General features: G+C 42.3%; 3 protein-coding genes across 7 annotated transcripts; 2 read left to right on the top strand and 1 right to left on the bottom strand.

The window, feature by feature from the left end:
* The first annotated feature begins 1085 nt into the window (after positions 1 to 1085).
* Positions 1086 to 7316, top strand: mtg2.L (mitochondrial ribosome-associated GTPase 2 L homeolog). Of its 2 annotated transcripts, none has more exon segments than NM_001096813.1 (7): positions 1086 to 1107; positions 3374 to 3589; positions 4075 to 4222; positions 4390 to 4505; positions 4834 to 5052; positions 5186 to 5324; positions 5408 to 7316. In NM_001096813.1, coding segments are annotated over 6 exon segments (1221 nt in total). In that variant the 5' UTR covers positions 1086 to 1107; positions 3374 to 3376; the 3' UTR covers positions 5794 to 7316.
* A 4989-nt stretch (positions 7317 to 12305) lies between these two features.
* hrh3.L (histamine receptor H3 L homeolog) lies at positions 12306 to 26613 on the bottom strand. The gene is made up of 3 exons (XM_018234978.2): positions 25889 to 26613; positions 22937 to 23103; positions 12306 to 14034 (listed from the first exon to the last, which is right to left on the bottom strand). The coding sequence occupies exons 1-3, from the start codon at positions 26130 to 26132 to the stop codon at positions 13132 to 13134; spliced, it is 1314 nt and encodes a 437-aa protein (XP_018090467.1). The 5' UTR covers positions 26133 to 26613; the 3' UTR covers positions 12306 to 13131.
* A 34128-nt stretch (positions 26614 to 60741) lies between these two features.
* On the top strand, positions 60742 to 107997 carry osbpl2.L (oxysterol binding protein like 2 L homeolog). 4 transcript variants are annotated; one of them, XM_018234085.2, is made up of 15 exons: positions 60742 to 60852; positions 84602 to 84734; positions 85189 to 85272; positions 89491 to 89623; positions 91007 to 91082; positions 93671 to 93805; positions 97928 to 98025; positions 98107 to 98289; positions 98848 to 98955; positions 99340 to 99429; positions 102784 to 102904; positions 104886 to 105014; positions 105373 to 105496; positions 105630 to 105720; positions 107076 to 107997. In XM_018234085.2, the coding sequence occupies exons 2-15, from the start codon at positions 84698 to 84700 to the stop codon at positions 107176 to 107178; spliced, it is 1512 nt and encodes a 503-aa protein (XP_018089574.1). In that variant the 5' UTR covers positions 60742 to 60852; positions 84602 to 84697; the 3' UTR covers positions 107179 to 107997.
* The last annotated feature ends 2491 nt before the right edge of the window (positions 107998 to 110488 follow it).

Genomic DNA, 110488 nt, shown 5'->3' with positions numbered 1-110488 from the left:
AAACAAGATAAGTACCATGGATTCAACCCTTTAACAAAAAAACCCCACCCCACGTAGACCCCCCTCCCTCCAGCCTAACTTTCCCCCGGGGAAATGCCCCTAACTTTTTACTTACCCGTCGGCGCAGATTCCGGCATCGGACTTCACAGCTGCCATCTTCTGGGTCATTGTGTCTTCTTCCGGCGATTCGGCAATTTCCATCCATTCTGGTGCATGCACAGCTGTCACAAACCGGTAAATTGCTCCAACTGCACATGCGCCAATTCAGTAGGGTTGCCACCTGGCTGGTATTTTACTGGCCTGGCCGGTAAAAATGATGGTTGAGCCCAATGTTATTAATAGGGCAAAATTATAAATATATAGGAAGGCCGGTATTTTTTTCCTGACAACCCTACGCTTCAGCGGTCTCTGTCTATGCTTACCGAAGACCCAGGAGATGGCTGCAGATTATGCCTGAATCTGTGCCGACGGGTAAGTAAAAAGTTAGGGCTATTTCCCCGGGGGCAGTTAGGCTAGGGGGGAGGAGGGAGGGGGTCTACGTGGGGTTAGGGTTGCCACCTGGCCGGTATTTTACAGGCCTGGTTGATCCCAATGTTATTAATAGAGAAAAACGATAAATATATAGGAAGGCCAGTATTTTTCTCCAGAAAAGGTGGCAACCCTACATGGGGTGGGGGGGGTAGGTTTTTTTTTTTTTTTGCTAAAGGGCTGAATTCTCCTTTAAGCTTACAGGGTATTTCTATGTGTTCCTGCTGTCCTGCTAATAGGGCACACAGCTACCAGCCTAGCTGCCCATGTGTTTTGATCTGTGAGAGGAAGAGGCCCACTGGCCCAGAGAGCAGAAGCTTGTCACTTTAAGAAAACAACGTTTTATTAACATTCAGTATTATAAAGTGCCCAGAATGATGTATTATAATATATTACAGTGTGTTTATTAAACTGTGGACTCAGTCTCAGTCCACAAAGAATTATAGAAAAAGCAGCACAGAACTCTCTTGCCGACTTCCGCCACGTGAGTACCGGAAGTAGAGCGTTTAACCTCGGCCACCGAGCCGAAAGTAGCTAGATGTACCCGGAAGTAGCGTCACAGTCCGACATGGCTGAAAGGTGAGCAGCGTGTTATAGTGGGTAGCGGTGCATGTTGGGAATAAGTCATGCCATTGACACGGCTTCGTCTATATCAGGTGCCAACAGGGCACAGTTCTACCACTTACTCAGTGACGTGTTGGGAGATTTATTTTGTTTACCCAGCAGGTGGCGCGCAGTGAGTGATGTAACTACATGTACGAGTTGTATGAGAGAATGTGACATTATTGTGTATCCTGTTAATTATACAGGGTTGGGCTATAAATACAAATATACATAGGGGCCAATACAGTGGAGAGGGGTCCCCCCTTTACCTTCAAAGCCGGTCAGGGTGAGATATAGGGGTAACCGCTATGTCTATTGTTATGTAGTAATTACCCTGACTGCCTTTCAAGGGGAAGGGGGCAGGGATGCACCGAATCCACTATTTTGGATTCTGCCAATCCCCGGTGAAAGATTCGGCCGAATACGGAATCTTAAAGCAAATTAGGGATGGGAATGGGAAAACATGTTTTACTTCCATGTTTCATGACAAAAAGTCACAAGATCTCCCTCCCCATCCTAATTTGATTATGCAAATTCGGATTCTGTTCGACCGGGCAGAAGGATTCGGCCGAATCCTCCCGAAAAAGGCAGAATCCTGGATCCGGTGCATCCCTAAAAAGGGGACCCCTTTCCACTGTATTGGCCCCCTATGTTTATTTGTATTTATACCCCACCCCCTGTTAGGGATGCACTGAGTTCAAGATTTGGCCTTTTTCAACAGATTCGGCCGAATCCTTCTGTCCAGCTGAAACGAATCCTAATTTGCATACGCAATTTAGGGGCTAGGATGGAAATCCCATGAGTTTTTGTCACAAAACAACTAAAAAAATGTTTTCCTCTTTCCATCCCTAATTAGGATTTGGTTTGGTATTCGGCCGAATCTTTCCCGAAGCATTCAGGGGTTCGGCCGAATCCAAAATAGTGGATTCAGTGCATCCCTAGTAATTATCAGGGTTGATACTGGTGTTCTAAACTAAGAGGCCTTTACAAATTCTGACCCAAAAGTACAAAAGGTTTGAAAACTTCAGCTCAATGAAAATTGGAAATATTCCTGAAAATGCCAATTTCTTAATCATTTCCGTAGGCGCTAACTCCCCTCCTCCTATACCAGCAGCTGCTGCAAAGTCACAATACCCAAATACTGGCCAACTGGGGTTGTTCACGCTTAGGGTTGCCACCTTTGCTGATGGCTAAACCTGAACACAGGGGGCAGGCAAATAGTTTTGGGGGTGGGGCAGTGATGTAGGAACAGACATGATGACATCAGAGGTGGACACAATGATGTTGGTGGAATTCTGACACCGGAGCGAGGCTATTGCATCACTTAGATGAAACCGGCTGGATTCTATCCAGTTTTCGCAATTTTTTAATGTGTTGATGTCCAGCTCAAAACCCCACAGGTGGCAATCCTATCTCTAGCTATATTCTGCTTGATGAGTAAGTCCAGTTCTTTAATTACAGGTATGAGATCTAACATACAGATGTTATCCAGAAAGCTCTGAAATACAGCAATGCTAATTTAGAAAAAAAACATTCTTATTTTTGATTGATTTGCTTTTTTTTTTGTAATAATAAGAAATTAACTGCACTATTAGTTACTTAGCCATGTTAAGGTGAGTATCTTAGTATTTAAATGTTTTTCATGTATTGGGCAGATTATTGTTCGGGTTTCATAAGGCTGGAAAACAAACAGAAAGTTCAAACCCCAAAAGGTCTTACAAAAACCGAACTGTTCAGGGCGAAACCGAACAGATGTAACCCTATTCATGCTGGAGAAGAGGCACTTAACTGGGGCATATGATCACTATGTATAAATATATAAGGGAATTGTACAAAAACCTCTCTAAGGCTTAATTTACAGCTGACCAGATCGCACCCATTCCGATTAGAAGAATGGAGGTTCCATTTAAATATTTGGGTGGGTTTTTTTTTTACATTGAGAACTGTGAATATATGGAATTCTCTCCCTGAATCAGTGGTACAGGCTGATACATTAGATAGCTTTAAGAAGGGTTGGATGGTGTTTAGCAGGTGAGGGAATACAGGGTTATGGAAGATAGCTCATAGTACAAGTTGATCCAGGGACTAGTCTGATTGCCATCTTGGCTTCAGATGGCTTTTTTTTTTTTGCCTTCCTCTGGATCAACTAGTAGTTAGGCAAGTTAAACATAGACTTAAAAGGTTGAGCTTGATGGACATGTGTCTCTTTTTCAACCTAAATTACTATGTTACTGTCTGGCAGGGGATGATGCTGGCTGCACAGTTTCTGTCTCGCCTTCGGGTGCTGGCGGAGGAGCTGAGGAGGTGCCAGACTGCTTTGGGCCAGCACACGCTTCTTCTTAACTCTACACTGGGCCCTGCAGCAGAACCAAAACGCTTGCTCTCCACTGGCTGCCATCAAAGGGCAAAGCACCGTAGCGTTGCTGGAAAGAAGCCTGAATTGTCCGAGAAGAAGTTGGTGAGTGTGGGCTCATACGTTTATGAGGAAGGTGTAGCAGTTGGTGTGTTGTTGGCTACTGTGCTCTGCACCTCTGCCATGGGAGCTTTTATTAAGCTTATTGCATCAGGATGTAGCCACGCTCATAGGAGTCCTATTACCACTGGCACTTAATGTGGCTTGCTCTACCCTAGTGTCCTATTTAATACAGGGTAAGGTAATGTACCAACATGATTGCATTTAACTCTCACCTAGAATCCACAATTCTGTATTAGCTACACACACACACACACACACAGAGAGAGAGAGAACTTGAAAAAGAGACAGTACCTCACAATGTAAAACAAGTCACCTTATTTTCCAGAATCCTTTGCTGTACTAAAGATGGCTGTACTGACTCTTATTAAAGTGACTTTGACCCCAGGTGGAGACTTATTGTGTGAAAATGTTAATATTTAGTGTAACAGTTATGCTCCCATATTATAAACTTTTTTGATATCATACAGACAAGGTATTTTGTGGATCACCGCCGGGTCCGAGTGGTGGCAGGAGCTGGTGGGAATGGTGCCTGCTGCTTCCATAGCGAGCCCAGAAAGGAGTATGGGGGTCCAGATGGAGGAGATGGAGGAAATGGGGGGCACATCATACTGAAAGGTAAACTGATCATAGGCTTTGGTTGGTTCATGATACTCAGAGGTAACATCATACTAAACCTGTAGCATATGTAAATAGTGGAATAACCCTCATTGCTGTCAGTAAAACAGAGGAGCTGCCCTCCATAGAGAATAATAATAACTTGCATACTATCTTTGTTCCTACAGCTGATCCCAGGGTGAAGTCTCTTTCCACTGTCACACCTTTGTATAAAGGGAGTAACGGGGAACGTGGGCGCAGCGATAACTGCTTTGGAAGAAATGGGGACAGCATTTATATCAGGGTGAGTCGGGCCTCTGCATCTCTATTCCCATCTGATTCCTTGCATGAATTCCCTGTAGAATTGGGAAGGTATAGGCAGTGCAACACATACATTATGCACACCAAACTACAGCAAGGTGCACAGATTTAAACAAAACACATGGCTGGTAATTTCTTCTCCTGTTTATAAAAAGATGTGGGAGATCTCTATGATATATGATTTATTGTGGCGGAGCAAAGCTGTAAGCACTTCATTTCATTTAGAGATGGTAGTTCGGCATATTTTGCTGATTGGCTAGTACTCCTTAGCCCCCTCCCTGCAATCACTAACTATGCAACACACTTTCCAGGTTCCACTGGGCACACTGGTGAAAGAGGAAGGGAAGCTCCTTGCCGACCTCTCAAAGCCAGGGGATGAGTTTTTGGCAGCTCATGGGGGAGTTGGTGGAAAAGGAAATAGATTCTTCCTCAGCAATGAAAACCGTGCACCAATGATGGCTACACCAGGCGAGCCAGGAGAGGAGCGAATTCTGCACTTGGAGTTAAAGACGATGGCACATGCTGGCATGGTAAATGCTGACTGTCTGGGTGGGCTGGTGTTGGCAGACCCTTATGACTTTTCTAGTAACAATGATGAGTAATAATGATTGAGTAGTGCTCTCTATAGTGATCTATTTATTTGCATATTCATTCCCTTTGCAGGTGGGATTTCCCAATGCAGGAAAGTCGTCACTATTGCGCCTTTTATCAAATGCCCGTCCAGCTGTTGCAGCGTACCCTTTTACCACCCTAAATCCACACGTGGGGGTCATTAAATACCGGGATTATGTGCAAATAGCAGGTAAATTTTGGAGGGGAATTTGCATTGTTTTGCTGGCTTGGCTACAGATAATAACCATACCCACAATGTGCTTGCTCTGTCAGTGGCTGATATTCCAGGTATCATAGATGGTGCCCATCAGAACCGGGGACTGGGTTTCGCCTTCCTCCGACACATTGAACGTTGCCGCATTCTCCTCTTTGTACTGGACCTTTCCCATAAGGAGCCCTGGGCCCAGCTGGAGTCCCTGCGGTATGAACTGGAACAATACGACAAGGACTTGCTTGGGCGGCCTCAGGTTATTGTGGCAAACAAGCTCGACCTTCCAGTGGCACAAGAGACCCTTCAGCGTCTGCGACAGGAGACTGACAGCAAAGTGATTGGCGTTTCTGCACTTACTGGAGAGAATGCAGAAGAGCTTATACTGCACCTGCGAGAATTATATGATGGACACAGTCAGCACAGCAGTAACGCACTGGCAGCCTGGTGAACTATGGGAGAGAGATAGATATATATATATAAAGCTTAAAATGCAGGAACTTTATCAAAATAAATAAGGATAAATAAAACTTCTTATTTCTTTATCTATATCGTTGTGGTGTTAGCAACCATAGTACTTTTGCTGAGTTTCCAATAAGCTATATCTTCATTATGTACTAAGGCAGCTCCCTCCCATATTTTTAAATAATGGTATGCATTAAAATGTTGTCTGCAAGAACCTAAATGTTACAAGCTTTGCACCCAATCAGACATTTGGATTAGCCTAACAACATCCATAAGTGGAAGTAGTGTATATCTGAAGCAGCTTTTTGGGGGGTATAGGGCCCACCATAGTGCACATTAACTACACCAAATTATTTTCTCCACTGTATGTTGTGTGCTTGTTAGTGCACATTCTGGCATGTTCCACTAGATGGAGATGTTGTCTAAAAAATATTAGTAATATGGCCTTTATGGAAATATGCAACAATTTATGGTGAGTAGCAGTGCCAAATCAACCTTCTGTTTTTTTCCATTTTGCCATTAATTATGTTTCATTTTAAGGCATAGCATAACATTGCTGCTCTACAAACGAACTCCCTGATATAGAAGATGCTAACAAGCTACCTGTAGGTTGCAAAAAAAAAAAGCTTAGCAGTGCGTATCTTGACAGCGCTATATAAATAAATGATGATGATGATGATGAAGCTACCTTCTCTGTTATTTGTATTTAAACATGTGAGAGATAGGTGCCATATTGTTTCCCTTAGACAGTACAGTATGAGGGTATAGCTTATTGTGTGCCCAGAACATTCCTTCTCTGTATATTTGTATTTATACATATGGGAAGGAGGTGCCATATTGTTTCCCTTAGACAGTACAGTATGAGGGTATAGCTTATTGTGTGCCCAGAACATTCCTTCTCTGTATATTTGTATTTATACATACCGGAAGGAGGTGCCATATTGTTTCCCTTAGACAGTACAGTATGAGGGTATAGCTTATTGTGTGCCCAGAACATTCCTTCTCTGTATATTTGTATTTATACATATGGGAAGGAGGTGCCATATTGTTTCCCTTAGACCGTACAGTATGAGGGTATAGCTTATTTTGTGCTCAGAACATTCCTTCTCTATATTAATACGGGGAAGAGCTGCAATATTGACTGCACAATATAAGGGTATAGCCTTGTAAGTATTATCAATGGTTCCTCCAGACTTAGAGTTACTAATAATGCGGCTGCCAGTTGTTGTTGCCTTTTAAAGGAGACATTTTGTGTTAAAACAAAAAATCAGCAGCTAGGCTGACCTGATAGGGAACGGCAGCCTGTGTTTGCTTGTGTGACTGCAGAGCTTTGATTGGCTATCCCCTTCCTACTGTGCTTCCGGCAGGAATTGTTAGAACACGCCCACACCTCATTTGAAACATTGACAGGAACCAGAAAGGATCTATGGGGAGCTCCAAGAAAGGGGCAATTTTAAGTTTGATCATTATTTGTATTCATACATATAAATAATATATCTGTGAAACCAACACCTTATATTATGCATCATTGCCTACAAGATAAGGGGGCTTTTCACTTATGCTATATGTCTCCTTTAAGTATTTTAATCTTCAGATGAGTCCTTTGAATGTTCTAATTGGCTACAGTTTCACCTGTCTCAAATAGGAATATAAAAGCTTTGAGTCCCTACCCTCAACCAATTGCCTGGGGCTGACACTGTCTAAAATGTAGTCTGAAGGGCCCAGAGAGTTACCACTGCTGTACCAATAAACAGAAGTAATTAGCTTAGCAGGACAGCGTGAAATCGCAATGGACATTGATGGATTAATTGTGAGCCATCCCGTTGCCTCCTACGGCTTCTGTCCCAAACAGTAAAAGGGCATAAATTGTATTTGTCAGCAGTCGGCTTCAGCTCATTGCGAGAAACATTCATCATAATTAGTTACCAGAGACCCAATAAAGCTAAATGGAAGATTCTTGTGTAATCACATAGGGAATAGGGTATATGTAGCATGAAGACATGGTGGCCCTTACACACTGCTGTCATAGAGACATATTTATTTATTGAGTTGGGAGCTAAATTGTTGTTTCCCTTAGACAGTACATTATGAGGGTATAGCTTGGTGTGTGCCCAGAACATTCCTTCTCTGTATATTTGTATTTATACATATGGGAGGTATAGTTTCCCTTATAGACAGTACAGTATGGGGGTATAGCTTATTGTGTGCCCAGAACATTCCTTCTCTGTATATTTGTATTTATACATATGGGAAGGAGGTGTCATATTGTTTCCCTTAGACAGTACAGTATGAGGGTATAGCTTATTGTGTGCCCAGAACATTCCTTCTCTGTATATTTGTATTTATACATTTGGACGGGAGGTACCATATTGTTTCCCTTAGACAGTACAGTATTGGGGTATAGCTTATTGTGTGCCCAGAACATTCCCTTTTTGTATATTTGTATTTATACATATGGACGGGAGGTACCATATTGTTTCCCATAGACAGGACAGTATGAGGGTATAGCTTATTGTGTGCCCAGAACATTCCCTTTTTTTATATTTGTATTTATACATATGGATGGGAGGTGCCATATTGTTTCCCATAGACAGTACAGTATGAGGGTATAGCTTATTGTGTGCCCAGAACATTCCTTCTCTGTATATTTGTATTTATACATATGGGAAGGAGGTGCCATATTGTTTCCCTTAGACAGTACAGTATGAGGGTATAGCTTGTTGTGTGCCCAGAACATTCCTTCTCTGTATATTTGTATTTATACATATGGGAAGGAGGTGCCATATTGTTTCCCTTAGACAGTACAGTATGAGGGTATAGCTTATTGTGTGCCCAGAACATTCCTTCTCTGTATATTTGTATTTATACATATGGGAAGGAGGTGCCATATTGTTTCCCTTAGACAGTACAGTATGAGGGTATAGCTTATTGTGTGCCCAGAACATCCCTTCTCTGTATATTTGTATTTATACATATGGGAAGGAGGTGCCATATTGTTTCCCTTAGACAGTACAGTATGAGGGTATAGCTTATTGTGTGCCCAGAACATTCCTTCTCTGTATATTTGTATTTATACATATGGGAAGGAGGTGCCATATTGTTTCCCTTAGACAGTACAGTATGAGGGTATAGCTTATTGTGTGCCCAGAACATTCCTTCTCTATATATTTGTATTTATACATATGGGAAGGAGGTGCCATATTGTTTCCCTTAGACAGTACAGTATGAGGGTATAGCTTATTGTGTGCCCAGAACATTCTCTAAGAACATGTAGTTCTGGTGCCCTGAAAATCTCTGCTGAGCTGCTCTTACCTATGCTGGCATAGATTAATGGTATCTCTCTGTACAGTCGATAAGCAATCTTAGTAAGCTGCTACTTTTTAGTCTGAGCCTCTGTTTGTACCCCCACTGACTCGGGGTACTTTCTACTCCACCTATGGCAGAGCAAGGGATACCTGTGAAATGGAGGAAGATGGGGCTCTGTAATGATCAGCCTTTTTATTCAGCTGGAATCTCTCACTGGGAGCCCAAGTCCTTTCTGGCATATCGTGCCCACATGTACCTTGTAAATAAGTGGCATTACATTACAGTCGGAGCATCTGATACCCCCCTTGTTCCATACAGAGGTGACATTTACTGCTTGTTTCACCTTCTGAGAATTTCCGAGGGCATTGCTGAATCTCATTTTCATTCCTTTATCTCTATTGCAGGGTACAAATAACTGTATTCAGTGGATTGTGGCAATGCACCCTAAATAGCGAGGGGACCCGACCCACAGGTTAAGGAAACGTTATCTTTCTGTGTTGTGTTCCTATCCCCATATAATGCCTCCAGATTGGCCCCTTGCAGCATACTACCTACTTCCTTATGCATTTATACAGCACTTCTGTCTCATTTGCACTTAAAGGACTTTCACTTTTGTCTGTGAGATTTTTCCCAGAACAGTTATGTGAGATTGATCAGGAGTCGTGCCTTGCTTTCATCAGTCGCCTTTCATCTTTCCGTCTGCCCCGTCACCTGCTAAGGCACAAAGTAGCCTAATTAAATGACAAAAAGAACCGGGGGTTGGCACTTGGATTATTCGCCTGGCAAAGTATTTTACTGAATCTGTCCCCTGTCTAAAGTTATCTGTTAGGGATAACTGTTATTATGGAGTGTGTTTCTTCTTTGTGGACTTCAGTTCCTAGCAGCCATAGCTAGCAAGCATTTAGCAGGTAGGGTCCGTGATATATGAACTATTTCCAACACTTGACTTAGAGATTTTGAGTTTGTTGGCGAGGGATAGACACTCTGAAAAGTCATGTGGGAAAGAAGGACGGAGAAAGGTATACACATAGGTATACATATTAGGCAAAGGAGGAGGATATATTGGCACTGGGAAAATGAGGAGGATATATTGGCACTGAGAAAAGGAGGAGAATATATTGGTACTGAGAAAAGGAGGAGGGTATATTGGCACTGGGAAAAGGAGGAGAATATATTGGCACTGAGAAAAGGAGGAGAATATATTGGCACTGAGAAAAGGAGGAGGGTATATTGGCACTGGGAAAAGGAGGAGGATATATTGGCACTGGGAAAAGGAGGAGGATATATTGGCACTGGGAAAAGGAGGAGAATATATTGGCACTGAGAAAAGGAGGAGGGTATATTGGCACTGGGAAAAGGAGGAGAATATATTGGCACTGAGAAAAGGAGGAGAATATATTGGCACTGAGAAAAGGAGGAGGGTATATTGGCACTGGGAAAAGGAGGAGGATATATTGGCACTGGGAAAAGGAGGAGGAAGTTATGGTTTCTGGATAAAGCAGGAAGGTGGTATGGGCACTTGTGCAAGGTATGGGCACTGGGGAAAAAGAATGAGGGTTAGGAATATTTTAAATGAGAAGAATTACAAAGACAGGCGAAGGAAGGGGAAAGGCAAAAAAAATTGGTAAAGAGATGGGAGCTGAGGAAAAGATGACAAAGGTATGAGCACAGGGGAAATGTGTTGGAAATGATGGACACTAGGGAAAAGATGTGATTGATGCTATGGGCACTGGGAAAAAGAGGTTAAAGCAGGGATCCCCAACCTTTTGAACCCATGAGCAACATTCAGAAGTAAAAGGAGTTTGGGAGCAACACAAGCATGAAAAATGTTCTTGGGGTGCCATATAAGTGCTGTGATTGGCCATTTGGTAGCCCCTATGTGGATTGTCAACATACATTGAATCTCTGGCAGTACATCTGGTTTTATACAACCAAAACTTGCCTGAAGTTCAAAAATAAGTTCCCGCTTTGAGGCCACTGGGAGCAACAGCCAAGGAGTTGGAGAGCAACATGGTGCTCACGAGCTACTGGTTGGGGAACACTGGGTTAAAGGCATGGGAACAGGGGGAAAATAGGTGGAAGGTATGGGCACTGGGGAAAGGAGGTGGAAGGCATGGCCACAGGGAAAAGGTAGAAGGAATAGGCACAGGGGAAAAGAGGTGGAAGGAATGGGCACTGGGTAAAGGAGGTGGAATGAAATGTGAGCTGCAGAAAAGGACAAGTAGGTGGGTTCTGGAGCAAGAATATGCACGGGAATTATAGTGGGATGTGACCTATCAATCAAAATAGAATGGGGGCACAAGTTAATGAGTATCAGCTAGAGCATATAATGAATATTTGCACCATAGATATCAAGGTTATTTCCTTATGGAATAGACACATGGTAGTTCCTACTTACATCAAATAGAAGGATGAAATAGAATAAAGGCTTAGCAGAGAGTAAATTGGTAACATAAGAAAATATCCTTTATTGTTTGATATTTGCACAGGGATAGAGCACACAGAGAGGTCACAGCTGCTGAACCCAATGACATTTAAACTTGGACGGGGGCTTCTGACACATGCAGAGCTCACAATATGGCACCCAGTCGGTGGGGCCTTCACATGAACATTTGGCACTGCAACATAACATGGAACTGGTGGATTGGGTGCCAAGCCAGAGTGAAGGAGATTTGGCTGTGAGTTGTAATTCTGCAATACACAGAGAAGCCATTTATGGGGTACAGGAGGTAGATCTCTACTCTTGAGTAAGTCAAATATAGTCCTTTAGTTTCTACCTGTATGGGGCCCTCAAGAGCCAAGCATGTTGTAAAAGTGACCTTGGCAGCGCCTAGAGTATGCAATGTTTAATGTGTAGTCTGCTGTTGATTTACAGTCCTCGTCCCCTGCGACCAAACTGAGGTGACATAGGTGTAAGAGATTGCCAACTGTCCTTTTGTGCTGTTTTATCCCTTCCCAATAGTAAGGTACAAATATCACACCATGTAGTTCTGGTGCCCTGAAAATTGCTCTTATACCGGGAAATACCTATGCTGACATAGAATAATGGTATCTCTCTGTACAGTCGATAAGCAAACTTAGGGGGCTGTTCCTGCTGAATTGTGCTTAGTACAGGGAAATACCTATGCTGACATAGTTTTATTGTATCTCTCTGTACAGACTATGAGCAAACTTATGGGGCTGTTCCTGCTGAATTGTGCTTAGTACAGGGGAATACATATACTGGCATAGTTCTGTGGTATTTCTCTGTACAGGCTATGAGCAAACCTTGGAGGCTGTTCCTGATCAGTAATGCTAAGTGCTTCTATTGAATAGTGCTTAGTAACACAAAATAGCTATATGAAATTGACAAATGTGACTCCCCTGCTATACAAATACCTCTGCAATTCTCTATTCCAATGTTGGCAAGTTTCATCTGCCTTGGCCATGGTTTGATATAACTATTTGTTAGTATATTGAAGCCTGTTTTGTTTGATCATTTGACACAACTGAATGCATTTGCTGTTGGCTTGTCAGAGCAATACCCTCACTTGCCATCATGCACATTTAAACCCCTGCTCTGCAGTCAACAGGGGATTATCAGATGCCGGCTGATTAGAGCTTGTAAAGCTAATGTGCCTGGAATTTTCCATAGTTCTGAACAAACAGGGAGAATGTACCCAGAGAGGGGAATAAGTGGTGGTGGTAGTAGTGTTGGACCAGTCCAATCCTACATCCATGAGGTCACAGTAAGAAGTCGTAGTCATTTCTGTCATGAACTGTTGGCACAACAAATTCAAGAAACAATGGACCACCCTCCTTCTAGAAAGCACCATATCCTGTCTGGACCGTCCCAGCAGATGGAAGAAACATATTGGCCACAAACGATGCCGAGTATGAGAGCTTTTTGTTTGCAAGCAATGTGATGAAACCGACTGGAACCAGACTGTTTCCATTACTTTTCAGAAGAGTTTCCAAAAACCTATTCCTCTTGGACTCTCCATCTGTGTTTCTGAGATATTTATGTGCTCTCTGGTGATCACTTCCAGCAGTAATGGAACTTACCGTTGGCTTTGAGTTTCCGTTTTTGAGGGCAAAGGATCTTCCTAAATGCCCTTTTGAAGCTGTTATGGCACAAAGGGTAAAGGATTGGGTTGACGGCAGAATTGACCCACAGAAGCCAGAAGGAAGCTTCATACCAGTAATTTGGAACACAGTGTCCCCTACAAGCTGCCCTAATGATCATCAAAAGAGTGTATGGTGCCCAACACAGCCCAAATGCACACACTATAACTGCTAGTGACTTTGCAACTTTTTTGTCCCTTGATAGGCGGAACCGTTGAGCAATTCCTTGAGAAACCACTCTCATCTTTTTCTCGAGAGATGGGGTAGAGCTAGATTCATTAAAACTCCTCCTGGCAGACCTTGATTTACCCATGGCAGACCCTGTGCTCCCATTGAAAGAGTTTCTTTTAATTCCCCTCACCCTTTCAATCATCTCCGATTCTGTTAACTTAATGGTCTTCTGATGATCAGACCCACCAAATCTGGTCATCTTCTGATGCAGCTTCCAACATTTCAAGGAGCTGGACCTGGCTTTTTCAGGAGGCACCCTGATGTCATCAGTGGTCGTGTGACTTTGGACTTCCTGTAGAAGGTCCAGCCGTGCCATGGTTCGCTTTTGAATGTTCATATAGATGCTGACGTTGAAGTAGGTCACACTGATGAATGGCGTGAAGAACTCCAGCGTGGAAGCTGTCATGAGGAAGTACCAGTTGTAAAAGAATTCGGCAAAGCATTCCCCATCTGGAATAATGCTGCCACCTGCAATATATTCCCATGTGATAATGGCTGGTCCATACAGGAGAAAGGCCAAAATCCACACCATGGTCATTTTCAGGACTGCATGCCGACTGTTGCTCTGCTGAGCTCGGTAACTGACCTGGAAAAAAGAACAATGGATGCTCATCAGTGTGTTCATAGACAGAGAAGATAGGTCCCTATCTGATGGAGGTTGGACATCTCTTACATAGACATGGAAAATATCTAAAGATTGCTAAAAGATGTTCATCTGCTTGCTGGGGCACAGAGCAGATTCCCTTTCTGTCCAATTCTGGAACTCATGAGGTCTGTTATGAATACCTACTGTGTGTTACGATTGGTATCTTGAACCTAGAGCAAACCCCTAGGTTCCGGTTATGGCTCAGTCTTCTGCCTGTAGCAGCCTCCTTTGGCTTCGGAAGGAGCCTTCCACTACTCGGGTGCCGCCAGGTCTTAATATGAGAGGACCCAGGTAAGAGTTCTAGGCAAGCAAGGGATCCGCATGTTAAACTGACTGGGAGAACCAGGAACGTAGTCGGGGTCACAGGCTGGGTCAATACATCAGATGAACTGAGCAGAATAATAACAGTAGGCGGTAGTATAATCTGGGTCAAAAGCCAAGTCAGTTTACCAAACGGGCAGCACAGTCAGGACCGCCATCAGAAATCACTGGGCCCCATACGACAACATTTCCTGGGCTGCGCCCACCGCAAGCCCCACCTAAAGGTCCGCCCCCCGCCACACAGTAAAAAACAAAAAAAATATTGGTGGCTAGGGTTCCCACATGTTAATAAAAAATAAAAAGATATTGGTGGTCAGGGCCGCCCATAAAAAAAACATTTGTGGCCAGGGCCTCCCCATTAAAAAATATTGGTGGCTAGGACCCCACATGAGAAAAAAAAATTGGTGGCCAGCCCCCCCCCACATTATAAGAAAATTGGTGGCTAATCAAGTAAGTGTGGCGGGGCCGGGGCCCCCCTTACCCTCGGGGCCCCCTACAACTCTCCTCCCTGTCCCCCCCTGATGGCTGCCCTGAGCACAGTACAAAACAGGAGTCAGAAGTGTAATCAGGTCACAGGCTGGGTCAAAATACCAGAGGGTTACTGTATCAGGATCCAAGAGAATGGTCAGGATTCAGGCAGGGGTCAAAGGCAGACAGCAGACAGGACTTGGTCAAAACAGGCAGGGTCAAACACTAGTATACACACAGAGAATTGCACCCAGGAACTAATATATAGACCTTAACGTTGGGCAAAGAAAACTACACAGAAAGCCCTTTTAATATTTGAATTTCGCACCGAAGATACTAGCAATATCTTAGGCAGTCAAATTTGCTTCCTCTCCAAAATTTAACTGAAGTGGTCTTAAGGATGGTCACTCTATGGTAGACAGCCTCGTGACTTCAACATCTTGCCTTCTAAGTGCTGGAAATGGCACTGTACATTGATACCAATTAGCGGTAGCTGGTTGCTTTGAGATAGACATTTTCTCATTATTCCGACAGCCCCTGATCCATTGCCGAAGGAGGCATCTTGGCCACTTCTAATCCCCTCTACACCTGCTCCTAACTAGTTCTGTATTGTGGAGGCAGCACAGATGCTTCTACTTATGATATAGAAAAGTCCAGTAAAGTCAAAGTAATTATCAAGCTTATTACAAGGGATTGTAAGGATTCTGGGGCTTTGACAAGAAGAACTTGTTGCTTCGCTACATCAAAAGTGCATCTGTAGATTGGCGTTTCATCTGCAGCCACTCAAGCCCTAAGAGGCTTGTGCATATTGCAGAGAGCAAGATATGAAGCTCTCAGGGAAAAGAAAAGATCGTTGGGCAGTGAATGGAGACACGAACAAAGGAAAACATGAGGGGGGGGGGTTGGAGGGATATAAGATATTATGTTCTTATTGTGAATCGATAAAATAAGGTGCATTTCAAAAAAGAATGTGGGATTTTCTGCTCCAGCCATGGGATGTAATCAAGGAGCCTGAGGCATGATTATGAGCAACGGCTTCATGAGCTCCAACTCCCAGCATTCCTTGGTATCTGAAGGTTGTCCATCTGTCTTCTCATACAAGTAGAGTCTAGTCAGGGGTATAATACGATGCCTGTGGGGCCAGACATGCACATACCTAGCCTGCTCAGTAACTATGTTGTATATATACATATATATGTCATCTTGTGAATGTACCACAATGGCCACTGTTGGATGTTGGACTGGGGTACTTTAGGCCCACCAGGAAGTGTGACCTCAAGGACCCATCACTGCCACTGTCATGGCTGCAAACCCTCTGTTCCCACCAACAGCCACCAATAAACCTGCTCCCCCCATCCCACATATTCTTGTGATTGAACCGGACCAGTTCAATCCTAACAATGGCTGCCATCTGGTTATAGCATGGAGCAGCTTGATATAAGGTGCCCTGCCCAAAAAAGGGAATCCAAAGCCTTCCTCTGTATAGAAACATCACATGGCTTAGAAAGTACTTGCATTATAAAGATCATAGTCCATAGGTTTAAATCTTTGCAAGGTTCAGTAGTTTTGTTTGCGCTTCTAAGCTAAGCTTTCTAACTTCTCCCACTGATCTAGCTAGGTCAGTGTAGTTATTTGCCTTTCATATAAAGGGTAAATGGTCCTGCTGTGTTTAGCCTTGCGAACCAAGCCCACCTTGCCGCCTCTGTAGGCCATTATTATTTGAGGAAAAGATGTAACTACTTTGCCTTTAGCAGATCTGCCCCTGAGCAGCACAGGATGGGCTCTATGAATGGAAATACGTGGGAGAGTGAGATGCTTTATGTGAATGGCTTTATGTAAAACGGTCTGAGCTCTGAGAGAGGCTTATTTGTCCTGGTAACTAAGGGGTTAGTAACCGAATGACAGAACTGTGTGTGGTGATTGCCCGGCCTGTCTTATCCAATGAGGCTTCCCCACAGCAGCTACTTCCTAATCAGTCCTCTGCCACTGGGAACCTGTCCCCCCCTGTAGGGAATAATAACAAGCTCCAAGTTTATTTAACAACATTAATCCAACATCGACCAGCAACCTCCGGCCACCCATGATCCCACCATAATGAATCTTAATAGACTTCCAAGGGCCACTTGGCAGAGAGCTGTCAGCTACTGTGAGCCGTCGGCAGAACGTGCCAAGTCACTCTGCACAATTCATTTGTATCACCAGAGGTCCAAAACTTCCAGAGTACACCCAATATATGTACTGTATGTGCCACGACAGAAAAACATAGTGTGTCAGTAGGTACTATGTATGTGTGCCAGGGTAAAGAAAGATAGTGTGTATGTGTCAGAGTAGAGAATGATAGTTTGTGTGTGTGCAAAGCAAAAGGATAGTGCATGTGTGTGTGCCAGGTTAGAGAAGAATAGGGTGTGTGTGTGCAAAAGCAGAGAAGGATAGTGTGCGTGTGCCAAGGTAGAGAAGGATAGTGTGTGTGTGCCAGGGTAGAGGATAGTGTGTGTGTGCCAGGGTAGAGAAGGATAGTGTGCGTCTGCCAAGGTAGAGAAGGATAGTGTGTGTGTGCCAGGGTAGAGGATAGTATGTGTGTGCCAGGGTAGAGAAGGATAGTGTGCGTCTGCCAAGGTAGAGAAGGATAGTGTGTGTGTGCCAGGGTAGAGGATAGTGTGTGTGTGTGGGCCAGGTTAGAGAAAGATAGAGTGTGTGTGTGCAAGAGTAGAAAATGATAGTGTGCGTGTGCCAAGATAGAAAAGGATAGTGTGCATGTGCCAGGGTAGAGAATGATAGTGTGTGTGTGTGCCAGGGTAGAGAAGGACAGTGTGTGTGTATGTGCCACGGTTGAGAAGGATAGTGTGTGGAGAATGATAGTGTGCATGTGCCAAGGTAGAAAATGATAGTGTGTGTGCCAGGGTAGAGAATGATAGCGTGTGTATGTGTGCCAGTGTATAGAATGACAGTGTATGTGTCAGGGTAGAGAAGGATAGTGTGTGTATACAAGGGTAGAGGATAGTGTGTGTGTGTGTGTCGGGGTAGAGAAGGATAGTGAGTGTCAGTAGGTACTGTGTGTGTGTGTGTGTGTGTGGTACGGTGCCTTTGGGGTGCCTGTACCATTGGCAGACTCGGGGCTCTGATAATCTGGGCAAGGATTTGAATGCCAAAGTCAGTCTCAATCTACCAATCCATTCTCTGACATCCCCACTCCCACACACCCCCTTGGGTACCCTCTGTCATTATTAGTTCCTACTTTAATATTCCCTTTGATGCAGAGCCCCCTGTGAAAAGACATAGCACTTCCCAGCTGTTGGGTGCTATCTGTTCCTCCCCTGCCACCCTTTGTGTGCCAAGCTTTAGGGCTAGTGGGACACAGAAATAAGTCGGCAGGACCCTATCATAAATGTTTCATGTATCTGTGCATCACCAAGAGGCGCTTCTGAGTGGCACCTGCTGTCGCTCCCCGGGCCTGCCTTGGGCAATGTGTTTTACATGCTTATTCTCTTCCATTCCATTAGAGGGGAAGTGCAACTTTAAATTAACATTTAATAAGTTATACATGGCTCTTTATTTTACATTACTGGTGTTTTTGCCATTATTATTCTGCCTCTTTCCATCCTGCAACCATGGGCGTCCACAGTAAATTTTCCAGGGGGGGGGGCAAGGAAGAAAACATATTACACAAATGACTTGTACCCACATTTTGGTTTCCACACAAACCTAAGGGAGTGTGTGTGTATTTGTGTGTGAGAGAGATTGGAAATCCGGTGACACAGTCGGGTGGTTAGGGTGCCCGGCATAGGGGAATGTATAGGCCCTTGCTGGGTCTGCTGCACCCTACTAAAGCATATTTGTTGGCTGCAGCTCTAGTCTCAGTCTCTACAGACAAGTGGCAATAGGCTGTGGCAATAGACTGCAAGCTTCAAGGGATACTATGCCTTTCTATGTCTATTTAAGTCTCTGCCTGGTTGCTAGGGAGGTAGAACATTTGAAACAAGAAAACTATTCCAATTCAAACATAAAGCGCTGCAAAAGAGTAAAGTGAAAAAACATATTCCCAACAGAACACTACTGTCTGACTCAGTGATCCCATAACTGTATCTCTCTAGCCACTGCTAAACTACAATCCCCAGCATTCAAAGCCAGAACCAGTAGCAGAGTTGTAGCTGATGGGCTAAGAGAGGAGATCTCAGCAGGACCTTCATTCATTGGGCATGGGAGAGTCCAGCCAGGGACCAGTGAGTTCTGATGGCGGCCCTGGTTCTATGACTACTTATGTTTGATGTCTATTGACGGCTCAGGCACAAGTGGCAGGTATTTCATTTCTGGATTCAGAGGAAAGTGGAGCAGACTTTATGGGGGGGGCATAAAGTCAATGATACAAGGGGATCACAGCAGTTTATTTCCCAATAAATCTATCCAGAAGTGCCGTCTGCCTGTGGAGTTTTTGTGATACAAAGGGATAGTTTGGGCAGTGTGGCTTCCATGATTTATAGTAGTTTGGGGACTAGAGCCAGGCCCGGACTGGCAATCTGTGGGTTTTGGCAAATGCCAAAGGGGCTGCTGTAAGATGCCATAGCCAGTCACTATTTATTGGGCTGCTGGGGGGCTATGAGGGCCTCTGTGTAACTCAAATGCCAGGGCCGTTTTTAAATCCCAGTCCGGACTTTAGTCTAGAGCCAAAGCTCCCAAAATTGCCCCATCATTGCCTGCTATTGTAATTGTCTGGGAAGGTGCTTGACATGAAATGATCTATTGGAGATGTCAGTTTGTCTTTCCAGTTCCATCTTTTCCAATTTCATTGGAAAAGGGGGGGGCATTTTTGTTGATAAGCCATCAGGGGGTACAAAGGGGTACAACTACAAGGAAGGGGACAATCAATGATGGGGCCTTGAAATGGTTTCTGGTGGCAGCCCTGCCCCTTCCCAAACTACTAAAACTTGTGGGTGCCAAAGTACCCAAAATCTGCCTGTGTGCCATTGCTAAGGGGAGTGAGACAACATGAGAACTTGCTGTCCCACTGACTCTAAACCCGTGCTTATCTAGCTGTGCCTTAACTACAATTCCCAGCACCCCCTGTGGCTGACTTGTAGTTATAGAATATAGTGGAAGCCATGGAAATTGAATATTTATAGAGAAAACCAGTTACATACAGATCTGAAACCAAATTCTGTTTTAGAATCATCATCTCATGCTCTTTTACCTTAGTTGTCTAAAATTCCCTGGAATTAGGGAGGAATCTACTAATTTAGGCTCTTCAGTAGATGAAAACAAAGGCAAGTTATACTGGGTTGCAGCTGGATTAGGTGGGATATTTATATAGACTTGACACTGCCCAGCCTTTATAACACCCATTTATTAGTGTAAGAAGGTATCATCTATAGAGGTTTTATGAAACAGATGTTGAGAATCAGACTCCTGGAATGAACACAGGGTTGAACATAGCGAGCTGTACTGTATGGAGGAAGGTTATACAAGCTAAAAGTGTATTACACAATTCCCTGTGTAAAAAGCTGATAAAGCAACAGGGTAATACTGAGACTGTGGGTAATACTAGACATACAGTATGAATGAGGGTATTATAGATAAAGGGATAATGCAAGCAATTGGTTGGCGGAAGTGATGTCATGCGCACAGTGCAGGGGGCGTGTTTAGGTCAGGTGCCTAGGGTGGCATCAGACTTAAATACAGCCCTAGGAGAGAAACAAATTATCTGAAATTAAATGTTAGCACCTTAAAATATTCAATATCATGAAATCTTTACAAGTAGTAAGGGTAAGTTCACACGAGGAGATTTGGGGAGATTTTGTCGTCTGGCGACTAATCGCCTCTTCTTCTAGGCGACAGTCTCCCCGAACTGCCTCCTCGTGTCTTCCCATTGGCTATAATGAAAAGTCGCCTGCGCTAAAGCACACGCGGTGCTGCGTTTTCAGAAGTTGCTCGAAGTTGACTCAACACCATACCTTTTAAAAAAAAGAAAATATATAAATTTTTGAGATACTATCTAGGCGTTTTTTATCGTGCAGCATAGTGGGATGTCTAAGCAGTTACTGAATGAAGCAACATTGCAGTGAGTTGGGACAAAGTGTATCATTTACGTTATATAAATAGTTGTTGTGATATGGTGTCTGAGCAGCACATAACATTTTCACAGGCAACACAAAGACAAAGGAGGTATGATAATAAAAATGTTTTCAGCAGGTGTAATTACCTAGAGTCAGTGTCGACTGGCCCACCGGGATACCAGGAAAGTCCCGGTGGGCCCAGGTGTCAGTGGCCCCTCATGCTGCTAAACATTTGGCTTATTTCATGGTCATTCTTTATTTCTATGTGAACAAAAATACTAAATAGATGGAATAATAGATGATAGTATTATAATATGTAGGGATGCACCGAATCCAGGATTCGGTTCGGGATTTGCCCTTTTTCAGCAGGATTCGAATTCGGCCGAATCCTTCTGCCAAGCTGAACCGAATCCGAATCCTAATTTGCATATGAAAATTAGGGGCGGGGAGGGGAATCGCGTGACTTTTTGTCACAAAACAAGGAAGTAAAAAATGTTATCCCCTTCCCACCCCTAATTTGCATATGCAAATTAGGATTCAGATTCGGTTCAGTATCTGGCCAAATCTCTCGCGAAGGATTAGGGGGTTCGGCCGAATCAAAAATAGTGGATTTGGTGCATCCCTAATATTATGTAAAGAAAAGAGACTAGAAGAATAGTGGTTGAGCGAGGAGAGAAAGAATAATAGTACTGAGAGTAGGCCCCTGGTCTAAGGTTTTTGGGTGGACCCCTGGTGTCCAAGTCTGACACTGATGATTGTGTGGCGGGGTAAGTGCCTTCTCCCTCAGGGTCCCGGGCTGTGCCATTACAGATGCACATGGGCAAGATAGGAATGAAGTACAAGTCCAGGGGGGGTTCCCCCCCTCTTTCCCCTATATGTGGACGCCCATGCCTGCAACTTAAAATGATATGTGAGGGTCATTGACCCCCGCAGCCAAAAAACAGACACATGGTAAGGGTTCAGATTTAGTCTTATTTTTATTTACTTATATTTCTCACCTGCCCTTCTGACTTCTATGCTGCTGCCTCTTTGCTAAGGTAATTCAACATAAAGCTGCAAGGGGTGGGTTATTCAGTGTTACCCCCAGCTGGGGAAGAATAGATGCCCTGTTGCCCTAGAGGTTAAGCAATTCATTTTAATATCCTGTAAGTGCTGAGAATGCCCCCTGCTGCTGATTGCTAAGGAAATTTCCAAGAGCACTCCCACTACTATAATAGAGATGCCTTTATTAAGCATGACCATCAGGGTAGGGGGCAGCTTCTCGGGGGTATCTGAGGAACAGGTAAATGTCAGGTGGGTCATTGGGTGTAGAATTCTCCAGCCCTGATAATTGGAAAATGTTATATATCATTATGCTCCCGGCAGAGAAAGCGACTGTAAGGATGCTGAGCTAAACCCTGGCACTGAATGGGTTACTTCTTGGCACTTGATAGACAGACAGTGAGAGCCCATTGGCCGCATTGTTGTTCCTGTGCCAAGTAAATATCTCCATATTCCAGCTGGGCTCCTGTTCACCCATTACACAGAGATGCGGCAGGTTGTCTGGGACAATGAGGCATTGGATTTATTCCACTTCTGCTGAAATACCATGCATCACCAGGAGATGGTGTTATATCATTTGCTACACTCACTAGGCCGGTTCTGTGTGTGTGTGTTTGCCCAGCTGCTGATTATTTAGCAATCAGATTATGTGTATAAAACCAAGTGGCAGCCCAAATATGAATGAGTCAAACCTGTTACATGAAGAAATATATTTCTAATAACCACGGCTGTTGGATTGCAACTCCCTGCAGGCCTTATAGTTCAGCGGCATCTGTAGGGCCATGTGTTGGGGATGAATGCAATTAGAGACATCTGATGCAGAAGCCTGGGTTGATTTAGGAAGCTTGGGTTTTGGACCACCCTCTTGGCTCTGTGCTGCCCATTAAATACAAAATTCCATGCCATGGCACCTTCTATAGCTGCTCACAGTGCCCTTCCCCTGTATGGGAGATGGTGATACTCACAGCCCGGGTCACGGAGATGAACCTGTCGTAGCTGATGAGCACGATGTTGAACACAGACGAGGTGCAGAGCAGATAATCCAGAACCAGCCACAGTTTGCAAACGTTCCTGCCGAAGCTCCATCTGCCAGTCAATACGTATGGCACATACAGAGGGATGCACAGGGCTCCTGCCATAGGAAAATAATTACTGGGGATCTGTCACAATATCATAGGAAGGGAAGAACCAGGGTTTAATGAGATCTTAGCCTCTAACACACATGCATGGTATTTCAGCAGAGGTTCTGCAGCAGCTGCTAAAGGGCTGTAGCCAGGTTTATCCCATAACTAGGGTTGCCGTCTGGCCTGTAAAAATGATGGTTGATCCCAATGTTATTAATAGGAAAAAAGATAAATATACAGGAAGGCCGATATTTTTTCCCAGAAAGGGTGGCAACCCGACCCATAACCAAGTTTTATATATTTATTTGCACTAAGGGAGGCAATAAATATCCACAGGTAGCTGGAGATGTTGCTTTGCGATAATCTGACTAAATGTGTTTATCTGACCGTAATGACATTAATAAGGCAAATTACATTAAAGGCAACGATAGACTAGGTCAGGGCACACGCTCAGATTCGGGAGATAAGATTTTATAGTTTTATTGTTAGTGCTGTTTTTTATTACTTGTCTTATATTCAGGTCTCTCCTAATCATATTTCAGTCTCTTATTCAAATCAATGCATGGTTGCTAGGATAATTTGGACCATAGCAACCAGCAGCCTGGAGAGCAGTTGAATAAAAAGCTAAATAACTCAAACCCCACAAATAATAAAAAATTAAAACCAATTACAAATTGTCTCAGAATATCACTCTCTACAACATACTAAAAATTAAATCAAAGGCGAACAACCATTTAATGACCCCAGTGAATGCAGCTCAAATCTGGTATAGCTGCAGATATTGCTTTGGGATAACTCTGGCTAGAGATGTTTGTCTAACACTTCTTAGTTAATGGCTGCTTTCGGGTTGCCTGGATTTGTCTACACCAATGGCACTAGCAATAGAGCCCATCTGAGATTTTAGGACCCGCTGTGGACACAGCTGCTCTGGGAATTCCATAAAGTAATGAATTCCATAAAGTAATCCAGACCGGTGATTGGCAACTCCCAAGAGTTCCAAGACGCTCACAAACAGCCTTGTGTATGTTCATAACTATAGATAAGTGTCAATGACATGACATAGGGGGTATAGAAAGGGCATGTAAGGGGTAACAGTTTGGGGGAATACAGAACAGACTGATCCGTAAGTATTCTGTGTTCCATACAAAGTGATGATTTTGAAAAGGGATGTTATTTCTATAGCTTATATTAAGAAATGTAAACCTGCATCTTTTGCACTGCCTTGAATTTACCCCAACAATCTCACACTAAACTGAAGGCACCCCAAAAATCTTGCACATAGATGGCTGAGCCCCTGTTACCATGAACTGAGCCAAATGTTCTGCAGCAATCCTGCACTAAACTGAATATATGTTAGCTGGTTGAACCCCAAGAGTCTTGCACTAAGACAAATGTACTCCAGCAATCTTGCTCTGACTTCAAATTATTGTGCTAAGATGGCTGTACCTCACAAATCCTGCCATGAGCTTGATGTACCCCAAATTATTGTGCTAAGATGGCTGTACCTCACAAATACTGCCCTGAGCTCGATGTACCCCAAATTATTGTGCTAAGATGGCTGTACCTCACAAATACTGCCCTGAGCTCGATGTACCCCAAATTATTGTGCTAAGAGGGCCGTACCCTAAGACTCCTGCACTGAGCTGGGTGAATACTAAATGTACCTCAAAAAATTTGTACTGCAGCCCAGGAGTCTTGCACTAAATTGTATGGGCCACAAGAACAATTAACTGATATGGCTGTACCCCAAAAATCTATTATTATGCTGGCTGTGCCCCTGGATCCTTCTGAGCTGGCCCCTGGAGTACTTTTGTTTTCCAAAAATCTTGCACTGAACTAATTTCAACCCAGTAACTTTGTACTGAGCTGATTGTACCTCTAAAACCCTGTACTAAGCTAAATAAACACCAAGAATATAGTACAACAGATGAACCCCTGGAATGCTGCACAGAGCTGACTGTAACTGGGGAATCTTGCAATGAATTGGCTGTACCCTAAAGATCTTGTAATGAGCTGCCATTTAGTTGTCCCTTCTGGGCTGCACCCAAGTGTTTATTTGTCTGCTTGGGAATTAGACAGGGGTGCAGAATAAAATATTCTGGAGGTACATTCCTTCTAGGGAATCAAAGTTGGAGGGTTGCAGATATTGGGGATACAATTCTACTACGGAATCAGAGATTTAGATGTGCAGAATAGAATGTTGGGGATATATTTCTACTGGGGGATGAGAGATGTAAAGGTGCTAAATAGAATGTTGGGGATACATTCTGAATATTATTTCAGAGCTGTAGGGGTGCAGAACTGAATATTAGGCATGCCGAATGCCGATTCCTACTAAGGAACTAGAGATGTAGGGGTGCAGAATAGAATGTTGGGGATACATTCCTACTAAGGGAATCAGAGCTGTAGGGGTGAAAAATACAAGGTTGGTATACACATTCCTGCTAGTAAATGAGAGCTGTAGGGGTACAGAATAGAATTTTGGGTATACATTCCGACTAGGGAATCAGATCTGTAGGGGTGCAGAATAGAATTTTGGGGATATATACCTACTAGAGAATCAGATCTGTAGGGGTGCAGAATAGAATTTTGGGGAAATATACCTACTAGAGAATCAGATCTGTAGGGGTGCAGAATAGAATTTTAGGTATACATTCCTACTAGGGAATCAGAGCTGTAGGGGTGCAGAATGGAATTTTTGGGATACATTCCTACTAGGGAATCAGAGCTGTAGGGTGCAGAACACAAAGTGGAGATTTTTAATTGCAAAAATGAAAGTGGGAGATACTTTACCTACAAAGAAATCGGAGATAGCCAGGTTGAGAAGGAAGTAATTGTTCTGGGTTCGGAGGCTAGAGTCCACAACAAAAGCCAGCATGACCAGAGCATTCCCCAGCACGGTGGTAACTATCAGGACCCCCATCAGGACAGCCAGGAAGACGGTCCAGGAAAAGTCTGGCACCCCCAGAATGTTGTCTCCTCCGCTGAATCTCCAGGTGTCGTTGAGCTGCTGCCCATTCTGATGGGAGCTGTCCATTTCAGCACCACAGCTGCTGGCCAGAGCTCTAGGAGTGAATCATTTCAGCAGCAGCAGCTGGAGACTCTCTAGAAGCAAAACCATGAACATCTCCAATCTGCCTCCCAGCAGGGGCAATAGGATTGCAGGTTACAGGAGGGGCAGAATTCTGGGAGGCAGTCGGGAAGCGGTTAATTGTAGAGCCAAACTCCTCTGTCTTGTCATGATCTATTCAAGGCAAGTGTCCCATTTGGAAAAGACTTTCTATCCCTCCTTATTCTGCCGATGCCTGTCTGAGTGGCTCCTTATCCTCATCTGTCTGATTCTGCCCCATCTGAATGGTTTTCCTACTCGCAGCTCCAAACCTCCTCCCAGTGTGAAGCGCTCAACCTTCCCCTTCTACCTCTCCCCATTCATTACCCACCTCCAGCCAAAAGTGCTTCAGACACAAGAATGGAACAGCCTCCCCAGGAAACACAAATGCCCAATTAGAAACACCAGCTTGAACCCTATTGCCCCTGTACAGAGCAGCTTTGGAGCACAGATCTGCAGGGGAAGCCTATGGGCAATAGAATAGCCCAGGTCAGGGCACTTTGCTCTCTCTCTCCCTTTTCTCTATTCATATAAAATGCTGTGACTTCTGCTGTGTGTTGTGATGGGAGTGCATCGTCTCCGCTCTGTGTGATATCTTTAGAGGTGGGTGGACTGGGGAATAGATAACATTCTTCATTTTCTTTCCTGATCTGAGGTCGAACCAGTGACCCTTTTACATGGGGATCCTCCAAGGACCTCATTAAATGCTGCTTTGATTTGATTGTGTGGGAAATATTGTGTTTCTCCAAAAAGCCAAACTAACATTTCACAGTTCTGAATATGTCTTATATTAATATTAACTTCCTGTGCTCCTGAGCGCCTCATTGATTCAGAGCAGTTTCCTGGTTCTAAATATATTCAATTATTCAATTCAGTTATATTATACAATTATACATATATAATTATATGTTGTAAAACTGCCCTAGTGTGGTTTGTGTTGCATTAAACCTTCTTATCTCAATTACAATTATTCATGTGCATCAAGATAGCTAGGATCTGTGCCACTGTGACCAATGCTCTGTTATGTGTATAGTTAGCATCTTAGCCATAAAGCAAGGCATGACTGCTGCTTACACTGGGGATCAGATAGGATCTGTACAGCCACTGGGACAGAATGCTCTGTTATACAGATAGCTAGAATCTCAGCCATAAAGCAGGACAGGATTGTTGCTTACAATGGGGATCAGATAGGACCTGTGCAGCCACTGGGACAGAATGCTCTGTTATACAGATAGCTAGAATCTCAGCCATAAAGTAGGGCAGGACTGCTGCTTACACTGGGGATCAGATAGGATCTGTGCAACCACTGGGACAGAATGTTCTGTTATACAGATAGCTAGAATATCTGCCATAAAGCAGGGCAGGACTGCTGCTTACAATGGGGATCAGATAGGATCTGTGCAGCCACTGGGACAGAATGCTCGGTTATACAGATAGCTAGAATCTTCGCCATAAAGCAGGACAGGACTGGTGCTTACAATGGGGATCAGATAGAATATGTGTAGCCACTGGGACAGAATTCTCTGTTATACAGATAGCTAGAATCTCAGCCATAAAGCAGGGTCAAGGCTGCTATTTATATTAGACATGCAGGTTTATATATATATATATATATATATATATATATATATATATCTATATATCTATATCTATCTATCTATACAGTATCTATCTATCTATCTATCTATCTATATATATATATATACTGTATATATATATATATATATATATATATATATATATATATATATATATATATATATATATATATATATATATATATATATATATGTACTGTATATATTATTTATATCTGCCATTGCCTGCAAATAACTGGACTACAGAGTACAGCAAATAGTGTGGTGCCACAGATTAGGCAAACGTTCATGAACATGTGTAGCCAGTTGTCTGTGACACCCTGACGGCCAATCAATAAGAAGGTTTCCAACTAACAAACACCTGCCCTACACCAAACACTCTTTTGGTCATTTCCGGCTCATAGTTCATTGAACTGTTGCTCAGTTTTCGAATTGAAATTTGAAATCTACAAACAGCCATTAGCCACTGATATACCTCGTTCCTATGACTTTTATCTGCTGATAATCTATTTATACATTGACACGAAGCTCTGTGTGCCCAAGGCAACCCCAGTGCTTTTCTCTGAGATACACTTGCTGGACGCTTTGATCATGAGCCCCTGATAAGCTTCAGTATTTGTACTGGATATTGATTCATTTACATTTTATCACTCAAATTAGAAAAACCAAAGTGTTCCATATGGTTCCCTTTATCATATCCTATTAGCACTATGGGATATGTTGGTATCACTGCTGAACACCTTATCTACCAAGCTTGTCAGTTTGCATGTATCCACTCTGTAAGATTAGATGCTAGTATCCCATTCAATGAGCAAAGGAAATCTATTGGGCCAAGGTGGGTTATTTATATTAGATCACATTAATTCAGAGGAGTTAGAACATTCCAATAGCAGTTATAGGGGGTGAAAAGGGAATCTGTGACTCAAGCAGTGGGTGGGACTGGCGCACTCTGATGGAAACTTACGGGGCGAGAGGCCAGGAGTCTGTGACTCAATCAGTGGGTTGGACTAGAACACTCTGATGGAAACTTACGGGGCGAGAGGCCAGGAGTCTGTGACTCAATCAGTGGGTGGGTCTAGATCACTCTGATGGCAACTTACAACAGGAGAGGCTGAGAGTCTATGACTCAATCAGTGGGTGGGACTAGATCACTCTGATGGCAACTTACAACAGGAGAGGCCGAGAGTCTGTGACTCAATCAGTGGGTGGGACTAGATCACTCTTATGGCAACTTACAACAGGAGAGGCTGAGAGTCTGTGACTCAATGAGTGGGTGGTTGGGACTAGATCACTCTGATGGAAACTTACAACAGGAGAGGCCGAGAGTCTATGACTCAATCAGTAGGTGGGACCTGATCATTCTGATGGAAACTTACAACAGGAGAGGCCGAGAGTCTGTGACTCAATCAGTGGGTGGGACTAGATCACTCTTATGGCAACTTACAACAGGAGAGGCCAAGAGTCTGTGACTCAATCAGTGGGTGGGACTAGAGCACTCTAACAGAAAATTACCAAGACTCTGATGGAAGTTTACGGGGGGGGCATATATTTTAATGCACAAGCTCTTTGTAGATTTATCAGGAGCAGCACAGACAATTACAGTTGGGGACCTTACAAGTACTGCTAAACTACATCTCTCACCAGCCTTTTGCTCTCAGAGGGTATTGGGAGTTGAAGGTCAATAACATGTGAACAGTTGCATATTGTTCCTACCTAATACTCTAATTCTACCTTTCTATTCACTGCAGCGAATCTGTACACAACCTTAAGTCTTGGCATGACATGCAGCAAATTAGCATTTATTTCTTCCTAGAGTGACAATATATCCCTCTGCCTTCTCCAATCTATAAACAAGGTATTACTCAAATGGAATGTCAGCGAATGACAGTTGTTCTATAAGAAGAGAGGAAAGACACACTGACAGGAGGAGCAGGGGAAGACAAAGGCATGAGCTGTAATTATCTGCTTATTGTTGCAATGAACATCTACTTGTGTCTCCACTGAGACCCGCTGTACAGCTGGCATCAAACTGGGAGGGCCATTGATCGGTACTAATGAGTGGGTGCTGTTTGTGGGGGGAAAGTGTTGTTCCGACAGGGATAAAGGGGAGAGAAGTTTCTATGAATGTTCAGCCACTCTGGGAAATATTATTGATTCAGTGCTTGTGCTCTACAGTCAGTCTGAATAGAATCATGCAGCTCAGCAGGGGTAGTACGTCAGGGACGGAGAGGTGAGATGTAACATTAATAGGCAGTAAAGGAATGGGCAGCCCTGGTGGCTACTTTGCATTCCAATTCTTTACATCCCTTTTTTGTACCAAGCCACTTTAAGCGTCAGTGAAAGAAGCCATACTCTGCCATTTGATTGTTTCCGCCAGAAAAATATCACATCTGAAATACTGAGATAACGAATATTTTCCCAAAAGCCTAAAATACGTGCGGCGTCAGATCAGGTGTGACCCCACTGCGTCTCTGCGCTCTCTGCCTGACAGCCGGAGAACACTTACTTACTGAAATAACAGGAACAGCTGGGGAAAAGCATCAGCTTTAGATCAGAACCAGACTTCATTTGTTGTTTATCGGTCTGTGTAGAGATCCCCCGACTGCTCCAAACTGCCACTACCAACACTCACATAGGTGTATTAAAGGGGAATTCAACTACGAAAGCGAATGGGGAAGAGTAAAAAAAAAAAAAGCTTTAATAATGAATTAGGCTAAAAATGCTACTCTTTCTATTTTGAGCTTTTTTACCAACCCAAGGCCATCTCAGTCTTTTGGCAGTGCATGTAGGGTATTAGAAGAAAAGATCTGTAAAACCTGTAATATCCTGTATGTTCTGATTTTGTACACCAACAGCAGAATCTGGCTTAAAATGTTCACTTTTTTTTAAGAATGTTAGCCTTTTGGCAGTAAAGATCCCCAAACATTCCCCTAGTAGCTCTCCGTGTTCTGCTATCACTTACCTGAGTTTAGGGACTGACTAACAATATACATAGTCATGAATGCAGATTCACATAACATGGCGGCATATTGATGATTTCAGATGAACCCTAAGCTTAGCTTCTCACCTGCAGCCCAGAGCACACTGAGCATTTGTGGTGTCACTGACACACACAAAATATGCCCTGGCAAGACCCAAAATGGGGGAAACGTTGAAGGCCTGGATTATTATTACTGTTATAGGGCTGCTGAACCTCTGGGCTGGTACAGTATTTACAGCATATAGATTACAGCATTTCTAGCCATATACTTTTTAGGTTTAAAAGGGGCAGAACAGAGAGTGGTGGGGCCGAATATAAGGTAAAGGGGGTGAATGGATGATCAGAATGCAAAGAGGTGAGTAAAGTATGAAGGAACCAGCCTGTGTTAGGCTGGGAAACAAAGGGTGGAGGAGCGGCCCAGGCCATTGTCAAGCAGAAAATTGAGGAGGAGAAGGTAAAGGGCACAATGCTGATGCAGGCACATGTGTAGGGGGGGGGGGCGTATGGAAGATGAGGACAAGGGCCCCTGAATTCACCAGGAGAGAAAGGATGGAAGCATGGTTGGACTCGGCTGGTGGTATTCCAGGGAAAAACCCGGTGGGCCGCTGGCCCAGACCCGCTATTGGGACTGCCCCCTGACCTCCCTCTTGGCCTCCTGGAAAAAATGGTAAACACGGTGGGGCTAGAGGGGGGTTGCAACTGGGGTGGGGGGCCTGAGATGCCTAATGTGTCTTCACAGCTGGGGTGGGGGGCTTGAAGCAGCAGCCCCGGTGGTCCCCCCAGTCCAACCCTGGATGGATAAGCAAAAGGCAAAAGAGGAAAAGGGGAAAGCAAAAGAGAAAACTATAGAGAAAAGTGGGGAAGGAATGGGTGATCATATGCGTACAGCATAAAGAAAGTAGGGTCTGAGACAATACTAGGTCACAGCAAGAAAAGAAAGCAGGAGGAGCAGAAAGGAGGAAAGGAGGAACTCTGGAAGAATAAGGCAGAAAAGATAAAAGATGAAGATAAAGGGCAAGTCACTGAAACATGAGAAGAAAACCGCTGAAGAGAAGAAAAAGGGAGAAAGACAAATGACTGTTTCAAAATAAAAGAAACTCAACTGGACCAGTCAGTCCACATAATAGACCTCCCCTGTGCCTTTATTAATCTTAGCTGTACTTCTCTGAACCCTTGCAAGTATTAATAATGTTAACTACGTTTGCTCCAGTATAACGGTGCTCGGCACAAGGCCCCATACGGAGAGGTGTCACAGTGATTTATATAAGAGGCACATCTGGTTTATCAGTGATTTTATTTTATCTGCATCAAACCCAAGTAAAACCAAAACTTTCCTTTTAACAAGTCCTATTGCCTTATTGTACAGTACACTGGTCATGGTATTTCAGTCTGTGACATTCCTGCACAATTACAGTTTCCCGGTCTTTGCCTAATAGAGGATGCTGGGAATTGTAGTGTAACAATAGCTGGTCACAGGTTGATTCCCTGTAGTAAATAACCGCTGATGCAGAAGATGCTGATTGTATGGGATTATTGATGGAATGCTTGGATGCGTGGCAGCACAGTAAAGGGCCGGAGAGAAAATAAGCCAGCAGAGAACATATTTTCTTCTCTAATTATATTCTATTGAGTGGAAAGATTTGTATTCATTTCCAGGAATGTGCTGGCCAATGTGGAGGAACGGGGCCCTTGCAAGACGGATCTAATTGGGCGGCAAAACAAACTTCAGCAGGCGGATAATAAGAAACGATGAGATTTTTAGCCACTTGCAGGAGAATTTCAAGACATGATTTTTTTCCCCAAGAGACATATCCTTGGTGACACAGAGCTGCTCCCATGTTCCAGTCACATCTCTGTAGGGAAGGTGTTACTGCTATTTGGAGAGACACAGGCAGTTCCAGTGTCGGACTGGGCAACCAGGGGCCCACCCAAAAACCTTAGACCAGGGGCCCACTCTCAGTACTATTATTCTTCCTCTCCTCACTCAACCTCTATTCTCCTAGTCTCTTTTCTTTACATACTATAATCCATTATTCCATCTACTTGGCCTCTTTGTTCTCGGGAGTTTTCCTGGTATCCAGGTGGGTCAGTCCGACACTGGGCAGTTCCATCTGTATTTGCACCTACACTGTACAACTTGCACCTCCCCTGGAAATAATTGTGATTACCCTATAATATGTGCCCCGTGCCGTTCCATGATAGTGAGTTAAAGCCTCTACTACTCACTATGTAATTATTAAGCATACAAAGCCCTTAGCACTCTATTAATGATGGGGTTTAATATGTACAAAGCTTATTACACATTTTTCTTGTGTTCCACTTCCTGGGGATTATATAAATAGGGCCTCATTTATAAACAGTGGGCAAATTTGAACCGAGCACAGGAAAAACCGCATGTGTGTACGAGCCCTAAGTCTCTTGCAATTTTTCTATGTATAATGTATAATATTTAATACAATATACATTTCTTGTCTGTCTGAGGCTTCTATGAATGAAGGGTAATAATGCCCCTTTTAGCGTTATTGTAGTTCTGCCCATTGGCCATTGTGTTGCTGTTCTGTAAAGAGCAAAAACCATTAATAAACATAGGACCCCATACTAGACCCCAATTAGCAGGCTCTTCCACCACCATCCCCAGGCATAAGACCTTGTCAATACAAAGAATTGGTCACCAAGAAAAAATAAAGGACCTGTAGAAGCATGGCCTCACCCATTACAGGTATTGGATCTGTTATCTGGAAACCCATTATCCAGAAAGCTCCAAATTACGGCCATCTCCCATAATAAATATTTAAGTGTAAATATTTTACTCTTTTTCTCTGTATAGGTATGGGACCTGTTATCCAGAATGCTAGGACCCTGTGGGTTTCCGGATAACAGCTCCCATACCTGTAATATTAAAACAGTACCTTGACCTTGATCCCCCAACTAAGATATACTTAATCCTTATTGAAGGCAAAACAATCCTATTGGGTTTATTTAATGTTTATATTTTTTAGCAGACTTATGGTATGGATAGCCAAATTATGAAAAGGCCTCTTTATCCGAAAAATACTCCTGGTCGTGAGTATTCTGGATAACAGGTCCCATACCTGTTTATTACAACTTCTGGAGGATACCATGAGTAAAAGTTGCCATATTGTTTCCTTGAGCTTATGGTTGTAACTAGTGCCTGGTATTTGAAATCCAAAGGGTATGGTCCATCGGCAATCAGAAAGGCCGCTCACATACATTATACATACTCAGTAGCAAAGCTCAGCACTCGGCTAGTAAAATAGCTTTACATTAAATGGCTTATAAGAGATCTTCTATGCAAAGTGATCCCCAGAGCTCGGCATGGCAGCCTCCTCGCAGTGGAGAATTAGTTCTATAAAAGATATTAAAGCTTTGAGGCATAGACTGAATGCTTAGCCGTGCAGAGACCTGATGATATCTCCATATTCATATCAAACCCATTCTCTGCCGTTCTTGCCTGCTTAACCCTTTGGTCTGAATTCTTTGGGGTTTATTAATGGTGAAGGGCTGTATTGAGCCAGTAAGGAAGTTGTGCAAAAGCAGCTACAAGCAAACAACTCATCTTTCTACAAAGGGGCCCTGGAATTGGCAGGAGCATCAAATGGGGGGCTGATTAGTACAAATCAAAATGCCAGATTCTTTCATTGTACAGTAATTGTCTTTATTTCCAGTTGCAGGTCACTGCCAACTAAAACTGTTCAGGAGTCACGGTGAAGAAAATGCGATTCTTCCCTGGTACTTTAGTAAACAACCTTAGATCGATAGGTTAATAGGAATTTCTGTGCAAGGCGGGACAACCAGGTACTTGCTACTCACTATTGAGCTGAGCTATTTAACGCCAGTCCTCTCCATACAGGGGGCAGCACATCTCATTATTCCACTGGTCACTATTCTCATACAGGATTTATATATAATTTACTCTGTGCCCAGAACATTCCTTCTCTGTATATTTGTATTTATACATATGGGAAGGAGGTGCCATATTGTTTCCCTTAGACAGTACAGTATGAGGGTATAGCTTATTGTGTACCCAGAACATTCCTTCTCTATATATTTGTATTTATACATATGGGAAGGAGGTGCCATATTGTTTCCCTTAGACAGTACAGTATGCGGGTATAGCTTATTGTGTGTAGAGTTGCCAGTTGCCGGTAATTTGTAATACCCTTTAAAAAAAGCCCTTGGCCTGCCCCCAATTCGCGCAGAACTTACCTTTTCCAGCGCTGTGGACTTCGCTCCGCCCCTTTTGCGGCACACCACATGGCCCTGCCCCTTTTTACATCACGGACCGCCCCCCTTTTTGTGCCCTCCCCCCACTGGTCGTTAACCTTTTTCAGTAAAGGTTGCAACCCTAATTGTGTGCCAAGAACATTCCTTCTCTGTATATTTGTATTTATACATATAAAAAGGAGGTGCCCTATTGTTTCCGTTAGACAGTACAGTATGAGGGTATAGCTTATTGTGTGCCCAGAACATGCCTTCTCTGTATATTTGTATTTATACATATGGGAAGGAGGTGCCATATTGTTTCCCTTAGACAGTACAGGATGAGGGTATAGCTTATTGTGTGCCCAGAACATTTCTTCTCTGTATATTTGTATTTATACATATGGGAAGGAGGTGCCATATTGTTTTACATAGACAGTACAATATTATATCCCCACCACATATGCTTATGTAGATATTGTAGTTTACCCATTAATTCCCTGTTTCAGAGCCGGCACCTCGAGCAACTCCCTGCCCCTCACCCTTTCTGTGACTCCGCAGAACAGTCACTAAAAAGTAATTGTACAGGAGGAAACAGCATCTATTTTGCATTTTAATTGGATGTCGGCTCAGAGTGTTTTTTTCCTGGCCAAAACATGTTTGTTTAGAGGTCGGTTACGCAGGGAGAATGGCAGCAAGTCACCCTCTCATATTTTAATAGGGCGATCTGTCACCTTTTCATTTCTCCACGTCGCAATCCATTTCTGTCCCCCCCTTGGTGTCATGTGAAGTTAAACCAGCGACACCGCCACACACACATATATTTGTGCAAAGCCTTATGGGTACATGCTTATTCCTGACCATCTTGCCCCTCTTTAACCCGACATGGGTGTAATTAACAATCTGAATTGCTAATTAGAAGGGAACAAAGGGGCTACCAATAGATGGCTTGCTATGGGACGACTTTTAACTACAACAATTGCAAATGCTCTCTTTTTGGGCAGGTCAGTATATGTGTAACAATCAGTGCCTGAGTAGGATACTGGGATCATCACTGGGAAGATATATGGAAACAATAGTAGAGAGTGAAGTGAGCTTTCCCTCTTCAAATTAAATCAAACAGAGAAGCCTTGACTCTCATACTAACCATCATGTTGTATCATTTCTATCTCTTGCTTGTGGGCTGAGCTCTGCCCTCTTGTTAGTAGACTAAAGAGAGAGAGAGAGAGAGAGAGAGAGAGAGAGAGAGAGAGAGAGAGAGAGAGAGAGAGTTTAAAAGAACAAGTAACACAAAAACATAAAAAATATGAAATACATATTTATATATGAAATATTTACAATTTACTATTGTTTGCATTGAATGGGGAAGTCCTGATTTTTTGGGGATTTAAACATAGTTAAAAAAAGAAAGAAATAAACTCTCAATAATTCAGATTTTTTGAATGTTAATGGACAGACTCCTGCCTTGAAGGCATTTTCATTTGTCACCCTTTAACATTTAAAGGGATACTGACCTCACAATAGAAGATGCTCAGTTCTGCCCTGAAAGTGCATTGTGCAGAACGCCATGTTTTTTACCCACAATGCAGCATTCCACCCTACAATTTCCTCATTACTGGGGCCTAGCAGCTGCAATTACAGATAAACCCTTGTTTTCTGTTTATAAAAGGACTCAAAGCAAACCCCACACCAAGATGGCGCAAGGAGCTGGCATATGGAGGCGACAGTCCCATTGGGACCTACCAGCTGGCTGCCTTACTGCTGATCTCTGAACCAGCTCGTTTGCGCACGGGGCAGCTTCATAAAAAATGCAGGGATGTTCAGTCCCAATTAACAGAGACCTTGGCTGCTTTTTAATGCTGAAGATTGAGGGTGATCCTTATTCCCTTTCTGACGGCTGTGATGTTCCATGTCTTTGATGAACATTCTCTCCTTGGCATTAAAGATATCAAGGCATATATTATCCATTTCTCTTGGAACCAATGTCACATTGCAGGCAGAATCTAAGCAGCTGTCTACTTTCAATATCATCCTACATTGTTTGGGGGGCAGAGGAGGGTTTGAGTTGGGACGGGGTGCTGGTTAAGCTCTGCAACCTTGGGCAGCACTGACCTGAATCTACCTTGCAGACTAGCCCCTGGTCTAGAAGACCCATCATCTCTATAGTATGTGCCTCAGACAGCAAGAAGTTGCGGTTCTGCAGACAAAGCCACAGCATAAAGAAAACAAATTGAATCAATTCCGTGTGCAGCGACTCAATCGGCTGTACAGAAAATTGAATTATCCGCTGCCTTTGATAACACTTACCAGGCAACATTAAAAAAATGACAGGGAGAAGGTTGCTCTGCTCCAGCTTCTTCAGACACAAAGGGCGCTGGATCTAGTAAGGAATAAATGATTGTTTCAAGAGGCTGCATGTCCCGGCTGCTCCCTTCTGCAGAAAGTCAGAATTTATTGCCCATAAGCTTCACATTCACAAGCAATGTTTTCCTTAAGGATTTGGGAAAAATTGGAGACTTTTTGTGAAACGTTGTCAGTTTATTGACTATGATATTAACTGATGAGAAGATCTGGCTTGAGAAGAGGTAATGCTACCTAGAACGGGAGGAAGTGTTACCTAGTACCCTTAAGGAATAAAGTCAATAGGGAATCATAGTGCTGCCTGCACAGGCCACATTCCCCAAATGCACAGACTAGACTTCCAAGAACATACCTCATATGTGATTGCTGGAAGCAGAGTTGTGCAGTGGGGTTGGCATTGTCTCAAGCCATGACAATTATTATTACAACTGGAGCCAATCTGGCTTTCAATACACATGCTTCTGGTCTGGCCTGATCTGCACATGGCAGCTTCTAACCCTCTTCCACAGTAGGAGTTTGACATCTCGCAGAAGAAATCTCCAGTTTTACTTGGGAAGTCCATAACAAAGCTTTTTAAACATATTACTCACAAGGGGGGTCCTCTCATCGGGTAGTGGTAGAAAAGCATTTTACTGTAGAGTGACCTAGAACTCTTCCCAGCCAATTTCCTTATAAATAAGGTAGGAGCTTGGTCTTTTAGCAGAGTAATTCTCCAGTTTTATTTGGAAAGTTATTAAAGAGGTTATTTAAATACATTACTTTTAAGGGGTGTCCTTGACCTCTCATCCATTAGTGGTAAAAAAGTGTTGTTTGTAGAGTGACCTAGAACCCTTCCCAGGCGATTTCCCTCTAAATACATGGGTAGGAATTTCCTATCTGAGCAATGTATGTCTTCTAGTTTTATTCTCAAATCATTAAGGAGGCTTTTAATTTAAATAAATAACTCTCATAGGGCCTTGACATCTCACCAGTAAGTGCTAAAATGATAGTTTACTGAAGAGCTGTAGAGTGACCTAGAACCCTTACCAGGCAATTTCCCCAGAAGCGAAGAAGTTAACTTGGCTTTATTAATTTCCTCCGTCATTTCTTTTATTTTTTTCAAACCCTTGCTTAGATGTCAGATAATAGTCCCGAGGATCAGACTGTGCGGCTTCTGATGTGATTCAAGTGCTCAGCCTTGGTTGTTGTTAGAACAATCCAGCCTCCCATTACCCCTTGTGCGGAAGGAAGAAACAAAGCAATCACAATGAAACGTAATCTTCATGCATTGTCAAAAAAAAAATACCAAAGTAAACCTCCCCATCCTCTTCCCAATTCATAGCAGGGTTTTGATCCCCCGCTCCTCCTTTGATCTTAATGTATGTGTATTTGGTGCTTGTTGAACCCCAGTAATGACTGAACTCGTCGCTGGCCCTTAGCAATATTTATTCATAGTGAATACTGGGTATGTTTTTAAGATAAAGCAGTAAAAGAATGAGTATTGTGTTCCAGTCCCAACACTCAGACAAAGAACAGATTACGCAGTTTGAATAGAATAACACTTAATGGTCTGTTATAGAAAGGGAAGGGGGGGATCCTGATTATTCTAAAGCCGTTTTCACATCCAGGTGGTGGATTAGTTTAATTAACAGTTTGCTGGTGTTAATTCATATTTACTCTGCTTGCCAAAATTAATGTTTTATGGCACTGTTTTATTTCTCATTTGTACTGTGTATATGTACAAAGCATCTTTCTGAAGCAGCCAAGGTCCTGGGATTATTGCAGAGATTTTGCAATTAGGTATTCAGCCATTGTTTCCCTTAGACAGTACAGTATGAGGGTATAGCTTATTGTGTGCCCAGAAAATTCCTTCTCTGTATATTTGTATTTATACATATGGGAAAAGGGAGGTGTCATATTGATTCCCTTAGACAGTACAGTATGAGGGTATAGCTTATTGTGTGCCCAGAACATTCCTTCTCTGTATATTTGTATTTATACATATGGGAAGGAGGTGCCATATTATTTCCCTTAGACAGTACAGTATGAGGGTATAGCTTAATGTGTGCCCAGAACATTCCTTCTTTGTATATTTGTATTTATATATACAAGTGGAAGCTGCCATATTTCCCCCAGAGAGTATGACTGCCAGGGTGTGAGAAAATCTTACCCTGGTGGTCTAGTGGGGGGACGGCAGGGACGCCTGCCGCCCCCTCGGCGAGGACGCTTGCCGCACTGAGCCGGGTTCACTGTCTGTTAGGGCGCGCGCGCCTCTTCCTGGGTTTATGCACATGCACGCTGACGTGATGACGTCAGCGCGCAGTGGCGCGAAATTCAAATGCTATTTAAAGGTACAGTTTTACTTTATGCATTGCCCGTGATAGGATTTTGTTCCTGGTGCTTCTGAGCTTTGTGCTATATTCTGAACCTGTTTGATTCCTGTTTTTGACCCCTGCCTGGCTATTTGACTATTTTGACTTCTGGATTCTGACCCTTGCCTGATTACTGACTACCGCTTCTGATTAACCCTCTGATTGACTCCCCGGTTTGACCTTTGCCTGTCTGATAACGTTTACTCTCTGCCTGCCTCGACCCGGCCTGATCTGACTACTCCTTTGCCTAAACGCCTTGTACTGCGATCTTCTGTCCAAAGACTTTGCTTTACTGTCGTGCCCCTCTGCCTATCCAGAACCCTCATCTTGCACCTCTCGTTTAAGTCCAGGTGGCATTCAAGTAAGCCGAGGGCTCCTCCCGAGGCCCAAAGGTGGTCACACTACTGGTGAAGCACGAGCCGAGACCAGGGTGCCTGGTGTTTGTTCTGGTGTTGGGTGCCGACCGTGACACAGGGGTGCTGAAAGTTATAGTAGAAGTGCAGCTGGAGGGTTAGCTTCTGTATATTTTCTCAGGCTAGACATTTCTGCATAGGCCTAAGTGCTATGTATGATTACTGGCACGTTGCCCATGGTCTTTGGATTACTGCTGAAATTAAAACCACCTTTCCCACCATAAGGCACGGGCTTGCGTCCAAGCTGTCTGTTGATCATTTAATGCTCATTTAATTGGAAGGCAGAACCATTTGGTTGGTGGTAGAAAATATTCTCAGAGCACTGTTATCTCCTGAGAGCAAAAATAAAAAGATCTTTGTCCAACAAAGACAATAGCATTGCTTACACTGTACTAGAAGCCATTGGTTCTTCTGTAAACTGCCCAGCTATATTTCTACAAAATAATCAATTTGATTCTTACACAAGAATACATATTTTTGCCATTATTGTTACATATATTTAAAAATCAGCAGATATCCACAACATTTATATGGTCACATAACCTCTCAATGATGTCTTATATCCTTATAATTAGTAGGGAGTACATGATCCCTTATAATACACGAGTTCCCTGTATAACTCACCCTGCAGCCTTGTGCCTTTATATGGTCACAGAACCCCTCAGTGACTTCTAATATCCTTATCAATTTACAGTAGGGGGTACAATATCCCTTATAATACATGAGTAATACTCATAGTTCCCTATATAACTCAGCCTGCAGCCTTGTGCCTTTATATGGTCACAGAACCCCTCAGTGACTTCTAATATCCTTATCATTCACAGTAGGGGGTACATTATCCCTTATAATACATGAGTGATACTTAGAGTTCCCTGTATAACTCAGCCTGTAGCCTGGTGCCTTTATATGGTCACAGATACTTATATTTTACAGCAGGGGGTACATAATTTATCTCCCAGACAATCAATGACAAGAAAGCTAGACTCCTTTTTTAAGGGGATGAGTTGGAAGGTTAGGGGGCCAGTCTCTGGCAGGGACACTCTCACCTGCAGGTAATTAGGCCATTGAGGATAAACCTTGATAAATCGATGATCATCTCCATTAATCCTCTGGTCTTTATCCGGGAGTTGAAAGCTCTCCTAGTATTTATGTAAAACAGTAGCATTTTGCTGGAACAAAACACCAGGGATTGGAAGATTATTAACTCGGCAGTGACAGGCTCCTCGCTGACGTGAGATAATTTCAGATTAATGATGAATGCAATTAAAATCCACAGAAGTGTAGAAACGAGGGAACAAAAAATGGACAAAAGTGACTGAATAACTCTGTCTGTCTCGATGAAAGGGAACTGAATCCTAACGTATTTTTTTGTATTTGATGCAAAATGGTTTGTTTTGTTTACTATTTAAAATAAACCATTACTAATTATATGTATATTTAGCAGCAAATTGCTCTGACAGTCTTCTCTTGATATAAGATGCCAGCACACTCTTTTAGTCCAGCCCATTGATCAAGGGTAAAAATCTCTGTCCCTCGCCCTTTAATCTGCCATCAAATGTTTTTGCCCCACCTAATAATTGTGGTACAAACTCACTGCCCCACTCAGGGCCGGATTTATATAGCAGGTGCCCCTAGGCCCACTTTCGTTCATCGCCCAGTCCCCTCCCTTTTATTCAATCAAATTTTAATCATCAGGACCGGAGCAATGGGGATTGGCATACAAGATATTTTAAAAACTATCGTATCTCCTGCGCCTCCCCAGTGTTTCTGAACCAAATGTGGGTGTGATTGGGCAGCATGGCGCCCCCTAAAATTCTGCCACCCTAGACCTGGGTCTTGGTGGCCTCTCCACAAATCTGGGCCTGGCCCCACTCTATGTAAGCTTCCATCAGAGTGCTCTAGTCCTACCCACTGCTTGAGTCACAGACTTACAGCCTGTCCCCCTGTAACCTTCCATCAAGGGGGTATATTTATCAAAGAGTGAAGTTAATAGTGAAGTTCTGCCACTAGAGTGAAATTCCGCCACTCTCCATTCATTTCTATGGGATTTTTATAGGCGTATTTATCAAAGGGTGAACTTTCACTTCACCCATTGATAAATACGCCTTTCAAAATCCCATAGAAATAAATTGAGAGCTGCGGAATTCACTCTAGTGGCGGAACTTCCCTCTTTGATAAATTTACCCCATAGTGTTCTAACCCCACCCACTGCTTGAGTCACATGCATCCTGCTGGACTCCATGTAAGCTTCCGTCAGAGTGCTCTAGTCCCACCCACTGTTTGAGTCAAAGGCTTCTTGCCTGTCCCATGTAAGCTGCCATCAGAGTGTCCTAGTCCCACCCACTGCTTAAGTCATCAGAGGCTCATGCTGGTATCTCCTGGTGCCACTGTCAACCAGTATAACCCTATGCCTGCAGGGTGGGATTGGGCCGGCCCAGACCCACATCCTGCACGAAGCCTTTGCTTCTACTTCTGACCTCCCAACCTGGCCCCCGGTGCAGCCGCAAGACGAAAAAGGTATGGGGGGCAGAGGGAGGTTGTGGCAGGTGCCAGGGGGTGTGGAGGGCCCTGAGTATTCCTACGACACTGTATACCTATAACAAAACCTGCTATACATGATTTTATAACAATTCACAGAATAGCTGGAGACTATAAATGCCAGGGAACACACTGCCCATGTCCTGCTACGAATAATAACCACTATCATAATAAAGTGATTTGTGCCCATCACTGCCGAGATCCAGGAATATCCTGCTGAGAAACGTGGGTACTGCCCTTCATAAACAGAACCCATCCTTCTCTAACATAGAGCTGCGTGCCCCGTGTGCACCCATAACATATAACCATTCATTATTTCTAAGAGCCTCTCTGTACATTAACCTTTCCCCCCATGCAGAGATGGATGCAATCAGTACACTAACAATAATCACAGAGCAAACAGGAAAGATGCAAATTGCTGCTAATTCATAGAAACTTCCCCGCACTCGTCACCTGATCATTTATAAACAGAATCATAAAAGAGGAGGCTTTAAAGGCAAATTTACTCTATATGGATATTACCAACATCCTTGTTGTTAGGGATAGATCAGCCCAAATTACTGGCCTGACTCACAGGGATATCCCTGGTTTCCCTCATGGGGGGATAGTGGTCTGTATGTAGGGTAATTGGGGGTCAAAGTGACGGGGAAGTGGGGGAATCATGAAACTTTACCGGCATGTTGCCCCATAATCCAGGTTCTGCCCCCTCTGTATTCATTTCAATGCTGATTTACAATACCAAGCAGAAAGTAACCAAATTTCTGACTTCTGTCATTGCAGGGGGTCATGGCCTCGAAAATAGGGCAAAGGATGACATCCCAGGAAGGTAAGCTTGATTTTAAAATTGTGTCAGTATCTCTTTAAAAGAATGCGATGTCAGCAATAAAAGCTTAGGGGGTCCCAAACTGATATTGTCGAGGGCCACAATGTATAGGAATTATGCCACTGGGGCAGAATGCAAAAAAGGGCGCATGTGTTTTCATGTCATGCGTCATGACATCCAGCTGGAGGATTAACTTTTTGCACTCCCAAAATGGAGCTGCACCTTCCTCCCTGCATTGGTAGCCCCACATCCTTAAGCTGGCCATACATGAAGAGATCCGCTCGGCTGGCGACATTGCCAAATGAGCAGATCTTTCCCTGATATGCCCACCAACGTCAGGGCTATATCGGGGTAATCCAAACATTTGGCTCTAGGGCCGAACGATTGGATTACAACGAGGAGCAATGGGCTCTGACGGGTCGGTCGGCAGAAAATTGGCCAGATATCGCTCGGAAGGACCCGTAGGAAGCCACGGGCAGATTAATTGCCGAATTGGTCTAAAGGACCAATATTGGCAGCTTTATCTGCCCATGTATGGCCACCTTTAGCTGGCAGTTGGCACAAGGTTGTCCAGTTGGACAACCCCAAGCTTGTGCTTCATTCATGGAGTATCAGTGGGTGCAAGAAGCAGGAAAGCCTATGGCCCATGGATTCAGAATCAAGGTTCAAAGTGAAGCCTCCACTGAAATCTCATGTGTCCATTGCATCTTTAAATCCCCTTTTGTACATGATGCTACCATGCTGGTTTAAGATTGTGCTTTATGGCAGGGATTTTAGATACAGAGCAATAGTCTCCCATGACACCCTGAAGGATTAATAAATACCCTTTTTCTGAGGGTTAATATACAGCACTGCTGGCTGGAGAAGCCCCTGATTGGCTTAGTTAGGAGAATGGGAGAAAAGTAAAGAGGACAGAAGACAGTCGGAATCTCTGCCCTGTCTCAATTTACCCATCCACTTGAGGGTTAAGGCTGGATTGATTCTTCCCTCTTAATTAATAGCACAAAACAGGCTGCAGCAAATAAGAAATTCACGGCCCATCTCCCTAGATCATGGCGATTTTATCTTGTGCCGCTCGCTCCCTCCCTGCACTGATATCCTTCAATTCCTTTCTGTTAATTTATCACAAGCGTTAGCAAAAACATAGCCAAGGAGAGGGAATGGGTGCAATTGTGCCGGGGAGTTGCCTGCAGCTTCAGCTTTGTGGTTTTGGGCAACAATAACCTAGATATTGCAGTGCCCAAAAAAACAAAAAGGAGGTTATTTCTAATTTTAAAGGGGAAGTATGACTTATAATTACACACACATATACATTTGAGCTGTGTGCACATTACCCAGAAAGCAAAAACCCTTGTTATTAATGTATAGTGAATCCGTAACCGTTGGTGCTTGCTGGGAACCTGTAGAAATCTTTGCCCTTTTGCACAGATTAGTTATCAATGCTCCCAGCAGTTTATACAGAACAAGGCGGGGCCCGAGCACAAATAAATATACTGTATGTGAACTGTAAACCCCAACGCCTACCTTGCACACATACACACCCAGAGCAGAGCCTCAAAGTGCAACTGTGACATTACATTACCATTTACAGTTTATGTGCATAAAGGGGTGGTTCAACTGGAAGTTAACTTTTAGCATGTTATAGAACAGGGGTCCCCAACCTTTTTTACCTGTGAGCCACATTTAAATGTAAAAAGAGTTGGGGAGCAACACAAGCAATAAAAAGTCTATGAGGATGTCAAATAAGGGCTGTGATTGGCTGTTTGGTAGCTCCTAAATGGACTGCAAACCCATAGGAGGTTCTGTTTGGCAGTACACTTGTTTTCTATGCATCAAAACTTGCCTGGAAGCCTGGAATTCAAGAATAATCACCTGCTTTGAGGCCACTGGGAGCAACATCCAAGGGGTTGGGGAGCAACATGTTGCTCGCGAGCTACTGGTTGGGGATCACTGCTATAGAATGACCAATTCTAAGTTTTCAATTGGTCCTCATTATTTATTTTTGAAATTTTTTTTTGTAAGTATTTGCCGTCTTCTTCTGACTCTTTCCAGCATTCAAATGGGGGGTCACTGACCCCATCTAAAAGCAAATGTTCTGTAAGGCTACAAATTTATTGTGATTGATGCTTTTTGATTACTCATCTTTCTATTTAGGGCCTCTCTTATTCACATTGCAGTCTCCTAGTCAAACCAATGCATGGTTGTTCGGGTAATTTGGAACCTAGCAACCAGATTGTTGAAATTGCAAACTGGAGAGCTGCTGAATAAAAAGCTAAATAACTCAAAAACCACAAATAATAAAAAAAACAACTGCAAATTGTCTCAGAATATCACACTCATACGAAAAGTCAGCTTAAAGGTGAACAACCCCAGCACAACTAATAGCATTGAGCCCTGCAATAAAATCTGTTACAATCCGCCCTTGTGCCAAGAGCTATGCTTTCCTGCAAATACTGTATTCTTTTTGATGCACCTGGTTAATTATATAACAGTCACATGGAAAATGCTAAATAAAATAAGTATTAGACCTTTACTTCTCTGTATATTTGTATTTATACATATGGGAAGGAGGTGCCATATTGTTTCCCTTAGACAGTACAGTATGAGGGTATAGCTTATTGTGTGTCCAGAACATTCCTTCTCTGTATATTTGTATTTATACATATGGGAAGGAGGTGCCATATTATTTCCCTTAGACAGTACAGTATGAGGGTATAGCTTATTGTGTGCCCAGAACATTCCTTCTCTGTATATCTGTATTTATACATATGGGAAGGAGGTGCCATATTGTTTCCCTTTGACAGTACAGTATGAGGGTATAGCTTATTGTGTGCCCAGAACATTCCTTCTCTGTATATTTGTATTTATACATATGGGAAGGAGGTGCCATATTGTTTCCCGTAGACAGTACAGTATGAGGGTATAGCTTATTGTGTGCCCAGAACATTCCTTCTCTGTATATTTGTATTTATACAAATGGGAAGATGGTGCCATTAGGGTTGCCACCTTTTGCAACGGTGGAGACCGGGCAGGGGGCGGGGCTGTGACATCAGGGGCGGAGCTGTGATGTAGGTGGGGGTGTCCCTGACATCAGGGGGCGGGGCTATGATGAAAGGTTTGGCCCAGCGTCACTTGCAGCAGTTCATTTTTATGATCTGCTATCTCATTTATAACCGTCAAAAGATATCCAGCTCAGAGCCAGTTAGTTAGGCACCGATGGAGGAACCTGCACTGCTGCAATTACAAAATGGGAAATAAAGGCATAAGGGTTCCCTGTTGCTGTACTAGCTCCTCTGCATTTTCTGACAAGTGAAGTCACAATGGTGATGTTGCTTTGAGTTAATGAACTCCAAGCTAAACTATATAAAGATGTAAAACAGTTATAGGCATCCTACCGTCATTCAGCTGCTTCTGTGTAGCTTTTAAGATACTGACACTTGTAGGCACCATTGTGACATCACTTATATATTACAAGCAATCATGTTCCTCAAACTCAAATCATATAAATACAGTAAGTTCCTGAACTCTACAGAAATCTTTTTGTATCTTCTGATACGGCTGCAATTATAAGGGCCCAATACTACTACTTTGACTGGTTGTGCCCCAACATTACTGGCCACCCAAACTTTGGCACGGGGTTTGACTTGCCTACCAGTGTACTGTTTAGGCCCAGCTGCCCGGGCCTGCCCACTGAGGTTGGCCTGGGTGTTCAGTGGTGGTACATGTGGGTGCACCACCCAGATAGTGACCCTCTTTCTAAGATGATAGTTGTGACAAAGAGGGTCCAAGTACTCATCTGCAGGCCTGGACTGGCAGTTTGTAGATTATGGCAAATGCCAAAGGGGCTGCTGTATTTAGTTTTTCAACCATTAAGAAATATGTACTTCCCCTTTAAATAATATCTGGCACCTGCCTGATCCTTAAGACATTCCTTTAACAAGAAAAAGTTATTATCTGGGTGCGTCAGTGGAAGACAGATGAATTTCACACTTGCTGACAACGTGCGGAGACCTCAGAAATGAGATCAGAATATTGACAGTTCCATTTGCAGGGTTTAGATGCCCTTTAATTTTGCCAGACTCTAAGAGTTTAAACGAGAGGCTCCTTACGTCAGGGCTCATAGCATGCACAGATTTTTAGCTGATCTGGGAGAACTGCAGCCCCCCCCCCCCCCCGTTTAAGGATTCTGTCATTGATTTCCTGATTCGTCATAGAATTGGTGATCTCTGCCCAGAGTTGGAGCAGTCCTCTTGTCTCCCCGGGAGATAGAGACTGAAAGGGATGTGTTTATCTGAAATGTACAAAATGTTCATTTTAACAAAGGGGAACTATGCCAGGTCGGGGTAATTAGAAAGAGAGGAGACAGAAATGAATCAGCATATCCCTCGCTCCCCATCATGCACTCAGCTGATATATTGCAGTCTTACCATGGAATTAGAGACTTATTAGAGGGAAAAATGTTCTAAAATTACCTATTTAGTCTCCAGCTATTGGGGGGCAGTGCAGCTTTACAAACTCCAAACTTACATTTTTGTACCTTATACTGAGTCACTAGCCTTTGGCAATACCTCTACCCCCCTTTATCAGCTAAACCTGCATTATTGACACTGGATGAATTTTGGTGATTGTTCCTGAAAGGGAAGGAAAGGAAATTGTACATCCTTCTTTGCAAATGAAAGGGACCCGGATCAGTAGGGTTGCCACCTTTTCTGGAAAAAAATGCCGGCCTTCCTATATATTTATCTTTTTTCCCTATTAATAACATTGACATCAGCCATCATTTTTACTGGCCAGGCCGGTAAAATACCAACCAGGTGGCAACCCTATCAGCCGGGGGCCACACTCTCTCCTTATAGTGATGGATTTCTTTTAATAGAAATACATAATTAAATTTTTTTGTCCCCATAGCAAAACCCTCTAATCTCCCCCCCCCACACCATCACCACTAATCCAGGAACAAGTTTGTTGTGACTTTAACCCTGCTGCTGCCGCTATGGACAACAATGCAACATTGGAATATAATAAAAATATACAAAATTTGAACCTAGGCACATCGGTTTGTAGAAATGAGAGTAGAGCAGGCAGTAACCCTTTCTACACTTTGTCTCTGTTTTTAGAGTCATTTCTCCAATTTCTGTAGGGAAATTATATCAAAGCAGACAGTAACCCTTCCAACATTTCCCCCTTGTGTATGTATCTATATTAAATACCTATCTAGTGTTACCAATCCCTATTTCTGTAGGTAAATGAGAGCAGAGCAGGCAGTAACCCTTCCAACACTTTCCTCTTGTCTCTGTCCTTATATATTAGGTACCTATCTAGTGCTACCAATCCCTATTTCTGTAGGGAAATGAGAGCAGAGCAGACAGTAACCCTTCCAACACTTTCCTCTTGTCTCTATCCTTATATATTAGGTACCTATCTAGTGCTACCAATCCATATTTCTGTAGGGAAATGAGAGCAGAGCAGACAGTAACCCTTCCAACACTTTCCTCTTGTATCTGTCCTTATATATTAGGTACCTATCTAGTGCTACCAATCCCTATTTCTGTAGGGAAATGAGAACAGAGCAGACCCTTCCAACACTTTCCTCTTGTCTCTGTCCTTATATATTAGGCACCTATCTAGTGCTACCAATCCCTATTTCTGTAGGGGAAATGAAAGCAGATCCGGCAGTAACGATTCCAACATCTTCCCTTCCTGCCCATGATGATGATGTTATTGCATTCCTTATAACATTTAATATACACTTTGCCATTGCTGGGAATGCTGACTGGCACCAGGGCACCAATCAATTATTTAGAAGGTCTCCCGTTTGTGCTTAATATGATCTAATGAAGGTAGCAAAGCAAATGCTTCCTGTCCAGGCAGAATAAATATTAATAGGGTATGAGCATTATTAATAATTATGAACAGAAAGACGAGGGGCCACCTGAGCCATCAACTCGGCCAACAAAGAGAAGGTGAATGGCACAAAAGAGTGAACATTTACTTCTTAAATGCCAAGCAAGAAACTGACATTTATAATATGGGGGGGCTGATGGGAAATCTGGGGTTCTGTCATCAAACTTTTTATAGTGGGTCACTGCCTGAACCCACCTTTACAGTTTGGGATATACTGCATGCTAAAAGTCACAGCACCCTAATTTTCAGTGAGATAAATAAGACAGAATCCCTGCAGCTGATTGGGTGAAACAGTGAATGAAGGAATACGTATCACTCCATCATCGTCTGATTTTCTGAAGGCCTCTCATTAGCCGCAGAAGAAGAAGTGATCAGGGTGTATGGATTAATCGGGCACACAGACGCCGCACCACCGGCCTGAGCCCGGCATTCCCCAACATTAGTCAATTGGTGTAATTAGCAGAGAAGTCGGACGCACAGAGGCTGATTGATTTACCAGTGGGGACAGTCTTGCTTTTGGCACATCCCAGATTAATGTCGGCCTACCACTGAGATTTATTTTATCTCCCTTTATTAGTGTGAAGTTCCTAATCTCCATCTGTCTATGGCTCCCCACTTGCCGACTCTGTCCAATTCTCACTTTGGCCAAGTGTAAGAGACATTATTTACTATTCTCTGTGCCTGGGTTACTGGGAGCAGCGGCAGGAACAGAATTTGCAGTTTCACGTTCATCAACAGCTTAGGTAATATTTCTGACTCTTTTGTTGACTCTGGTACATGCAGTGCCCCAGATCTACCAACACACCCAGTCTGGACCTACTGCCATATAGCAAACATAAGATATCTATAATCTCAACCATAAAGCAAGGCTAGACTACTGCTCACAATGGGGATCAGATAGGATCTGTGCAGCCACTGGGACAGAATGCACTGTTATACAGATAGCTAGAATCTCAGCCATAAAGCAAGGCTGGACTGCTGCTCACAATGGGGATCAGATAGGATCTGTGCAGCCACTGGGACAGAATGCTCTGTTATACAGATAGCTAGAATCTCAGCCATAAAGCAGGGCCGGACTGCTGCTTCCAATGGGGATCAGATAGGATCTGTGCAGCCACTGGGACAGAATGCTCTGTTATACAGATAGCTAGAATCTCAGCCATAAAGCAGGGAAGGACTGCTGCTTATAATGCAGCCACGGGGACAGAATGCTCTGCTATACAGATAGCTAGAATCCCAGCCATAAAGCAGAGCAAGACTGCTGCTTACAGAGTAATTGGCTGAAACATGTGTAAGACAGAAGGCTGCATACAGGTACATGGCATGTTAGATATCCAAGAAACTGAAAATGAACACCATGTTTCCATAACAGACTGGTACTCCCCCCATCACTGAGCTTTTGTTACGTATAAATAGAATCTATTCTGTTGTGTGAATGGCAACTGTTATTCATCTTCTCAGAGGTCCCACTTTTATAAATGGGGTGCTTAGCAATTGGCTTCAAGGTGTTTCTGTTACACCCACGTTTCCTTTCTGGCAGAGGCGCAGTACAATGATACATGGCGGGGTATTGTATTGATTGCACAAAAAGGTTTATGGGAGAATCGCATTTAAATCCCCAACCTCTGTGTTACGTGGGGGACAAATAAACTGGGGGGGTAGGAGATTTGAATTTAAATGGATCACAATTCATTATTTAATTGTTTACCTTCTATCCAACAGCAATTAATAGGCACTACACTGTACTATAGAATATACTATTAAAGAGAAACCATTGGCATGAGAAAACATTCCAGTAGATTGTACTTTTATTATTGAGTGAGTACTTATTTACTCCTTGTGTACCCCTGGAACTATAGCAGGGTGATGGTTACCCCAATGTTTCTATATATCTGTAACCTTGTTATGAGCTAAGGGAGCCCAGTCTGAAGGCCAGTTAGGGGGAGATTTGGGGTGAGTGCTTATTTGTGCCCTGGGTACCCCTGGAACTATAGCAGGGTGACTGTTACCCCAATGTTCCTATATATCTGTACCTTGTTTTGAGCTAAGGGGGCCTAGCCTGAAGGCCAGTTAGGGGGAGATTTGAGGTGAGTGCTTATTTGTGCCCTGGGTACCCCTGGAACTATAGCAGGGTGACTGTTACCCCAATGTTTCTATATATCTGTAACATTGTTGTGACCCAAATGGCCCAGCCTGAGGGCCAGTTAGGGTGAGATTTGGGGTGAGTGCTTATTTGTGCCCTGGTTACCCCTGGAACTATAGCAGGGTGACTGTTACCACAATGTTTCTATATATCTGTTACCTTGTTATGAGCTAAGTGGGCCCAGCCTGAAGGCCAGTTAGGGTGAGATTTGGGGTGAGTGTTTATTTGTGCCCTGGGTACCCCTGGAACTATAGCAGGGTGACTGTTACCCCAATGTTTCTATATATCTGTAACCTGACAGCCTGAAAGGGGTGAGGACTTTCTTGCTGGTCTGGATACTCTGAAACACCTGTAGAGACTTGGCATTCAGGGAGGGAGGGTGTGGGTAGCATTTGGGCACCCCCTTGAAGTCTGCGCCAATTAATGCTCTTGCACTTGATTCTGGGGCAAGGATAGACTAAGCCTTATTTGTAAATGCATAAAGGAAATGTTATTTTACTCTCCTCCAGTAACAGAAGGGAAGGAGTAATCTCAGTACAAGATGTTATCTCTCTTTTCAATAAAACACTTGGTACATCTCCAAATTGAAGCTGGAAATTTATTGCAGAAAACGGCGGTTCTGCACATCCAAGTTCTACGCAGTTTTCTTCGCGTTGCGAGATTCAGCTTCTGTCACCACACGAGTATTCATTTTGCTCTGAGTTATTAATGTGCCTGACACTTGTGAGGAAAATAGCTTGTAAAAAAGAGAAATCCCATTTGCTGCTGTTTCATTTACTGCCACATTCTCTTTTGCTCTGAATTTCCTGCCTAATTCCAGGCGACAAACCAAGATCCCAGCAATAAGCACCAAGCTTGTTCTGCACATGGGAGAGCCAAGCAGATACTGTATTTAATGTATGTAGAACTGGGTAGATTTGGGGTTAAAGGGGAAACCAAGACTGCACTAACTATGCCAAACATACAGCTCCTTCTCTCATTTCTTTATTCTATAATTGGAACTAGTAGTCTGTGACACTCACATGCTCAGAGCAGCTAAGCTTAGGGGTCGTCACTAATTTTCAAGCAGAAAATGAGGTTTGTCTGTAATACAAGCTGCAGGGCTGATTATTAAATTCTGATGCTAATTGCACTGGTTTCTGTGCTAGAATATATGGCACCGCTCGCACACCCTGGCCTTCTTAGTGATGCACAGTGATGGAGGGATCGGCACCCTCCCAGACAGACAATCGGGGTACAACCCCGAAAACGTTGCACAGCTGCAAATAAAATATGCAAGGGCTTGTCCATGCTTGAACTAGCCTTGAGTGCCAGTGAATCCTTTGGAACTGGTTTCTGGGCTGCCATGTAGTAATTGTCTGTATTAATTACTAATCAGCCTTATATTGTGACATTTCTATTCTATGTGTACTGTATATTGTGAGTGGCTCCCTAAGCTCAGTAAGTGACAGCAGCACAGAGCATGTGCAGTGAATCAGCAGAAAAGAAGATGGGGAGCTACTGGGGCATCTTTGGAGACAAATATCTTTACTTCTAAAGGACTGTGGTTGCCTTGGGCTGGTACAGAAGCTCAAAACATAATGTACAACATTTCTAACTACTATTTTTAGTTAAGCTTTAGTTCTCCTTTAACCCCTGTGCCTGCCTTTAGGCCTTTATAGTATTACACCTATTCCCCTTCCTGATTTCACTTTTGGGTACAGGTCAGACACAATTGGGGTTAAGTTCTTTAAGGGCATTAACCATGAGCAACTTTCTGGCAGGATCCCCAGGGAAGCTCGTAGGCTGTGGGCCCTGCCAACAAGTAGAACTGGGCCCCAACGTAAAAAAGAATTCCCAATGCATGCATAGACATGCCCCTGATTTTCCCAGTCAGTGCCCCATTATGCATAAAACCCATGATCTTAACGCTGCCCAAAATCAGATATAAAGGCTCTTTCCAATAGCAATAACCATGCATTTTTAACTTATGCTGCAGAACATAATGATCTGGCATGAAAGAGCATTTCAATATATTCATTCATATATTCATTTTCATTTATTTTAATGTTTCAATGCCTTTGCTGAACTTATGGCAGCTCCCACCCATATGAATCACTGCAGAAATGCAGAGAATGAATAATCATACTGATGGAGGCATAATTGTGCTTTTCATAAAGTTTACTGTCCCTTTACACACCTGATGGACGTGCATGTGGAGCATCATGGGAAATCACACTTTCTCATTATGTGCATTTTGTGCAGATTGGGCTATTTCTAGTTCTACAGCGAATGCAAAGGATTTAGATTAATTAGCGACTGTGTTTACAGAAGTGCAGGTTGATATTCACCACATGGTCGCTGTCTCCTGTTGTCTTTTTAATTATTTTTCCATTAAGTATCATAATAGAAGATTGCTGCCCTAATTAGTTGTATATAGGTTGAATGGCTTATATCATCATTAATATCTGAGACTGGACTTTACATCTGGTTTATGTCTAAAATCATGAGATATACAAGGTATCAAGTGAGATTCCAGAGGGTTTTGGAAGGTTCCTAACTGAATGTCTCTTTCTCATGAATTCTCTCCGGAACGTCTGATTATTCAGTCATTAATATGCACCAACTAATCCTTACACTGACGTCTCCGGGGAGAATGATTTCTCCAACAAATTAGGCTCTTCAGGGTTATCTTAAATCCAGCAAACTGCATTACACAAGGTCACATGGCACTATCATCATGCCAAGGTTGACACAGAAACGATGTGCGATGTTTTTTAAAGTACATTCTTTCCCAGTGGCTGCACAGAACCTGATCTGATCCCCACTGTTAGTAGCAGTCCTGTCCTGCTTTATGGCTGAGATTCTACATATCTGTATAACAGTAGTGATGGGCGAATTTATTAGCCAGGTGCGAATTCGCTGTGAATTTCTGCGATTCACCGCCGACCAATAAATTTGCGAAACCGCTGCGAAAATTCGCAAAAACAGATGCCTGCGTCAAAAACGAGACGTCGGCACCATTACGCACATTTTTCGCGGTTTTGTGAATTTCGCAGGAAATTCGCTAATTTTTAGGTGAAGCGAAACGTCCCAAATTCGCCCATCACTATATAACAGAACATTCTGTCCCAGTGGCTGCACAGATCCTTTCTGATCCCCATTGTAAGCAGCAGTCCTGTCCTGCTTTATGGCTGAGATTCTAGCTATCTGTATAACAGAGCATTCTGTCCCAGTGGCTGCACAGATCCTATCTGATCCCCATTGTAAGAAGCAGTCCTGTCCTGCTTTACGGCTGAGATTCTAGCTATCTGTATAACAGAGCATTCTGTCCCAGTGGCCGCACAGATCCTATCTGATCCCCAGTAACAGAACTACGGCGAGTCAAGCTTGGGTGCAGACCGTATAGCCGGGCCCCCCCCACCCCCCTCCAGAAGGCATTTTTGTTAATTTGTTTGTTAGCACAAACTACTGTCGGCCCTGCAGTCGGTGTGGGCCCTGGTAAACTTGCACCTCCTGCTCCCCCAGTAGTTCCGCCACTGCTGATCCCGATTCTAAGCAGCAGTACTGTCCTGCTTTATGGCTGAGATTCTAGCTATCTGTATAACAGAGCATTCTGTCCCAGTGGCTGCACAGATCCTATCTGATCCCCATTGTAAGCAGCAGTCCTGTCCTGCTTTATGACTGAGATTCTAGCTATCTGTATAACAGAGCATTCTGTCCCAGTGACTGCACAGATCCTATCTGATCCCCAAGCAGCAGTCCTGTCCTGCTTTATGGCTGAGATTCTAGCTATCTGTATAACAGAGCATTCTGTCCCAGTGACACAGATCCTGTCTGATCACCATAAGCAACCAGCAATCCTGTTCTGCTTTAGAGATTCTAGCTATTTTTATAACAGAGCATTCTTTTATAGTGGCACTGATCCTACCTAATCCCCATTGTAAACAGCATCCCTGCACTGATTCATGAAATGGAAATATTTTTGTATTCCTTTAAGGTTACCCAGTAATTACATAGTGGCGTCGGAGGACCAGGTGGCCCATGCCAATAATAATTAGATAAAAAAAATTGAGTGACATGTCTCTCTGGGGCAAATAAGGGAGCTGATATGAATAGTTCTAAAGTGGGCCCCACGGTTGATTATTTGGTACACTGGAATGACTTTTCCAGCCTACTGATACTGCAACAAACCAATAAAAGGCACTTCCTTCATTGTTGCTCCTGACCCAGCTTTGCTTCCTGAGACTTGCATTAGATCCATATAATTTAAGGAACAGTTATGACAAACAGGTATTCTTGTTATGTGCAATAAGAACGACATTGCAGGGCCCAACCTGTCATCCGTTTGCTGTTTAACTATAACTATGAATGTACAGTCTGTGGCCCTTTAGTTGTTGTTAATTTACAACTATAAGTGTCGCCCAAATCATACCCAGTACAATCGCTCTGAAGGACCAGTAAACTGGAAAATAAAAGCAATTTCAATGTCACGGCTCTGCACTGAAAATAACAAATACCCTAGATGTTGATTCTAACAATAAGGAAAGGAATGTTTGGCACAAGTGTAAATCATTGAACTTATAGAAAGGTATACAGGTATGGGAACCAGAATGCTCGGGACCTAGGGTGTTCCAGATAAAGGATCTTTCCATAATTTTGAACTTCATACCTTGTCAACTTTTTTTGGTTTTGCTTCCACTAAGGATTAATTATATCTTAGTTTGGATCAAGTACAAGCAACTGTTTTATTATTACAGAGTAAAAGGAATTCCTTTTTAAAAATGTTGATTATTTGGATAAAATGGAGTCTATGGGAGACGGCCTTTCTGTAATTCTGAGCTTTTCTGGATAACTGATCCTATACATGTATTATCTCTTTTTATGCAAACAATCAGTTTAAGCTTTATGACACAAATACAGAGATACATGGCTGATAAAGCCTGTCCCCAAGCCTTTTTAGCTAAGGGGCAGTTATAAAATATACAAAAATAATCAATTGAGTTAAAAGCACAAAATGCTGGATGGATACAAATCGGAAGAGTTCTGACGCCAAATGAAAGGGAAATAAGATTACAGAGAATGCTGAGGCTGCTGCCAACACTGAATTGCTGACACAAGGACGGCATTAATGACTTTTGTATATTGAAAACTCAGGGCAAATATCATTTTTGGTGTAAGAGTCCCTACTGGCCTAATGAAATCAAACATTTAAAGGGCAAGTAAAGACAGAGATGTTCCCAGATAGCAGTGCAATGACCTGGTATGTACTGGTATGACTACCTGGGTCCCAAAAGGCTCCATATTATGATGCTGTTGGTAGATAGAGTAATTTGTCCACATTATTAGTTATCAAAGCAGTACTAACTATACAGGTACCAGTAATATTCTTAATAACTCCACTCACGTGTCCATGAATTCTTCTCCCAGCCTGACACTACTGATCATTTCCTCCTGCATGAGATCTGATTCGTTTCTGTCTGGGTGACAGCCGGTGATACTGTTCTGCTACATATATCATTCTCTCATATCTCTGCATATGTCTCCAATTAGGTTACTTCCACATTGCAGTATTCTAACTGCCGCCTGCTTCCCCTCCAATCATTTATTTAATGTCATGTCTATTTGTGTTATGCCACCAGGATCTGATGTGTCAGCCAGCACAGATGTAAAACCTCTTTCCAAGTGCAAAATGAGACAGGCAGTTTGCTCGTTTATGAGAAATATTAATCATAAAATTCACTTTAGTATTAGAAGTTTTAGCTCCACCATTTAAAGCATATCACTGATAGTCAAAGGCAAACTTATGGGGGACTGTTTCGGTTAAATTAGGTACAGAGGAATTCCTTTACAATGCTTGCACAGTGTTTTTTTGAAAGCAATGTGCAAATGTAGGGGCTGTCCCTGCTGAATCGTGCTTAGTATAGGGCAATATTTATACTGCCATAGTTTTATGGGATCTCTCTGTACAGACTATGAGAAAACTTAGGGGGCTGTTCCTGCTGAATTGTGCTTAGTACAGGGGAATACCTATGCTACCATAGTTTTATGGTATCTCTCTGTACAGGCTATGAGCAAACTTAGGGGTTGATCCTACTGAATTGTGTCTAGTAAAGAGGAATACCTATTGTACAGCACTGCATATAAATATAAAAAGAAAATATATAAAAATAAATAAATATATATATATATGTATATAAAAACGCTAGGTCGTTGCACACAGAACACAAAATGGATGCCTAGGTGCTGGGACATTTACATCAATAATAGCAAAGCAACAAACAGTATGCACGCATAGGTCTTAAATGAAAGAAAATAAGTGTAATTTATTCAACGTTTCGGCTAAGCTTTCTTTCATTTAACCTATGCGTGCGGACTGTTTGTTGCTTTGCTATATATATATATATATATATATATATATATATATATATATATATATATATATATATATATATATATATATATACACACACACACACGCCGGTAAACGCTCGCACTCTAATCCAGTCTTAGGTTTACTGTGGGTGCTGGGTCAAAAATTCAAGCATGTAGCAATTAGACAGGGACCCGCACTCCAATGTTTAGTGAAGAAAATTAAAGGCCCAGGCCGAAAGTTGGATGCACCATAAATATTAATTTTCTTCACTGAACATTGGAGTGCGGGTCCATGTCTAATTGCTATATATATATATATATATATATATATATATATATATATATATATATATATATATATATATATATATATATATATATAGCCATGTATATCCAGTAAATGATATTCTTATAAACGGTGCTCAGTGATGTCATCAGTTATAATCTGAGCTTTATAATTTCATTTCTGTCACATTTGACTATAAGAAATGAAGTACCTCCTGTTGAAAAATATGAGGATATTAGATGTAACCTTGGAGTTCAATGACCTGCATAAGAGCACAAGGCCGAATATGGTCACAGAACACCTTGGTGATTTCTAATATCCTACATATAATATTTATATAATAATATATATTTATATTATATATAGAGAGAGAGATTTGTTGCAAAGACCCGCACACCAATGTTATTTTCTTCAAAATAGTGATTTTATTTAGTACATTAATCTGACGTTTCGGCCCACATTTGGGCCTTTTTCAAGGATATATATATATATATATATATATATATATATAATAATCAAAGGATGGACCAGCACTCCAGTTCAAATAAATAATCGTGCCTTTATTTACATATAATACACAAAAGCCATGAATATCTTGTAAATTATATCCTTATAAACGGTGAGTAGTGATGTCATCAGTTATAAACGGTGAGTAGTGATGTAATTTCTGTCACATGACTCACTAAAATTTGTGTATTATAATTAATAAAGTACCCCCAGTTGTAAAATATGAGGATATTATAAGTTACCTCGGAGTTCCATGACCTGTATAAAAACACTCGGCCTTCGGCCTCGTGTTTTTATATGGTCATGAAACTCCTCGGTAACTTATAATATCCTTATATTTTACAAGAGAGGGGGTACTTTATTCACTATATCACGGTGCGTCAAACGTTTCGGCCCGCATTAGGACCTTTATCATCCTTGATAAAGGCCCCAATGCGGGCCGAAACGTTGGACGCACGGTGATATGTAAATAAAAGCACGATTATTTATTTGAACTGGAGTGCTGTTCCATCCTTTGATGATTATACAACATTATTTTGACCAAGCACCCGTGAAAGCATCATATATATATATATATATATATATATATATATATATATATAGTAATATATCTTCAGTATCCGCACTCTAATCAAGCAATCTCAGGGGTGCACGGCCAATTCTCAATCATATAATCAAAATTTTGAATAAAGCATTCCTGGGCCAGCACTTCCCTTAGTAAAACAAGTGTCTTTTTATTTCATTTTACACACAGCACAACAATAAAAGATTATGCTTTTTACACAGTGTCGGACTGGCCCGGCGGGACACCGGGAAAAAACCCGGTGGGCCCCGACCCTCGTGGGCCCCCGCCGGGCCAGACCCCCTCTACCAGTATAAAAATTTTGAAAAAAGTTTCCGGCGATGCGCATCGCAACGCCGTTTGCGCATGCGCACCGAGAAGCGCCGCACGCGCATGCGCATGGCGGCGTTCGAGCGGCGCATATGCACAGTTCGGCACGTCGCAGTAGGGGGCCGGGGGCCCTGGACCAGCAGTCCCGGTGGGCCCAGGGCCCCCCAGTCCGACCCTGTTTTTACATAAAAGGGAGTGCTGGTCTGGAAACTATTGGTGTATACACAATTTACCGGGCACCCCTCCTTCTATTAAGATTGACTTTGGAGTGCAGATACTCGTCTAAGGGCAAGGTCACCCTCGCTGTATCTCTTAGCATTTGGCACTTAGAGAGGTAGATCACCTTTCAGACATAAAACTATATGGAGCACCTGGAAACATCAAGGCACTGGCCAGCAATATTTTGATTTTTATTAGGCCCATGGGAAGGGGGCTGATCATTTTGTTGTACAGGGCCCTGTGATTTCTCATGTCAGCCCTGGCTACTTTAGTTGATACGTTTCCTATCTTCATCCCTATTGAGTTATAGGAAAGGCAGCTGCTATAAGTGGTGCAATGGTAGGGAACATGGCACAGCAGGAGCTGCCACAAGATGTACTGAATCATGTAGCCAATTCTAACAGGTCAGGGCCTGGGAGACTGAGCTGCCACACTGAAACACCAGCAACATTACAGTTCCAAGTTCAGTTTTAAATGGGCTAACTTTTACTATATCATAGAATTCTAAGCAACATTTCAATTGGACGTCATTATTATTTATTTATTTTTTTAGTTTTTGAATTATTTGACTTCTTTCTTTGAATCTTCCCAGATTTCAAATAAGGGTCGCCGACCCCCATCTAAAAAACCCAAACGATCTGTAAGGCTACAAATGTATTACTACTTATTATTTATATTCAGACCTTCTCTTATTCATGTTCCAGTCTGTTATTCAAATCAATTCTGCGCTATCAGGTGCCAGCGTTGTGTTCAGGGCTTACAAGGTGCCAGCGTTGCGCAGTTGGGCGCCTGCAGGTGAGTTACCCAATAAAGTGCCACAGCTGTGCCAGGTATTACCCAATGATATACAAGCGCTGTGCCCGGCCGTTCCCTACTGCCAGGGCGCTTACAGGCACCAGAATGGGACTACTCTTGACTAGTCCCTCCCTCGGCTTCTGAATGGTGGCCCGGTGAGTCCATAACTTTGAACTTGACGTTGATTGGCGGTCGCGTGTGGCAGGGTTTCACTCGTACTTCCGCCTGGGTGTCAGTGGGGAGCAGAAACGGGGAGGCAGCAGGTAAGTGTCAGGGCCTCCGGGTATTTATTAAATCAGTTTTTGTACCACTGTGTGGGTAATGGGGCTGCACTGCTTTCATTCTGGCCCCGTGTCTATTTGTATTATACTGTGTCTGTACATTGCATTATGGCCATATACTGTGCCTGTGTATTGCCCTGTGGCCATATACTGTGCCTGTACATTGCATTATGGCCATATACTGTGCCTGTACATTGCATTATGGCCATATACTTTGTCTGTGCATTGCCCTGTGGCCATATACTGTTCCTGTACATTGCATTATGGCCATATACTGTGCCTGTGTATTGCCCTGTGGCCATATACTGTGCCTGTGCATTGCATTATGGCCATATACTGTGCCTGTACATTGCATTATGGCCATATACTGTGCCTGTGTATTGCCCTGCGGCCATATACTGTGCCTGTGCATTTCATTATGGCCATTTACTGTGCCTATGTATTTTCCTATGGCCGTATACTGTGCCTGTTTATTGCTCTGTGGCCATATACTGTCCCTATATTCATATATATCCTGGTACTGTCTGCTTGTATCCTGGTGAGAGCTGGCCTTACAGTAATTGGTGCCCTGTCCTATTTGTTACAGCGGGTACCCCATGGCAATTAGAAAACCAGCAAACGATATTCATAAATTCTATGAATAATTAAATCCTGATATGGTTTCTAATTCTCACAGTCCAACTAAAGTCAATCACAGTTCATTTCTGATTGTCTGCTGTGTTTCTGAGCTGTTGTAGATTACTGCACTTATAGGGGCACATTTACTTAGCTCGAGTGAAGGAATAGAATAAAAAAAAACTTCGAATTTCAAAGTGTTTTTTTGGCTACTTCGACCTTCGACTACGACTTCAAATCCAACGATTCAAACTAAAAATCGTTCGACTATCCGACCATTCGATAGTGGAAGTACTGTCTCTTTAAAAAAAACCTCGACCCCCTACTTTGCCACCTAAAACCTACCGAACCTCAATGTTAGCCTATGGGGAAGGTCCCCATAGGCTTTCTAACAAATTTGTGATCGAAGGATTAAATCCTTAGAATCGTTCGATCGAACAATTAAATCCTTCGAATCGAACGATTCAAAGGATTTAATCCTTTGATCGAAAGAATATCGCTAAATCCTTCGACTTCCATATTCGAAGTCAAAGGATTTAACTTAGACAGTTGAATATTGAGGGTTAATTAACCCTCGATATGCGACCCTAAGTAAATGTGCCCCTTAGTATCCAAATCTCTGTAGGTTGCTTTATACTGAGAGTCCTTACACCCTGACCAAGGCTATGATACATCACAAGATACAATCATTTTCGCCCTCTCCTGTGCCAATATTGCTGCTATAGGTCATGTGTTCTATCCTCATAACTTTGCATACAAACAAAACTTGTTCTAGCGTGCATCTGTATTATTTACATCCTGTCCTAATTAACTGGTTTACATGCCACTATACTGTGCTGAGGGCAGATATACTATGTTTTTGCCTGATTTATAGAATTGTATGCTGATAACCAGTTTAATGGCCTATTTTAAAGAACTCTAGATAGATATACTGCTTTATATCATTGGACGGAATGCTGCTGACTCTTTCTGCAGATAGTGTTCTATTCCGAAATACGATTCTGTATTCTGATAATCTAATCTATATTCTTCTGTACAGATTTATAAATTAATATTTGGTGCTGCATATGTTACTTTAACCTGATTTATCGTCTGAATCCTCTAACGTCTATGATGACTCAAAAGGTTTGGGACATTCAGTGTAAATAACAGGGTGGATGGATTTACGTTATTTAAGTTTCTATTTATGTATATAATTAGTATTATATATATTATTACCGCAGTGTCATACTAAGGGTAACAGCATTTAAGTTTGTGGTGTCGGAGCACATTGGCTCATTATGAAACAGATTTATAATTACTTGTGCTAATAACCTGGACTTGTTATGAAAAGAATTATATAATGAATCCTTTTGAAGTTGCTCTGTTGGCAAAAGCACAGCCGCAGCCGCAAGACGGCACTTTTGTCAGCTTGATGGGATTACTTTTCTTGTGGATCCATTTTGGCTGCGTATGTGTGTGTGTTCTGCAAAGGGAGATAGTGGCAGACACATTCTGTTTCCTTCTGCTGATGCAACTATTTTATTTATTCTAACTTTCCCTTTATTTTCATTCCCATTGGCAGTTTGGGCTCTGCAACACAGCATTTTTATTTAATGCACTTTTATATTTTTTAACTTTAAAGCTCTTCATATATGTAATAAGACTCAAGGAAATAAAGTTATAGTATTTGAATAAAGTTAAAAAGCAGTACAGGTATAGGACCTGTTATCCAAAATGCTCAGGACCTGGGGTTTTCTGGATAACAGATTTTTCCATAATTTGGACCTTCGTGCCCTAAGTCTACTAGAAAATCATTGTAAACATTAAATAACCCTAATATGCTGGTTTTGCCTCCAATAAGGATTAATTATTTGTACATCTTTCAAAGGTCCATTGTTTGTGTTGTGTAAATATTTGTTTATATTGAATATATTGGTGTTCTGGCTACTGATTGGTTTATTGCTGTTACTGCTTCAGTGCTCTCACTGGCTGTGTGTTTGCCCTGTGAATGTTCTAATTCTCTGATTGGCTACCGGTCAATCAATTGCTGTTCATGCTTAGGGTAGGACTCCATGAGCGATTTTACCGCGATCCGACGCGCTGCGACTGTCGGATGCAGACGCTGCGCGCTGCGTCTGCATCCGACAGTCGGATTGCGTCAGATCAACGCTGCGACATCATGCGACAATTCTATTACTTACCTTATTTTTGTCGCATGCGTTTTGTCGCAGCGTGTCGGATCGCAGCAAAATCGCTCATGGAGTCCTACCCTATAGCTCTAGTCCAGTGTTTAGTACTATTATTTATTATACCCCCTTGTATTGGGCCCCACTGAAAAGTGAGATTACAATGGTAAATTGCTCTCTTTATGGATAAAGGTGGCCATAAAGTTAACTTTTTAAGTTAACTCTTGGGGGCAGATTTACAAAATTCGAGTGAAGAATTCGAATGTAAAAAACTTCGAATTTCGAAGTATTTTTTGGGTACTTCGACCATCGAATTGGTTAAATTCGTTCGAATTCGAACGATTCGAACGATTCGAAGTAAAAATCGTTCGACTATTCGACCATTCGATAATCGAAGTACTGTCTCTTTAAAAAATACTTCGACCACCTACTTCGGTAGATAAAACCTACCGAAGTCAATGTTAGCCTATGGGGAAGGTCCCCATAGGCTTGCCTGTGATTTTTTGTTCGAAGGATTTTCCTTCGATCGTTGGATTCAAATCCTTCGAATAGTTCGATTCGAAGGATTTAATCGTTCGATCGAACGAAAAATCCTTCGATCAGGATTTGCGCAAAATCGTTCGACTTCGATATTCGAAGTCGAACGATTTTAGTTCCCAGTCGAATATCGAGGGTTAATTAACCCTCGATATTCGACTATTGATGAATCGGCCCCTTGGTGTGATATTCTGAGACAATTTGCCATTGGTTTTAATTTTTTTTGTTATTTGTGGTTTTTGAATTACTTCGCTTTTTATTCAGCATCTCTCCAGTTTGCAGTTTCAGCAATCAGGTTACTAGGGTGCAAATTTACCTAGCAACCAGGCAATGATTTGAATAAGAGACTGGAATATGAATAGGAGAGGCCTGAATAGAAAGAAGAGTAAGAAAAAGTAGCAATAACAATACATTTATAGCCTTACAGGGCATTTGTTTTTAGATGGGGTCAGTGACCTTCATTTGAAAGCTGGAAAGTGTCCAAAGAAGAAGGCAAATAATTGAAACATTAAATAAGAAAAAGAAATAATGAAGACCAATTGAAAAGCTGCTTAGAACTGGTCATTCTAAAAGTTTTAAAGGTGAACCACCTCATTAAGATAAGCTCTTTCCCTGAAATTCCCACCTAAAGTGGATGATATTGGGCTGCTTTAATCCGATTGTTGGCCTTAAGGCCAAACGATTGAATTATGAACGGCGTGGCGTCGGCCTGTGTGCAGACATATGGAGCAGATATCGGGGAGAAAATGCATAGTTTTGTGTTTGTCTTGCTGGTTTTCACTGCAGGCTGGGAGAAGCCTAGGCACAATCTCATTTGACTTTAGCCAAAAAGGTTGGTCTACTCTAGATTTATGATGTGGCCATAAGAGGCTTAATGATGGGGAATGGCTTGGATTCTTCTTGTGGGTAGAGCTCTCCCATCTGATTACAATGAGAGATTCTGGGACTGTCTGGATTCCTGAAACTATCAGAAATGCATTTTATTTGCTTTCAGATACCAGCAATCTGATTTGCTCTTTTCCTGATAAGTGTATTTTCTGCTATAAAAGACTATACTTCACCAAGGTCTGTGGTCTCAGTGTGGATCTTACTATCACTTTGGGGCCTGTAGCAGTAACTTATCAACAACAGTGAACTAGAAAAAAGTCCAGCCCAGGGCAGATGAATGTCAAGAATTCTCGTTCAGCCTCTATATATAAGCTGCAAGGCTGTTGAACTAATATATTTATTTTAAGGCCTTTTCCCCCCACATAAATAATAACTGATTGCAGAGGGTTTAAGAATTCCTCAATCTGACCCTTATTATTCTGTCCTGAGTCTGCCCTGTGTTTCTGCTGAGATACCATACACACCTCACCGAGGAAGCCAAGACAAGGCAAGGATTGGGAAAGGGAGTTCCACTTAAATCCCTTGTTTGTTTGAGTTAGATCCTTGGATTCTGGCAGTTGAAGTGTTTGGTAATTAACCCTGAATGTAACTGACTTCTGAAGCAAGGAACATATGCCTACTCTGAGACAGCATAGGTATTCCCCTGTACTAAGCACAATTCAGCAGGAACAGTCCCCTAAGTTTGCTCATAGCCTGTATAAAGAGATACCAAAAAACTATGACAGCATAGGTATTCCCCTGTACTAAAAACAATTTAGCAAGAACAGCCCGTTAAGTTTAGTCATAGCCTGTACAGAGAGATCCCATAAAACTATGGCAGCATAGGTATTCCCCTGTAATAAGCACAATTCAGCAGGAACAGCCCCCTAAGTTTGCTCGTATTTAATTCTCCATTTACACTGACTGGTAAAATAGAACTCCATTCATCCTCCTAGGCAATGTTGTAGAGGGACATTTCCTAAAATTGTGTAACATTGTAGACAGCTGTTTCCTTCCTTGCAGCCACAAATCGCTTGTTTTGTGTAAATATGATAGTGGGTCTTGATACAGTAGTGGCTGTAAATACAAAGGGGAGGAGTGTAGCACTGACCTCCTGGCATCACCATGCTAGAGGGGGTTTTATTTCAGTGACAGCTCAAGGGCTGCAATTTGGAAATAGCAAAAGCCGGTGTTGAATAGCCCTGCCCCCCTGGCACATCATTTATCTGTTATCAGACTGGCATGTGTCAGTGTATTAGCATTGCCATTAGGTGTCAGTGTCTTTCTTCCTCTCTATGCTCTTTCTTAGAAACCATATTATTGCAGTTGATATGAGATATAGGCTTCCGGTTGATTGTGAGCTCTTTGGCCCAGGGCAGAGAAAGCAGACTTCAGCGCTGTAGAGATGGCTGTGTTGAGAACTATTGTCCTTTTGCCTGCCTTTAGTAAGCACACATTGCATAAGAATACATTAACAGTAACCTTCACCCCCTTAGGGGCCCGATTCTATTGCCTGATATTTATATACACAACGTTTATCAAGGCACGTGAATGAATCACAGCGTTAGGCTGCGACACCCTCTGCTTCCCTTATCCGTCTGGGAGAGGAATCCATAGTAGCTTTGCTATAATTAACCTGGCGTGTCATTGATTGTAAAACACACGTGCCATTGTGTCACTAACAGGCTGCCACACATTCTAGATGTCGCTCATTAGAGAGTACGAGGCACAGGCTTTTTCTGCTGCACAGACTTGTGCACTACTTCATCCCTTATAGGGATTCTGTCATGATTTTTATGATGTCGTTATTTCTAAATGACACTGTTTACACTGCAGATAATTCACTCAACCATATAAAATTTCATTCCTGAACCAGCAATTGTATTTTTTTTTGTTGTAATATTGGTGCATAGGTGCATCTCAGGTCATTTTGCCTGGTCATGTGCTTTCAGAAAGATCCAGCACTTTAGGATGGAACTGCTTTCTGGCAGTGGGCCTGGATTTTACCATTGAGTGCTGTTCTTAAGCTGGCCATAGATGTTGAGATTTTTAAAAGATCAGATCCTGATCATGAGACCACGATCTTCTCAGTACGATCGTACGAATTTACCATCAACTAAAAAGACCAATTTACCAGGAAAACAAAGGGGAGCTGCCTGCTTGGTCCTGCAAACATAGAGAGATTGCACTGGGACCGACAAAGATTTTTTGACCTGGCCGATCAATTTCCCGACAGATGTCGGCCGAAAAATCGTAAGATGTACGATCGTTCGAATACCACTAACCACACGATAATTGGTCGGGCTTCCCAAAAATCGGTCGTTCGGCAAGAAGAATCGTCGCGTCTATGGGGAGCTTAAGATCTACCAGGCAGCTGTTATCTTGTGTTAGGGAGCTGCTATCTGGTTACCTTCCCATTGTTCTGTTGTTAGACTGCTGGGAGGAAAGGTAGGGGCATGATATCACTCCAACTTGCAGTACAGCAGTAAAGAGTGACTGAAGTTTATCAGAGCACAAGTCACATGACTGGGGGCAGCTGGAAACTGACAATGAAGTGACTAACGCTGGAGGAAATGCGCCAGCATGACGTCATTTCGGGACTTCGCCATAAATTCCCTAGCAAAGGAGATAGACTGTAGAGCTACTTCGCACTCTAACGCCAGGCGAATTTTCACTCTGGTGAATGGACGTAACTACGCAAATTCACTAAGATGCGGATTTTAATGAACCGCTTGCGCCAGACTTGCCTTCGCCAACTCAGACCAAGCGAAGTGCAATAGAGTAGATAGGAGTTCCTCAAAAAAAAGTGAAAATTTTTCTAAGTCCCAAAAAATGCTGGCAACTTTTCAGTTTTTCAGAGAAAGGTTGCAAAAGATCGTAATTTGTTTTTTAGGGTACCTGGCTTCCCCCCCTACATTTCCTAACATATGGCACATAAACTATACACTGGGCTCATGTGTAGGGCAATATTACATGTACCAAAAATAGAAAGAGAAGGCGCACACCCTTTTAAATCGAATTACAGGGTGCTAATCCATAGGTGACTCCTCATAAGGGTCTCCATAATGATATATAACTACTGCACATAATGGATAGCACACCCGATTTGAAAAAGCCAAAATTTATTTATTACAAAAAAGAAAAAATATATAACAGAGAAAATACACAAAACATAAACAAAATCAAAATCATAATGAGCCCAACGCGTTTCGACCTTAAGGGTCTTCATCAGGGGCACAAAATAGCCTTTTTTATTTTTTTGTCTATTTTGTGCCCCTGATGAAGACCCTTAAGGTCGAAACGCGTTGGGCTCATTATGATTTTGATTTTGTTTATGTTTTGTGTATTTTCTCTGTTATATATTTTTTCTTTTTTGTAATAAATTAATTTTGGCTTTTTCAAATCAGGTGTGCTATCCATTATCTGCAGTAGGGCAATATTACAATTTTATTTTATTAAGGTTTCCCGGGCTTGTGTAGTGTAATTTATTTGCTGCAACATATACGTCCATTGAAATTTAACTTTCCACCGTATGCAAATTAACCGACGCTAGTGCAACTTCGCTTTGCTTGCCGCAGTAACGCTAGCGAAACTTCACCATTGTTTGGCACCCTGGACGCAACTTCTCATTTTAGTGAATTAGCGTTGTCCTGGCGAAGTGAAGTGTCACTGGCGAATTTACAGAAGTTAGTGAATTTGCCCCAATATGTCTAGCCCCGTGTCAGATTTAAAAATTAAATATAAAAATATCTGTTTGCTTTTTTGAGAAACGGATTTCGGTGCAGAATTCTTCTGGAGCAGTACTATTAACTGATGCGTTTTGAAATAAATGTTTTTCCCATGGCAGTATCCCTTTAAACACAGGCACATATTCAAATACATATGCTGATTGGCTAAGTGGGTGTTAAATTCATTTATATTTAGCCATGCAGGTTGGGTGTAGTATGTACCCATATTTAGGTAGACATACACCTGGGTGGAAGCTGCCAACTGCTGCCTCATACTGTGTTTTTTGGCAGAAAAATCTATTTCCAGGTGCCCCACTAGGGTGACATCACTGTTTTCCCTCCACTGGATTGGCTGTTGCAGCGTGCATTTATATCTGGCTTGCTGGATCACAGCTGCCAATGCAGATAAGGGTTTTAACATGTCGGTGTTTGTTAGGTTGCTTTGGGGAAATTATCTCCGGCCTCTCTAGTGAGTTCTCCTTTGGCCATTTTGCACTTTCCCAAGGCTTTCAGGATCCCTTCTCTTCTATCTGCCGATTTCCCTGTCTCTTTATGTGTGGACTGGCCAGGGTTAAATCTGTTGCCAGTGTAAATGCCACAGCACTTGGAAGTCACAGTGTGCCAACACTATAGAAATGTGTGTTTTTTTTAATCCCAATTGGCAAAACAGCTGCTCCTGGCATCCTGGTGAATGATCACTGAAACCTCAGCACAATATTATAATACTATGAATATAAATTAAAGGGGTTGTTCACCTTTGAGTTAACTTTAAATATGATGTAGGGAATGATATTCTGAGACAATTTGCAATTGGCTTTCATTTTTTATTATTTGTGTTTTTTGAATAATTTAGCTTCTTATTCAGCAGCTCTTTAGTTTGCAGTTTTAGCAAACTGGTTGCTAGGGTATCAATTACCCCAGCAACCATGCATTCATTTGTATAAGAGACTGGAATGTGAATGGGAGAGGCCTGAATAGAAAGATGAGTAACGAAAAGTAACAATAACATTAAGGGGCAGATTTATCAAAGGTCGAGGTGAATTTTCAAATTGAAAAAATTCAAATTTCAAGTTATTTTTGTGTATTTCGACTAGGGAATAGTCCAAATTTCATTTGAATTTTTAAATTTATCGTGTACTGTCCCTTTAAGAATTCGAATTCGACTATTCGCCATCTAAAACCTGCCGAATTGGTGTTTTTGCCTATGGGGGACCTCCTACAATCAATTTGGTTTTGAGTCATTTGGTGGTAATTTTTTGGGTTAAAAAGCCTTGAATCGAATTTGATTCAAATTTGCATCGCGATCCTGTTCACTCGTTTTTAAAAAAAAATCTATTTTTTTAAAATAAATTTCGATTGGTCATTTTTTTTTGAATTTCGAGTTGATGGGAGTTGATGAGAGTTTTTAGAAACTCCCATAAACTCGAAATTCAACCCTTGATAAATCTGCCCCTAAATGTGTAGCCTTACAGGGCATTTTTTTTAGATAGGGACAGTGGCCCCCTTTTGAAAACTGGAAAGAGTCAGAAGAAATAGACAAATTATTAAAAAACTATATAAAAAAAAAAGAAATAATGAAGACCAATTAAAAAGTTACTTACACATTCTATAACATACTAAAAGTTAACTTAAAGATGACCCACCCCTTCAACCAGGGTTGTGCAGACTTCTCCTGCTATGACTGAAAGTTTGTATTGAGTACATGTGGACATCCGGGGCCTGCTGTATAGTAAGGCAAGATGATATAATGTTAGGGGCTGTAATGGTGGGATAGTGTGTATAGTAAGGCAAGATGGTATAAAAGAAGGGTCTGTATTGGTGGAATAGTGTGTATAGTAAGGCAAGAGGATATAATATTAGGGGCTGTATTGGTGGGGATAGTGTGTATAGTAAGACAAGAGGATATAATGGAAGGGGCTATAATGGTGGGATATTGTATATAGTAAGGCAAGAGTATATAAGAAAAGGGACAGTATGGGAAGTGAGGGGCAGTATAGAAAATTAAAGTGCCAGCTCCAGGAAGAAGTAAAAAAGCAAAGCTCTGAATAAATGTAGTGAGATGAGGGTATAATTATGGCATTGCCAGCGTGTGTGTATATAGAAATATGCATAATACCTGTGGGGCAGGATTAAGCGAAGCTAATAAGCAGGAAAACACATCTGTAATACCCTGTAAAACACGTATAATTATTACATATAAAGCCTCTCAATGTTGGCTCAGTGAATCACTTGTTTTGAGGTCACATGTTGTCATGTCCCGTGTGACACCTCCAGTGATTGTGTCACTGTCTGCTGCTGACAAGTCAAACGAGTGTTTGTCCCATGGCCGGCATTCCCAAAGGATAACGAGGCATCGCCCGCTCTCATAACTGCTGCTTCTTAAAGGCTACACTTCAGCTCTGAATAGATGGAAAATCCACATCCTGTGTGACTAATTCTTTATTATTAGATTCATTGGGCATGATCTGCAAAGTAGCGATGCAGCAGCCATGCAGCGTGAGGGTTTTATGTGCCCAGTTCTGAGAGGGTGATATGGGAACTGTATGTTCTCCATCACTGTATGGCCATAGACGTAACAATTACGATCGTTTCAATACACACGTGTAGAGCTGATTCGTCAGATATACAGATAGAAACAATAGAATTCTACCTGTATCTGATGATTCAGCACTAACAATGGCCGATGTTCCGGTGCCTTCAAAGGTGCTCGATCAAAATTATCCGACAAGCCTGATCGACGAGCCGACTGATATCCAAGGCTTCTGCTGATATGGGTTGGCTTGTTTCCCACCATACACTCACTGAATATCTTACGAAAATGAGTTTTGTACAATATTATCGGTGCGGCTGTGGACAGAGTCAGAGGTAAGGCAGACACAGTGAGAAGTGTAGCGTGAAATGCTTTCCCCAGTCTGCAAGGCAGGGATTCTGTGGTGCTGCGCAGTAGAAAGTAGGCCTAAGTGAATATTTGTGGGAGTAAGTCAAAGGTGCAGTGACGGCACAAAGGTGCAGTGACGGCACAAAGGTGCAGTTCAGATGCCTGCCTTTCAGTCACATTTGCACCTGTATCCTAGTTAAAGGGCTGCCTATACCTAAAGGGAAAACACCATATATACAGGTTTGGGGTCTGTTATACAGAATGCTCGGGACCTGGGGCTTTCCAGATAACGGATCTTTCCGTAATTTGGATCTTCATACCTTAAGGGTAGGACTACACAGACGTTTTCGTCATGATCGGATGCGCTGCGACAAATCGCATGCAACAGAAATAAGGTAAGAGAGAAATGTCGGATGAAGTCGCATCGTTGATCCGACGCGACACGACGCAGCGTCTGCATCCAACAGTCATGTCATGTTGGATCAACGATGTGACTTGATCCGACATTCCTATCACTTACCTTATTTCCGCCGCATGTGATTTGTCGCCGGCTTTTTTGTCGCTCCGAAAACGTCCGTGTAGTCCTACCCTATGTCTACTAGAAAATAATGTAAATATTAAATAGACCCAATTGGCTGGTTCTGCTTCCAATAAGGATTAATAATATCTTAGTTGGGATCAAGTACAAGCTACTGTTTTATTATTGCAGAGATAAAGGAAATTTTAAAAAATTTGGATTATTTGGATAAAATGGAGTCTATGGGAGACGGCCATCTGTAATTATATATATATATATATATATATATATATATATATATATATATATATATATATATATATATATATATATATATATATATATATATATATATATAACAAGCAAGCTGGAGCACTCACTCGAAAACTGGGTCAACTGCCTGGGTGCTGGTTATATAATAATATAAATAACAAAAAGAACCGCACTCACAGGACTTGATTTGGTGCAAATAAAGTGGTTTTATTCCGACGTTTCGGCTCTGACACTCGAGCCTTCTTCAGGAAATGAACACAGTTGTATATATGGTTTGGTGCCCGTGTGGCCTACACTACGTTGGAAAAGCGTCTACGACTTATCGTGAACGAATGAATAATCACCGCAGCGCAATCAGAAGTGCTTTGGCTTCTGGAAAATCAGACCAACCTGTATCGAGACATTGGCTTAAATTGAAACATACTCTCCCACAATTTAGACACATGATAATTGATCATGTGCCAGCTCCCAAAAGAGGGGGGAATAGGGATCTTCTATTAATACAAAGGGAGAGCAGGTGGATCTTTACATTAGACACTTTGGCACCCAAAGGATTAAATGAGACTCTACCTATGTCTCCATTTTTCTGAAATTTTTCTGAAATTTGTCTGATATTTTTCTGAAATATTTGTTTTTCAACAAAAGTAGACTTTTTCCTTTGCAAGGTTTTCTTCAAGTTCTTTTAACTCGGGACTATTAAAACAGGGACCTTTTTTTACCTCTCTTACCAAATCATCACGGCAAGTGACGATTATTTAAGCCATATTAATCTAAGCACTTTTGTTATTTCTATCAACCAGTATCATTTTTTATAATCCCTTTTCCATATATATAGATTTATCCTACCTACTATTTGCAATACTATGTATCAATATAACACTGTTTATTTGCTGTTACAAATATTGCAATTAACACATGTAGTGGCAACAGTATCTATGTCTTCCCAATCTCTATTATGTTGCGATTTTCTCATGATAGGTGTTTCTAATTCTTAGTTTTTGTTCATTGAGACACACGATGCCCTGGGGTACTATGCCAGCAATGATTGAAGGCAGGCCCTGGACGGTAATACGAACCCACTTAGCTGAACATCCTAAGGACGATTTGACTATTGACTATATATATGGCTCAAGATCCCCATGTGTCAGGTTACTGTCAGTGCGATCAGTAGCTATGTATATCTCCCCTCCTAAACTTCCACTGCTATAAGCCTTTCCCATACCCAATACTAGGGTGACAATGATGAATAGCAAAGGGTGCGAGCAGGGTGAGTTTTATTACGACACCCTGGCTCTAGCACCTCAGCTAAAATGGGGGTTGACAGGCGCAGGACTAGCAGTTCGAACGGGAGTAAGGTGATGCTATATACTTGGGAGGATGAACTTACGCACACAGCATTACTGGCAGATGTTTCGCACTGACACAAGAGGCGGGGCTTACGATCCGGTAACCGACATGACACAGAATGGATACGAGCGGTTGGACGCTGAGCGTACATCACAGTCACGGATGCGATGGGAGTATAGGTTGCCGGCGTACTATGTGGGAACGTTACCGTCAAAAAGGGCGACATATTGGCGATCGCTAACTTTTGGCTGCAGATTAGTCCTCAGGGTAAGTGTCTCTCAACCCGCACTTGTCATTTTTTCACGTTACCAGCACCGATCGTCACACAACTGTGATTACACGCTTGCACTGTAGTAAGTCATATCTTTGCACTAAAACAGACATTGTAATACTATACAACACTTACTATGTAGGCGCTTTGGAAATATGGTATGTTTTAAATGATTTCACTTGCTCACGTATACAGTACACAATGACGTCACACGTTGTAGGTTTTGGCGCCAAAATAGGGTTTAAATGTTTGGATTGTATAATGCACTGTGTTCATTTCCTGAAGAAGGCTCGAGTGTCAGAGCCGAAACGTCGGAATAAAACCACTTTATTTGCACCAAATCAAGTCCTGTGAGTGCGGTTCTTTTTGTTATTTATATATATATATATATATATATATACATACATACATACATACATATATACATATATGTGTGTGTGTGTACAGCGCCTCTATGCACTGATCTCAGGTCATGTCCATATTGCCATTAAATAGAAACAAAGTCACTTATAAACTTTGACATTGGTTAGGTACAAGTATGGTATCGGTTCTCTGGAGATCCGTTATCCAGAAAGCCCCAAATTACAGAATGGCCATCTCCCATAGACTCCATTATAATAAAATAATTCAGATTTTTAAAAGTTATTTCCTTTTTCTCTGTAATAATAAAACAGTAGCTTGTACTTGATCCAAACTAAGATATAGTGAATCTTTATTGGAAGCGGAACCAGCCAAAAATCAGATTCACAATGTTTTTGGATTTTTCACCCGAAAACTTCTGGGTATTTCACGAAACCCAGCGCACATCAAAAAATCATTGGGACTTCTCCCATTGTTGTATGTAACCTTGACAGGTCTGAGATGCCGGATTTTCTAATTCGGACTTTTCCATCCTCGGGATTCTGAAAAATTTGTGTTTTTTTTAAAAGTCCGATTTTATTTTAAAAAAATCACAAATTTTTCGGGATTTATGCATTTGGAGTTTAGTAAATAACCCACTTATACTAATTAATATCACCGTGCTGTCCCAAAGCCTTATTACGCACAATTATGCACATTCTTCGTACAGGAGAAACACTTTGCCAATGTTTGCTCTATCCCCCCACAGTAACGTTAGTTACGAATGCCCCCCAGAGTTGTTTGTTTGCTCCGCTGCACTGGATCTCACCAGGTTTGTATTGATTCTATGTTGGCTAATAAATTCTGTGGTGTTATCGTGGCATCCTCCTCACCTTGTGCCAGAGGTTCCAGACGTTCTGAAATCATTGCTGGAGTTTATTCTCAGTCTGTTCCACATTCTCCCAAAGCAGCTCATTAAACAGTGTGTGGTCTTAGCAAAGTGTTCCTGGCTCTCCATCAATGGAACAGCAGGTAAAAACATAAAAAGGCCAGCTGTAAGAGAGAGAATACAAATGACTTAGTGCTGTTTTACTTGTTTAAGGCCCATGCCAAGTCTAACACCCCATTCTTCTCAGGGCAAAACATAGTGATGTGGCATAAGGGAGCAAGCAGCAGTCCTGCCCTGCTTTATGGCTGAGATTCTAGCTATCTGTATAACAGAGCATTCTGTCCCAGTGGCTGCACAGATCCTATCTTATCCCCATTGTACGCAGCAGTCCTGCCCTGCTTTATGGCTGAGATTCTAGCTATCTGTATAAAAGAACATTCTGTCCCAGTGGCTGCACAGATCCTATCAGATCCCCTTTGTAAGCAGCAATCCTGTCCTGTTTTATGGCTGAGATTCTAGCTATCTGTATAACCGAGCATTCTGTCCCAGTGGCTGCACAGATCCTATCTGATACCCATTGTAAGCAGCAGTCCTGCCCTGCTTTATGGCTGAGATTCTAGCTATCTGTATAACAGAGCATTCTGTCCCAGTGGCTGCACAGATCCTATCTGATCCCCATTGTAAGCAGCAGTCCTGCCCTGCTTTATGGCTGAGATTCTAGCTATCTGTATAACAGAGCATTCTGTCCCAGTGGCTGCACAGATCCTAACTGATCCCCATTGTAAGCAGCAGTCCTGCCCTGCTTTATTGCTGAGATTGTTAATATTCTTAAACACAACCTTATAAAATAATTATTTCCGTTGTTACCCATGGGTTTCCTGTTATGCTGTTTATGTTGCATGTTGTAAATATGTAACACTTAGGGATAGCCTTTATTCCGAAATTAAGCTTCCCATAATTAGACACAGGCCGAAACTAAGGGAAGGCATGCACCTGCTTTGTGCTGGGTTGCTAAGCTCCTTACAGCAGCCAAACAGCTCCATATTTGGCTTAACCTGTTCCACCTGTCCTACCAACGTCGCGCTCCACATTTTATTCAAATTAGCCAGGTTTAGTAGAACTGGCTTCCGCTTGTACAGCTCAGCATAGAGCGCAAGGGTCAGCTCTTGGAACCATCTCTCTCTCCTTCAGCCCCAGGGACCAGGTAAAAATCAAAATATTACACGCAAACACTTGCTCAGCTTTAATTTATTCTCCTTTCTCTCTCTCTCTCTCTCTCTCTCTCTCTCTCTCTCCATACAGCTTCACCTGTAGAAGTGTGTAGGCTGTGCATTATGTAGATAGCATCTAAAATGAGTTTTTTTACTTTGTGCCGGAAACCAGTGTATAATTTATGTGTCGCAAATGGATTATTTTGCAGGATGCATATAAATACGGTGTAGGCAGTCATTTCCAACTTCGTTTTGCTTCGTTTTTTCTGTTTGCTTAAATATTTCATTATCAACGCTTATTTCTTTTTGTAGGAACCTTAGGCAGAGAACACAATTTGCTTTTGAATAGGAAAGTTTATATTTTATACAGTTTTGGAGTTTGTGTGTTTTTATTGCTGAGCTGGGTAATCTTATTTGTGGTTATGTTTCTTTCCATTGGACCTTAGGGCAAAACAGACTTAACTGCGCCACATTGACACTTCTGTTGTTGCACTATAACGTGCTGTGTGTTCTGGGAGGTGCTGATATTCAGTGGTACTGTTTGACCTCCTCTCTTGAATTACTATCCCTGTCCCTACTGCTGATACCCTACTGTGTCATTATTGCCCTTCTTTCTCAATCTAGGGACATTGTCGCTCAAGTGCTCTAGTGTCTCCATCTCCTATCACTATGTTCCTCCTCTGTCCACTTCTTTCTCTACTGCAGGGGTCCCCAAACCTTTTTTACCCATAAGCCACATTCGAATGTAGAAATAAGTTGGTAAGCAACACAAATATGCAAAAAGCTCATGGGAATGCCAAATATGGGCTATGATTGGCTATTGTTAACCCCTATGAGGACTTGCAGCCTATAGGAGGTTCTGTTTGGCAGTACACTTGGTTTTTATGTAACCAAAACTTGCATTTAATCCAGGAATTCAAAAAAATAAGCCCCTGGTTTGAGACCACTGGGAGTAACATCCAACTGTCTCCATCTAGCTTCCCCATCACCCCCGTTGTCTGCCTTCTCCATCTTGCCCTGCCATCTCCATCTTGCTTTACCATAACCCTTGTTCTCTACTGTGTCTAACTTGGCCCGCTTTCTCCTCATTGCCTTTTAATATCCATCTTGTTATAAGTCCCCATTGTACTCTACAGTCACCATCTTGCCCGACTATACCCGCTGTTCTCCACTTTTCCTGCCTACATCTTTGCTAGGTCTCTGCGTAGAGCACAGTTTTATCTCCATATTCCCCAGCTGAGCTAAAAGCTTGTTAGCAGGTTATATAACTGTCCACACTGGCCCATAAATCCAGGCTTTTTGTTGGCCATGTGACTGTTACATGTGGGTCTCGTATATAAACGGAGGCAGTAAATGTTATTTCATAGGAAAGGTTTGGCTTTTCAGGGTATACAGAGAAGAATGTAATCCATATAGCTGGCCTGAAAGGGAAGGCTGGCTGGATACTTGAAGGAACTGATTGTTAGGTGAGTAGCAGGGGAAAAAGAGAGGAACAGGTATGTGACCTGTTATCCAGAATTCTTGGGATCTGGGGTTTCCCTGATAACAAATCTTTCCCTTCTGCATACCTTAAGTCTATTAGGCTGGTTTTGCTTCCAATAAGGTTTAATTATATCTTAGCTGGAATCAAGTACAAGCTACTGTTTTATTATTACAGAGAAAAAACATTGGATTATTTGAATAAAATGGAGCCTATGGGAGACTGGCTTTCCATAATTCTGAGCTCTCTGGATAATGGGTTTCCATATAACGGATCCCACATACCTTTACTGTAGCAGAGCCATATCTGGGCTGTGTGTATGGAGTTCTGATAAAATGCATATATGAATCATAAATAACCATATAGATGGATCAGCGACTGTGAGTGCAGAGTCCTATGAGTCCAGGTATAGCCTTATGTAAATTAGATGATCCCTTTGTGAGTCAGTGTTCTTACCGGTGCATCCGTGGTTTCTGAGCAACACGGCCAATATACATATCTATATATATCACACACTACACAATGTAAATGTATGTATCTATTGGGCTTGTTAGTAAACACGTTCCAGTGGGACTGACCCATCTCATGAGATGGTCGGTGGAGTTTCTTTTATTTAGAACACATAGGGGCAGATATTAGAATACAGACAGTCCCTTCTTGTTAGAGAACGGCAGTCTTGTCTTGCTTTATGGCAGGGATTTTAGCTACTCTTTGTCACCCGCTGCAGTGATTGGTATGATTTCTTCATCCAGAGTCCAGAGAATTTCTCTAACCTCTCTGGTTCTTCCAAGCAAATTCTCTCAGAGGTTTATCATTTCTCTCTGCAATGAGATGTCCCAGCTCACTGTTTCCCCTTAATATGCACAAAGAATTAGCGTTGGGTCAATGAGCATCTCTATTTCCCTATGTGATTGTGATCTGTGGCATGTACATCTCCAGTGTCCCGTGGCTCATGGGGGATGCTGGGAAATGTAGTGTATAATAAAAGACAGAGAGCACTGAAAATCTGCAGGGAATGTGGTGCATCAGGTTTGGGGTTTGTATGCAGTATGTGACTATACCGATACCATTGTGTCCTTTATTTTCTCCAGATATGATGTAGCACCTGTTGAGTCAGCTGTGAGGTTTCTCTGGTTCATGCCATATCTGCACAGTCACGCTGTATTATTTCCCTGCTGTGACAAACAAATCCTTGTCAACCGAAATAACCGCCCCTTGGAATCACAGTCCCATGCCCTGCTGTTACCTTACCCAAGTGCTTCTCTGGTCCAGATGCAGGAGGAATTAATGTTTGTGGCTTTTATATATTTATTTAGTTTCTGTAACAACAAGAGGAAGATGATGATCAGGCAGAGTTTGGGGATTGCGTTATTTCCCCTACCAATGTTCTTACAGATAAAACCGTGAATATCTGTTTATTAAGCAGTTCGGGGGGATTAAAGGAAATATGAAACCTGCATGGAATAGGAATATGTTCAATCATAGACCTTATTCTAATATAATCTGGTAAAGAAGAGTGTGTTCTGTACCTTCAGTAACACTAGAGGAGTGTAAGGGTCTGGTCACACGAACAGATTTGGGGAGACTAGTCGCCCCAGCGACAAATCTCCTCTTCTTCCGGGCGACAATCTCCCCGAACTGCCTTCCCCCTGCCCTCCGCCGGCTAAAATTAAAATCACCTGTGGCAATGCACACGCAGCGCTACGTTTTCCGAAGTCGTCCAAAGTTTCCTCGTGAGGGTATTTCATTTTAGCTGGCAGAGGGAAGGGGGAAGGTAGTTCGGAGAGATTGTCGCCCCGAAGAAGAGGAGATTTGTTGCTGGGGCGACTTATCTCCTCGAATCTGCTCGTGTGGCCAGACCCTTAGGGAATCAATATGGCATCTCCCTCATATATGTAGAAATACAAATACACAGTGAAGGAATGTTCTGGGCACACAATAAGCTATACCCTCATACTGTACTGTCTAAGTGAAACAATATGGCACATCCTTCCCATATGTATAAATACAAATATACAGAGAAGGAATGTTCTGGGCACACAATAAGCTATACTCTCATACTGTACTGTCTCACGGAAACAATATGGCACCTCCCTCACATATGTAGAGATACAAATATAAAGAGAAGGAATGTTCTGGGCACACAATAAGCTATACCCTCATGCTGTACTGTTTTAGGGGAAACAATATGGCACCTCCTTCCCATATGTATAAATACAAATGTACAGAGAAGGAATGTTCTGGGCACACAATAAGCTATACCCTCATACTGTACTGTCTAAGGGAAATAATATGGCACCTCCTTCCCATATGTATAAATACAAATGTACAGAGAAGGAATGTTCTGGGCACACAATAAGCTATACCCTCATACTGTTCTGTCTAAGGGAAACAATAAGGCACTTCCTTCCCATATGTATAAATACAAATGTACAGAGAAGGAATGTTGTGGGCACACAATAAGCTATACCCTCATACTGTGCTCAAGCATCATACAGTATGGCAGCTCCTATCTACATATACTCCAACACTGTGTTAATGGCGTTTGTGTTAAGGATTTTTGGGGGACTTGTGGGGGGGGGGATGCAAATCATGTCTCTGAAGTTTTTAGAAAGACTTCGGAAGACCTTGCAGTGGGAGCTAGACAGAGCCATATCATATTCATATTTTCTGACCCTTTGTTTGTAATTATTCAAATAAGGAAACACTGATCCAAAGCCTAATTAGAGATGAGCTTGCCTAATCCATGCATACCCCTAACAAACAGGAGCCGGGAGGGGGAGTACGTGCCAAAATGAAGACAAATGTAAATAAATTGAGCCTTAATCCACTGTGCGATGTCTGTTTCTGTTACATCCAATTACCGTCCTGTAAGTGAAGCGTCCCCTGAATTCTGATTATTCTTATACCTCTACTGGACCCTCTCAGAGAATCACTGGAAGGCTATATGTGTCCTTTGCTGTGTAACCCTGCATTTTACTTGGTGTTTTACCAAGTATCATTGATATCGTTGGTTTATGTCTTGAAAATGCTGAAAATTGAGTGGGAGAGGAAAAATGACATATAATATACCATGTCCAACTTTCAGCCTTCAGCATTGAATGACACCCAAGTGACACATGCAGAGGGCAGGAGAGGGGACTCCTATGTGTGTTTTGATATAGGGGGATGATGATGATGATGATGATTATAATAGAAAAGTCCTGGGTCACTGAAGTTGTGGGGAAGTCCTTTTTCTCAGGAAACTTTCACTTTAAAAATTGCCGTGACCTGTGCATAGTCAGCCCCTGAACTCTCTTTATCTTGCTGTGCTGACTATGCACTGGAGCACATGACTACTGAAAGAGTCCCGGGGTAAATACCGTACAACAGCAGCCGTCATGCCAAGGAAACAAGTCTCACACCACCACGTGCATCTTGTGCTTTCTGCTTGCTTCACACTTGCACAAGTACTAAATAAAATATGTACTGTCAGTATGAGGGTATAGCTTATTGTGTGCCCAGAACATTCCTTCTCTGTATATTTGTATTTATACATATGGGAAGGAGATGCCATATTGTTTCCTTTAGACAGTACAGTATGAGGGTATAGCTTATTGTGTGCCCAGAACATTCCTTCTCTGTATATTTGTATTCATACATATGGGAAGGAGGTGCCATATTGTTTCCCTTAGACAGTACAGTATGAGGGTATAGCTTATTGTGTGCCCAGAACATTCCTTCTCTGTATATTTGTATTTATACATATGGGAAGGAGGTGCCATATTGTTTCCCTTAGACAGTACATTATGAGGGTTTATCTTATTGTGTGCCCAGAACATTCCTTCTCTGTATATTTGTATTTATACATTGGCTCAGCTGTTCCTGGTATAGAGAAGCAGAGCTGTTCTGGTGGTTCAGGAGTGGGGACTGTGCAGGTGCCGTAAGTTGGCTTAGTAAGTATAGTTCTCCTTTAACTTTTATCCCTAAGTTTGAGGCTGTTTGACAGTTACAGGGCCCCTTGCCCGTACTTTCTGCTCTCAGCTATTGGCATAATGCCCTGATGGCTGGCGCAGGTGAATAGGTTTGCATATTTATCATTATCCTCCCATTTGGATTCAGGCTGTAGGAATATACATATTCTGGGAGATTTTGTGTGTTTGGCGCCTCGGGGAAATCTTCCGATTTCTCCTGTTTTGCTCCTTTTTTGTTTTTGTTGTTTTTTTGGAAATGTCATTTTGGTCGCTTCTCCAGGGAAATTAAAACTGCCGATTAAACCAACGCAGGTTTCCGCGGTGACAGCTGATACCCGGTAAATTGCAAAACAGAGTGAAAAGTCTCGAGTTTTTTGAAGAAAAGATAAAAAATAAGAAAGGATTAGCAGAATGTGAATATTTTGATTGCCTGTAGGATTTGTATAATTTGAAATTCAGATTATTGCACATTTTGGTTTGTAGTAATTGTGTTTGTAGCAGTGCCAGAATCAAAGTCTGTTGGATCTGTTTAACTTTGTGTGGGCGTCAGGTTGAACTCAGTAACCGCTCGGCAGGATCAAACTACAATTCCCAGCAGCCCCTGAAAGGCAAAGGAGTTCTATCTTAGCAGCTGTTGGGCTATAAATTTGCTTAACATGACTACCCACGGTAGTATCTGTTTGTGCACTGTGGGTTCTTTCTCCTGAAATGAAGCTGAAGTCAGCCTTGAATGCGTCTTTGTGGGTCGTCAATCAGCTGCCTTCTTCTATATTGTTTCAAATGTGAAAACCAACAGGGTAGAGGCAGATACAGATATGGGATTCGTTATCCAGAGAGCTCCAAATTACGGAAAGGCCATCACCCATAGACTCATAATAATAATTCACATATTAAAAAAAAATTTCTCCGTAGTAAGAAAACAGTACCTTGTAATTGATCCAAACTAAGATATAATTAACCCTTATTGGAAGCAACAATCCGATTGGGCTTAATTAATGTTTAACGTATTTTTTAGTTTACTTAAAGCAGTGATCCCCAACCAGTGGCTCATGAACAACATGTTGCTCTCCAACCCCTTGGATGTTGTTCCCAGTATCCTCAAAGCAGCTGCTTTATTTTTGAATTTCTCGCTTGGAGGCAAGTTTTGGTTGCATAAAAACCATGTGTACTGCCAAATCGATTTTCATGTAGGCTGCCAGTCCACATAGGGGCTACTAAATAGCCAATTACAGCACTTATTTGGCACCCCCATTATTCATTCTTGTGTTGCTCCCCAACTCCTTGTTCATCTGCATGTTGCTCACGGGTAAAAAAAGATTGGGGACCCCTGACTTAAAGTATGGGAATTCAAATTACGGGAAGACCCCTTATCCAGAAAACCGCAGGTCCCAAGCATTCTAAATAAGAGGTCCCATACCTGTACAGCTTTCAGTGACAATTACCTACATTAACATCTTTCGGCCCGTTTATATTGTGTAATCTAATGGATTCTGGAAAGTTTCATTCATTATGTAACATATGCACAGTTTAAAGATGGAAGGTCCCAAAGGGATACTGTCATGGAAAAACATGGTTTTTTCAAAACGCATCAGTTAATAGAGCTACTCCAGCAGACTTCTGCACAATCTAGTTCTCAAAAGCGCAAACAGATTTTTTTATGTTCAATTTTGAAATCTGACATGGGGCTAGCTATATTGTCAGTATACCCAGATGCCCCCAGTCATGTGACTTGTGCCTGCACTTTAGGATGGAACTACTTACTGGCAGGCTGTTATTTCTCCAACTTAATGTAACTGAATCAGTCTCAGTGGGACTTTTCTTTTACTATTGAGTGCTGTTCCTAGATGTACCAGGCAGCTGTCATCTTGTGTTAGGGAGCTGCTATCTGGTTACCTTCCCATTGTTCTGTTGTTAGGCTGCTGAGGGGGGGGAGGGAGGGGCTGATATCACTCCAATTTGCAGAAAAGAATGACTGAAGTTTATCAGAGTACAAGTCACATGACTGGGGCAGCTGGGAAACTGACAATATGTTTAGCCCCATGTCAGATTTCAAAATTGAATATGAGAAAATCTGTTTGCTCTTTTAAAAAATGGATTTCAGTTCAGTATTCTGCTGGAGCAGCACTATTAACTTATGCGTTTTTAAAAAAACATGTTTTCCCATGACAGTATCACTTTAAGGAACAGCTACACATTGAACCCTCAGCCAAATGAGGAGCGCAACCATCAGAGCCTTGAATGTTGCACAGCCCGAGCCACGTACGTCTCCCTTCCAACCTTGATTCTGGGAACAAGCAGTGATAGTGCAAGGGGGTCACACTCGGCAGCCGCTATCTTTGGGCACATGCACTATGCCTCATATGTGAAATAGCAACACATTCATTATATAAAGTATAAGAGCCGGCCTAGGGGATCCGGAGCTCAGTAGGGTAACGCGGCAGAGTAGATTTTGGAGGAAGTTATTTTGTGGATGAAGAAGCAGTTCTTATTACATGGCACTCTGACCGAAGGCCACACATTTATTAATCCTTTTATTAATGATAAATGTGAGGTTTACTAAAGAAAATCTAGAATAAACACGGATTGTGGTTCCTGTTTAGGGAGCTGACCATACAGCAGCCATATTGTTCTGATAACTGTGTCCTGTCTGCCTTGCAGGTCTGACAGGGAATCCCTGTCCCTAAATGAATAGCAGCCTGGCAAAGAAGATGCAATAGTCGCCATTCCTAGAACCTACACACCAAGCACAACACCATGAACAGCGAGGAGGAGTTCTACGATGCCGAAACAGGTAAGAGATTGAATAAGTCTCACTGCCTATAGGGATTCTTAGTGCTGATTGGTTGTCTGCATTGCAGGATAGTGGCTCAGTAGGAGCAATGTACCTGTGTTGTTTTCCTGCTCACCAAAAAAACATTTATTCCAAGTCTCTTATATATGAGGCATAAGGCCTCTGCCATGGGATTCTCACTTTCTGTTTCTGTGGTGCTTAACTGATTGTTATGGCTAAAAGATAATAAGTAATTGTATAATTAACTGAACTGAAGTAGGAAGTTTGTCGGGCTTGTGGTTTTAGTTTGCGTAGGCTGTCTGGCACACAGGTCTGGACACAGAGGCCCAAACAGCCCACACAGAAGCCCAAACAGCCCAAACAGAGGCCCAAACAGCCCCCACCAGCTATGGCAACATACAGCCCCCCTGTGTGCCATGACTCCATCTTTTGTACTGTGTATGTGTCCTCCTAGAAGTGGCACAGGGGACACCTGGGAAAACAAATGAAGATGGTGGCATAACACTCAGCAAACAGTACCCCCGGCTGGCACCAGTAGGTAAGTGATTATAATTATTGGGGGTTACCTTATACCTTTCACCCTTCAGTGATTTACCTTTTCTTCTCATTTAAATAATTTTACCATTCCTCTTGTTTTAAAGGAGAAGGAAATGTCCAATCCACGTAGTGTCAAATGATAGGGCCCTCCCAAAATTGTAATGACCTATCTGACTTGCTCGCTCACAGGTACACCTGGCCGGTGCATTTTTCTGCAGGGGTACTTCCGAGCAAGCAATTCTCTTCCTCTACCCTAACATTTGGCACTCCCCAAGGTTTGGACCTTTCTTCCTCCTTTAAATCTGCGCTACTCCCCGACATCTCCCCGATATACTTTCCCACCAGCAATAAAGTAAGGCACATCATGTTCCAAAGTTTCCTGAGGTTGCGTTGTGACTTATACTTTCCTTCTATAAGCAAATAATACCTACTAAACCCACTTTCATTGGCAGCTTGTCTGTTATACTTGCAGTAAGGGCATAGGCAAACCAACCAAAGAAATGTGCTGTAAATCTCCACCAGCACCAAGACAATGGAAACCTTTAGCTTCCCCATCACAAAATACATTCCCCCCAAATGTTCATGTGTTGTATTAGTGCAACCAATGAAACCCTCTCTGATCCCTTCCCATCATGCCTTTCCCCTCCAGTGCCAGGGACCCTTGCTATATTTTATCAACCATTTCTTCACTTGACCCAGGCAGGGGGGAAACTTTTTCTCTGAAAAGATCCATCCTTCTGGCACTGCCATTAATACTCTATACTTTGGGCCTAGATTGGACTTGTCCATAAACAATGGCACTGCTATTAGTAGGCTTTTGAGCCAGGAAGGGCTGCCATAAAGTGGTAGGGGGCTATAAGAGAATCTTATTAGTAGTGTAGCTGATACTGTATCTGTACATAGATCAGGGCACTGAGTTTTGTCCTTGCATCCCCCGACCCATCTTGCTCAGCTATATAAATTACAGAGCTGGTGAGGTTATGTGGGTTCATAGATGAATGTTTGTGCAATACATTGTGGGCCTTCTGTAGCAAAGCACCGCCTGCTGGAGAGTCAAGGGTCAGCCGTAATTTCAGCTTTTCATTTAGTGAATGGGGAAGTGCTTCGCCTATTTCCCCTGCAGCTCCAGGCAGACAAGGCAAGTCTTGCACACGCCGCTCTTGGTTAGTAAATTCTATTTGCCATGTTTTAAAGCTTGCTAAGATATATGTAACCTAAACAGCACCCACAACACCTCCCTTGCATTGGCAGGGATTTGGAGCAAGGGCCACGGAAGGGGGATTTTTTTTTATTGCTCCCGATGAGTCTACTTTCAACAGTTGCCAACAGTTATATCCGAGTGCAGGGAATGGAATTGGGGCTGTTGTTGTACCGCTTTCCATACTCTTCTCTCTGACGAATGTGCCTCTTACTTTTCTTTTCTTTGTCTATTGACTGTGCCTTTCTCTCTGACTCTGTCCCTTAGTACCTCTCTTTTTTTACTGAATCGTTCTCTCTCTCCCCCGTGTCAGTCTCTTTGTACCTCTCCCTTTTTCTATGTCACTCTGTTTCTGCATGAGATTTTCTTTCCATGTGTCTGTCTCCACTTATCAGTATGGCCTTCTGTCTGTCCGTTTCTTTGAGCCTAACCCTATTTCACCTTTCAGGCTGTATCTGTGTGGCTCATTCATTCTCTCATTTTATGCAGAGTATGTATATACAAAGCTGATATCCATTCCCATAATAACTTACATACAGGAGGCGTGTGGGCACCCACGGGACAGATCTGCCTTGGCATTGATCTGCGCATATATGCAGCAGGGCACAATGGGAGCAAAGCAGGTTGTGTGCATATGGGCTTACAATCTAGAGCTTCACATGTACAGATTTGGATAAAACTGTGGAGTTGATTAAAGGGTGAACGAGGGCATTGGCTGTTGGGAGGAGCTGTACTGAATAAGAGTCCGTGCCGGTGCGTGTCTGCTTACTCCGGTAGGCATAAGCCTTTTGGGGACAGACCTGCCTCCCCTTATGTTTTGCTTTATTAATGGATGAGTGTGTCAGCACCAGGGAACAGAAGTGTCCCCAGGCAGCAGAGGGAAGCAGAGATCCCCAGGCACCATCTATACAGTGATGGCCCTACTGCTCAGGGTTCAGAGTAAAATCTCCCTGTGAGGACTGTGTGCCTACGGAGGGGCCTAGACCGTAGATATAATGACTCTGTTTCTATTTGCTTGTGCTGGGACATTAACACTCAGCCCTGGATACACCTGCTGCCTAACTACACCTTGCGCAAAGTACAGCATTTCCGGGGGGCCTCTTCTTTGTTTCATTCATGCTTTTGCAACTGGCTTCTGCTATATTGTTTCAGTAGTCAGAAAAGGCAAGAAACAGTCAGATACTTCTTTCTCATACTGAACAGCAGGGAGGCATATGGTTACCGTATTTAGAGAGATATATTAAATGCAAAAGCAAGGCATAAGATGCAGCGAATACTTGGAACTTGTCATTAGGGAGAAACTGGAGAGCTTGGAAACGGATTTTGGCAGCAGATCGATTTTGTACGAGTGACAAGATGCTCCAGATGGCCGAGGGTTTTCCTCATTATCCTTTAATTGGATAACGATAGGCTGAGAAATGGGGAAATATTTGGAGAAATTAGCCCCTAATGCAAACACTTTTGCTTGGGCTGCGGCCTCCTGGCTCATTAATCCAATCATTATTCCCACCACAATTCTACCAGCCATTTAATGTTGGTCACCTACCAAGATATGATTAATTACCTATCTCAACATTAATTACCAACCACTACTCTGATCTGTTTACCTCTTTCTTCCAGATAATAATCAGTCTCACCCTAACTGACCTTCAGGCTGGGCCCCCTTAGCTCATAACAAGGTTAAAAATATATAGAAACATTGGGGTAACCGTCACCCTGCTATAGTTCCAGGGGTACGTACCCAGGACACATAAGCACTCACCCCTAAATCTCACCCTAACTGATCTTCAGGTTGGTCCCCCTTAGCTCATAACAAGGTTACAGATATATAGAAACATTGGGGTAACAGTCACACTGCTACAGTTCCAGTTGTACCCACGGCACATATAAGCACTCACCCCAAATCTCCCCCTAACTGACCTTCAGGCTGGGCCCCTTAGCTCATAACAAGGTTACAGATATATAGAAACATTGGGGTAACAGTCATCCTGCTAGAGTTCCAGGGGTACCCAGGGCACAAATAAGTACTCAACCCAAATCTCCCCCTAACTGGCCTTCAGGCTGGGCCCCCTTAGCTCATAACAAGGTTACAGATATATAGAAACATTGGGGTAACAGTCACCCTGCTATAGTTCCAGGTGTACCCAGAGCACAAATAAGCACTCTCACCCCAAATCTCACCCTAACTGGCCTTCAGACTGGGTCCCCTTAGCTCATAACAAGGTTACAGATATATAGAAACATTGGGGTAACAGTCACCCTGCTACAGTTCCAGGGGTACCCACGGCACATATAAGCACTCACCCCAAATCTCCCCCTAACTGGCCTTCAGGCTGGGTCCCCTTAGCTCATAACAAGGTTACAGATATATAGAAACATTAGGGTAACAGTCACCCTGCTATAGTTCCAGGTGTACCCAGGGGCACATATAAGCACTGGCCCCAAATCTCCCCCTAACTGGCCTTCAGGCTGGGCCCCCTTAGATCATAGCAAGGTTACAGATATATAGAAACATTGGGGTAACAGTCACCCTGCTATAGTTCCAGGGGTACCCAGGGCACAAATAAGCACTCTCACCCTAACTGGCCTGGACTGGACAGACAGGACTGATAATAAGCAAATAACACCTGCTAAATCACTAAATTGCTAAAAAAAATAGGCAAATATACGTATAAAGTGCCTTTTAACCATCTTCCTGCTGGATCCTAAAATCTATGGCACCACCTGTCAAGTACCTGACTGCCTTTGCCGTCGATTTTATGTTTGCGGTTTCGGCATCTCATTGTTTGGCAGAATTAAAGGTCTCTAGCAGGGAAAGGGTTAAATAAAAATGTTTCAATGACATAACACAAGTTGATTGCTGGACACTTGGACTTTATCCATATCCTGGAAGCCTGGGGAAGCACTCAAAGTTGCACAACTACAGTAATACAAAAAAACGTGATGACCTTCAAACTCAGGGAAAACCAGCATTCAGTGCCAGTTGCCTAACGCCAGCTCTCTCTTTGCTCTTCCTCACAGGCTTGGACTCGGATAATTCCTCCGGAGAGTACACAGACACAAACCAAAGAAGCTCCCAGATGACTCTCACCAACCAGCACGCATCTGCAGATGGGGATAGAGGAGTGCAGGAGAATGGGTTCAAGAAACACCGGTAAGTCTGCTTCTGCTCTATTACAGGGAGTTCCAAAGCATCTTATACCTGTTTTCATGTGACTGTCAGCAACTCAGGTTTCCTTTATGGCAGAGATTAAAAATACAGAGCGCAACCTTGTAGGATCCGTTATCTTTTATCTGAAAGTATGGCACTACTGACTGCAAAGCTCTGTCTCTGGTTTAGCTGTGAAAGTGGGAGCGATAAGAAGGCTTAGTCAATGCAGAACAAACAAAACCAATGAATGTTTGAAATGCACAAATACCTGGAATCAAAACCTCTGATGTGGCAGATAGTAACGCAGTGCTAATACTGGGAGTGTATGCTGTTAAGCCGATCCATGTGTTACACTATATAAGTAGGTGAACCACATGAACTTTGGTGTAATAGAAAGGATGTTATTGCCATGAAGGTCATTGTTTACCCAATACCCAGTTTAGCAGCAAAAAGGTTATCATCATTAATGTGTGAAGGTCCTGCAGAGCTTTATCTTATCCTTGCATTCCACTTGACAGGGAAAGGGTCAGTAGGGGCCCCACAGTACTTTGCTTCTAGCACACAGTCAGCCTTATTTGTAGGACTGGTGGTTCAGTAATCTATAACTAACCCCAGTAAATAGCAGTATATTGTCTCAGAGACACTACTAATCAGTGGCAAGTTCAAACATTTAACAAATAAATTGTGTCTTTGGTTATTATATTGTGTTTCTTTTTTTTTTCTTCCACCCCTCACTAGATGATATCTCCCATACCTGTATAGATAAGTCCCATTAATATGGCCCAATTGTTCTTTAAAGGAGAAGGAAAGGTCTTTAAACTTGTGGGTTCCTAAAAGTTAGGCACCCCAAGTGATCGCATGTACTTGCGTGAAACCCCGCCCGGGATTCTTCCAGCTAGCACCATGGAGCTATCCTCTTCCGGATTCTTCTATCTTCAAATTTCCTGCATGCACAGTAGACCGAAATAGCCAACTTCTTCGTTAAAGTTCGGGTTTTCACGCTACTGCACATGCGCAGCCGCGAGACAAAAAGAAGAAGCCAGAAGCTGATCACTCCGTGATGCTCTCTGAATCTATTGCCGGTGCAGTTTTCTTCTCATAGGAGCACCAGCCCAGGGTTTCAGGTTAATACATGCGATCACTTGGGGTGCCTAACATGTGGCACCCAAAAGTTAAAAGACCTTTTTTTTCTCCTTTATATTCTGATCTCTACATTTAGAACAAAATTGCCCTACAGTTGTGACATCACTTTATTATAAAGTATATTATATGCCCAACTAAATCCTAGGACCTGCCCAAACGTAAGCTACAGACCTCCATACTTAGGTGCTGGTGTAATCCATTTATTCTGGATCTAATATGGGTTTTTTGTCTTTTCTCCTCTAGCACCACGCTGCCAGCCCCTATGATCCCCAGGAATAACTTCAGTGTTTGGAGCATATTGAAGAAATGCATTGGGCTGGTAAGTGAGCAACAGTGCAGGTGGCAAATTACCTGAGCAACCATGCATTAAATTAAATAAGAGGACCTACATAGAACGATAAGTAATAAAAAGTAGCAATAACCATATATTTGTAGCTTTACAGAGCATTTTTTTTAAATGGGGCCAGTGAACCCCCTTTTTAAAGTTTGAAAATGTCAGAAGAAGGCAAATGATTAAAAAGAAAAAAACTATAACCATAATCACAGGATGAATGTTATGTAACAATTGTTGTGTTGATACTGTAGGTATTTACAGTAAATAAGTTGATATTTCGTATTAGTGTGTTTGTGCAACATCACATTGCCTTGTTACTGTTGGACCTACTTTCTGCTATCTATCTATCTATCTATCTATCTATCTATCTATCTATCTATTATTATTATTAACATGTATTTATATAGCGCCAACATATTGCGTAGCACTGTAAAGTAAATGTGATTATACAACTAAATCACATGAATTATATACATAGAACATATGGAGTTACATACATCACAATCAATACAGGTACAAAAAGGTGAGGAAGGCCCTATGCATAGGCATACACTCTAAAGGGAAGGGAGTAATACACAAGGTGTGGGAATGGGCAAGATCGAATTAAGTGGGTGAGAAATGTGGTACTGTATGTGGTGTTGCGTTTGGTAGTTAAGCAGAGTGAGGGTAGGCTTCTCGGAAGAAGTGCGTTTTAAGAGATTTCTTGAAAGCAGAAAGGTTGGGAGAAAGTCGGACAGACCGTGGGAGAGAGTTCCAGAGGAGGGGTGCAGCCCTTGCAAAGTCTTGAATGCGAGCATGTGAGGAGGTAATGAGAGAAGAGTTAAGTAGCAGGTCAGTAGAGGAGCATAGTAAGCGGTTGGGTGAGTATATAGAGATGAGTTCAGAGATGTAGGGTGGGGCAGAGTTATGAAGTGCTTTGAAAGTCAGTGTCATTAATTTGAATTTGATTCTGAAAGGTAACGGAAGCCAGTGCAGGGATTGACAGAATGGCAAGGCAGAGAAGGAGCGGTTGCTGAGGTATAAGAGCCTCGCAGCAGTGTTCATTATGGACTGGAGAGGTGACAGTCTCTGGAGGGGGAGGCCAATTACAAGAGAGTTACAGTAGTCTAGATGTGATATGATGAGAGAGTGAATAAGAATTTTGGCAGCATCTTGGGTGGTAAATGATTGTATTTTGGATATGTTCCTTAGGTGGAATTGACATGATTTAATAAGTGACTGGATATGAGGAGTGAAGGACAGGGCAGAATCTAGGATAACCCCAAGGCACCGGGCCTGGGGAGATGGGGTGATAGTGGAATTGTTAACTATGATGGATACTTCCGGGATGTATCTGTTAGTTGGAGGAAAGAGAACCATTTTAGTTTTCGAGAGGTTTAATTTAAGGTAGCGTTGCGACATGCAGGTAGAAATAGCGGACAGGCAGGAGGAGACGCGAGTTAGGAGTTCTGGGTTGAGATCAGGAGATGAGAGATAGATCCGAGTATCGTCAGCATAGAAGTGGTAGTGGAAACCATACGAGTTGATTAATTTGCCGAGGGAGGAAGTATAGAGCGAGAATAGTAATGGTCCCAGGACAGAGCCTTGAGGAACTCCAACAGAAAGAGGTAGGGGAGGAGATGATACTCCATTGTAGGAGACACTGAAGGAACGATTGGTGATGTAAGAAGAGAACCAGGACAGGGCGGTGTCACGAAGGCCAAGTGACTGGAGGGACTGGAGGAGGAGAGGGTGATCTACAGTGTCAAATGCGGCTGAGAGATCAAGCAGTATTAGTAGTGAGAAATGATTGTTGGCTTTAGCGGTTAAAAGGTCATTAGTTAGTCGAGTCAGGGCAGTTTCCATGGAGTGCTATCTATCTATCTGTCGGACTGGTACACGTGTTGTTTTCTGCCTACTTCATTCTATTTTCCCTGGAGGGTGTATTTTATTTTCAGAAGGCTTCATTGTGATTTGTTATGCAATGATTTCTTATTAGCAGACAGCTCTAGCATATCTAGTCCACTTACCTTCTTGATATTTGCCACTCTTCTATCTTAACCTATTCATTTTCATATCCAGATACTAGTGTGAAAAAGGAAAAACTGCTGTGAGTGTATAATATCTAATATTGAGGTGACAGGAATTCAGGGGTGTGTATATAGATTGCCCATTAACCCTTTGAGTGGTGGTAACTCTGCCGGCCTGTATAATACCATGTAAACATCAGCTTAGATCTAACGGAAGACCAGAAATATAGAATCTACAGCAATGACCCTATAGCTTTTTTTATTTTGTTTAATTCCAGTGCAGGGACAATAATCAACATCACAGTGATGTGCTCCCTGGATTTATCCCCTGTATAAGGATCGGGGTAACATATACTGATGCAGCAATATATTATAGAATCCTTCTATGCTTCTCATTCCAGATCTGTATAAAATCTACGGCCAGTTTGTTGAAGTTACACTTATCCCAAATCATGTATTAGAAAGATTAATAGACTTTCAATCAGTGTTTATGAAGAGTACAGAGAGGCCTCCCGGGCATCGGTGATTTATGTAACTCATCTTGCTTTTCTATTTTGGCTTCAGGAGCTGTCGAAAATCACGATGCCGATTGTCTTCAACGAGCCCTTGAGTTTCCTGCAGAGAATCACAGAATTCATGGAGCATACGTACATGATTAACAAGGCATGTACCCAAACAGACCCGATTCTTCGCATGCAGGTTAGTGACTCCCCACGCATACTGGCTGCTGGCTGTTTTCTGCAATCACTGTGACACCAGGGTTCAAGCAGATAAGAAACAGTCTAAAAAATAGTTCTTACAATAAAGAAGAGACTTGGTGCTGGTACCATATAATTATAAGGGACGTATACCTCTACTGCAATTTATAAGGATATTAGAAGTCACTCGGGTTCTGTGACCATATAAAGGCACAAGGCTGCAGGCTGAGTTTTCACTCATGTATTATAAGGGATAATATACCGCCTACTGTAAATTATAAGGATATTAGAAGTCACCGAGGAGTTGTTCTTTGACCACATAAAGGCACACTGCTGCAGGTTGAGTTATACAGGGAACTCTGAGTATCACTCATGTATTATAAAGGATAATGTACCCCCTACTGTAAATTATAAGGATATTAGAAGTCACGGAGGGGTTGTTCTGTGACCACATAAAGGCACACAGCTGCAGGCTGAGTTATACAGGGAACTCTTGAGTATCACTCATGTATTATAATGGATAATGTACCCCCTACTGTAAATGATAAGGATATTAGAAGTCACTGAGGGTTTTGTGGACATATAAAAGTGATCTTGTTGGTTTATACAACTCCAAGTTGATTTTAATAGCCTTATATTTTAAGGCAATTCTTATAATATGCAAATCTCAGTGGGTCATGTGCCAAAAATTAAACCAGTGAGCACCATTTATAAGGACACATTGTACAAGTTGCTGATGGGAAGCTATGAATTACAGTGCAGTACAGTTTCAATGATGCCGCAAAGTATTTGATAATGAAACTTTACACTGCCGTTATTACAGCACATCATCTAGAGAATTCCATCTTCTATTTTCTTTTAAATTTTGATGGTTACATTGTGCAATCTTTTTTATGGCAATAATGTGTGTTAATTCAATACATCTTCTTGTGATTCAGTTGAGTAAATCTCAATTTTTCCGAAGCTTATGTCTACTCTTTTTCATGTTTGGGGCGACTCTTGAACTTGGGCCGCGTGTTATGATTTTCGCCCCAGTACATTAATACAATACACAGAGTTAGTATTCCAGAGATGTGTGAGGAGACACACTGCCAGGTACCTAAAGGGATAATTAGGGAGTGTAAAGTTTATGCATTCAGAGCTTGTCCAGTTGACTGTGTGAGCTCAGCCACTGATCAGTCACACTGGTCCCACCGTACCCTGCATAGTGCCAGCCTAACAGACATCTCCGTGCCTACTGTGTGCAGCAGGGGAAATACCCACTGTGTGTGTGAGTTTTAGCTTCTAATGAGATATTTGTTCTGACAACAAATGTCATTATTAAAGCAGAGTGAGTCACATGCTGTTGCCTTCCCACCATAACCGGACTCGCTTCCCTCTACAGACCAGCTATGGTTTTGTTTAACATTTCAGCTTCCACATTGCTGATCTGAATGGTTATATTCATATACGAATCATACTGGGAGAAAGTTCTGTCTGGTGTGTCTTCTGTCTCTCTTGTCTGTTGGCGTATCTAGATATGATCTACTTGCCCATCTCTATAGCTACCATGTTGTCTTTATTTGTCTGTTTATCCTTCTGTCATTCTATTTATGTATCTTTTAATGACTTAATCTTTTCATCACTATCTGTATGTTATTTTGTCTGTCATCTATCTATCTATCTATCTATCTATCTATCTACCTATCAATCATTTAATGTAATCTGTCTCTTTGTCTTCCTCCCTATCTGTCCTCTATCTATCTTCCATATATATATATATATATATATATATATATATAATACAACTATCTGTGGCTATAATGAGTATCAATCTGTAGACCTCCACGTATCTTCATCTTTCTCTTGTCTATGTATTTCTCAGTTTCCACACTCCTCTCTGCATTTCTATTTCTCCCCTTCACCCTCCCTGTATCCCTCTCTCCGTATTCCCCCACCCCTCATGCTTATAAATTCTGCCTCCCACCCCCACAGCCTTTTTCTCTAGATTCTCTCTTCTTTTGGTTCCCTTTGAGGTATGGCCTGGGGTAAGAGCTATTCATTTTTTTCTCTCCGAATATTTATATAGTCATTGCTCTGGCCATCAGTTATTTACTGTTTCTCTTTCACTAGAATAGTTCTGTACATTTTGGTTAAAAGCAGAAGGATTGTGAGTTGTTATTCTCTAGTTACACTGACCCCCTCAGATGAAACAGACTTTCTTATCTGACTTTGTTTGTTCTTCTCTTCATAATCAATGTCCTGAGAATTCAAGGGGAAATATACAGGATTGTTCACAAATAATTTTCTTTCAAAATGGCATAACTTTTTTTGCAAGAAAAACTTTTATTCCTTCTCTGTTTGTATTGGACTATATGGAAGTGAGCTGCCACATTGTTTCCTGAGGGTATATAGCATGACATTCTGTTGCTCTTAAAGGAATATTCATACTGTTTTTTCAACCTAGTATCCCATGTAACGCCCATGTTTGTTTCTCCCTTGCTGTGAGCCAAATGCACACCCCTGGAACATAACATCCGCAGTTGAACATTATGATAACAGCCAGTCCTCTCTGGAAGGAGTCCAATGGCATGTGCAGCTCTACCCACAATGTTACTGGGGATTGCTAGGAATGCAGAGAGGGCTGACCGGCGTGGTTTGCTGCACCAGTAGTATGGGCCCCAGGCTAAACTTACAGGGGCACAGGCCTTAACCTGAGCACGCATTGTCATTTAAATACCTGTGTAGCCTTTAAAAATATCTGCACGGTTGAGTTAATTGATTCTTGACAGCCAGATGGCTCTTGTTGAACTGCCTCTCAACATTTATTCCTTACCTGTAGCCCTCTAGCTGTCATTGAATACAATTCCCAGCATTGTCCTTTATTTACCCGTTAGTAGACTTGAAGCGGCTCTGATTGTAGCCAGATTTTCAGGGTGACACGGCCCTTCCTATCTCACACTATTAGCCGCTGAATAATTAACACTGTGGTTCACACTGCTTCCAAGAATCTGGACAATATTTGCCTTTGCTGTGCTGTAACCTTCATCTCAGTGCCTCTGTTATTTTGTACGTTTATTGAAAACTCCATTTGTATATTTATGGCTACTTTACTAGACTGGTGTCCGGGGGCCCACCAAGTTCGGGTGGTGACAGACCATCCTTTGCTAAATGGTTTAATGGTTTAATCTTCTGTACTGTATGCTGGTTGGGGGAAATTTAATTCTTAGACTGCAGATTTGTGTGCTATAGCCTGATTGTGTAATAGCAATACTCAGAGTGTGACCACCTTTACCAGTGATCCCCAACCAGTAGCTTGTGACTAACATGTTGCTCCCCAACCCCTTGGATGTTGCTCCCAGTGGCCTCAGAACACGAGCTTATTTTTGAATTCCAGGCTTGGAGGCCAGTTTTGGTTGTATAAAAATGATGTGTACTGCCAACCAGATGGCCAATCACAGCCCTTATTTGGCACCACCCAGGAACATTTTTGATGCTTGTGTTGCTCCCCAACTCTTTTTTTACATCTGAATGTTGCTCATGGGTGGAAAAGGTTGGGGACCCCTGACCGTTACTATATACTGAATGGGAAATACTAATACTCAGAATGACATCTACTGTAATATATAGAAATGTGAGGTTAGAATGCGCGCACACCCAATAAAGAATGTGAGGTGCTAATCCCAAGGAGGCTCCCCATGCGAGTCTCCAAATTAATAATGGGCAAAAAATCAAACGCAGGCCTTTTTTTCTTTATTTTTGCATTTTGATTGCCCCCTGAGGAAGACCATTTTTGATTGTTGGGCTAATGATATTTGTTTTGGCTCTATTTTTGTAACTTTTTTTCTTTTTTTTGATGTAATAAACTCTTTCTGTTTGATCTTAGGTGTGCAATCTTTCTTTGATTTTTTTTTTGTCCATTTACTGTACAGTATATACCCTTGCTGTGAAATGATAATGCAATAAAATACACTTGACTTGACTAATGCTCAGGCTGAAAACTTCTGTACTGTACTGTGTGGAGGGGAAGTATAAAGGATGGTATTGCAACACATTTGGGGGCCCACCAAAGGCTTTTTTTTACATGGTCACCAGAATCTTTTCTGTGTCCCAAATCTATGATGGTTTGTCTTCTCTTCTGCAGTGTGTCGCCGCCTTTGCTGTCTCCGCAGTAGCGTCACAGTGGGAGCGAACAGGGAAACCATTTAACCCACTGCTGGGAGAAACCTTTGAGTTAATAAGGTAAGATAGGGATAGGTGGGAAGGCAGAAAAAACGTATGTCAGCCACGGAAAAGAGTACAGTGAATCTGCTTGTTTTTCAGGGATGATCTAGGCTTCCAATTCATCTCTGAACAAGTGAGCCATCACCCGCCAGTCAGTGCCTTCCATGCCGAAGGTCTCAACAAGGACTTTATTTTTCATGGTTCAATCTATCCCAAGTTAAAGTTTTGGGGAAAGAGTGTGGAAGCTGAACCCCGAGGCACCATAACTCTGGAGCTGCTGAAGTAAGTGCTTTTGGGAGACTTATATTCTATCTGCTTCTTTCTATCCCTGTCTTCCTGCTCCTTTTTTCCTGGGTCTCTTTTAAACTCCAACCACCAGTTTATGGTGTCGGTGAAAGGGAGGACCCACCTACTGGTTAGAACTGCAGCTGAAAGAAACAATATAGAGACTTCCCTCCCCAGGGAGACAGAAAATATAGGCTGCTTGTATGAAGCGGCATATGGTATTTAGGGGTTGTTCACCATTGAGTTAACTTTTAGTATGATGTAGAGAGTAATATTCTGAGACAAGTTGTAATTGGTTTCATTTTTTATTATTTGTGTTTTTTGAGTTATTCTGCAGCTATTTCAGCTATCTGGTTGCTAGGGTTCAAATTAAAGTGACAATATTTCTAGCTCCATGGCAGATTTCAAAATTAAATATAAAATCGGTTTGCTCTTTTGAGAAATGGATTTCAGTGCAGAATTCTGTTGGAGCAAGACTATTAACTGATGTGTTTTTGAAAAAAAAAAACATGTTTTCCCATGACCCCCAACTAAGCTCAGTTGTATAACCCACAGGCACAAAGAAGCGTACACTTGGACAAACCCCACATGCTGCGTGCACAATGTCATTATTGGCAAGCTGTGGATCGAGCAGTATGGGACAGTAGAGATCATAAACCACAGGTAAGTGTCTGGTGGAAAACAACATGGCGTCCTGCTGGCGTCATTTTTAACAATGCTTTGCTTTTTCAATAGTTATTTTAATTAATATTTTTATTTTACAATAACTCTAATTCTTATAATCATCACTTCTCATAGTTCGTAAAATCCACTAACCACTATGAGACATGCCCTCCACCTGAATACTTTTCCTTTTCTAAAGTATCTCCAACGCTCTTTTCCTTTTCTGCTCGCGAGTGAGCAGAAAGGCTTCCTTCCCCTGCCGGCACATGGGACAGATTTGCTTCATGCTGTTGCTCAGCGTTGGCAGCTATTTTGAAACTCCATCAACTTATTTTCCTTTTTAAAAGAAAATCCCTAATGCGTTGCTATCTGCCCCCTTCACAGTACTGGAGACAAGTGCCTACTTAATTTTAAGCCCTGTGGCCTGTTTGGGAAGGAGCTGCATCGAGTAGAAGGATATATCCAGGATAAAAAGTGAGTATTCTGCCCCGCCGGATCTGATGTCTCTGTTCTATGTGTAGGTTAGTGCCTGCTTGGAATGTTATGACTGCAGTGTCTGTTTTTCTACTCTGGTGCCTTATAATTAATCCTGGAAGCTATTTATCTAAAGCAGGCCAACCTGTGTGTCTGGACCCCCTGGGGGTCTCAAAGCAGTGCCTGGGAAGGGCCAGCCTGAGGGTAATTTCAGGTAAGCGTGTATGTCGTTCTGGATATTCCTGAAAGTCCATCTCAAAGGTTGACTAGTTTGGGGTAAACAATGACTTGCTGTTTTGGATACTCTTGGAACTATAGACAGACGATTGATATAAAAACAGCCCGATAGATGTCCCTATCTCACGCTCTCTTTAGAGGGCTGGTTCACCTTTAAATTAACTTTTAGTTTGTTATAGAATGGCCAGTGTTTAGCAACTTTTCAATTGGTCTTCACAATTTTTTTTCTAGTTTTTCAATGATTTCAAATAGGGGTTATTGACCCCCACCCATCTAAAAACAAATGCTCTGTAAGGGCTGGGACACACTGGGCGATTTGGGGAGATTTAGTCGCCTGGCGACTAATCGCAGTGACTTTTCTCCCCGAATGGCTCCCCTCGCTCTGCGCCTGGATAAAATGAAAAGTCGCCGGCGCTAATCACACACGGCGATTCGTTTTCCAAAGTCGCCCGAAGTTGCCTCACGAGCAAACTTCGGAAAACGAATCGCCGCGTGTGATTAGCGCAGGCGATTTTTCATTTTAGCCAGGCGCAGAGCGAGGGGAGGCATTCGGGGAAGATTGGTCATGGAAAGTCGCGGCGATTAGTCGACAGGCGACTAAATCTCCCCAAATCGCCCAGTGTGTCCCAGCCCTAAAGCTACAAATGTATTGTTATTGCTACTTTTTGTTACTTTCTACTCAGGCCCTCTCCTATTCATATTCTGTCTTTTATTCAAATCAGTGTATGGTTACTAGGGCCATTTGGACCATAGCAACCATATTGCTGAAATTGCAAACTGGAGAGCTGCTAAATAAAAAGCTAATTAACTCAAAAACCACAAATAATAAAAAATTAAAACCAATTGCATATTGTCTCAGAATATTAGTCTCTACATCAGGGGTCCGCAAACTTTTTTTACCCGTGGGCCACGTTCAAATGTAAAAAAAGTTGGAGAACAACATAAGCATGAAAAATGTTCCTCGTGTGTCAAATATGGGCTGTGATTGGCTTATATTGGTAGCCTCTATGCGGACTGGCAGCTTACAGGAGCCTCTGTTTGGCAATACACATGGTTTGTATGTAACTAAAACTTACCTTCAAGCCAGGAACTCAAAAATAAGAACTTTAGGGCCAATGAGAGCAACATCCAAGGGGTCGGAGAGCAAAATGTTGCTCACGAGCCACTGGTTGGGGATCACTGCTCTACATCATACTAAAAGTTAACTCAAAGGTGAGCAACCCCTTTAATAATGTTCCCATGTGTCCGCAGCTATTGGTTAACAGACACAAAGCATGACATTTTGGCCAGAAACTCAACATACTCATCGGGACAGAATGTACCAGTCATCCATTTTCTTTTGAGTTTTAGATTGTGTGTGCTTGTACCTAGCCCCTGATTCCGCAATTCTGCAGCTGAGAGCCCAGTATTACCTTGGCCTGCCAAAGTCGTGCTGCTTCTGTGTTTGTTAGGGGCTCTGCTGACAGGCCAAGTACTTCTCAGCACTTAACTGAATTAATTAGAGGAGTCAGGCTTTCCTCCCTAGAGCACAGGCATCAGTCTGCCTGAGGGATGTACTGGAGCCAGTCGTGAGCATGGCCTGGCCTTGGCAGTGAGCTGCATATGTACAAAAAGTTTGTGCTGAATGTACTAGGGGCAGAATAGGAAATCTAATATTCAGCCTACATGACAGAATATCAACTGCCACTCAGCACTTTTCTTCTTTCCCTGTCTGTCAGAGTGGCCATGCTGCTAACAGGGAAGATCTGTGTCTCCAAAGATGCCCCAGTAGCTCCCCATCTTCTTTTCTGCTGATTCACTGCACATGCTCTGTGCTGCTGTCACTTACTGAGCTTAGGGACCCACTCACAATATACAGTACACATAGAATAGAAATGTCACAATATAAGGCTGATTAGTAATTAATCCAGATAATTACTACATGGCAGCACAGAAACCAGTGCAATTAGCATCACAATTTAATAATCAGCCCTGTAGCATCAGCTTATATCATAGGCCAACCTCATTTTCTGCTGGATAATTAGTGACGACCCCTAAGCTTAGCTTCCCAACAGCCGCTCAGAGCCCACTGAGCACACTTTCCAAGATGGTGACCCCCTGTGACAAGTTTGAAGTCCTGGATCATTGCTGCTATTGATAAGCTGAAACTTTAGGCTGATGCAATAAGTTCAGTATATAAAATATGGCATTTTTAGCCATATTCATTTTAGGGTTTAGTTCTACTTTAATGTTTCCTCGACCCATTTAATATTATTCATGCTGGCACCTAGAGAAACCCAAAGCCGAAGACTTTTACAGCATTTTGGTACTTCGATTTTGTTTCCAGCCATGTAAAGGGTTAACGTAAAGGGCAGATTTCGCTGTTACTGTGACAGACAAGGCTGGGGCTGCATCTGTACATGTTGATTTGCTCTCTAATGAGAGGAAGGAAATAAGGGAATTCGGTATTCAGATTTAGTCTCCGGCAGCACGTCCAGAATTCAGAGGCAGAATCGGCTCAAGCGTCTTCCAGCAGAGTTCATAGAGGCTAATATCCCAACTGCCTCGTGTGTACAGAAAGCTGATTGCCAACGATAAAACCAAAATGCCTGCGAGAGTCAGCATTAAACGGCTCACATTGAGGGCTGTCTTGTATAGACGCTGCAGCCCCTGGCAAAACAGGCTTTCCAGGTTCCCCAATATTTATATAAAATAGTACTCCAACAGACGCAGCTAATAAAGGACATGACAAACCACTGAGGGTCCTTAATTGGCAACTGCAACATAAAGTGTAACTCATTTTGGGTCCTCCTGCTACTACTTTGGGTTTTACTAAGGCGGCCAGTAAAACTCCCCCCCCCCCAAATTGTGTGGATCCGTATACAAAAATCACTGTTGCTAAGGGTCCTTGCCGGGTCAACGGAGAACCAGCAGCTGGAGTGAATTACAGGAGTAAATACAACACATCTTGGCCATTGCAAACATTACCTGTGTGTGCTCCAGTGAGTTAATTGAGCAGTGTAGGCACCCAGTTTTGTTACTAGAACAAAAGGCATCAATCTGTTGGCATTTATTATAAATTTATGTTTCTGCGTGGGCCCCTGTCTAGAGTGTTCACTTTCTGTATTTGTGTTGCAGCAAGAAAAAACTGTGTATGATCTACGGGAAGTGGACAGAATGTTTATGGAGCGTGGATCCTGCAACGTTTGAATCCTTTAAAAAAGATAAGAAAGGTGTGGAGCATAAAAAACCCAAACAGGTGAGAAGGTTGTTTCATAACTTATCTACTGCCTTAAAATGTAACCGTTTATATAGTGAATAAAGTACCCCCTCTTTTAAAATATAAGGATATTATATGTTACCAAGGAGTTTCATGACCTTCGGCCGTTTTTATACAGGTCATGGAACACAGAGGAAACTTCTAATATCCTCATATTTTGCAACTGGGGTTACTTTACTTATTATAATACACAAGTTTCTGTGAGTCATGTGACAGAAATGACAACAGAACTCACCGTGTATAACTGATGACATCAGAACTCACCGTTTATTAGGGTATAATTTACAAGATATTCATAGCTTTTGTGTATTATATATACATGCTCTTTAACTCAACCTCACAGTGTAACCCCCATATCATATATGCACATAATGTAACTGTATAATATATAGGCACATATATACCCCCCATCTTTCCTCCAACCACTGTCACAGTGTAACCCCCATATCATATATGCACATAATGTAACTGTATAATATATAGGCACAGATATACCCCCATCTTTCCTCCAACCACTGTCACAGTGTAACCCCCATATCATATATGCACATAATGTAACTGTATAATATATATAGGCACAGATATACCCCCCATCTTTCCCCCAAACACTGTCACATTGTAACCCCCATATCATATATGCACATAATGTAACTGTATAATATATAGGCACAGATATACCCCCATCTTTCCCCAACCACTGTCACAGTGTAACCCCCATATCATATATGCACATAATGTAACTGTATAATATATAGGCACAGATATACCCCCATCTTTCCCCCAACCACTGTCACAGTGTAACCCCCATATCATATATGCACATAATGTAACTGTATAATATATAGGCACAGATATACCCCCATCTTTCCTCCAACCACTGTCACAGTGTAACCCCCATATCATATGCACATAATGTAACTGTATAATATATAGGCACAGATATACCCCCATCTTTCCTCCAACCACTGTCACAGTGTAACCCCCATATCATATATGCACATAATGTAACTGTATAATATATAGGCACAGATATACCCCCATCTTTCCTCCAACCACTGTCACAGTGTAACCCCCATATCATATGCACATAATGTAACTGTATAATATATAGGCACAGATATACCCCCATCTTTCCTCCAACCACTGTCACAGTGTAACCCCCATATCATATATGCACATAATGTAACTGTATAATATATAGACACATATATACCCCCATCTTTCCTCCAACCACTGTCACAGTGTAACCCCCATATCATATATGCACATAATGTAACTGTATAATATATAGGCACAGATATAACCATCTTTCCTCCAACCACTGTCACAGTGTAACCCCCATATCATATATGCACATAATGTAACTGTATAATATATAGGCACAGATATACCCCCATCTTTCCTCCAACCACTGTCACAGTGTAACCCCCATATCATATATGCACATAATGTAACTGTATAATATATAGGCACAGATATAACCATCTTTCCTCCAACCACTGTCACAGTGTAACCCCCATATCATATATGCACATAATGTAACTGTATAATATATAGGCACAGATATACCCCCATCTTTCCTCCAACCACTGTCACAGTGTAACCCCCATATCATATATGCACATAATGTAACTGTATAATATATAGACACATATATACCCCCATCTTTCCTCCAACCACTGTCACAGTGTAACCCCCATATCATATATGCACATAATGTAACTGTATAATATATAGGCACAGATATACCCCCATCTTTCCTCCAACCACTGTCACAGTGTAACCCCCATATCATGTCTGCAGGTTGCTTGCTGTTCCAGGATCTGTTTTTGTTCATATTAATCAACTACCTGAACAGACCACAATAAGTGACTTACTGAATGCAGAACTCTAAACAGCAAACTGGTGCCACCTGCTGGTTGTAGAAAATAGAACCACATGTTTCTTTTTTTATTCATAGAATGAAGAGGAGATAAAGACTGAAAATGATGAAGCCGATGATATGCCAGAGATTCAGGAGACAGTGCAAGTCATACCTGGGAGTAAATTGTTATGGAGAATCACAAGTCGGCCCTCTAATTCAGTGCAGGTGAGTCACCCCTTCTCTACTCCAATCTTTTCAATGTTGTACCCTCATACCATACATATAGAAAACAACATGGCAGCCCTATCATATACATAAATAACATAATAATATTAACATATATAGCGAAGGAAGCTTCTCTATACATACTTTAATACAATATACATTTATATTGTCCTGTATAATATAACAGTTCCCACCCATAATGATATACACATAAAAAGAGAAAATAAAATACATTGTGGTTGAGAATGGCAACATACCAGTATACCTCCTATGATGCAAAAGGGATTATTCACAGCCAAGTTATCACCTGCCCCTCCAATGACCCTATATGTTCTAATAATGCAACTCTGCTTCACAGATGTATAATTTTACCCACTTTGCTGTGTCCCTAAATGAGTTGGATAAAGACATGAAGGGCATTCTGGCTCCCACTGACTGCCGCCTGCGTCCTGACATTAAGGGCATGGAAAATGGTGACATGGGTAAGTGCCAAGGAGGCTCTATATATCTTTCCAAAGCCCTGCAGCTTCTGGTGAAATGGAAAATAAGAACAGTAACTGGCCACTGTGTTGCTAGATTCTGGGGAAGTTATTTCACTTGTATTTTCTCTTTCAGATCTGGCAGGGAATGAGAAGGAGAGGTTAGAAGAGAAGCAGAGAGCTTCCCGCAGAGAGAGAGCTAAAAATAATGAGGAATGGCAGACACGGTAATAAGCTGACCCTTCACATTGCCCATCTTGTATAGTGCAGCCCAGATCCATGCACTGCTGTTCACTAGTCATTTATCTTAAGGTGGCTGTACACTATTAGATCCACTCGTTTGGCAAAGTCGCCAAACGTGCGCATCTTAACCCCATATGCCCACTAATGGCAAGGCGATATCTGGGGCCGAACGATCGGATTACAATGATGCAAAAGGGCGCCAACGGATTGCAGGACAGCATCAACTACCCAATGCAGTCCTGGATCAAAGAAAAAAAAATCAAACTTGCCCGATCGATAGCTGCCTGATTTTTGGCCTGCTATTGATCAGGTGGACTCGTCGGAAGCCCTGCACACGTCAGATAAACTGCTGAATTGGTCTAAATGAAGGATATCGGCAGCTTTAATCTGCCTGTGTATCCACCTTTACACTGAGAATATGCAATGCTTGCTGTGCTCCAGTTGCACTTACCCACAGCCAGTGGCAACGAAAGGGAGTAGCCTGTATTGCCTTCATATTTGCCTAAGTTATAGAATTCCTCACAATTAGGTGCTCCTTTCTCTTTTTCCCCACAGGAGTGTAAATTCTGCTGGATGAATTTAAGGTGTTACCTGCACCCTAACCGTGCCGTCCTGATATTTGCTCCTGCTACCCCTTACCCTAAAGACTTGCTCCCTATCCCCAAAATACACGTTACTTATCTATGTCCTCTGCAATACTTCTCCTTATCTGCCTTTACACCCAGCATCTGCTCCCTACCCACCTGCTCACCCGTTACCTTCTGCCTTTCCACCAGTACATGGTATCTCTCAACCGTGATTTCTGCTCGCTACCTCATTACCCAAGATGCCCACTTATGCCTGATACATGTTCTCTATCTATTCTTACTCTCTCAATCTCTTCACCTCAAATAACTGCACCCTATTCCCCCTGATATCTGTTCCCGGTGCACCCCAAGGTTAACATCTGTCTGATGTCTTCATTAAGCAATTTAGTAGTCATGTGGAGCAGGCTGAAGGCAGTACATGGGTGCCCTGTTGGACACCTCCTAGCTTGTGGTTCATTTAGAAGTGCACACTAGGGCATACAAACAGGCAAGATGTATCAGGGCCCTGTACTAAAGTAAGAGTATATATTTTACCCCCAGTGCTGTGATTTGCACCACATGCTGGATTCATTACGGGGTGCAAAGTTCAGGCCTCACAAACAACAAACATTAGTGCTCCATGGAGGTACCTTATGGGGTGCAATTTTAAGCCCCTTAGCTGTGTCCATGGTATTAATAATTAGGCCTCTTTTCTCCTACCCCTAAACTTGCTGCTTATCTGTCTTTAACCCCACCATGTATCTGTTTTTCAGGTGGTTCACGCAGGGCAACAACCCCCACACAAAAACGTCCGACTGGATTTACACAGGAGGATACTTCGATAGAAATTTCACAGACTGTCCTGACATTTATTGACCCTCCTGTAACCCCCGATGGACACTGTTTTCACCCTCGAGATTTAGCTACCTTTTCATTTGGACATCTGCACCTGAGCGACCACTTGCCCACTGTGTCTGCGCGAGAGCGGCCCCCGCCAGCGAATACCCTTTCCTGTGTGCATTCACGGAAACGCCATCGCCTTCCAGTCAGGGATTTTGTTCTGCAGTTACTTTATTTGCCAAATATGGGAATAACTGAATATGTATAAAATGGCGTGCGTGTGTGTGAACATAATTAGATCTATATACATGCAAGCAGCTTGAAAAGGACTCCCAACCCAAATCATCAAGCTTTAATTATTGAACAGGAAACATGCTTTACTTTATAAGTCTGATTTAACCATGTTCCCCTTTAAATAGACAGTGGCATCCGATTCTTTACCCCAGGGTTGTGGGTGATAAGGAAGGGGGCAAAGTGTAGTTTGAATTGGTCACCGGTTACACCCGCCCTGCAGAAATACCCTTGATCTGGGGGAAGAACCTTCTCCGGGTGCTGCCACGTCAGACTGCAGACTCATACTTGGCAGTTTCCATTGTTTGAATTTTATGCATAAAGGTGTAAAGTATCACTGTGCAAAGAGATGAAGGTATATGTTTATATATTTATATAAAGGTGGGTATACGTGCATTCACAAGCCATGCATTTATATACACGCGTCGTCTAAATTTTAAAGCAAAATCTATTGGGTAGAACCCCCTTTTCAATCATTAGGGGTTTTTTCTCATTTATAAAGAAAAAACAAAAGAATGATGTGCTGCTACAGGTAACGAAAATAATAACCATTTATAAACAGTCTTTGGTTTTTTTGAAGTCATTGTGTATGGCCTGTGGCTGGATGATGTCAGCAGTGGTTGTATGAGGTCATCATGTGCCTATGTGAGGTGAAATAGAGTGTATCGTTTGTCCAAAAGCGACCCGTCTTGTATTACAGGTTGGATTCGCTGGTGCAGTAGTTTTTGTTCCAAATCGCATTATTTTACTTTCTGCCTCCCCCCTCCTTGACATTATTCTGCTCCATCTTCATACTCCTTTACCCAGTATGCACCCTGCTCTCTCACATGGTGATCATACGCTGTCTTGCTTTCTGTTCTTATTTCTCTAGCTGTCTCTTGCGCTGAATTACTGTGGGGTCCCTGGGGTGAAGCCGTGTGACAGCTCGCTAATGTAACTTATCAGCCATTAATTACCCACCGTGCACCCTGGCAGAGCCTGCAACGAAATGAGAGTGATTTGTAGAGATTGTGTAGCTGCTTCAGTCCCAGGGAATTGCGGGGAGGTGGGAAATCATCCAAGGGAACCAGCATTAATGCCCTTTTAAGCTTATATTTGCGGTCTCCCCGGAGCATGTGCCATGCCGATTGCTGCTCCTGTGTGTGATGCACAAAATCTTACCCCAGTCTGTATGTATCGGCCTATATAACTTCTACATCACACAGCACTGTGTACATTAATTGTATGATTGGGCTTTGGATTTCAGAACATTTAAGGCACTAGGAGGCACAGTCCTACACAGACCACATGGAATTATGGATTGTGCCATAGAAAATCAATTTTTGGGGTGTGTGCGCACCGCACTTTTTGCCATAGGCACACCCTGTTCAAAGTATGACTACAATACATTGATTTCTCGTTGATATCGATACTCTTCTGTAGCAAACAATGCAATGCAGAGATTTCTGTTAGGCACAGTGGGGCTCCGTAGTGAATAAGGAATCTCCTTGTAGGGTGAATCCTGCTTGATGTTTTTAAAGATCCAACTTTCCTGTCTGATAGATGATCCATATAGCTTGCCCCAGTCTGTATGTATCAGCCTATATATATATATATATATATATATATATATATATATATATATATATATATATATATATATATATATATATAGCCTTTTAAAGTGTCTTTAAAATGCAATATACTCTGTGTATCAGTGGCATTTAGCTTAATATTCTTCTTCTGTATGGGGGGTGGGGTAGTTTACTGTGTACGTAGAATAGTCCTTATTTGTATTCATGCATCTGGATGGGAGATGTGCACACAGATACCTGTGTCCTCTCCAAAGGAAAAAATATGACTGATTTGTGCACTTAAGCTATACCCTCATACTGTACTGTCTGAGGTAAGCAATATGACACCTTCTTCCCATATGTATAAATACAAACATACAGAGAAGGAATGTTCTGGGCACACAATAAGTTATACCCTCATACTGTACTGTCTGAGGTAAGCAATATGGCACCTCCTTCCCATATGTATAAATACAAATATACAGAGAAGGGATGTTCTGGGAACACAATAAGCTATACCCTCATACTGTACTGTCTAAGGGAAACAATATGGCACCTCCTTCCCATATGTATAAATGCAAATATACAGAGAAGGAATGTTATGGGCAAACAATAAGCTATACCCTCATACTGTACTGTCTAAGGGAAACAATATGCCACCTCCTTCCCATATGTATAAATGCAAATATACAGAGAAGGAATGTTCTGGGCACACAATAAGCTATACCCTCATACTGTACTGTCTAAGGCCCGGGAAACAATGTCACCTCCTTCCCATATGTATAAATACAAATATACAGAGAAGGAATGTTCTGGGCACACAATAAGCTATACCCTCATACTGTACTGTCTAAGGGAAACGATATGGCACCTCCTTCCCATATGTATAAATACAAATATACAGAGAAGGAATGTTCTGGGCACACAATAAACTATACCCTCCTATTGTACTCTTGAAGGGGAACTAATAATAACTGCTATGGATAATCTTACCCCCTCCTTTTTTTTTTTTTAATAAACACCTGCTTTTCATTATCAGCAGAGGGATGAGAGGAGGCAGCTGGTAGGTAGGTAACTGTGAGACTATTACAGTGCTCCGTGCCACAACAGGCCATCATCTGTGCTGTTGGTTCCATACTAAAATAGAATGACAAATGTTATGCTATGAATTATAGCAGCAAGAGCTGGTGGGTGTGTAAGCATCTTGTAGGCATCTATGTGATAAGAGCCAAGCCTGCACTGGTCCTTTATTCCTCTATGGCTTTTGGAGGGTTGTCAGTAAGTCACTGAGCCATGGCAGTTAGGTATGAAACCCCACTTGTCTGTTACAACTGACTAAGCAATAAATCCACAGTACATCCATACACCTCCTTATTTCTAACAGGAGCTCAATAACTCCCTGGGCTGGACTTATTTATATTTACATAAAGGCAGGAGGGGTCATATTAGTTCCCTTACAGGGCAACCCTTTTGAAATAAAAAAATAAAATAAAAGTGGTATA

Source organism: Xenopus laevis, chromosome 9_10L, assembly GCF_017654675.1.
Source record: "Xenopus laevis strain J_2021 chromosome 9_10L, Xenopus_laevis_v10.1, whole genome shotgun sequence".
Taxonomy (NCBI): Eukaryota; Metazoa; Chordata; class Amphibia; order Anura; family Pipidae; genus Xenopus; species Xenopus laevis.
The sequence above is the reverse complement of the archived record's forward strand: the minus strand, read 5'-3'. Positions and strand labels throughout refer to the sequence as shown.

Bases quoted from the DNA above. Each gene is read 5' to 3' on its own strand.
- hrh3.L (XM_018234978.2), bottom strand. From the start codon at position 26,132: ATGGACAGCTCCCATCAGAATGGGCAGCAGCTCAACGACACCTGGAGA. The intron at 23,104-25,888 runs GTAAAGTATCTC...TTCCTATGGCAG, and splicing joins TATCTCCGATTTCTTTGTAG to GAGCCCTGTGCATCCCTCTG. The intron at 14,035-22,936 runs GTGAGTATCACC...TCTTTTTTCCAG, and splicing joins TCATCTCCGTGACCCGGGCT to GTCAGTTACCGAGCTCAGCA.
- mtg2.L (XM_041575776.1), top strand. From the start codon at position 1,139: ATGTTGGGAATAAGTCATGCCATTGACACGGCTTCGTCTATATCAGGT. The intron at 3,590-4,074 runs GTGAGTGTGGGC...GATATCATACAG, and splicing joins AATTGTCCGAGAAGAAGTTG to ACAAGGTATTTTGTGGATCA. The intron at 4,506-4,833 runs GTGAGTCGGGCC...CACACTTTCCAG, and splicing joins GGGACAGCATTTATATCAGG to GTTCCACTGGGCACACTGGT.
- osbpl2.L (XM_018234085.2), top strand. From the start codon at position 84,698: ATGAACAGCGAGGAGGAGTTCTACGATGCCGAAACAG. The intron at 89,624-91,006 runs GTAAGTCTGCTT...TTTCTCCTCTAG, and splicing joins AATGGGTTCAAGAAACACCG to CACCACGCTGCCAGCCCCTA. The intron at 93,806-97,927 runs GTTAGTGACTCC...TCTCTTCTGCAG, and splicing joins ACCCGATTCTTCGCATGCAG to TGTGTCGCCGCCTTTGCTGT.